General features: G+C 44.0%; 6 protein-coding genes across 8 annotated transcripts in view; 3 read left to right on the top strand and 3 right to left on the bottom strand.

Moving 5' to 3' along the window:
• Nucleotides 1-9684, top strand: part of ATP2C2 (ATPase secretory pathway Ca2+ transporting 2) — a 37584-nt gene extending 27900 nt beyond the window's left edge. Inside the window, exons 18-27 of the mRNA XM_081018518.1 lie at nucleotides 542-712; nucleotides 1898-1995; nucleotides 2103-2153; nucleotides 3475-3641; nucleotides 4586-4654; nucleotides 5072-5188; nucleotides 5804-5951; nucleotides 6999-7094; nucleotides 8283-8424; nucleotides 9200-9684. Coding sequence (XP_080874644.1) covers nucleotides 542-712; nucleotides 1898-1995; nucleotides 2103-2153; nucleotides 3475-3641; nucleotides 4586-4654; nucleotides 5072-5188; nucleotides 5804-5951; nucleotides 6999-7094; nucleotides 8283-8424; nucleotides 9200-9324 — 1184 coding nt within the window. The 3' untranslated portion in view covers nucleotides 9325-9684. The remainder of the gene's footprint in view (nucleotides 1-541; nucleotides 713-1897; nucleotides 1996-2102; nucleotides 2154-3474; nucleotides 3642-4585; nucleotides 4655-5071; nucleotides 5189-5803; nucleotides 5952-6998; nucleotides 7095-8282; nucleotides 8425-9199) is intronic.
• A 4400-nt stretch (nucleotides 9685-14084) lies between these two features.
• On the bottom strand, nucleotides 14085-27799 carry MEAK7 (MTOR associated protein, eak-7 homolog). Of its 2 annotated transcripts, none has more exons than XM_081018530.1 (8): nucleotides 27594-27799; nucleotides 24909-25102; nucleotides 23046-23276; nucleotides 22542-22686; nucleotides 21794-22234; nucleotides 19548-19666; nucleotides 18250-18429; nucleotides 14085-15926 (listed from the first exon to the last, which is right to left on the bottom strand). In XM_081018530.1, the coding sequence occupies exons 2-8, from the start codon at nucleotides 25077-25079 to the stop codon at nucleotides 15801-15803; spliced, it is 1413 nt and encodes a 470-aa protein (XP_080874656.1). In that variant the 5' UTR covers nucleotides 25080-25102; nucleotides 27594-27799; the 3' UTR covers nucleotides 14085-15800. The 2 variants fall into 2 exon arrangements, with proteins under 2 accessions (XP_080874656.1, XP_080874657.1); XM_081018531.1 differs by lacking the exon at nucleotides 27594-27799 and adding an exon at nucleotides 27443-27549.
• A 20620-nt stretch (nucleotides 27800-48419) lies between these two features.
• On the bottom strand, nucleotides 48420-66936 carry COTL1 (coactosin like F-actin binding protein 1). The gene is made up of 6 exons (XM_081016423.1): nucleotides 66831-66936; nucleotides 66426-66665; nucleotides 66181-66259; nucleotides 65629-65711; nucleotides 54506-54663; nucleotides 48420-50039 (listed from the first exon to the last, which is right to left on the bottom strand). The coding sequence occupies exons 3-6, from the start codon at nucleotides 66255-66257 to the stop codon at nucleotides 49929-49931; spliced, it is 429 nt and encodes a 142-aa protein (XP_080872549.1). The 5' UTR covers nucleotides 66258-66259; nucleotides 66426-66665; nucleotides 66831-66936; the 3' UTR covers nucleotides 48420-49928.
• Nucleotides 66937-71214: 4278 nt separating this feature from the next.
• KLHL36 (kelch like family member 36) lies at nucleotides 71215-80116 on the top strand. Its single transcript, XM_081016635.1, has 5 exons — nucleotides 71215-71342; nucleotides 73993-74074; nucleotides 75084-76157; nucleotides 77293-77450; nucleotides 78591-80116. The coding sequence occupies exons 2-5, from the start codon at nucleotides 74012-74014 to the stop codon at nucleotides 79144-79146; spliced, it is 1851 nt and encodes a 616-aa protein (XP_080872761.1). The 5' UTR covers nucleotides 71215-71342; nucleotides 73993-74011; the 3' UTR covers nucleotides 79147-80116.
• Nucleotides 80117-83028: 2912 nt separating this feature from the next.
• Nucleotides 83029-85047, bottom strand: LOC308482530 (NF-kappa-B-activating protein-like). The gene has a single exon (XM_081015677.1). It carries the CDS (start codon nucleotides 84818-84820, stop codon nucleotides 83810-83812), a length of 1011 nt encoding a protein of 336 aa, XP_080871803.1. The 5' UTR covers nucleotides 84821-85047; the 3' UTR covers nucleotides 83029-83809.
• Nucleotides 85048-87682: 2635 nt separating this feature from the next.
• USP10 (ubiquitin specific peptidase 10) lies at nucleotides 87683-120998 on the top strand. Of its 2 annotated transcripts, none has more exons than XM_081015344.1 (14): nucleotides 87683-87842; nucleotides 102231-102299; nucleotides 103030-103090; nucleotides 104411-105433; nucleotides 107772-107863; nucleotides 108139-108248; nucleotides 109230-109285; nucleotides 110068-110171; nucleotides 111044-111143; nucleotides 111793-111973; nucleotides 115197-115362; nucleotides 117275-117419; nucleotides 118434-118499; nucleotides 119900-120998. In XM_081015344.1, exons 1-14 carry the CDS (start codon nucleotides 87822-87824, stop codon nucleotides 120085-120087), a joined length of 2382 nt encoding a protein of 793 aa, XP_080871470.1. In that variant the 5' UTR covers nucleotides 87683-87821; the 3' UTR covers nucleotides 120088-120998. The 2 variants fall into 2 exon arrangements, with proteins under 2 accessions (XP_080871470.1, XP_080871471.1); XM_081015345.1 differs by having other exon boundaries at nucleotides 87684-87842; nucleotides 103030-103153.
• Nucleotides 120999-127053: the final 6055 nt, after the last annotated feature.

Here is a 127053-nt window from a genome sequence, read left to right as displayed (position 1 = left end):
TTTTCCCCTGAGCCACAGCCCAACCACATTGCCACCTGGAGCCTACACTATGCCTTCCTATCTTATGCTGCAGTGTAGCTTCTGCCCATTCCAGAAACACCTGAGGAACACACACTCCCCTCTCACCTGTGCTTATAAGAACCAAGCACTTCTTGACTTGAGATATTTTCATGCTTGTGTTCTTTTAGCTTAGTAGTAGCCAACCTGATGCCTTCCAGATATTGTTGGCCTGCATGCTCATCATCCATGGCCATTGACCATTTTGGCTGAGGCTGACGCATGTTGTAGTCCAACCACATCTGGAGCTTTCTTATATGGAGTCGGACCATTGGTCCATCTAGCTCAGTATCATCTTCTACACAGACTGGCACTGTCCGTCCAGGGCTTCAGGCACGAGTCACTCTAAGCCCTACCTGGGGATGTTGGGGAGAGAAACTTGGACCTTCTGCAGATTCTCTACCACTGAGCTATGCCCCTTTCCCTTTCTGAGTGGCAGCGTGAAATAACCTGGTCTGTTGTCACTTTCTCCGCTCCTTCCTAGTGCTTGCCCTGGCTTCCGGTCCAGAACTGGGCAGGCTAACATTTTTAGGTCTTGTGGGAATCATCGATCCGCCAAGGCATGGAGTGAAGGAAGCTGTTCGAGTCCTCATTGAGTCGGGTGTTTCGGTGAAAATGATAACTGGAGATGCCTTGGAAACAGCCCTCGCCATTGGTGAGCAAGATAAACCGTGCCACCTTCTTGCAACATTTTGGGCTTTGGGCTTTAGAGAAAGGACAAGTAAAGGAGGGAGATGTGAAAGAGGTGTATAAAATTATGCACAAAGGAGAGAAAGCAGCTAGTGGGGAGTTGGTTGTTTTCTTTTGCCCCAGAAGGGATGCAGGTGGCTCTGTGGTCTAAACCACTGAGCCTTGGGCTTGCCAATCAGAAGGTCGGCGGTTTGAATCCCCACGACGGGGTGAGCTCCCGTTGCTCGGTCCCTGCTCCTGCCAACCTAGCAAAGTGCAAGTAGATAAATAGGTACCGCTCCGGTGGGATGGTAAACGGCATTTCCGTGCGCTGCTCTGGTTCACCAGAAGCGGCTTAGTCATGCTGGCCACATGACCCAGAAGCTGTACACTGGCTCCCTCGGCCAATAAAGCGAGATGAGCGCCGCAACCCCAGAGTCAGCCACAACTGGACCTAACGGTCAGGAGTCCCTTTACCTTTATACTACCAGAACTCAGGGCCATTCAATGAAGCCGAAGGCAAAAGGAAGGCCTTCTTTACGCAGCATGTAGTTAAATGATCGAAATTGCTCCCGCAGAAAGTAGTGGTGGCCACCAACTGAGATGACTTTAAAGGAGAATTTGGACAAATTCATGGAGGATAACGCTACCAGTGCCAGCTAGTCTCAATGTCTATGTTCTTCTTCCACTGTCAGAGGCAATATGCTTCTAAATACCAGTTGCTGGTGAGCTCAAGTGGTGTGGATGCTGTTACACTCAGGTCCTGTTTGCAGACTTCAAAAGGCTTCTTGTCATCCACTGTGAGAACAGGGTGCTGGACTCAATGGGCCATTGACCCAGCAGGACTTTTCTTATGTTCTGCTTACACTGAAGCACAATTCATTGTATCACGCTGAACATCGCAGCTGATTATCTCTACTGCCCATTTCCCTTCTTGCTGTACAATTTTTTATTTATTTTTTGTATCTCAGATATCTGCCTCTGCTCCCACAAGGCTGGATTTGCCTTTGGCTGTTCAAGATGCTCCAGGGGCAAGGCTAGGTGACAACTTGGTGACCTAGAAATAGACTTTGGTGGAGTGTTTCTGTCAGAGTTCCCAGAAATCCCTTGTCAAATGCCGTCTCTGCCTCAGTTGGGATGGTCAGTCATATCCTTTCCCTTTCCTTCATAGGACGAAATATCGGCCTCTGCAATGGGAAAATGAAAGCTATGTCTGGGGAGGAACTGGAGAACACCACAGAATCAGCACTATCATCAACCGTCAAAAATGTAATGGTGCTTTGAAGGGGTTCCAAAACACATGGTGTGTGCTCATTCTTAAAACCCCAGCCGTCTCACATAGATCTGCTTTCTCTCTCTCTCTCCTCATCATCCAGGTTTCCATCTTCTTCCGAACAAGTCCAAAACACAAACTTAAAATCATAAAGGTATCTGCTGACCCTAAACAAGCCACAAGTCTGTCCCTTTACCAGAGAAGCTAGTTCTGATTTCTGCACCGTGGTGGTCACTACTTTGCTTCTGATTTGCCCACTTCTGTTCAAATTACCACTTTCCTTCTATAGCTTCTCTTTTCCTGCAACTCGTTCTGGGAATCATTCTCTGCTGGTTCTTTGCCGTAGATAAGGGAGTCGGGGAATCAATTTCTATAAAGGAGAACTGAAGCAGCAATTGCAAATCAAGGTGTATCTTCCTTGCCTTTCAGTGCTCAGAACTACATCTTCTAGCAGTAACCACTACAAAATACAGTTGGAAAAGTCCAGTTTCTGGATCCATTGGTTTAGGCCAGGCTTCCCCCAATCCAGTGCCCTCTGGGTGCTTTGGACTACAATCCCCATCATCCCTGACAATGGCCACACTGGCTGGAGCTAAGGGGAGATGTAGCCCAGTAACACCTGAAGAACAACTGGCAGGGAAAAGGCTGCACTAGGCAGTGAATTACATCATTATTATTTATTAAACTTATTAGTTGCTTAAAAAAAAAATAGCCAGTGGAAATGCATTCAATGTTTCCTGAAACTATCTGTGCATTTCCCCCTACTCTTCCACATCCCTTTGTCTCACGAAGGGGAGAAATGAGCCCTGCCTTTCTCTCTGTTTTTGTGGTTGCTGCTCCTGTTGGTTGACAATGGTACAATTGTCTAGCCAAGCACAGTCACTTCTCACTTGCTGTGATCTTCGGTTGGGTGATTTGCTGATTTGTCACTTTGGTCATGTATTGTAAAGATCATGAAAGTGGTAATCAGATGTAGGCATGTCTTCATTTAAGTGAACCCCTGTAAGTACCCAGATTGGCTGGCCTGGGACTATTACAGGCAGCATAAAAAAATATGTGTGCCCTGATTGGCTGGTCTGGAATTTTTCCTGGCAACATTCAACACTTCTTCATATTATTGGTTGGGTTTGATCCTACTGATCACATTTGCATGAAGATGCATCCTTAAATTAAAACTGATTGCATGAGCAAAATAATACCTAATAAAAGCTTGTTTCTTAACCAATCCCCATTTATCCTTTCAGCTAGAATTGTTAATTCCCACTGCTGCTGAAAGCCCAAATTCTAAATGACTAATCTCTCCAGATTGTCTTCCTGTGTACTGCATTTTGTTGTTGTTGTTGTTTTTAATTTACTGTTTTTTTCTTTATTGAAAGTTAGAAAACTACTGTGTTTGACATTTTATATTCTGGAGAGGCCAAGATCATACCACATAGATACGTGCTGAATTTTGTATCCATTTGACACTTTCACAGGCTTTGCAACAGACCGGCGCCATTGTGGGGATGACGGGAGATGGAGTGAATGACGCAGTGGCTCTGAAATCTGCTGATATTGGGGTTGCAATGGGGCAGGCGGGCACAGATGTCAGCAAGGAGGCGGCAAACATGATCCTTGTCGATGACGACTTCTCAACCATCATGTAGGTGGCTCTTAAGAGGCACATCAGACATCCCAGCGTCTCTCATCTTGCTCTGGCTTCTACATTTGTTTTAGCAGGGGAAGCTGATTTATTCATTCACTATATTTATGAGACACCTCATAAAATAAGTTCTCTGGAAGAAGAGCGCAAAACATTAGCAACAAAGCCACAAGCAACAGCATTCTAACCTGAAAACAGAACCAGCATGATAAAACATGACATACAGCCCAGAGCACAAACAGCCTCCGTCCTGGACCTGCTATTGTTGTCATTTGGCTGGATGGAGGGGCTGGGTTGTGGCAAGATGAGGGCTATGGGCACATGCTGGTAGGACCCCTAGAATGACTATCAATATCAAAAGCATGGTTGGTGGTCCAAAGAGTGAGAGTCTTTTCTGGGGCTGCTCCCATATTGTGGGTTTCTTTCTCAAGAGAGGTTAGCTTGGCTCCCTCCTCATTATCCTCCCACCAGCATTTCAGGGAATGACATCATTGCCCCTGCTGTGAAATATGTGGTGCCAATTCATCCCTGACCATCTTTGCTCCACTGGTTGTTCTGCACTTAGGGCTAATCCAGACTCCCTTTTGTGCTGTGTCAACACAGGCACAGGTCAACACTTTAAAGCTCCCTGTCCAAGCACCACCACCACCACCCTCTGACACTTTCTCTTTACCTCTGAATCGGAACAAATGGCAGTCCATGGAAACCCCAAATTGCTGTTTGTTCCAATTCAGTGTTAAAGAGTGGGTTTTCCTGGGGAAAGCAGCAAGGAGAAAAAGTTTCTCAGACATAGAGCTTGAAACCATGGACCTGGCTGTGCCTAGAAACAAAGTGTGGATGAGCCCTTTCAGCAGCACTGGCAGTTCCTGCTTCCCCCAAAATCCAGAGCTTGCTTGTCCCATAAATGGATACCAGTTTACACGCTATTCCTTTTTCCCCAACAGGAGTGCAATCGAGGAAGGGAAGGGCATCTTTTACAACATTAAAAATTTTGTTCGGTTTCAGCTCAGCACGTAAGTTCTTCTTGACTTAAACCCAGGGGCGGAAGAAGGGGTGTGTGGACCGCCCCAGGTGTCATCAATGAGGGGGGTGATAAAATGCCAGGCGGCACTCACCGTGGAGCCTGTAGCATGTCCGAACCACGCATCCCTCCTGGAGTGACGCGGTGGCTTGGGCACCCCCAGATTCCATGCTGTCCCAAATGGTCCACCCGCCGCCTCCCCCTCAGCTGTAGGGTGGCTGAATGGGAGGAGGCAGGCAGACTCCTTGGAGGCCCCACAGAGCGCCCTGCCCCTATGGGCACCGCGCACCACCCTGGGTGCCCAGGTGGCTTCCTCCACCACTGCTTAAACCATGTAAGAATCAACCACCATCGGGGCCACAGAATATCCATGAAGACTTAACTCACTCACTCTTTGTGTTCACGGCAGGAGCATCTCGGCACTGAGTTTGATCGCTCTGTCAACAGTCTTCAATTTGCCAAACCCACTCAACGCTATGCAAATCCTGTGGATCAATATCATAATGGATGGGCCCCCAGCGCAAAGGTTAGGACACAGGAAGACTGGGGGGGGGCAGGATTCACACTGGAAGCCTTCGCAATGCCCTTCTAAAATATGTAAGGTCCTTGGGAGGGCACCTCACTGCAGATTTACCTCTCCGACAGCTCTGACATCAGGAGAAGGAGATCCAACAATGGAGACTCTGTCTCTGATGGCACTGGCTTCTCTGATGCCCTGGAGGTCTAGTGGTAGGGCCAAAATTTGGTGTGGGTGTGTTTTCGAAAATAGCTTAGTTCCAATCAGGAAAAGGATGCTGGAGATCAAGCAATGTTGTTGGACCAGAGACAAACCATTTGGACCAGTGAGTTGGTTCTGAGGTAGACATTTGGACTTGGTGGGTAAGGACTGGCTTTTGGGAGTCGGCTTGCTGTCTGGGCTGACAGTGCTGTAGCCCAACTGGTGTCCTTGAGTCCCAGAACTCTTAGATTTCAGAGGAAACAGAATGGTCAGTACAGGCCATTTACTGAATACTTTACATTGTGGTTTCCTTGTGCAAGTTGCAGATTTCTTCCCAGAAAAATAAAATAGCTAATGAATCTGTGCTAATAAAACAGTGGCTTGGGTTTTTTGTGTTTGTTTTTTTCTGGGCCTGGCAAACAGTTTGGGTGTTGAACCGGTGGACAAAGATGCCATCAAGCAACCTCCAAGGAGCATCACTGATACGATTCTCAGCAGGTCTCTGATTCTGAAGATCTTCCTGTCAGCCACCGTTATAATCAGTGGAACCATGTTTGTCTTTTGGAAAGAGGTGAGAAAGAGGATGTGGCACTTGCATCTGTGCTCCAAATAAGTAGTAACTAAGGGCACATTCACACCATACATTTAAAGCACTATGGTAACACTTTCAACAGTCACAGCTCTCCCCCCGCCCCCCCGAATTCTGGGAGCTGAATTTGTTTTAAGGTGTTGAGAGTGGTTAGGACACTCCCTATTCCCCTCCCAGGGCTACCAGGGCTCCCTTTGTTAGAGGGACCCACTCTGGGAATTAATCTCTTTGTAGAGTACTGTTGATTTTAATCATCTTTTGAAAGTGTTTAAATACCTCTTTTTAAAAGTGTTTTTAATTGATAATTTCAGCATGCGGCTTTAGTGTAAGCCACTTTATTACAAACAAGCGGTGCATAAATTTGGTTATAACAAAAGAAGCATTTTTAAAAGTTGCCACTAGTAGAAAAGGTTTTCACCACCTTTAAAAGAGGATAAGACAAGGCTATCAAGGGTTACTAGTCATGATGGCTGAAGGACCTCCAATATCAGAGGCAGTGATTCCTCCAGATACCAGTTGCTGGGAGTCACAGGCGGGTGGAGTGCAGTTGTACTCACACCATGCTTTGGGGCTTCCCTTAGCTATCTGGCTGGCCACTGTGAGAACAGGATGCTAAACTAGATGGGTCTTTGGCCTGACCCAGCAGGGTTTTTCTTCTGTTATAGATATCTCTTCCAATCATATGTCTTTCACCCTTGTAAGAAAACAGCACACACTGCAAATCAAAATCATAAGGTTGCAGTTGGAATGGGCTACAGAACACTCCCTCTCTTCTTTTTTCGCCTGGCTTCTAATTATTTCCCTGTAGCCCATCAATCATCGCACATAGATTTAAGGCTCCTTGGCACTGCAGGGCCTTCTAATCTTCCCTCGAAAAAAGAAGAAAGGCCAGCTTTCAAGGTGACTGTGACTTTACAAACAAAGGGCTCATTGTGAGATGGGAGGGCTGACTTTGCGCATTCTCCAAACATCCACACTCCCTCCCTCCCTCTCTCTTACGACTGAGTTTTCTCACTTGCGTTTTTTCAGATCCCGGAAAGTGGCATAACGCCAAGGACCACAACAATGACTTTCACTTGCTTTGTGTTCTTTGACCTCTTCAACGCCCTGACATGTCGTTCCCAGGTGAGAGAGGTGTTGGTCGCTAAGCCCAAAGAGGAGTGTGTCTGTCAGCAAAAGAAGATGCCCTATTATTTATGCTTAAAGTGTTAGTAAAGGGAACTCCTCCTCTCAAGCCAAGGGACGGACATCTTTTTTAAAAAATAATGATTTTTATTTGATTTTAAAGGATATAAACTTATAACAAAATCTATTAAAAATCTGCATAATGAGATTACTCTGAATCTCATGACTCCCCTCCATCCTCCTAATGCCAATATTTACATCTGCCTATCAGTCCATTATCAACATTTTTTTATCCATCTAAATTGTCTATAGTCTTTGTTACCTTACAAGTGAGATTAAAATCCTGCTAATGTTTTCATTGCTTACAATGGTCTCCTAAATAAATTATAAATTTCCCCCATTATTTTTTAAAGTTCTTGCCTTCTTGGTTCCTGAGCTTTCCAGTTAATTTTGCCATTTCAGCATAGTCCATCAACTTGGTTTGCCATTCTTCCCTGGGGGGGGGGGGGGACACAGACAAAATCTTAAATGGGTGGTACTAATTTCATATCAGTGACAAAGAGGCTTGTAGAACCTTAATGACTAACTAATTTATTACAGCTGGGATGGGGAAACATCCAAATGTTATAGCATAGCTTGCATGGACTACATCCACTTTATCTTTCATGCAACTGATGAAGTATACCGTAATTACCATACATCAAAGGTTAATCTATCTAGCAAAATTGGCTTAGAAACACCAGGATGTCTGTGTTATCAATACAACTGTTGTTGTTTTGTCAATAGACAGCCTACAGTTCATCCCAGAGTGTGGCCATACTGAGACAAAGGAAATTCACAGGGATGTAAAACTGCAATGTAAAACCAGCAAATTACAATTACTGTAATCAACATCTACCTATCACATTGGATTGAATTGGGGCAATGGATGTTCTCCATAGCTGGAAGTATTTAAGCAGAGACTGGATGGTTATCTGTCAGGGTTATTGTAATTACATCCCAATTTGCAGATCCTTCACTTGAAGATTAAGCTAGTTGACCTCCAAGATCTTTTCCAAACTCTTTATTTCTATCATATGAGTTTGCCCAAAAGCTGCTTTGATAATAACAGGCTAGATTCATGAAGGAGAGATGTGTAAAGTTGGATCTATTTCCCCACCCCAATTATCATTTTCCCCCCTCCTCCAGACAAAACTGATACTAGAAATTGGTCTTTTCCGAAACCACATGTTCCTGTATTCTGTCTTGGGGTCTATTTTGGGTCAAATGGCTGTTATTTACATCCCTCCACTACAGAAGATCTTCCAGACGGAGAATTTAGGAGCACTAGGTAAGTCTGATGACTGAAGCTCTGAAAGAGCATTGGATTTTTTCTTCCAAAAGATTTAAGTGCGTAGCTGTGGCTGACAATTATCCCATCTTTTTCAGGAGCTTGGAAGGTTGACACAGTAGCAGTGGGAATATATAGGTCTTGTTAGGGGGCAGTTGCAGGGGGCGGTTTGAGGGGGAACAAGCTGAAGCTGTACTTGCCAAGGAGCCACCAGTAGCAGACTCTAAGGTTTCATCTGTCTCACACCTGACCTCATTTGATGGCATGATGATGAGCAGAATTCTCCCCTCTGAGGCTTGGGAAACCAAATTATCCCCACCCCTCCAAACTCCCAGAACAACCTAGTTTCTTCTGAATACAAGCCCAATTGATCCCTGATTACACCCACACCACCAAAAAAAGACATTAGTGGGAGCACTATGATCCGCCCCCCCCCGACTCCTAACAGCCTTGTAATGCCCTCCATATTATCAGACTGCAACTCCCATCATTCCTGACCATTGGCAATGCTGGCTGGGGCTGATGGGAGTTGGAGTCCATTAACTGCTGGAGGACCCTGCATCGGCTGTAGTCAACCCCTCCTCCCAGGGAATTTTGGGAATTGTAGCTCTGGGAAGGGAATACGAGCCTCTTAAAAAATCCTCAGCACCTTAATAAATGACAGCTCACATAATTCTTTGGGGAAAAGCTATGACTGTTTAATGTGAATGTGGTCCTTGCCTGTATATCAGCAACAGATTGAATCTTTTTTTCTTCCCCTCTCTATCCTTGGTAGATTTGCTGTTCCTTGCGGCCCTGGCTTCTTCAGTTTTCTTCCTCTCTGAACTGATCAAAGTGTGTGAGAAATATTGCTGCGCCCCATCAAAGACGGACAGCAACATCCAACTAGAAGCTGTGTGACCAAAATAACTCGGACTTCCCTTGTTGTGGAATGCTGTTGGAATGGAACTGTGATCTAGAACAATTCACAGGGGACAAGTGGATCTTTTTATACACCTCTCAAAATTCCCAACCATCTCTACATCCCAACCCTGTCACCCACTGATCAGATTTCTTCCCTGTCACCGTCCAGTCCATTGTTATAGTTTTGAAAGGCGGCTTGTGTTGCTCCCAGCTATTTCTCAGCTTACAAGAGTGTCTTCTGCAGGGCCAGAGAATGGAGCAGGAGAACCAAATGAAATAACCACAGCACCATCTTTATTTATTTAAGTTGCAATTACTTCTTTTGTTAATAAAATGTGCCTTATAGGGGCTAATATGGCGTAGTCGTTGAGAGCGTTGGACTAGGATTGAAAGCTGGGTGGGTGCAGGGAGACATAGGTTCAAATTCCCATTGAGGTCACCAAGCAACTTTGGCCCAGTTACCATGTCCAGCCTAGCCTACCTCACAGGGTTGTTGTGAGGATAAAATACAGAGGGAGCATAGAGGACCTATGTTTGCAATCCTGAACTCCTTGGAGGGAGAGGGAGATAAGAAGAAAAAGAAATAATCAGGTAAATCTTGCTGAGATGGAAGGCTTCAGTCGCACCAGGGTTCATTTTTTCTCCAATCTCGCTGCTAAGGAAGGTTCCATATGAGACATCTATCACAGGAATCAGTTTGGAAGATACCTTGGGAGATTATGTAGTGCAACACTGCATTGACATGGCAGCTTATTCCATTTCCCTGATGATTCCTTAACTGTTAATTTCTGCATTATCTCTGAACTTTTGCATGATATAAAAGCCACTTCCAGGAAACTAATGGAATATAGCACATATTTAGCATTCATTTCCATGTTATTTAATTCTTGGGTGGGGGAGGTGACTGTTCACACCCCCAGAAATCCTGGAAGCGAAAACCCAGAAAATCTTGGAAGTGATTAAATTTGGGTTAGTATTCTAGCATGCAACTTTTTCCTGCTACCTTCATGGGAGGAATAATGGGGGAAGAGGAGCATGCATGTGCTAAAGTATACGGGACTTGCAATACTGTCCAGGGAAATTCATTGTTCTGCCACACCATGCTGACTGGTGTGAATTTTAGCATGCCATGCCATTATATCAGCCAAAAAGCCAGTTTCATAACACAACAGAGTGTGGGGTGAAGAGAACGTAAGAAAATTGGGCCGAGGTGACAGCATAATAATCAGGCAAATTGATGCAATATTACACATATCTCAGTGCCCCCCCAAGTGTGGGGATTCTTTGGCCCACCAGATGTTGCTGAAATACACCACCTATCCTACCTGGCCACTGGCCACGCCTGTTGGGGCTGACAGGAGTTGTAGTTCAGCAACATCTGGAAAGCCAAAGGTTCTCCCCACCTGATGTCTAAGGTAAAGGTAAAGGTACCCCTGCCCGTACGGGCCAGTCGTGTCCGACTCTAGGGTTGCGTGCTCATCTCGCTCTAGAGGCCGTGAGCCGGCACCGTCCGAAGACACTTCTGGGTCATGTGGCCAGCGTGACGAAGCTGCAGCTGGCGAGCCAGCACCAGCGCAGCACACGGAAACGCCGTTTACCTTCCCGCGAGAAAGCGGTCCCTATTTATCTACTTGCACTTAGGAGTGCTTTCGAACTGCTAGGTGGGCAGGAACTGGGACCGAACGACGGGAGCTCACCCCGCCGCGGGGATTCGAACTGCCGACCATACGATCGGCAAGTCCTAAGCACTGAGGTTTTACCCACAGCGCCACCCGCGTCCCTGATGTCTAGCCACCCGCAAATGCAGCATCCCTGACAAGACACCCAGCCTCTGCTTAAACACCTCCATCAAAGGAAAGTCTGCTCCATCTCTAGGCACTCTATATTCCATGGCCAAACAGCCCTTAGCATCAAGACATTTGCTGTTCGATAAAACAACAGCACCACCCAAATGTCAACGCCAGCCACACAGGTTCATGTTACAGACATGCCAGTGAAGATGGACTGTTAGTACTGTTTCAGCTGTTGAGTTGAATGGCTATCCTGTGACAGAGGCCCCTCTCTCATTCCAACAGCCCAGGTGGTCACCGGCCCTAGGCAGAAGAACTAAATAGCTGAAAAGCATCTGATGCTTTCAAAGGCACATCTGATTCCTCACCACACAATCGCCTTTTGCCAGGGTAGATCATTGTGGGAGGCAACTGGCAGGTGGATATCTGTAAGGGGAAGAAGGATAAGACAGGGATGATCCCCAACACACACACACACACACACATGCTCAGCCATTTCCTTCCACCCCAATTCCAAAATGCAGCAAGATGTCCCTGTGGCTCTTTCACAAAGGGGACCGATCCAACACCCCACAACATTTCTTTTAGAAAAAGAAATCCAGAAAAGCTTAAAAACAACAGAAACGTTAAGAACGGTCCCTGGTACTAGGCAATGGCTAAGAACAGGAAACAGGTGGGTGGGACCATTTCATCCCAAGGATCCTGCCCATTCTTCTTGTGGGGGAACCATCCAAGGGCTATATGCCAGGGGCGGGCGGGGTCAGAGGCAAAAGTAGGTGGAGCACTTTGCACAGTAGGCTAGCTGAGTCTTGCCTTTGGACATTCCAGTGACGCAGGAGTCAATGGTTTCTACAGACACACACTCACCCTCTGTAGCCACCATCCAGGCAAGCAAGAGGCATTATGGCAGCTCAAGGACATATTCCAGACAGGCAAAAGCACTCAAAGAGGGGGCATGGCAAGGGAAATGAGGGGTTTTGGTCCACAGAGGGTTCTGAGGGCCATACAGAAGTGGGAAGGGACACATTCAAAGATAACAAACCTCAGTCCCAGTGGCTGAAACAGACTCACATAAAAACCTTAACTGAAGAAGCTGCCGAGTTATAGAAAAGAACTGGAACAATTTATTTGTTGCAATTAATTTGGTACATGCGACTGGACGTGCATTATTATAAAACCACTCAAAAGGTGTTAAAAAGAAAACAAAAGGGAAAGAAATAGCATCATGAACAGGAACAAACTCTTCTGTGCTGGTCTCTGGCCTGGATAGGTTCTCTTCTTCCAGCATGGAACATCTCCCTTTGCTTGAAGGGAGTGTTAGATGTGTTGCCCAGCTGCATTTCCTATGCATGCTATCTATTGCCTGATCTGTACCACAATTTTGCCCTCTGTGAATATATACCCGCCATTATATTTTAAAAAGAGGAAAGACAAAAGGATGTGCTCAAAGCAAGCTCACAGCCATCACCCTGGAGAAAAAATGCCAGCTAAAGAAGATGGAAAAGTCTACAATTCTTCCAGTTGGCTGGAAGAAGATCAAAAGGAAAAACCAGGGCCACACCCACCTTTGTCCATGGCTTTCTATGCCTGACGGAGTTGCATCTGCTATGGTCCAGTTCCCTTGTGTTGAGAAGTGCTTTGCTTGATTCTCTTCCATCCAGCTTCCTGGTCCACAGGGACAAGGGTGTACTACCTTCGCTGTCAGTCTATGTCTCTGAATACCAGCTGCTGGGAATTGCAAGCGGACAGATAATCTTGCACTCCTGCCCTGCTTGAGGGTTTCCCACAGGCAGCTGCTTGGGAGAACAGGATGCTCAACTAGATGGGCCCTTGGCCTGATCCAGCAGGTTTTTTATGTTCCCACCCCAGGAAATGCGATCAGCTTGGCGACCTCCTTCAGCACGCTTGCTTCCCTTACCCCAGGGGTGGTTAACCTGTGGCCTCCCAGTTGGCATTGGTGATTCCCCCTGACGGCTACACCATCCTGGCTGGTGCTAATGGGAGCTCAACATCTGGAAGGCCACAGGTTAGTCTCTGCTGCCTTACACTGATCAGTATCTGCTAGAAAAACCTTACATATTAAGCTGTCGTGTGCAGTCAGACAAATTGATCCATCTAGCCTGGCACTGCCAGCTGTGACTGGCAGTGTCTTTAAAGGGTCTTTAAAGGTCTCTTTTGAGGAGGGGTGTTTTCTATCAGCACCTACATGATCCTGCTAGCAGGAGCTGCCTAGGATCACACTTCAGCCTTTCTGCCTACAAAACACATATTCTACCCCTCAGCTAAAGTCCATCTCTCCCAAAGGAGGGGATCAAGTGAAAATCATCCTTTGGCAGGCCTCTCTCTTGATCTTCCTCCTCTCTACTTTTGAGGGGAGGCTGGTTCCAGCAGCAGAAGAGGCACCTTAAATCCTGCGATGCCACCTTAAACAAAGAGTTGTTTAGGAGACACACACCCCATTCCCCTCACAGGCCTACAATTCGCAGAGTTCCCTGTGAAGAGAGACTGATTGTTATCAACTCTGAGAATTGCTGCTCTGGGACAGGAAAGATGAACGGAGCTTGACGCTGTATAAGGCAGCTTCCTATTGCCCCTATGAAAAAGAGACTAGGATATAAATAGCTAGCTACCATAGGCTGGATAAACAGTGAGGCATAGCATCCGTCTACACAGATAAACCATCAATCAGGACAGAAGTAGCTCTTTCAGATTAACATGCAGATTTTCCATTTCAAGCTTCTCTTGTCTTGTCTCATAAACACTATTCTACAGAAAGAAAAATGACTGAACATGATTTAATTTCTGATCTGCGGCCTGTCCCTAAGCATTTTAAGGTAGAAGCCCCACTGAATTCAATCAGACAAGACTCCCAAGTAAAGGTGTAGCAAGATTTGAGGCTATATGGCTATAAGGCAACATGGAAGGATTTGCTATCAAAGTATAGCTGCCAAACAAGAAACACCCCTATGTATCTTGTAGATTTATTGCAACAAAGCTGGTGGAACAAAATAGTTCCTTTTAAGGTTACAGACCTTAAACATGATGTCACCAAGTCAGAATAGTATACATAAAAGATGCACTCAGAAGCTGGATCTGTTCACTCAGAAGACCAGAACAGATCCAGCTATTGTGGAAATTATGCCTTTGCAACTTGATCAAATATGTCAACAAGCCAAAGGACACTTCAATTTCCAACATACTGTTTACCTCTATAGACCACTTTTATTTTATTGTTATTCCCCACCTTTCAGTAATCTGCGAGGCTCAAGTGGAACTATAGTGGAAGCTAATACTTGTTTTTCACAATTGCAAAGGGAATATCAGTTTTAGATTCCTTGCTTTGCATACTTAATTTTCTACTCAAAAGTTCACTACCTTAAGACTTAAAAAAAAGGAGGGGGGGGGCTAAGGACACTGTTTTGAATACCAAGCCTTGTCAAGCAACTTTTTCACACACACACTTACTTTTCAGAGCATGATAAGAAGTCCTGAGTAGCTCTAAAGTTTGCAGCTTATGTTTCAGATGATATCATCTTATTTGCTGTGTGGTTTGTGTTGCATAGAGGTGCAGATTTGCAAAGCGGACAGTTGCATGAAAATCCAAGGTAGAGCCCCGTCCTCACACCCCTTTATAATTCCCTAGACTGAATCCTGAAGTAGGCCTTAAATTGAGGACTTGAGATCATTTCTCGACAATACCTAGCAAAGAAAATTGGGTCTTTGGGTTTCAGACATTGCTAAGTTTGGCTGCAACCAACGTTTCATCCTTCAGACTGGTGCCCCGACTGACAGGCTGCATCCACTGCTTCACCGCATGATTTAGCATTGATTCTTGCTGATTCGGTTAACCTGCAACTTGCCGCCAGCAGCTCAAGGATCAGCCCAATCTCATGCATCTTAAAGGGTCTGGGGTGTAGTGATGCCATACGCATCCAGAAATTCACCAGGGAGGTGGTCTTTCGCTTGCACTCCCAACATTGGCCTGTGCCTGAACCACCCTGGAAATCTGACTTGGTTCTCAGTCCTATACACTTATGTGAATGGTGTCTGGGACAGCAGAGACTAAAAGCAGCACTGATCAAGTGCTCAGTTCTCTGGCTATGTGAACGGTGTCTGGGACAGAATTCTGCGACTAAAAGTAGCATCAATCAAGTACTCAGTTCTCTGGCTACTGCCTTTACAACATTCAAAATGTGGGTTTCCTAAAGCAGGGTCTGTGAATGTTCAACCCTGGGTTGAACCAACTGTCCCCAACAAAACTTGCTTCAGCATGATTAGCAAAGGCCCTCTTGAGCAAACAAGGTGAAATTCGTTCAGGAAACTGTTTCCCAACAGGATTCTCGAAAACTCCCTTGAGCTGCTCACAGACGAAATGTGTGACTAAATAGTGGATGCTAACACTGATCCAAAGAAGGGGGAGGGGCATGGACCTGTCTTCATTTATATTCAGCAATACCCTTGATTATTAAGAACTACCTAAAGCATGCAATCACCCCATCCGCCCGCCACAGACAAACCATCCCGCTACGCAAAGGATTTGTCTCCTAACCAGACAACATGCAACTCTAGGAAAACACATTACACTTGAGCGGTTTGTGTTATCGAGTTTTCACATGTGGTGTTGGAGAGAGATCAGAGACGGCTCTGCACAAAGCATCAGGCAAGAGCTTCCAGGCCTTGTTCTCAGTTGTCGCCTCCGTCGCCATCGGCTGGATCCCGCAACCCATCGCTTTTCCGGCCCTTCCCGATCATCTCCAGCAAAGCCTGGGCCTCGGGGTCTGCGTCCAGGATGCTCTTCTGCCCCGGGCCCTAAATCAAAACCCAGAAGGCAGGTTGGAACACCAAACAAAATAGGAATTCAAGAAAGGGAACAGGTCACAGTCAACCCATCCTGGGGCCCTTTCATTTTCACGTCACGTCTGCGTTAGAAGGAAGTTGTTATTGCTTCCCTGTGCAGCTCCCCCTCCCCCCCGGTCATCCCTCTGCAAACAGCAGGACAGGTTCTGCGGCCCCCGCCCACTTGCCAGCCTACTTTGTTGGTCCAGTCCAACAGGTTGGGTAAGGTCACAGAGCTTCCTGAAATGACTGCAGAAGGGGACCCATGTCAGAGCGTGATCTCTGATCGCTAAGAGGAACCCTTGGGGCACCGCTGGGGGAAGGAAGGGAAGAAACACAAAAAGCAGCACATGTACCGACACCCAGCATGCTATTGTTGCCAAGAAACTTAGCAGCTTTTCTGTGCCAGGAAAGCAGTATGAAAATGCCGTTTTCCTCTTCGAAACTTTTAACGGACGATTAACTCTAGTCTTGCTTTGGAAGTGGGTGTACCTGTCTCTGCAATGGCTCTTGCTGCTGTTTTGATTGTTGTTTGGCGATTAGACTTGAAACTGGTGTTAGCGGGGGGCCACTAGAGGGCGCATTGGAAGATGGCCGACAATACCATCTCTCCGACCCACACGGGGTAATTAAGAGGCTGTTATGGGAGTAGGCAGCCTCCCTTGTTGCCCCAAGGAAATGGGGAACACTGCCCTTGCCTGCTGTGCCCATAAATCACCCCCTAATTCGAAAGAAGGGGGTGAGGGCCCTAGGCAGAATGCCCCCATGTGGACATCAGCTCTCCTGGACACTGTCTCTGATCGTGCACTAGCTGCAGCAATTTGGAATAATTAATTACAAAAGAAGCAAATGCACATATTTCAAGTGAAGAAGGGGAGTGAAGTCTGCTAATTTAAGTGACCTCTGTGAAAGAAGACGACGGGCTGGAGAAACAGGAATATTTTACGATGAAGATACACCAAAGGCGGGGCATGTTGACAACGGGGCTGAATGGGGGGAGGAACCTTTTTTACTTTCCTTCTATGTGATTTACAAGAACCTCTCCTCATTAGAACTGTCGGTTGAACTGACCCAAGCAGGATGATTAAGGTCTGTGTGGAGATAAACTTTAACCAAAAGTATGCTTTATGGAGACCAAGAAGCAATAAGAGCTTTTGGGAATGGCGCAGCAATTAATTCGGAGTCGCCATCTTACCAAAGGATTTATAGCCAGGAGGAAGAACGGATTTGTTTTCAGACTGCATTCCTAGTGAATCTCCTCAGAGGTTTTGAGAAAGGAGGCAGATTGGTGAAGATTAATGACGCTAAGACTGTTTTGATGTATGGAAGTGATGTTATATGGAAAACGTCTGGATATGGCTACTGGATAAAAAAAATAATATCCACGCAGGATTACAAACTGTTCTAACCAGCTTGCGGAGACTATCAGAGGTCACAAAGAGAAAGGAAAAATATATGAAAATAACAACAAGAGATGTGGAAAAATAATAAGAAAGGACCGGATAGTACTGTGAACATCATAAGGTTAGATTTGTGGACATTAAAACAGCAGTAAGAAGCAAGAAGTTGATTGGATCCCTTCGGAACTTGAAATATGGGTACCCCCAACAAAAATTTAAAATTCGGCTGTGTAATTTGGAATTTATGTAATTTGGTTTGGTTTGATTTGATGTGATTGGTCGGTTAATAAAAAAATATTCTTAAAAAAAAATAAAGAAACTGGTGTTAGCACTGAACGTAAGTTTTCTTTTGCCTTTAGCCTTTTCATACATGCACGGTGCTATCATAGAAAAGGACTGGCCTCCAGAAGCCACCCCCCCCCCCTTTAAGGGGAAACACATCTTGTGGTCCACCAGCCCAAAAGAAATGGTACAACCATGCATAGCAGCCCACTGTGACCTCAATAAATCTGCTTTTGTTATCCAAGAGGACATGACACAAACAAGAAGACATGACACATCACAGTACTGACCACCTGTCTGCGGACTGAGTGACTCAAAGGAGTTGGGGGGCTGCGGACATCACAGCTGCCTGTCCACTCAACCTCCTTTCCTCAAACAGGAGACTAGCACTGTTGGGTGCCATTTACACAGCACAATGCCATGCCTGGACTGTGGGTACTTCCTGAAGGTTTCCACCCTCCAGTGCAACATCCCTTAGTGTTGATAGGGATGGAAATTTGCAAGCTGTTTTGACTCAGAGAGTTCATGCGTGAGTTTCAGGGGGCCACTGACCCACTGCCCAGCTACCTCAAGGTCATTGTTTAGCTAGAGAGACAGTCACAGCGGTCACTTACGGCGGCACTTTCCGGGAGGTCTCCCACCGCCCAAACCTCCATGGCGTCCAACGTGAAGTTCTCCTTGGCCGACAGCTGAGGGCTGTTGTACGTGGTGCATCTGGGCTTGGCTTTGCTGTGGCCCCTTCCATAGTTGCTGTCGATCCACAGGCCGAAGTATTCATGTTGTCCGCCCATGCCCTGGGAAGGAAGAACAAAGGGGTTTGGCCGACACACTGCAGCATGCAGTCTGCCCCTTAATTGAATGACCCTATCAGCGTTGGGTGGGGCTGGAAGGACACGCTATGGCAATCCACCCAGAGGCAGGCGTGCCGGCCCCAACAACACCCGACCCATCTAAAATGGGCCTTGCTGGGTCAGACCAAAGCGCTATGCAGCTCACACATCCTGCTTCTTGCAGTGCTCAAGCATCAGATGCCTCAGAGAATCCCACAGGCAGGGCAGGAAGGCGACAGCACATCCACACTACTAGTTCTCAAGAACTGGTGGCACATTACCTCTGAACAGGGAGGTCCTGGATTGCAACCATGACTAGTCGCCTTTACAGGCCTCACTTCCTCCATGAATTTATCTAACCCCCTTCCAAAATGATCTAAGCTAACAGCCATCATCACACCTGCGAAACAGTACCTTCCTTTATTGTTCAAAGCCATAGGCTATTTGATACAGAAATAGCAAGACAGAATACAAGTACAAATCAGTTTCCCTTACATCAAGCACCACACTGTTTTTAAGTCAAACTACACACTGAAGGGGAATACCTAAGAAGAAAATACTGAAGAAGCAATGAAGAACACATCTTCCTATTCAATAGGATTTGGGGAGAAAACTCCCAACAGGCTCTCCTCTGCTGAACTTTTATTTTTTACAATAACCTTTTTTGTATTTCTACCCTTTCAATGTATGCATCCCTTGCTTCTTCTTTTTTAATGGTTGCCTACATTTCATCGTTTTTTATATTAAGAATTTGTCATTCTGCAATCATCTGGCTTCCCTTGATCTCTGTATTTTTGCCTTGTAAAAAATAAAATAAAAGCTCAACTAATAAATATACGCTTTTGGTCAGATGCTCAGCAAAGGCCATCTGGCCAACCACACACACAAATGCACACACATACACAAAATCCTGTACAAGCAGATCAAGCACACAATCTGCCCAACCCACAATCTTTAAGTGGTGCGATCCAGCAAAAACTGACCCTCGCAGTTGCACTGCACAAGAGGACTAGATTCCCCAGGGTGACTGAAAGTGCAGTATTACAAGACAAGGCTCTGTCCTGCAACCGTTTTGTACTTACAAGGCCATTTGGCATTGTCTGTTGCCCGTGATTCAGGTACATGTAGTGGTCGTTGTAGCCGGTGTAAGTGAAGACCTCAAGCGAGGGCGAAACAGAGAACAGAAAGCATCCGTTGTTGCCTGTAAAATGACAGTGGAAGGAAGAAGGAGCACAGACTAAATAGCAAGGAACAGAAAGGAAGGCAATCTAGGGACACAAAACAGAGGAACCTGCCTTACACCAAGTCAGACACTTGGTCCATCTAGCTCAGTATCATTGACACTGACTGGCAGCAGCAGTTCTCCAGAGTTTCAGACAGAGAATACTCCCAGTCTTGCCTGGAGATACCGGGGATTGAACCCGAGATCTTTTATTTAAATGCACAAAGAAATTTTGAAACGCCAGCACTCATTGCCAGTTGTCTTCGTGGCCCAAATTATGGTGCTTAAACTGACACGTAAAGCACTGATTGGCCTGGAACCAAAGTACTTGAAGCAGACAAAGGCATCCTAATCGCCCCTGCATTAGATATTACACCCCATAACCCCACCGCTTCTACTGCTAATTTTCACCTGTTGCCTGCAGGGCAGCCAGTATTAAAGAACCCTCTTTACACCCTGCAGGGAGGTCTGGTGAGGCAGAGGCAGGAGAGATGCACTGCAACAAAAGAGTGTGCCTTACGTCAAGTCAAACTATCAGTACAGCCAGCTCGGTATCCTCTGCACTGAGTGGCAGTGGCTCTCAGGGCCGTCTTACCCATAGGTGCTAGGGGTGCGGGGACCCCGGGCTCTCAGGGGCGCCAGGCCAAGAGTCCGGGGCCCAAGGGTTGAGTTCAGGGAAGAGCCTGCACATTGGTCGGAGCGCCGCGACGGGCTCTTCTGCTGCAGGCGGCTCTGAGCCGCGAGTTTGGGGGTGACCGAGCCAGTGAGACGATGAGGTGGCTTGCCAGCTCTGCCCTCCTGCGCGCCTAGGACTGGGCAACCTGGGGAAGGGGGCACCGGGTGGATCTTTACAGCCCAGCATTGCATATGCTTAAGACAGCCCTGGTGGCTCTCCAAGGTTTCCTGATGAGAGCCTGCAAGATCAGGCCAAAGGCCCATCTAGTCCAGCATCTTCTCCTAACAGCAGTCAAGCAGATGCCTCTGGGAAGCTCACAAGCAGGACATCTGAGCAACAGCACTCTCCCCATCTGTGGCTGCCAGCAGCTGGCATCCAGAGGCCTGCGTTTTTCAGACAGGGGTCTTTCCCAGTCCTGCCTGGAGAAGTCAGGAAACGAACCCTTAACCTTCTACATGCAAAGCTACAGCTCTTTCCCGGAAGGACACATTTGCTCTACGTCTTAGGCATTTTGATCTGTCCTGAGAATACTCTCCACCTTAAAGAGCATTAGTTCTAATCTCAGCAGAATCAAAAGCAACGGCAGGGTCGCCATCTAGTGGGAAAACAGTAGCAAGTCATTTTGACAGAATGTACATTAAAACAAAAATCTGTGAAGTCTGCAATTCTGTGCACACTTGCCTGGGTCTCCAACTCACTAAAACCAATAGGGACTTAAATTGGGAGAGTCAGTGAAAAGACCCTGGGCAAAATGTGGTGTTGGGTGCAAAATTTCATCTTCCCCAGAAGGTCATGTGACTCTTGTCAGTGAAGACAGGCTTGAAAGAGTGAGAGTCAGGGGAGAGGAGCATCAGGCACAGGGAGAACACGTGGCCCTCCAGGTCCCTCTCTCCGGCCCTTGGGACTCTCAACAGGCCACACCCACTCTCCATGGGCCATGCCCCTCACTGGCCCTGCTAAGCAAGAACGTGTGCTTGAACTCTAACAAAGCTTCTTGCTTGCCTGTATGAAGGACAGAGAGGGTTGTGGAAGAACCATCCTACTGTGCAAAAGCAAAATCCGCATGCATTGTTCCACTTTTGCCCCTGGAACACGGCCCCTGATAGGCAACCTCAGCAGGGAAGGCAGCCTTCTGGCACGAACCACCACCAACCCTCCTGCCCAGCAAAGGGAAAGCCAGCTAAAATCTCTAAAGAATAGTGGGAGAATGAGATTTGCCATGGAAATATGGCAAATTGCACGCTTTGCCCAATTTATACAAATGATCCTGCATTTGTTGGCAAAGAATTTGGGCTGTCTAGATACAGAATTTTTTAGACAATACTTTTTAAACAGGATGTGCCCCATAGCACCTGCCAGAGGAGCAGGGTTGAGATTTTGTGAAATGTGAGCTATAGGCTGAAAGACGTTGGGTCAACAAGCATTCTTACCTTGAAACTGTGGTTTAACCACCCAAGAGCATGATGAAAAACCACCAAAGACGTAGCCATCGGTGTCCTTCAGAACCAGCACGCAGGGCCCCTGGTTGACAATGTGCCCACACAGCTGCGTAAAGCTCTCGCCGTGAACCTGGGAGGCAAAGAGGAGCCTCCACTTGTGTTGGAGCTCGGAAGGCAGGTGAGAGTTGATGTAGGTGACGGACGGGATGTTGAGGAGGCTGACGAAGCGGCTGCCTCTGACCCCCTGGCACTCCGGAAGCAAAGGGAAAGTCTCTTGCTCTTGGTCCGGGAGGGAGTGCAGGATGAGCAGCCCCTGCTGGACGATCACAGTGAGGAAAGCGGAGACCTGTGGAACCCGGAAGACCCAATCCTCAATGCTGCTTTCGTCACAGACAGCGTCCAGCGCCTGACCACCCTCAAGCCTCTTCCCATCTGCAGCAAGAAACAAAAGTTAGAGGTAAGTAGCACCAGGAAACTTGGTCGGATCCAAAGGAGCCACTGCCAAACCTGACCACTGGATCCAAGGGCTTTTAAATGGATTAGGACTAATGGACAGAGGAGGTCTATTAGTAACTATGTTGTATTCCAGAGGCAGGAAACCTCATGCCCAAGAGCCAAATGCCGCTCTCTGAGCCTCTCTGTCTCCCAAGCCACAAACCCTATGGAGCTCACAATGGCCACCAACCATTGCCAGGGCCTACGGCTAAACCAAAGCGAAAACGGACATTCTGACACTCACCTGCCGATTTCAACTCCGACACTAACTGAGACGCCAAAGCTTTTATTCCTGTGGTTGAATTCTGCACATTCTTCAAGTTCCAGCCCTTCAGCATCTTCCTGTAGCTCAGGACGTGAACCACAGAGCCAACCAGATCCTCTGCAAACTTCAAGAGTTTAATTTTTTTTTCCTACGTGGAGTGTTTAAATGGCAGATGCACACAAAAAAAGGAACAGACCTCCTAACGAGGACAGAAATTAATACTTAGAAAAGGATACTAACAGGGACTAGTACGATACGAATAACTACAGCTTCCGTATCTGGCACTGGAGAAAGACAGCAGTGGCTGAGCATCTGCCTTCCTTTCCTTTCGCTAAATTTGCGGACAATTCCTGGCTTCTAGGTATTGATTCCTGGCTTCCCACTCTTGGTTCCCAGATCCATCACCTTGCCCCATTTCTGCTCCAGTCCCTCTTCCTCTCTCTTATGGGCAAATGGAACACAATGGGTTTTTTCTCTTCTTACCTCAATGATCTGACTTCCCTTCACGGTGCTGTCCGTGTTCGATATCATTTTCATGATGATGCCTTTCTTTTCCTCGGCGTTGCCTTTGAAGAGTGCCGACATGAAAATGACAAACTGCTCCTTCCCCACCTGCCCGTTGGACCCAGGAGACTTCTCGGACAGAGGGATGCTCTTCATCCCATTGTACAGCCGGACGACCATTGATTCAGGGAGGGCCTCCTTGACGTGGGCCTAGAGATAGACGGAAACGCAACAGGGAAGTTCAACCAACTAGAAGGAACAAGCAGTCTCCAAAGTGGCAGGAGCTCACTCTGCACCAAAGGCAATGCATCCTGACGCCAAGGAAGGGCCATCTCTCCTCTGGCTCCCCTCGCTGTATGTCTCTTGTTTGGGCCAACAGGCAAAAGGAACAAGCCAGCTGCTCATTACACATTCAGCAGGCCAGGGATACTTTCACAATTCGGATTTCCACCTCTGGAAATTGGTTCTTAACTGCTTGGGAAAAGGCTTCCCACCCACCATTCTGAGCCACAGTTTGATCTGGTATAAGGCAGTTTCCCAGGCTCCTTTCTGGATAGCTCAGTTGGTTAGAGCATGGTGCTGATAACACCAAAGTTGCAGGTTCGATCCCCGTAGCTGCATATTCCTGAATAGATGATCCTCCGGGTCCCTTCCAACTCTACAATTCTATGATTCTCAGGCTGCAGTGAATACACTTTTTAATTATTTGCATGTTTAATTTCTATCCCACTCTCTTCCCAAAGGACAGCAAGCCACAAAGCAACATATACTGCAGGCATGCTGGATTAACAGTCAATACAAAATAATTCCCAGGATTTGCAGGACGGGGAAGAAGCTGCAGTGGCTCAACTTGAAGAACGCCAGAAGGCTATTTGTTTTTTTTATTTATTGCATTTATATCCCATCTTCAAGGTGCTGAACATGGTTCTCTCCCTCCTCACTTAATCCCCACAACAACCCTGTGATGTGGGTTAGGCTTAGGGGCAGCCACCGGCCCAAGGTCACCCAGTGAGCTTCATGGCCATGTGGGGATTTGAACCCTGGTCTCCCAGGTCCTAGACTGACCCTCTAACAACTACACCACCACTCCGGCTACATTGATCTCCCACTCCCTAACTCCCCACGCACCTATCACTTTTCTATTTCTTATTTCTTTAAAAGTAAACAGTATAGCATTACTCATGCAACCCACCCAATTTAGGTTATGACCACTTTTGTGCTGCAGCTCATTACTGGGAGACCAATGCATGATTTTTTTGGGGAGGGACTGCAGCTTCCATTATCACCAACCACTGAACATGCTAGCTGGGGCTGATGGGAGTTGGGAGTCCAACAACATCTGAAAAGCTACACGTTCTCCATCTCTGTGTAGGAGCATCCTTTGTAAAACAACATCACCACTACAAGCCCTGTCTAATCTTAGGAATATAGGAATCTGCATTATACCAAGAACTTTTAACTCCATCTAGCTCAGTATTGCCTGCACTGACTGGCAGCAGCTCTCCAAAGTATCAGGCAGGGCGGGGGGCTTTCCCAGCCCTACCTGGAGATGCCAGGGATTGAACCTGGGACCTTCTGAATGCAAAGAAGATGTTCTACCATAGAGCTGCAGCCCTTCCACTGCAGAGTGGCCAGGAGACTGAGACAAAGCTCAAGGAATCAAATCTTGCCGCTGTTGTGAATTCAGTACCTGACTTTAAGCAATTTGTTTAAGGTCATCTGCACTATGCAGGGCTGCTGCAAATATTACAATAGGACCATGTCCACAAAGTGCTGCGAACACACAGAAAATTATCCGGAAAGGCTAAGCATGCTAATTGTCAACCAAGTTTTGTTTCTTGCCTTGAGCATCGTCAGAGTCACATCCCTCTTGGCTGGTTTGCCCCCTTTTCCTCCGACAGCCTCCCCCGACCCGGATATGGCAACAAAGACGCTGTCAATGTCGGCTTGTTCATCAGGAAGGAACCTCGAGAGGTGCTTCTGGTAATGGCTGCTGCTTTCCACGTTCCCCATCTTTTCCAGCAGATGGTGGAATCCTACGAGGATGATGAAAGGGAAAAAGAAAGAGACAAGCATGAAAACAGCAGCAGGGCTCAGAAGGGACCAGTCCCAAGCGGTGTTTCAGGAACAACCAGAAAAACCACCGAAATGGGGGCACTGCCAAGTTGCAGCAGTGGGGGGAGAAGCAGACGGTTCAAAGTCATTTTGCTAAAGCACAAAGGCTTCAGGGTCCTGATCAAAATGGAAAAAACAATATGGTTAAACAATCAATTTGGCTCATGAAGAATTACTAACGCCTGGCTGCAAATTGAAATCTATTAGAAAGAGTCAAATGACCCAACAGCTCAGGGAAGCATGAGGGCTGAAGGCTGAAAAGTAATTCTGCATGTAGTATGTGACCAACTCTGTATGTGTGTGTTTGTGTGTGCGCGCACATGAGAGAGACTGCAACAACTAAGCGCCTAAGAAGATCCCTTCAGGATCAGGCTAATGGCCCATCTAGTCCAGCATCCTGCTCTCACAGCAGCCAACCAAATGCCTGTGCGAAGCCCTCAAACAAGACCCAGACACAGGAGCCCTCTCCCCTCCTGTGGTTTCCAGCAACTGATATTCAGAAGCATTACTGCCTTTGACCATGGGGGAAGCATAGCTATAATGGCTAGTTGCCATTGATAGCCTTATTCTCCATGAATTTTGTCTAATCCTCTTTCAAATCCATCCAAGTTGGTAACCATCACTGCCTCCTGCTAACTTGAGAAAAGAATCTGCTCGCCTTCCAAAATGCCCCAAAGATGAATGTTACAGTAGAAGGCCTGGAAGACTGGAAGCCACAAGGTTGTAGACTGCCAAATATTGGCTTGCAATGCTATACTAAAAGACCACAAGAACCCACCCCAAAGAATATGCAGGAATCCACTGATATTGCATAAAACACTCCTTTGGAAGTGATGTAAAACCTGTAACGACATGTTGCAAAAGGTGCCTAGAAAGCAGGAACTCCTCATGACAGTCTGAGCATCAGCATCATCATTGGTTTGCATAGAAAAGGCCCAGAAGCAGAATGTTCTTTGTCAATAATTTTGATACAATTTTTAAGCAGTTAACAAAAGTATAAAACAATCAAGTGGGATATACATTTTGTTAAATAAAAAAGTTGGCTGTGTCGACAAAGGGGCTGTTTTCATACCATCTTCATAAATCAGCCTTCGGAAATCATGCTTGAGCTGCAAGCTTTCAAGCGCTCTCTCTTCATTCCTTTGAGTAATCCCATTGGGACATTATGAAAGAAATATTCCCAGCAGCATCAAACACACACGCCCCAAGCTCCAACTCTCTTGAGGTCAGGAGCGTAAATGAAAGCCTTTTTTAAAACCAAGTGTGAAACATGAGTGCTTTTCATTAAACGAGCCGCAGTGACGGAAATACAAATTAACGATCAAAGCCCAACAAGTATGAATTATTCACAAAGCGCAGCTACCTAAACCTGTCAGAGGAAAACACACACACACACACACACACACACACATGCATTATCAGGAGCAACAGAAATACGTTTTGTCATCAAACAAGATGAACATTAATCTGTTCTTGTTTAGGGCAATCAAGCCAGCACTCCCATATGACATTCAGATCAGGACAATGAAACAGACGAGGAAGTGCTTCAGCTTAGAGCTGTAACCAGCTCTGTCCAATTCAGAATATATCCACTGAAATAAATAGACCTAAGTTAGCCATGTCCAGTAATTTCAGTGGGTCTACTGTGAGTAGGACTGAGTTGTATACAACATCAGGTGGGGAGAATCACATTACTGAACACCTAGTAGCCATCAATGGACTTCTCTTTGCTCATCTCTTATTTTCAACAGAATGCTGCAAATACAGAGGTGGGATCTGGGTTCAAATCTTAGTACGTGGATAAAAAATTAACCAAGTAAGGAAGGAGCAAGATCCAAGTGCAGGAAACAAAACACCTTTTTTCCCCCTTTGACCTCATAAGCTGACTGTTGCAGCAACTGCTAAGTGTTGCAATTTACTGTTAACTTTAAGCACCACTTGGTGGAAAAGAAGGTTGCAAGCCATGATGTATCTTCACATTATTCATTCAGCCATTTAAACAATTTCTATACTTCTGAACTACAGTCGTCTGCAATGGGTGATTTATGAATTCATAATTAAAACCACTTTTGAATTACAATGAATGAATTTTTAATGATTAACATTATTAATAATGAAATAAATATGCTTCGTTCCCAGCCTCTGTGATATACAGCTACACAGAGAGAGAGATAATTATATATATATAATTCTTAACAGTATTTAAACAAAATATATGCTATGTAGCTGCAATAGATATAATAGATAAAACACATACATACCCTCATTTATACTCAGGTTCACCAATTCATAATCAGTGACGTCCTCATTGACAGTCACACGTGCCACGCCCCTTATTAATATTAATATAGGCCACGCCCCTCGTTACTATTCATATTTGAAACCCGCACTCCACCCCGCAAATATCCTCACTTGTCGGCGACGGTTCCTCAGGCGTGGACGCTCCCCGGACGGCCGATGTTCCTCAGCGGCGTCTCCTCATTCCCGCGGCAGCGCCAGCACCGCCGCCACTCTTGGCCTCTGGGGAGGCCTTCCCTTGAAGTACCGCCCCGCAGGCCGTTTGACTGACAGAACGCTCAGCCAATAGGGGACGCCGAGCTTTGCTCAGAGGCGGCTACTAAGGTCGGCATCATCGCCGCCGTCCGCGTTCTGTACGGCATCATCAAATCGTCAGACTTGGCATAGAGAGAGAAAAAGGGAAGAGTGGGTGGAGCGTGCTCGCGAGAGTGATGCTACATGGGCTCCTCCTCCTGCCATTCACATATCTATGGTACCCTTCCCCCGCTATGCAGTGTCCTGGGAGTTAAAACGGAAAAGAGTTCGACCCTAGGCCGGAAGTTCTGATAAAAAACGGAAAGGGTGGACGACTCTCTATTTTAATCTCTATGTTGAGGTGAAGGCCGGGATGTGTTCTCTCTCGCGGGAACTTCCTTCTAGGTGTCCCGCCCTCTTTTGTGGTCGTAGCCAATGGGAGCGTTCGTGGAGTAGCAGGACAACAATTGAAGGCGCTGGTGGTTTACGGGTTCGATTCCCGGGTGCGCTTGGATAGTCATACTAGCACCAAAAAAGAAACTGGGTGGCATTTCTTGACGTTTTTACCTGGCTTCAACCTAACTAATGCATACATTGCCACTGTTAGCACAACATGACATGTGATGTTGGGCAAGAGTTACAGGCACCTATTGCATGCTGTCAATCATGCAGGCGTAATTAACTGGCACATTTTGAGCACTACAGTTCCCAGCGTCCTTAACATACTACAGTTCCCATAACTCTTTGGGGGGGGGGGAGTCAAGTGCTTCAAATGTGCATTGGGTGTGCGTTAAATGTATGGTGTGGATCTGCCTGTGGTGCCTTTCCGCAAGCCCGAAGTTAAAACCAGCATTTTGAATGGAGGCTGGCCACAAATTGGAGGTGTCAAAATTAGGTGTCTTCTCACCTGGTTCCCATCAACTCTTTGACTGCAGCATCGGGCATCAGCTGCACATTCTGAACAATCTTCACGGGCAGCATGTCACATAGAGCATGTCACATAGAGCATGTCACAGTAATCCAGTCTAGGTAGTACCACAGCTGTTTTGATGTGTACAGATCCCCTGACGCAACATGATCCCAATGTCCACAAGGTGGCAGTGGGATATTTATTACCATCAATGCACAACCTAGTCCAGGAATTGGACTCTTTCAGCATATACAGTATTTCGTCACTTAGTATTTAGACACTTAGCCATTTCTTTTATTTTAATGAAAGCTGGAAATCTATGGAAGCTGAATACAGCCAATACAGCAATCTCTGTGTGTGTTGTTTTGTTGTTTTTTGTTTGTTTTTGTTTTTGCCCTGCGTTCCTGCAGAATTGTGGTACTGTATCTTACAGGCTGATGTGGGCCTATGTTTTTCCACCCTCTTTTCAAACAGAAGGCAAAAATGTGAGGGGCTGGAGAGAGAAGAAGGAGAAAATTGATTGGTGCTTAAACTATCCATCACTGCTTAAACACTAGCCAATATATTTCATCTGTTCTTCCTCTCCATCTAGCCTGATGTAGAATTCTGAACACTCAAAAGCTTACATAAGGCATAGGATGCTGATGTCGATGATGCATATTATTCTGTGACATCTTGGTCAACCTAGCAAAGTCATTGTCCTAATGTGGCTTTTTGGAACTTATATTCTTCTGGGCCAACACAGCTACTTTTACCTTTTTGTGACAGTTGCAACAAGTAGATACATGCACACACTAAATAATGTCAGAATCCTACCTAATTGCTCGCTAAGAAACCACAAACTTAAGGCTCGATTCCTAAGCAAACCATCTAGTGGACCTAAATGTTGGAAGATTCAGTGCAGACCAAAGAAAAGTACTTCTCCACACAGTACACAGTTGAAATTTGCTCCTACAGGACGTAGTGATGGTCGCTAACTTGGATGACTTTAAAAGAGGATCAGGAAAATTCACAGGGGATGTGTTGGCTCTGATGTCACAGGCAGTATGCCTCTCAACATTGGCGTAGCACTCTGTTCTCACAGTGGCCAGCCAGATGGCTGTGAGAAGCCTGCAGGCAGGAGTTGAACACAACAGCATTTTGAGCAGAATTAAAACACAACAACTGCAGCAGTAGCCACTTATAGACTTCTCCTCCATGAATTGCCTACATCTTGCAGGAGTGAATCCCACAGTGCTGCTATGTGAAGAAGTACTTTCTTTTGAAAAATGTGCCCCTTGATTCCAGTTGCTGGGGATCCCAAGTGAGGAAAGTGCCACTGCACTCAAGTTCTGTTTGCAGACTGCCTATATATATATATATATTCTTCAGATACATTTTTTTGGAAGCCACCCAGAGTGGCTGGGGAAGCCCAGCCAGATGGGCGGGGTATAAATAAATTATTATTATTATTATTACACAAACAGACATAGCCAGTGGAGGCTACAGTCATAGGAACATGGGAAGCTGTCTCAGTACTAAGTCAGCTCCATTGGCAGAGGGTCTCCAGGGGATTCAGGCAGGGATCTCTTCTGCATGCAAAGAAGGTGCTCTAATGTGTCCACAAAATGCATAAGCCCCATTGCTCTCTATAGGGTTCAGGGGTGCGTTGCACAGCTCATGTGACTGATGCATTGAATCGGGTGGCACCGCTTGTGCAAGCCCTGCAATGGGAACTGTGTATTGCTGCACTTTTTGTATTTGACTATTGGGCAATGCCGGATGCATCTGACCTTTGGTCTTCAACAAAGGTTTTTTTTACCATAAAAGGAAGGCCTCGCCCCAACCTCCTCCCAGCTGGCCTGGTTTGCTTCACTCAAGTCATATCCTGTGGCTTTCCTTTCTGCTCAGAGTGACCTGGTTTGTCTTTTGTGCTGATAGGTTACCTGATTCGATTGCAAAAAACATATAGGACCATATATGGTGAGAGAGAAAGAAGGGGGAAAAGAATGAAAAAACTTCCTCTGAATCAGAAGTGTGTCTTTTGGGTGTTATTCACAGAGGAAGCACACAGACACACACAAGCACACACTTTCTTTCCCTTTCTCTGTCTCTCGGTTTTGCAATAGACTTTCAGATCCTGCTGCAGATTAGCGCAGAAGTGGAAATACTTACTTCTTCTCCTTCTATAGTGTGTGGGTGGGGCAGGGCGGAGTGGGGGAGATGCCCGAGTCATACATAGGCATTGCTGTGTAAGCATTACATGTCGTGCTGTGGTTGTGATGCTGCTTGTAGAGTTGCCAGGCCTCCAAGTCCGACCTGAAATCTCCATGCCCCTTCCAGATTGCTAGTGGAGAGCTTAAATCTCCAGGAGGGCAAAAGTGCCTTTAATAGTAGTAATAATGATGACGAAGAATTAATTATTAAAAAAAAAATACTGTGCATTGCAGCTTGCAAGATTCAGCCCAGCAGCAGCTGGCTGCAAATTATAGAGTAGATCCTGCATGAGATGTGCCCTTCTCCCAATTAACCTCCATCTCTAGGGCCTGCCCCCATGACATCACTGGAAGCTGCCCCTTGGTCACAGGTTTGGGCCCTGAAATTTCAAAGAATGGGATGCTCCTGACCTGGAAACTCCACCTGCTTGCACAGCTTTTTCTGCAGTGTAAGAAGGGTTGTGCCTGTGGCTGAGGATTTGGCCTAGATGGCAGGAAAACATATACTGAATCAGACCACTGGACCACTTCGCTCAGTATTGTCCACAACAGGAGTGGGGAACCTCTCTAGCTGGCCCCTGATGTCTCTAACTTCCACCCTCTCTTGCAGAATGCCTGACTGCAGAAGGATGAGTTTCAATATATTTGTACCCTTCCATCTAGCTCAGTATTGTCCAAGTTGTCTGGTAGCAGCTGTCCTGTCTGTCTTAGGCAAGGAGGTGTTCCTAGTCCTGCTTTGGGATGCTGAGGATTGAAGCTGAGACCTTCTGTTGCATGGGCTCTGCCACTGAGCCTCAGCCCTTTCTAAGTGCTGGATTTTAGTATATTTGTATCCTGCTTGCAGACGGAAGGTTTTGTAACCTGTTTTTCAGTCCAAAGCATTCAATGCAGCTAACAAAATCTGGAGAGCACAGTGTGAAACGTACAAGCATTCAAAAGCAAATAGCAGGCTGTTGCTTGTCGGGAGGCATATGTATGTGGGTGTATAGAAACCACTGCTTTTTGTGCAGCTGGAGTGTAGGCTTCTATACAAAAGATAAAGCTTGCATCCATCCTGTGGAGGCTGGGGACTGGGGCACTTTCCCACCAACCTCAGCCTGTCCCCACTTGCCTTCCTTCTTAGCTACAACCAGACAGGGTGTGCCTCTGCCTGCCATTGACTCTGGCTCCACCAACTGTCCCAAATGGTGACCTGTCAAACTTGACGTGGAAAATGTAGAGAGGATCACCATCTGGTCTGCTGGCCACATCCGATTCCCCACCCCTGAAATAAAAGGATGCAGTGGCATGGATGAGTGGAGAAGATTGGTTTGACCTCCTTGCTGAGTAGACTCTTGGGCAGATCCATCCCATACATTTAAAGCACTTCCAGTGCACACACAATTTCCCGCAAAGAGTCCTGGGAATTGTATTATGTGCAGGGTGCTGGCAACTGAAACTTCTTAACTCAGTGCATAGATAAGATATGGAACTCACTGCCATAGGAGATGGGGATGGCCACCAACTTGGACAAGTTGAAAGAGGATAAGGCTCTCATAAGGCTACTAGCCAATGATGGCTATGTTGTGCTTCCCTGGTGAGAGGCAGTACAGCTTTTGAGTACCAGTTGCAAGAGACCACATAAGGGAAGAGTGCTCTTGTGCTTGAGTCCTGCTTGTGGGTTTTGCACAGGCATCTGGTTGGCCCCTGAGAGAAGAGAATGATGGGCCATTGGCTTGTTTCAGCAGGGCTTGCCTTAAGCTCTTAACCACAGCTCCCAGAATTCTCCGGGGAAGGCTGTGTGCTTCAAATGTGTGTTGAATGCCCTTTAAATGCATGGGGGAGGGGCGCGTGTTTCAGCAGAAAACTCGGGTTCATCCTTGAATGATGCAAGGGCCCTTTGCTTGAAAGAGGAGGAGGATTTCAGAGGTGATTCTTGCCCCCCCCCCGGCTGAGTCCTTAACAGTAACAACGCCATCACGCCATAATGCGTCTCATAGCAGCAACTAAATTGCCTATTATAAGTAAGTGATTTACAGCCAACCACAAGGCTTTCAAATCAATAGCAGGCTGAGTGCAGGGAGAGAGAAACCCACAACTGAGGCAGCTACTTTAAATAACTAGGTGGGGGGTGGGGAGGTCTCTCCTTCTTTTTGTCATGACTCAAACATGGTGGTTTTGATGTATCAGCAGCTGAAGCAGCAGCAAGGCTTTGCAGGGTAAATGAATTGACCACACTGCAGTTTCTTTATGACTACTTGTGTAGGAACAGCGAGCTCTTAGCCAGCTCAGTCTCTAGAGAGTCAGTCGGCACTGAAACCTGGAGAAAGATAGCACCCAGAATGTGTACCACAGTGGCAATGGAAGCTCGGATGCTCTGTTTCCCAGCCAAGCCTAGTGTTGTTTTGAAACCTGTCATCCTATTTCACACAAGTTTCTTCCCCCTCACTGTGAAAGAGGCTTCCATTTTTAAGAACATAATAAGAGCCCTGCTGGATCAGGCCAGCAGCCCAGCTTGACCAGCATCCTGTTCTCACAGTGTCCAACCAGATGCCTCTGTGGGAAACCTGCAAGCAAGACCCAAAGGCAAGATCGCTCTCTTCCCTTATGTGGTCTCCTGCAATTGGCATTCAGAAGCATTACTGCCTCTGACTGCCCAATCAGCATGAAAAGGAAACTTTACAGCCCCTGACAAGTCTTCTCACCCTTTGTGCTGATTGAAACCTATCATAGGGAAAAGAGGTGAGTCATCTTGAAGATTGGCTCCTGGGCTTAACCTGGAGAAGATGTGTGGGAAGAACACCAAGAAAGGGTAACGTTCTGTATGCATTTAGGAACAGTGAACATGTTTCAGTTTCAAGTGAATGGGGTGCAAGTTCTGTTAAAGATAATGGACCTTCAAGGCCTAAATCACTTTGGAAAAATATATTGGAGCACTCCAAATCATTTGTCCATGTATGTACACTGAAAATAGTATAGTATAGTTAGAAGGCAACATGTGGAGATCTGCATTGATTGTTGTACTGCATCCATTGTATAAAATTATTGCATAACCTTACAATATTATATAATCTTGGTAGAGAGTGTGGCTGTGACTATCACGAAGCAACCCTGAATTTGCCATTACACTATCACATGGAGAAACTAGGCTATCATATTTTCCCAGGTTCCATTTCAAAAAAGAAACATAGGTCTCCCTATCTAAGCAATGATCTCTATTTGCTCTATTTCTCAGGACTGGGTTGTTTGGGAATTTCACAGCTGAAGGAAACTCCCTTTTCGAGCATTACTAATTTATAGGCAACCTTTGCCAAACAACTCATGTCCTGAGGAAGCTTCCTTCCAAATAAACTCATGATGATTTACTAGTATTTTCTCCTCTCTGTTCTTATAATTTTCGGTTTTAGTGCGACTGATCTCTCTTGTTCCTGCTTCACTGGACATAACATGCAGGTTGACCTTAGTGTTTCAGCTGCAAGGCTATAACTTGCCTTTAATTATCTCTCCCTGTCATGTGGGCAAAGAGAGGCAACATGGGGAGCTGCCTTGTACGGAGTCAGACCATGGATCCATCTCACTCAGTATTGCCTGCACTGACAGGCAGTGGTTCTCCAGGATTTCAAACAAGGGACATTCCAAGCCCTACCTGAATATGCTGGAAACTGAACCTTGGACCTTCTGGATGCAGAACAAATGCTCTACCACTAGGATTCTGTCAGGTTTGGGTTTCTCTTAGTTTCTCATTCCCCCCCCCCCCCAGTTTTAAATCCAATTATCCACATCAGCTTGCAGTTAAATAATAATAATAAAACTTCATGAAAATCGCTCAACATGTAATGTGGCTTTCTCCTAATATAGACGTGTTAATGCAATTATGCCTAAGATACACATTTTTGCAAAGCAATTAGCCATCGTAGCCATTTCCTATGCTATTTCCACTAATATATACATTCTTTATGCTCGCCTTACCCTAGGATATGTTGGGGCGTGGGTGGCGCTGTGGGTAAAACCTCAGTGCCTAGGACTTGCCGATCGCATGGTCGGCGGTTCGAATCCCCGCGGCGGGGTGAGCTCCCGTCTTTCGGTCCCAGCTCCTGCCCACCTAGCAGTTCGAAAGCACCCCTAAGTGCAAGTAGATAAATAGGTACCACGTTATAGCGGGAAGGTAAACGGCGTTTCCGTGTGCTGCGCTGGTGCCGGCTCGCCAGAGCAGCTTCGTCACGCTGGCCACGTGACCTGGAAGTGTCTCCGGACAGCGCTGGCCCCCGGCCTCTTAAGTGAGATGGGCGCACAACCCTAGAGTCGGACACGACTGGCCCGTATGGGCAGGGGTACCTTTACCTTTTACCCTAGGACACACATTTGTGTACATATGACTTGGCTGGAGAACTGCTTTGCAAAATTCAGAGAAATGTGGATTTTTGAAGAATGGCCGTGTTTCAGTTTGTGTTCTGTTTTGGAAAGTTTGAATTAGGTTGGAAGAATGGGATTAAATTTCTCCCCCATTCCTATTCACTGCTGAGCTACGGCCCTTCCCTAGGGAGCAATGGGCACACACCCAGAAACTGCTCTCATGAACATAAGAAGAAGAAGAAGAAGAGTTTGGATTTGATATCCCGCCTTTCACTCCCCTTCAGGAGTCTCAAAGCGGCTAACATTCTCCTTTCCCTTCCTCCCCCACAACAAACACTCTGTGAGGTGCGTGGGGCTGAGAGACTTCAAAGAAGTGTGACTGGCCCAAGGTCACCCAGCAGCTGCATGTGGAGGAGCGGAGACGCGAATCCGGTTCCCCAGATTAGGAGACTACCGCTCTTAACCACTACACCACACTGAAGAGTCAAGAATATAAGAACATAGTCAAGCCTAGCATCTTGCTTACCACAGTAGCTAATGAGAGGCCTCCAGGAACCCAGAATTCCCTGGGAGGAGGGATTGATTGTTAAACCACTCCAGGAATTGTACCTCTGGAAGGGAAATGGGGGTCTCCTAACAACTCCCAGCCACTGAGAGGACAGAATGCTGGACTAGATGGGCCACTGGCCTGATCCAGCAGGCTCTGCTTATGTTCTTATCTTAAATCATGCTGCCAGTCAGTGCATCTCTATTTGTCTGTAGCTGACAAATAATGTGAGCAAATGCCAAACCATTGCCTGTCAACACTAGAGGGGAAACGCTGCCATAGAGCCTAATTAATCTCCTCTCAGTTGTGATTGATTTTTGACTGAGTCAAGCAGGACAGTGTCCCATGAGATCTCCAGACTTTGGTTTTTAGTCTGTCATCAGCTGCTGCTCTTTGACGTTCAGAAGCAGAGGGAGTCATTCTCAACCCCGGGGTGAAAAAAGGGACAATGTCGGAGAGAGCTGCAGATGGATCAGTTTTCCTCAGACTCTCTCAGTGGTCAAATTCAGTGCTAAATTGTTTTGCTTGGAGCCCCCTCACACCTAAAGGGACAAAAGCTTGACATTTTAAGACAAAGAGGAAAAAGCAGAATCTCGTAGAACGAGCAGCCAGATCTGTCAAGAGTTCACAGGTCTCTTAAATGCTAGGGCAAAGAGGAAATGAAAAATGGATTAGATTTCTTTCTCAGCAGCTTTGAAGCATCACAGGGTGAGGTGTTATGCTGCAATGCTGCTGCCTGCTTTCTGGGTGAGATGGGAGACAGTCTGGAGAGTGGGCTTTGCAGTCTGAAGGAAAATATATCTGGAGACTTCCTTAACTTGCCAAATGTGGAAAAATAACCCGGAAGCCCAACATGATGGGAATAATAGACTGAGTCTCCTATTCATGAAATGAGTTTGAGAACGTAAGAGGATCCTGCTGAATCAAGCCAGTGGCCCCTCTAGTCTAGCATCCTGTTCTCACAGTGGCCAACCAGATGCCCATGGGGAACCCACAAGCAGGACCTGAGCTCAACAGCACTCTCCCCTCTTGTGGTTTCTCACAATTGGTCTTCAGAAGCATACTGTCCCCAAACAGAAGAGGTAGAACATAGCCATCAGGGTTAGTAGTCATTGGTAGCCTTCTCCATGAATTTGTCTAATCCTCTTTTAAAGCCATCTGAGTTGGTGGCCATCCTGCCTCTTGCAGGAACAGATTCCATAGTTTCTATGTGCCTTGTGAAGAAGGATTTCCTTTTGCCTGCGCTGAACCTTCTATTATTCAACTTCATCAGCTGTACCCTAACTCTAGGATTATGAGGCAGGGAGAAAAGTTGTTCTCTGTCTACTTTCTCCATACTGAAAATCGGGGATGTGGAACGGGTGAGCCCTAGGTCTTTGCCTTAAGGTTCTGGATCTCCTGCCTTCCTACCCCCCACCCCTGCCTTAAAACTTAAAACAAAAAAGCTTATGGATCACATAAACACACTGCAAACCACAGTGCCAGTGAGACCCTGAGCATCTTCCATCTTCAGCTGTGGAGGGCCCAATCTACACATAGCATACTGGTCCCCAGAAATCCTGTTTGTGCCCCACAGCTCAGAACAAGCCCTGACAGGGACAACCAGAATTTCGTTTCTTTCTCTCTGCATGTCAACCTAAATCTGCATCTATACATAAGCAGAAGCAAGCTCAACGCAAGCTGTCCCCATGGGCCACTACCGTGTGTCTCGTGAGGACCCGGAAACCAGTCTATTTCACTCCCAAATTCTAGAGCCGTGTACATTTAAAACAAATGCCTTCCCCCAAGGAATCCTTGAGGCGTGCTAGGAATTGTAGCTCTGCGAGGGGTCAACTACAGTTCCCATGGTTCTTTCTGTGGTGGGTGGGAATGTGCTTTGAATGTGTGATGTGTACACAGCCTGGGATTACAAGGAAGGTTGAAAACATTGAGCTAAAACAGCCCCATCCTCTGTGTCACCAGGCTGTTCCTTCTCCCACTACCATGGATGCCCGCTTGCCACCTCCCACACCCATTGGCTGGTTGCCTGCCTGCTGCTTCCCACACAGCACTCTTAGACTACATCTACAGGACAGCTTATTCCATTTCCCTCCCTGTTAGTTTCCCCATGAAATTGGGGCTTTCACATGATTTAGAAGCCACTTCAGGAAAATTATTAGAATCTAGGGCCTGCTTAGCTCTTCATTTTATTTGATTCCAGAAAAAAAAAAATTTACTTGCAGCCCCCTCAACCCAGAAAACTGTGGGAGTAAAGTGACAAAATTTGGGGCGGTGAGAGAGTAGTGATGCTGTCCAGTGATGCTTGTTGTTGTGTCACACCGCGCCCACTGCTGTGAATGAAATTCAGCACGGCATGCCAGTGTATCTGTCGGAAGAGCCTCAGTTCCATGACACCACAGGCACTGCAGTGTAAACAGAAAATTAGAAAATGGGAAAGAAAACTAACACAATGTTCTTCAAATCTGAATGCTTCCCTGTCCTGCTTTCAACCTCCAGGAACTGTGGGTTGTTGTTGTTGCTGCTGCTGTTTCTTTCCTGGATCTCCCATCTCAGTTTCCAGCGGCTACTACAGCATCTGGGAATCCTCCCGTTTCTTCTGCACCCGCGGCAGAGCCCTATCAGCCCAAATGGCAACAGAGCTTCAGCCAAGTCCGAAAGGCATTTCCCACAAAGAGTGACCTCTTCGCGAGCTGACCCTCTTCGTTTTTGCTGAGTTAACAGAGACGAGCGACAAAAGTGCTCCCTCCGCACTGCCAGTTCCTCTATGGCTGGAAAGGGTTACGCTACAGGAAACACCAATAGGTTGCTTCAGCATTTCTGCAGGCTTCGACCCAAGAGGTCACATTTCAGATATTCCCAGCACAGCAGCCTTGAGTAGTGCAAATTGGGATACTGCTGTTGAATGCTATGGGGCTTGCATGTTGTCCCCAGACGGAGAATGCGAGGGTGAGGAGGGGAGAGTGAATTTCCTCTTCTTTGATTCTCCATGGCATACCCTTCCATCCCCCACATAAGCAGCCCTCATCCAACAATATTTTCAGCCTAAAAAACACCACAGTTGTTTCCAAGGTTTCTTGCCCATCTTCTCCTGCATCCTGTTCTCACCGTGGCCAGCCAGATACCTGTGGTCAAACCAGCAAGCAGAACCTGAGCACAAGAGCAACACTCTTCCACTTGTATTTCCCAGCCGCTGACATTCATAGAATTGTAGAGTTGGAAGGGGCCTCCAGGGGCCTCCAGTCCATGCTGCCTCTGACAGGAGAGGCAAATCATTCATTCATCAAGACTTTAGCTATTCCACTTGACTGCTTTTAAGGTTTGGTGGCTAGGAATTGCGATCTCTTTCGACAGTGGGTTGTTTCACTGATATTGTGGGTGGATCCAGGACAAATCTGGACTTTTCTGGGCAAGGTTGACTCCACTGATGGCCCCATCCCTGAAAACGCTGCTAGAACACACATCATCACTAGAACCAACCCCCCGACTGAGTTCCATCTTCCAGCCTGTACAGGGGACAGTTCACACAAACCAGCTTCCTAATGGGGATTTTTGGCTAGTCCATTATTATATACATAAATAGGTCTCTCGCGTGGGGTAGTGTTAGGTTGCCATGACAATGGTTGTCGAGATCTCTTGCAATACATTGCTTGTAGGGTAGTGGATAAGAGAATTGTAAATATTTCTGTGTTTAATTGGGAAGCGTTAGGGATTTTCTGTTATGAGAAAGCAGCTGCTACATCCTTGCAAGAGGTCATGTCCCCTGCAGGTTACCAGTAACTCTGGAACTGACAGCAGCTTCAACAGGGGGAGGATTTTCTTCAACACAAGCAAACACATCGTTTTAAAGGAAAAACAGGCAGATTAAATGCATTTAACATATCATCCAGGAATTTGACCTTAAGAAGTTTGGCCTTCTGAAAGCTTTGCAAGGGTTCAGCTCCAGGTCAGGAAGAGGTGGCACAGTGGTCTGATTTGGATCTCTCTTTTCGGGCTACCTGACCGACCTGTTCACCAGTGGAAGTCCGCTGAGGTAATTTCCAGGTGACCTGTTTATTGAACATTCATCCTGCTTTGTAAGCACAATGTTTATTGGTGGGTTATAAAACACCCACAGGCTACTGATCATTCACTCTGGTTTGCTTGTGTTAGCATATAGAGTTTACACACAGCGGCAAAGGTTAATTGAATCCTTGCTTGCAGCACACCTTTAGCTGAAAGGAATTCCAACTGAGATTTTGTATAAAATAAGAAAGCTTGTGTTTATTAAGAGGTGTACATTCTTGATAGGAAAGAGTTCTATAACTCCCAGCTAACCATCTAGTTGAAGAAACAAAAAGACATGCCTGCCAATTCATTCTCAGAAGATGGCTCCAGATGACCTCTTGCCTGGAGGTTCCGAGAAAGAATGCGAGGAGGGGCAGGAAGTTGTAAACTGGATGCAACCTAAGAGTATCACTCTAAACTTCAAAGAAATAGAGGGAAGTCAGCATAGAGATAAAGTTACAAAGGTAGTCTGGGAAGCTGGAGGTCCCCCACTCTTTCTGCCTTAACCCTTGCAACCCCTCTCAGCAAGCTGACCTGTACCTAAACTTCCAGCAATTTGCAAGGAAGTTATATGATGTTGTTATCCCACACTTTCTGGTGTATCTTCCGGTGCGCTTCCCTGTCTGCATAAAATCAGTGCTTTGATGCTGGGGTTTTTGGAAGCAGAATTGTTTCACAAGAGTGCCTAATCTACTTTAATTGCATGACCTGAATTTGCCGGTTTGCCATTGAATCCCACCCACAAAAGAGCAAAAAGTCTGGAAGCAGCCTTTATGCTTTAATTGCTGAAAGAAAGAAAGCATCATCAACCACATTGCACTATGATTGCAACATTCCCTGAGAGGCAGTGCACAGCATTTCACAATATACATTTCAACACCTACTTTGTGCCATTGACTTCATGCTTAAAGCATCGAACCACTTCGCAGCAAAGCATATCTCTGTAACCCAGATAATGGCGATGATGAGCGTTACTCAACTGCTTCCAAGATGCAGATCCCAGATTCTGGGGGCGAGATTTGGGCAAAGCTTAGCAGCTCTCAGCAACGCTGCCTACTGAGTTCAGAGAGCAGATCGAGAATAGCATCCAATGGAAACAGCTGGCAGGATTTAGGTCAGTTGAATGTAATTACCCAAGTTGGAGTGTGGCCAGGATACCTGAGCTTCTATTTCCAAGTAAATTGCCGTGGGATTCACAACACGAGGAGCTGAACTCTGCCTGGGGACAGATACTTAACCGCCCAAAGGAGACTTTAAATCCCTAATGCAGCTTGCTCAGTTGTGCTTGGTGGTTATGGAAAATCTCTCACTTGATTAAATTCAAGCGGATGACAAACACTACTGAGAAGAAAAGTCCTAGACTGAACTGTCTTATTATTGATGGTTTTGTAACGTTGAAAAATAGAAGGGTTCCCTTCAATCTAGGAATGTATACATCCATTTGTTTCACATTCTCGGTGTATCTCCATTTCCCCATATTAAGGTCAGGTCTCCGCATTTCCACATCAGTTTGCAAATTATTCCTTTTTTAAAAAAAGTTCTCATTTGTTTATTTAGTTAAGACATTTCTATACTATTTAATTATTCACATTTCTAAGCAGAGTACATAAAACAATCCACTGAAAATGGGAGAATAAAACAATCACAGTTTATCATCAAACCAAACATCAAACCAAAATGAAAATTCATCTGCACTTTAGTTCATATTGCTCCTAATATACTGTACACCTTTTGTATGCAATCTACACATTTTTACAGAGCGATTATTTGTTGCATTTATAGCCTACCTTTCCTCCAGGGAGCTCAAGATAGTATACCTGGTTCCCTTCCTTCCCATTTTATCCTCCACCACAAACCTGTGAGGTAGGTTAGGCTGAGAGACTGGTCCATGATCACCCCATGAAGCTTCATGGCTGAGTGAGGATTTGAACTCTGGTCTCCCAGGTCCTAGTCCAACACTCTAACCACTATACCATGCTGGCTCCCATGCATTTTGTATGTTATTTTTTCACTAATATATGCATTTCTATGCACATTTTTCCTCTAGCATATGCATTTTTGTACACATTGCTTGGCTGGAGAACTGCATTGCAAAATTCAGAGAACTGTGAATTTTGAAGGATGGCTGTGTTTCAGTTTGCATACTGTTGCAGAAAGTGTGCACTTTTATGATGAGAGAAAATTTTTGTTACTCATCACTGATATGGAGTACAGTCACCTCTTTTTGTGGTTTGTGGCAGTCATTTTGTGCTGGCACCCCTGGCTTCCCATTATGCTTGGAACTGCTATGCAGAACACCTATGTGCAGTTGTGGACTTTCGGCTCTCAAATGTCAGCAGTGCCATGTGTGATGCTAAAATTTGGCATAACACCCCCCCGCCGCCTCTTGCACTCTGCTCTACATCATTGTTGCAGCACAGTGTGCAATGGGGCACCCAGTACGGCCAAACTGGTCATCCTACTCTAATGCCACCTCTGCTTACATGATGACATCTCTATCACTTCCTTCAAATCTTTCACTAAACCCCTCCTTTTCCATAAAGCCTTTGACCACAGAGATGGGGAGCCTGAGGGCCTCAGAAGTTGCTGGGCTACAACTCGTAGATTCCTGCATTGCAGGGGGTTGGACTAGATGACCCTCGGGATCCCTTCAAATTCTACAATTCTATGATTTCTGACCATTCGCTATGCTGTCTGGGGCTGATGGGAGTCCAACAGCAGCATCTAGACTGGTGACCCCTGCTCTTTACACTACACCACACTGGATCCAGGGGTTATCCAATGAAGCTGAAAGGTGGGAGGTTCAAGACAGGCCAGAGAGAGTGCATCTCCATGCAGCCCCCGTTGTTGAGCTATGGAATTCACTGCTACAAGATATACCAGTGGCCAACAACTGGGATGGCTTTTAAAAGGGAGATGAGACACATTCATGGAGAATCAGGTTATCAGTGACTACTAGTCACAATGGCTATATTCTCTCTCCACTCTGAATACCAAATGTTGGGAATCGAAAGCTGGGAGAATATTGTTTTGCTTATCTCCTACCTGTGGGCTTCCCATAGGCATCTAGTTGGCCGCTGTGAGAACAGGATGCTCAACTAGATGAGCCTTTGAGGGTTACCCACCCAGCTAGTGAGGGCTAGGATCCTGCTAACTCCAAGGCTCTCCTCCCACCCCATCATCTCTGTGGGAGGAGGTTTCTCCTAAGTATAATGATTTCTAGCAGGAGTAGAGAAGCTTTTTCAGCTGGAGGGCCACATTAACTTCTGGACAACCTTCCAAGGGCCACACGCCAGCAGTGGGTGGAGCTGGTGGCAAAAGTGAGTGGAGCAATGAATGTGAATGTTTCAAGAATAGTCTAGTTTCTGCACACACACATCCCTCTCCATCCTCCATCCAGGGAAGTCAGAGACATCAGTTCAAGGGCAAATTCCAGACCAGCCAAAAAGCACTCAAGAAGGTTATGAAGGAGTGCTGGTGAGGTGATGGTGATGGTGGGGTGTCTGGGAAGAGTTCCAAGGGCCAGATAGAGAAACCTGGAGGGCCACATCCAGCCCCTGGGCTTGAGTTTTCCCACCCCTGATTTACTGCCACAAGACCATTCGACTGCCCTACATTGTCTTTGCCATTTAATAACATGGAGAGATGAGGACAGTAAACCTTTTACGGTCTGAGGGATTTATAGCTCAGATGTAAACCGTGCCATTCCAGAAGGTCACGGGAAAGTTTCTTCCTTCAATCATTCAGCCGTTGCGCTCGAATTAATTTTGCAGCGGCTGTGCTTTCCTGCAAGGGGCGAGCATTTTGCATGGAAGGCACCAGGAGCACATGCTGGAGGAGAAAAGGCCCTTCAGAACATGCCAGAACTTGAGAATGGGACGACCAGCCAAATGCGTGACATGCCGCCACATGTTAGCAATGTATTGCAGTCGGAGAGAAAACCATTTCCAGCTTTCTTTATATATAGTATTGCTGGAGCGGCTCACTTCTGGCTGACTCCAACTCCCATCAGCCCCAGCCAGCAGAGACAGTGGTCAGGGATGCTGGGAATTGTTGTGCAGCAATGTCTGGAGGGCTACGGCTAGCATCCCCTGTGGTCATTTGTGTTGCAAGTTCCCCAACCATTGGGAAGAGCCCTGGCTCATTGGTAGAGCATCTGCTCTGCATGCAGAAAGCCCCAGATTCAATCTCCGGGTCAGGCTGCTCCCTGTTTGTACAGCATGAATGTCAGGGCTGGAGTCAGACTCAGGTCATCACCAAAGACGCAGGGCTCTGTTGTCAGTGAAGTTAACTCTTTATTCAAGGAAATGACATACAACTCAGCAACACTTCCCAGTAGGTCTTGCCCTTATGGAGCAGTTGCCAGGACTGGAGGTCCCTGCCTTCCAACCTTTCTATAGTTTCTCCTCTCCTGGATGTTTCCCAAGCAGTCTCAAATAGTGCCTGAGCACCTCTGGCCTCTGTTCTGCTCTGCTCATTATTCTGCGTGTTCTTGGAGACAGCAGGAAGGGAGCTTGTTGCAGCAGGAGAGGTAGACTCCCTGGATTTTTCATCAGTCCCTTGACCTCCCCTCTTTTCTGCTTCTGCCTCAGAGTCTGAACTGCTACCTGCCACCAGCTCTTCTTGCTCACTAGACCCTGTTGCCCTTTCTGCATCTAGCTCCTCCCACCTCTCCTCAGTGTCCCACCACAAATCCCCAGGGTCTGAGCCTTACTCCTCTGGGGTTTTCCTTCGGGGTTCCCCAGCCAGTGCCTCCCACCGCTCCTCTTTGTCCCTGACAATAATTGATACTAAGCTAGGTGGACCTACAGCTCTAGATGGGGAAAACTGAAAGCAGGGACGTGGAGTTTTTTTAAGTCACAGGTCTTAAAATATCTAAATAAAATAAAATTTAAATCACTCTGGAAGAAATTGAAGCACTTCAAATCATTTGCCCATGCACGTGCACAGAAAATATATCTAGCTGAAAGCCAAGATGTGGAGATCTGAAATGATTGGTGCAATGCACCCCTAATTGTTATTCTTGCACAATTATAAGATTATTGTGTGATCTTAGAGGGTTGTATATCCTTGGAAGGGGCTGTGAGAGGGGGCGTGACTGTGAGTATCACGAAGGGACCCTGCACTCTTGAATTTGTCAGTATACGACTGCACATGCACACACTGCTTTTCCAGGTGATCTGGGTAAAAGCTCCAGTAGAATTAACTGGAGCCTTGAAAAGCACACAGAAAAGCAGCCAGAGCAAATAGAATAATTACCAAGGAATTGCCATCCACCTACTTGGATGTTAAGTACCCTTGACGCTTAAGAGGAGGAAAGATTAGGAGCATCTCCACGGGGTTCCAAGGCGCTATGTCCTGCTTTGCCACCAATCATTAATCCAGCTTAATGTGTTCCCAGTCTCCAGGGTGTCGTATGTGGGTCAGGGGCTGTTATTCCATAGATTGCAAGGAGTCTTCAATCGAAACCTCAGAATCATAGGGCAAAGAGTTAGCAGGTAGCCTTTTGCACAGGGCCTCTAATTTCCTGGCATTTCTTTTCTTTTTTTAAAGAAGCTACAGCACCATCCTAACCATGTCTAGTCACAAGTAGGGGGACAGGCTCAGTGGCAAAGGCCATGTTTTGCATGCAGACGGTCCTGGGTTCGATCCCCAGCATCTCCAGGTAGGGCTAGGAAAGACTCCCTGTCTGAAACCCTGGACAGCCTCTGGCGGTCAGTGTAGACAATACTCAACTTGATGGGCCAATGGTCTGATTCAGTATAGGGCAGCTCTCTATGCTAGGCCACCTCCAGGACTGAGGATTAGTGCCCTTGATGCTATCAGAAGTCACCCGCTTTAAATATTACTTGTGGCCACCCTGCTTCATTTCCAGTCTGTGCATTTCCTGCAACTTTGTGGTGAAATCCTGTAAATTTGTGGGACAACAAATGTTCTGGTTTATTTTCATTTTGCTTTTCTTGCGTTACAGCCCCTCTGGGCAGCAGGGCAGAACAAACTAAAGCACAACAAATCCACTGCTAATACACTGTTATTGTGTCAGTATCATGTTGCAAAAACCTTTCAGAGGGCCCCGAAGTTCTAGTGAAACCACTGGGGCTTACACCCAGGTAAATGAGGTTAGGACTTCACCCTCCGTTATTTGCTCTGAAAGTTGTTGTTTTTTTTAGGTTTAAAGAAGACTGGAAAATGCTTATTGAATATATGGGGGGGATTGTGTACACTTGAAAACGTTGGCAGCATTAAGATAAATTCAACAGTGTAAACAAGTTTTGATGGATATATTATTATTTTGGCATTTTTTTATTAAAGATTTTCTTGATTTACAAAAGTGTTTGCAATGTCTCTCTCTCGTATTTTTTTCCCCATGTAACATTTTTACATTTGCTCTGAAAGTTGGCCTAAGTTTGATTCCATACATATACATAGTGTGGTGTATTGGTTAGAGTATTGGACGATGACCTGGGAGACCAGGGTTAAAACCCCCACTCTGCTGTGAAGCTCACTGGGTCACTGTGGGCCAGTCACTGTCTCTCAGCCTAACCTCCCCCATGGGATTGTTGAGAGAACAATCTATGCAACTTTGAGCTTCCCTGAAGGAAAAGGAGGGATATAAATGTAATAATAGATGGAATTAATGTGTGCACATTTTATGCAGAATCTTGGTGGGGTGTTGTTTTTTAAAGCATCTAGGAACACCTCTGCTAGGGCAGCCAATTGCAAAGGTTGAGAATGTGGCTCCTCTCCTCCAATCCTTTTCCAATCATCAATTTATTCTTTTTAAAAAGAATCCCATTAGGGATGAGAACCAAAGGCTGCAAATACGCCATATAGTTAAATCACATCTCCCCCTGAGAACTGTAGTTTATGTTCACAGAGCTGCAATTCCCAGCACTCTTAACAAACTAAACTTTTCAGTTTTTTTTCTTTCAGTTTTTCATTATTTTTCTTTTGGCGGGTGGGGTGAAGATTTAAAAGTAGTATGTACACAGCCAAGCCCTTTTCTCAGTTCATCTGATGGCCAGGCATCTGCTCAGCATCCCTGAACACTGGAGGAGTTGCACTGATGAGTTCATGGTGCACTGGCACATAGATGCTTAGCAAGAGGAATGCAGGAAGTGAAGCATCTCAGCAGCCAGGCATGCAGGGTTCCCTCCAGCTCCTTCCTCCAGCATTTAATTCCTTGAGGAAAGAAGTCCTAGAGCACACACGGCACCTGAGTGCCCATGAAAGCTCTTGTGGGGGTAAGGCTGCCCGTAGATGAGAGCAGATGTCGTTTGGCTGACTCTGAAAGGGACACATCAGTGGCCAACCTTGAAAGGCTGTTGCACGAATGAGGCAAAGGCAGCAGTAATAATGCACTTGTGAAGAAGTCCTGGAAGACTTCATTCTGAGTTAAACATACATAGGGTTCTGATGAAACTTTGCAAAAAGATAGTGACCCAAGGGAGGGTAAAGTCATCACTTCAATTGTCCTTCCAGTGCTTCCCGCTTCTTGATCGTTCCCCCTTTCCCAAGTCTCCAACCCACACTGTCAACTTCTCAAGGGCAGGGGTCTCTCTCCTCCTTTTCCTTGTTTTTGCTGCTTTCATTGCTTTATGCCACAGAGGACACAATTTCCACCATTTTGGATCAGGGTGACATTTTCCACAACTCTGAAATTCCCGAGAGACACAACCTCACTGGGGACATCTTATTGATGGAGGGCAAAGAAGGGGGAAATTGTATAACCCAGAAGAATCTCTTTCCAGAACTGCATTGATGTGGTTCCTAACTTCTTTCTCTGGTTACTAATTAGGGATTATAAGAATTCAGAGAGAGAGAGATATGTCTCTAAAGCTCTATGGTTTGTTTCATGAATGAGGAACAAGGGCCTGAATCTGACCCACCTGGCCTCTTGACTGGGCTCTCATACCTCTTCCCAGGCCCCACACCCTTGCCCCACACTGGCTTTGCTTGACCCCCCAAGTGTTTCTGCCTGGCTTATATGAGACCCTGAACTCTGATAACTCTGCCTGGCTTGTATGAGACCCTGAACTCTTGCTTGTCTAAAAGGAAGGCAGGGTTGAGGGTGTGCAGAAACCAGTTGACTACACAAAGTTAAAATTTACCTTTGTTTTGCCACCCAGTTTTGCTGCTGGTCCTACTCACCACTGCAAGCATCCCTCAGAAAGTTGCCTTGCAGGAAATGTGGCTCTCAAGTGGAAAGGGATTCCCTATTCTTGATAAAAATCATCCTATGCATGACTACTTGGAAGTGAGTCCTATCGAATTCAACCAAACTTGTGGCACCTAAAAGACTAACAAACATAAATGTAATTTTCTTCATCTTCCAGGTACCACAAGGTGCTTTGTTGTTTTTGCTGCAAGAGACTATCATAGGTTTGGAAATGTTTCCATTGAATTCATTGGTATTTACTCCCAGGTTGTATAAATGTGTAAATAAACCATATATCATAAAGACACCACACTCTGAGCTGTCCCTCATTCCAAAGAAAACACAAACCCTGGAACCCCCTGGAATCCTGCACCACTCAGAGATTGGGGTGGCTTGCAACACTTAAACAGAGTGGCACCTTCAAACAAATGTTGCCAATGCCATTGCATATTTTGTCTTATATGCAACAGTATCCAAAATGCAAATGCATAATTAACACACACAGAGAGATACAAAACAGTACAATCAAAAGAGGAGATATTTTACTTCTTCCTTGTTTACTGCTATTATAGCAAACCTTTAAAAAAAATCCAATAAAAACAAAGCACTTTGTTTAAAAGAGAGGGAGAACCCATATATAGCACAGAGCCAAGCAATTTTGTTAAGGCAAATTATATTTCTTCTTGTTCCTTTAAAAGCTGAAATATAGATTTATGTCTTCTCATGACTAGAACTCAACACTTCTGGATATTTCGATTCAACATGTGATTTTGACTGGCATTGGCTTGAGTTGATCTCAGACTTGGGGAACAAAATGTACTTTAAAAACAAAAAAACACCAACCTCCTAACTTGCTAATAGCACAAGCCTATGCTTGTTTATCCCAAAGTAAGTCCTGCTGTGTCTTGGGGCTTTCTTCCAGGTAAATTAAGTGTGCATAGGATTGCTGCCTAAAGCTGAGGTCCTATACACACGGGCCTAGGAATAAGTCATCTTGAATTCAGAGGAAGTTACTTTTGAATAAACATGTTTAGGTTTGTGCTGTAAGGTTGCAATCGTTTGCAAACTTGCTTGGGAGTAAAACCCACTGAACTCAGTAGAACATGTTCCATATAGGACAGTAAAGGCTGCAATTGTATTCACCTGAACCGAAGTCTCACTGATTTCACTAGAGCTTACTCCCCATAAAGTTTGCTTAGAATGGCTGCCTATATCTACTTTCCTGCTTAGGATTTTGTGCTGATAATGGCAAGGTTGCAAGTTTGATCCCTGTATGGGACAGCTGCATATTCCTGCATTGCAGAAGACTGGACTAGATGATCCTCAGGGTTCCTTCCAACTCTACAATTCTACTTTCCTAAGAGTAAGCCCCACTGTACGCATTGGGACTTACTTCTGAGCAGACAATTATAGAATTGCACTGCAAGTCCCATTGAACACAATGAGATTTACTTCTGAGTAAGTGTGCATATGATCAGACTGTGCCTAACTAACTGCATGCACTGCTCCTGGGAACACTTCTGTCCGGGAGTTGGAAGGTCGAGTGCGAATTCACTAAAAATGCATATTTCCCCCCTATGCTGCAACTGCAGGCTTCCCAGAGCAACAACAGATCTGCCAAAATATTGAGATTGGAACATGTCAACATGCTCTGTTGTCAAGAAAGTCTCAGAGCCAATGTGTTATGGAGCCCAGTACCCATGTAGCATTTGTTAAAAGCAAAAGATAAGCAGTAATAATAATAATAATAATTTCTTTTTTAAAAAACAACAACACCCAATAATGTAAAAAGGAGAGATCATGTATGAAGGAGATGTTTCACTGGATGGAATGAAAAATCAATGTCCACTTTGGGAGGCAGGAAGGGACTCTGAAGGTGCAGAAGACGAAGGAGGCTGGTCCTCCCACTTGGCCTCCGTTCATCTCCCGGTGTTGATTTTGAAGATACATTGTGCTTTTCCCCCCTCCCTCCCCTTCTGGATGCAGGCAGGTGGCTGTGAGAGGCACAGTGCATTCCCCCCCCCCCCAATTACTCTGCCTGTGCATCGTAATTGGCACCCCCAGCTTTCTTCAGCTCGCTCTTGATATAATCCTCATCCAGCTCCTTGTGGTCACTGATGACAAACTCTTTGGCAAAATTCTGCAAGAGACAAAAGCAAAGCATGAGGCTCGTCAAGGGAGGCGGTGCAAGCGTTTCAGTGATAGGAATCGTTCTGTGCCTGAGATGAGGGTAAGGGTCCCCACCCCTACCCTTAACTCAGTGGCAAGGAATGTGCATTGCAAGCAAAAGGTCCCAGGTCCAATCCCTGCCATCTCCAGGTAGAGCTCGGAGTGTCCCTTTCCTGAAACCCTGGAGAGCTGCTGCCAGTCAGTGTAGACCATACTAAGCCACATGAACCAATGGTCTGATCTGGTATAAGGCAGCTTCCTATTTTCCTATGATGTTGCTGGACTGCAACTCCGATACTGGGAGCATTCTCTGTAGTGGCACGATGGCTGAAAAATGCCCTTCCCTGGCCGATGTGGCCTGATGAGTTCCTGGTGCCAGTTAAATCTGTATCCTAGTATTTATTATTTATTTTCTTATAAATAAACTGCTTAGTATTTTTTAAAAAAAAAATCTCTTAAGCAGTTGTACAATATTTCAAGTATTTTGTTTTTCAGTGCCTGGTTTAAACATTGATCTCCTCCAACTCTTCCTCATCTGGACCCCCAACCACTACAATGTCCTCACAGGACTTAGGACACTTGTCTACACTGACTAGCAGTGACTCTCCAGGGTTTCAGACAGGGAAACCCAGCCAGATGAGGGGTATAAATAATAAATTAATATTATTAAATTAATATAGGTCTCCCTGCCCTACCTGGAGATGCCAGGGATTGAACCTGGGACCTTCTGCATGCAAAGCAGATGCTGTACCACTGAGCTATGGCCCTTGCCTCTTGCTGACCTTGCTGCATATCATGTGGTTTCTTGCCTACAAGCCCTGCCAGAGACTTCTGGTTGACTACCATAGGAAGCAGCATGTGGGACTAGTTGGGGCACTTGATTGGATCCAGCAGGGTTCCGTTCTCATGTTCATTGGAGCATCAGAAGCTACAAGGACACCAGGCAGGTGGTCATGTCAGTTTCCCTGGACCATCGCTCATAGCTTCCCGTGAAATCCTTCTCCTCTATTTGATGCACAGACGTTGTTTCTAGCTCCTCTTAAATTCCAGGCATGAGACACGCATTCTGAGCACAAGAGCCTCTCAGCTCGCCTCTCTGCCCCCACCTCTCTGTCCTCCCATCCTGACCTCGGCTGTGCCCCAGGAATGAATTGCCGCCTTTGTGTTTGTTCCAGAGCGTATGGGCACCACAAACAAGCACGGCCATTTATTTTAGGCCAGGAGGCCGGGACGCAGCAACAACCTGAATCGCTTCACAAAGACAACAGCAGCAGCAGGCAAAGTCTGTGTAATGATGTGGAGAAGCCGACAGCAAATGTTCCGTCCGAAGTTCTCATTTGATCCATTGACTGCTGCAATGAATCAGAATTGCTAAGGGACGCCACGGTTCCTTAATCTGGAAGTCTTGTTTTTTTTGGGGGGTGGCTATTAAGAACATGTGCAAATGCCACATTCTGAATTAGAAAGGGGTCTGTCCCGTGTATACAAGCACAGCTTCGCTGGACTTCCTCTGTTTCCTTCATTCCGTCGAAACAACAGCTATGTAAAACAAGCTCTGGTGGCATCACCAGTAGCAAAAGTGGGTGGCATCAAGTGTGTAGAAACCTATGGCTTTTGCATGACTGGAATATCAACTGCTGGCCAGATGATTACTGCACCTACTTTTCTTCTGGCCTCACCCACCACTAACAAGCACCTCCTGGAAGGTTGCCCTTTGGGCTAAAAGAGGTTCCCCCATTCCTTCTCTAGGCAGATTCCATAGGGATGGTATGCTTTGACTATTCCAAATAAAAAGATACAAGTTCTTGGGCACTCTGCAGCTTTTTGACTGAAGTTGCTGAAGGGCCCTTAAGATATCGCATTCTGTTTTTACTGCTTGTCCCATAAGTAGTTGAGTGGCAAATGGAGACAGGGCCTTGTTAGTGGTGGTGCCCTGGCTGTAGAATGTCCTCAACCAGCACTGACTCTTTAAATCTTTTCAGCACTATCTCAGGAATAGGAACATAGCATCTGCCTGATACAGAGACATTCATCTAGTTCAGTACTGCCAACACTGACTGCTCCAGGGTTTCAGATGGGAGGAGGGTTTCTCCCAGCCCTACTGAGAGATGCTGGGAACCAAAACTGGGACCTTTTGCATGAAAAGCAGGTGCTCTGACCACTGAGCTACAGCCCTTCCCCTTACATGTTTATCACTCCAGACTTTTAACAGTTATTAATGGTGGTTTCTTGTTTTATTGCTACTGTTTGCTGTTTTGCAGCTGGTTTCACTTTAGTCATATTGTTGCTTTATTGTTACACTTGATTTTACTTTCTTTTAAATGGTTGAGGTATTTAATGCTGCTGCTGTTTTTTGGAAATATATATATATAAAGTTTCTTTACCTCCCTTCACCCATGGATCACAAGAGTGGTTTACAAACATATAGTGTTAATTCCAAAATATTGGAAGCTTTGGCTGAAAGTTGCCCCTGATGTGTTTAAAAGAAATAATGACAAGTTGTCTTGTGCTTATTAGCAACTGCAGCTGATTCTGTGGGAGGATGAACTCCCATCAGGAAAGGATTAGGCACACACACCACTGTTTTCCTGTTTCCGTCCAACATCAAACAGGAGGCTGTTCCTATATCCTAGTTAACTATTAAAAGCTGCTCACTTGTTAATTAGTTTGGACTGGAAGAACAGCCCCTGGAGCCTGCACACAGTCAGATAAAATTATCTGGGGTGTTTCCAGTCTTCTGGAATCAAAGGGCCATGACTCAGTGGTAAAGAAAGAGGGAAGCCTGGTTACCTTGCAATTTACTCAGAGGCACCGGATTTAACTTCAGATCAGATGGACCTTTGGTTGGCTGCAGGGACACAAACAACCTGGCACCCTCCAAATGTTCAGGACTATGGCTCCCATTATCCCTGACCACTGGGCACGCCGGCTAGGGTTGATGGAAGTTCTCCCAGGACTGGGAGAAAGACTCCTGCCTGAGACCTGGGAGAGCTGCTGCCAGTCAGTGCAGACAACACTGAGTTATACAGACCAATGGCTTGACTCCGTGTAAGACAGCTTCCTTTGTTCATATGACAGCACAAGATTAGCCAAGTGACACTCACTGGTTTGCCCAGAACAATCCAGGAAAGATGGAATTGTGTGCAGTCATGTTAAATATATAGTAAGGAGATCTGTTTTTTGAAATCTGAATTTATCTTTTAAAAATTGCATCCTGGGAAAAAATGCATCCAAAAAATACATACAACAACACACAATGAAAAGACATAAGACAATAAAATGACATAAGACAATAAAATACAATAAAACATAAGCTGTGTTCACTTGTAACACTAAGCCATGGTTTAGCCAACAAATTATCCTTCAGATGTAATTGACTACAAATCCCATCATCTCTGTCCGAGACTGATGGGAGTTACTAGTCCACAACATCTTGACGTCACCACATTCACTATTAGGGAATGTTCAGGGAAGTTTTTAATGTGTGACATCGTAGTTTATTTTTGGTCCTTGTGGAAGCCGCCCAGAGTGGCTGGGGAAACCCAGCCAGATGGGCGGGGTACAAATAATAAATTATTATTATTATCATCATCATCATCACTACCCATGGTTTGGCAATGTAAGAAGTGTTACAGCGGATCTGCACCTTTCTTCCTCCTCTGGTGTGGTCACAAGCTTATCATGATATATGAACTGGGAGAAGTATTAAATGTGGTTAGTGGAAGCAAGCCAACCACAGTTTGTGAGGCTGGATTGTTTTCACTAACTGTAGCTAAGATTAGCCACAGTTTAGGGTCCGGTCGTCACATTAAACTGTGGTTAATCCAAAACAGAAGTAGCAGCACTTGATCTCCTTCTCATGGACCTGGTAGAGAAGGGGGAAAGGAGGGAAGCATGCATGCCTGTGACTTAATGCTAAACCATGGTTTGCCATTATGCACATTACCAAGCCATGGTAAGAAGCAGAAGATAAAGTAACTTAAATAAATTTTGGAGACTAAAGGAGAATGCCAAGGAGATGTAAAATTCAACATTGTCAAAGGCAAGATACTCCGAGTTGCCAGTATAGCTCTAGCCTCCTCAATTTGACTGTCAAGCCAAATGCTCCCCACAAAGCATGGAGAAGGGAGAAAGGGGAAATGGATACACTTCCAGGACCTGGAGATCCAGGGGGCCTATTACTAAGTGGAGGGGGAACATCAAGGCTAATATGTAGAACATGCATGAGGATGTTCATGCAAACTTATCCTCTTACACATATGTAAATACAGGCTGCTGTGAAAGGCGCACGAGTAGGGATACTACTACTACTACTATTTTTATTTTTATTATTTGTTAAATTTATATACCGCCCCCCTTCATCCAAGGGTCACAGGGTGGTTTACGGTATAGAAACACAACAACACAACGACTAATATTAGTAATAGTTAAACTTGCCTGTACTACTTCTTTAACCAAAGTCTTGTCTGTCCCGGTTTTGGCTCTCTGCAAACCACTGACACTCTCACCGATCCATGTGATCAGGGCAAACTTGACTCTCTTGCTCATGGCATCGCCAGTGGTGAATCGGACGAAGCCAAACAACCGAATGTCATCTGGATGGGGAGAAAAAACAAAAAAAAAGGTTACAAAGCTGGTGGAGTAAAATAAGCCTAGCTGAAGAATGTGTAACCAAACAGCTTGCAGATGCAATGAGCCTAGACCTAGGATACCTTAAGTCAGGGACGGGGGGGGGGCTGTGGCCCACCAGATGTCAGACTCCAACTCCCATCAGCCCCAGCCAACATGGCCAGCAGCCTGGGATGATGGGAGCTGGAGTCCAACAGGCCGCAGATTCCCCAACCCTTCCTTAAGGATTGCCTATTGCTCTGTGAATCTATCCAAGTGCTAAGCTCCTCTTTGGAGGATCCGTTTTCTGGCTCTGACACCATCTGAATACAGTACATGATGTCAGGGCTGTCTTTGCCTGGGGGTACAAGGGGTGCAGGGCACCAGGGCACCGAATTCTGGGGGGGGGATGCCAGACGCCCGCCGCTGAAGCCACCTAAGCTCTTAACTATCTACCTGTTATGAAATAATAAATAATTTTGATCGAGCTAGAAAAACAAAATACATATATACCTGGGTATTAACAAAATGTATACCTTACTGTTTCACTAAAGGACTTTCGACTTTGTGCGCTCATTGACCAAAGATGTACTGGCGCCGCACCAGTGGCGGCACTTGTCATTCACAATGGTGCATTTTAATTTCATCACTTACAGTTCAAAGTCATTTAGAGAAATCATTAAAAAAATAATGTTTTTTCCCCACTAATTGTCAGCATTTTCTTTGACTAACTACTTAGTACTTAGGTCTCTACTACATATGACATAAGCATAATAAAAGTTAATTTGGGAGCTAAACTAAATTTGGGGGGGCTGGGTGGATCTTTGCACCCCGGCAGAACATATGCTAAAGACGGCATGATGTGTCACAAGTGGAACTGTAGCTCTGAGAGGGAAAATAAGAGTACCCAGGATTCTTTGGGTCGGGGAAGCAACGTGCATTGAATGTGCTTTCAATGCGCGATGCAGTTGTGCAGTGTAGCCTACAAAGAGCGACATCTTTTTTCCTCTAGCCACACCCACCAGCAACATGTGCCCCCCGGAAAGCTTCCCACAAGGGAATGTGGCCCTCGGGGTGAAAAAGATTCCCCACCCCTTTCCCAGAAGGTTAGAAAACCAAAGGTTTGTGTGACAGGCTCTTGCAGAAACATACACAGACACACTTCACATATTTGAAGGATACTGCAGCCCCCTGCTACCACCTCTCAGTGCCATCTTATGCAAGTCTTCTTAGCAGTAAGTTCCACTGATTTCAACGGGGCAGGACTGCAGTCTCAACCTTCTTCTTAAACTCACTCTAAATTCCTAATGGAAGCCTCTCCCTCCCCCCCAACCTACCCCAAACACCCTGTACCAGCCTCCTCCCCACCAGCCCTTAAAGGAGTTTAATTCACTCTTCCACAGTTGGCTGGCATTTCTGCAATGCTTGCAACAAAGTATTTTTGTAAGAAAGCAACTTCCCTTTGAAAGAGGAAATGCCACTGTCATCATGCAAAAAATAAAAAGCAGGCGGGGTGAGGGGAGGTAAGCCACTTTCCTTGCCAGTTACTGAAAATACATTGCTGAGGTCCAAAATAAACAAAAAATGGGAAGTCTCACAGATAATGCCAGGATGAATGGACCCAATGCAAGCTGCCTTCCCACAGCAGTTTACAGTATTCACTTTGCAAGATGTTTACCTAATTCTGAATTTCCATATTCTTTTTGAGCTTCCAGAGAACATAATGGGCACTTCTAGCAACATAATGAACTATAGCACAAGTTTAGCACTCATTTATGTGTTCTTTGCACACAGATTTTATTTGGGAACGAACAACGCAGAAATGAGCATTAAACTAGCATGATACGCTACTGTGTTTCTGGAATTTGGGGGAGCTCGAACTAGAGAAACATTGTGAAAATGGGGGAGACCTGCTGTGTGACTGCAGCCATAGAAGACACCCCCCCCCCCAGATTCCTTTTAGAATTTTTTTAAAAATATATATCACACAACAAACCTGCAAGGTGGGTTAGGCGCTGGTTGTGCTTTAAATGTTTGGTGTGTGTGGAAAAGCCCTAAGACTTGTCAACAAAAGGTTCTTTTGCTACTAATGAGCAGGCATTGTTCACATCCACACACCCCTCACAGAGCTACAATTCACTTAACAAACTATAGTTCCCAGGATTCTTTCGAGGAAGCCATGCACTTTAAATGTATGGTGGTGATGTGACCAAGAGACTTACAGGGCAATGTGTCTTTACCCAGAAGTAAGTCCCACTGCGTCCAATGAGGCTTACTTAGTCCCTAGCAGATGTATTGAGGATTGCAGACTAGTGACATCTAAGCAGACTCTTTGGGGCTACTTTGCACACGAATGAGTAACCATGCAATTCACACCTAAAAGACACACAACTTAATCAGCTCTTCCAAAGTTCATTGCTCACTTATCAGTAGGTGGCATTTCCCCCCCACCAAACTGGTTTCCTGAGTGGGCAGGTCAATTCTCAACCACCCAGGATCACAATTTATTCCAATAAACCTGAAATATTCTAGTGCAGATGCAGCCAATGTGGTACCCTCTGGACTACAGTTTCCATAATCCCTGAATGCTGGTTATGCTGCCTGGTACAAGTTGGAGTCCAACATCTGGAGGACATCAGATGGGCTACCCCTGTTCTAGTGCAAGGACAGGTTAAAAAAAATATAGTGCCGTCTTAAGATGGTTTACTTGGAAGTATGTGCCACTATGTTAAATGGGGCTTACTGCCAAGTAAGAGTAGCTAAGATTGCCGGCCTGGTGATTTACAGAAGACCAGGCAAGAATTTCTCACTCTAAAAGGTTAACAAAAGCAATAACTAATACTATACTAATAAATCAAAGTGCTAAAAGAAAGGTTGGAGGAAAACCAGGAGTGGACTTTTTGTGTGAAAGGACTGAGAGGTGGTTCAGAAGTATATTGATGGTTCATTGTAAGTGTATGCACCTCCCACCCACACCAGCCTCTATTTTACACTGGTTCTGATTGGTGGAGGGTGGGTCCTAGTAAAAACACAAAATAGCTGCCCACCTCTGATATGGTATCATCCTGTACTATTGCTTGGAAGGGCTGTACTTGTTTTTACAGGCATAAGATTAAACTGTTGCAGCCTGCCCTGGGACCTCGTAGTGAAAGGCATGTTAAGAAATCTTACAAAGAAATAAATGTTTTAAATAAAGTGTGTGCGTGCGTGCCTTTACGTTTGCGTGTTCGTGGAAACAACAACGTGTCTGAGAAGAAGGCCTTGCAATGAGAGATTTTGCATTTTACGAAGAATCAAAACCCAATTCCAGATGGCCACTGGGGAAGCAGAGGAACAAGTGAAATGGCATCTGCCTGACAGCCTAGGGAGGTGCATTTTGCAAAGGCAGAGAGAAAAGGAGGGGGTGGAGGTGGGAAATGATTTGCAGGCAGACAGGAACAGCCTGTCAATGAGAAACGCAACCACAATCATTGCCATAAGGAGGGTTCATCTTGCTTCTTCTTCTTCTTCTTCCTTCTTTCTTTCTTACAGGCTTACTCTTTAAAGTAAACATGAAAAAGAGAGGCTGGCAGCAGAAGCAGAAGTTGGGAGAAGATTAGAAACCAAAGGGTAAACCATTAACCCTTGCATATTTCCCTCCTGCCAAAAGCTTTCCGCTGCAGACCTTAGGAGTGAGAGAGGATCCTCATCAAGCCACACGGCCAAAGATCTTAGCTAGTCATTTCGGAGTGACTGAGGTCTGCTTTGCTTCTTGAGCATCAAGGGCACTGCTAGGCCCCTGGAAGACCCGAGGGCACACAACCATGGAACGAATTTGCATACAATTTGCGCAGGTTCTTTTATAAATACAGAGACTAAGTTTAGATTGACTTTCAGAAGTGGCCCTGTAAGCAAAGCTTTTTAAAAATAAAAATAAAAAGGAGGCAGAAGTGCCAGGAGTTCCAGGGTCCATGTAGCACACCCTAACAACATCCCTGACTATCTGCTGAACTGGCCCACTTGGCTGGCAGCAGCTGAATATCCCCTAAATGGTTTGGCCCAAATAAGTGATAGATCAGCACCTCTCTCAGTACTTGCCAGTCCACCAGTTCAGTTCTGTGGAGGGAGCCCTCTTTGTGGTCACAGTCCTGGGCCCAAGTGAAGACTTTTTTGGTTGTGGCACCCTCTTTGTGGCAATGTATTGCTGGAGGTGCAGCTATTCACTGTGGGCTATGGGTCACTGTGCTGGTGTGGCAGAAATCATAGAATCATAGAGTTAGAAGGGACCCAGAGAAGCGGACACGGAGCAATGGATCCAAAGTACAAGAAAGAAGATTCCACCTAAACATTAGGAAGAACTTCCTGACAGTAAGAGCTGTTCGACAGTGGAATTTGCTGCCAAGGAGTGTGGTGGAGTCTCCTTCTTTGGAGGTCTTTAAGCAGAGGCTTGACAACCATATGTCAGGAGTGCTCTGATGGTGTTTCCTGCTTGGCAGGGGGTTGGACTCGATGGCCCTTGTGGTCTCTTCCAATTCTATGATTCTATGACCCCAAGGATCATCTAGTCCAACCCCCTACAATCCAGGAATCTGTAGCTGTCCCATATGGGGATCGAACCTGCAACCATGGCGTTATCAGCATCACTCACTAACCAGCTGAGCTATCCAGTACCTAAGGAGGTCACAAAGACCACTAACTGATTGAATGGTCTACGAAACGCAATATATCTTGGTGTTCTTTTATTATTATTATTACTCTCAGCTAGGCTGGTTTCAGTTGTGTGTATTATCTATTTTATGCTATTATTTGTGAACCACTTCACTTTTCTTTTTTCTTTTTTGATGAGCAGTACAGAAATGAAATAATTAAAAAGCAAACGTCTGTATGGGAAGCTTCTTCCAATGCCCCATCGAGTTAAAACCTTTAGTTCCCTTTGAACTCAATGGGACAAGTTAGGAACATAAGAAGAGCCCTGCTGGATCAGGCCAATAGCCCATCTCGTTCAGCACTCTGTTCTCACAGCGGCCAACCAGATGCCCCGTGGGAAGCCCATGACTAGGACATAAGTGCCTATCACTCTCTCCCATCCACGCTTCCCAGTATAGAACAGGTATTCAGAACATAATACTTTTGATAGTGCAGGCACTATACAGTAATCATGACTAATAGCCATTGATAGCCTTATCCTCCAGGAGGTTGTCCAACCTCCTTTTAAAGCCATCCAATTCGGTAGCCATCACAACATCCAATAGGAGCAAATGCCATAATTTAACTATGCACTGCTTGAAGAAGTATTTTCTTTTGTCTGTCTTGAATCTTCCAACATTCAGCTTCACTGAATGTCTCTAAGTCCTAGTATTAAGTAACACATGACTTAGTGTCTGCTGAAATCAATGAGTTGACTTAAGGTCAACTGAGTTAATCTGGATCCATTGCAATGAGTCTCACTCCCAGGTAGGTGAGGGAAGGTGTGGCAGGATAACTTTTTTTAAAAATGAATGAATTTTTTTCAGTCATTTGAAAAGCTTTTAATCAAATGAGCCTTGCAACCAGGCCAACCTCCCACTCAAACAGAGAGCCATAACAATCTGCTATATCTCAATAAAGTTGGCCAAAAAATATGCCTTCTATAAGAATACGGCTTGAATCTGGAGATGTCAAGTGATGGCTAATCCCTGTCCTTTCTTTTCTTTTCTTTTTTTAAATGTGCCCTATAAAATCAGATCTTTTCCCACTTAGTGACCTCATTTTTAACCTCAATTATAAGTGCATTAAAGTGTTATTTTTACAAAAAGTGGATGATGGAAAGGCATTGAAGGTTATCGCAGACGTTTCTGAAATGCACCCTTCCCTAGTTTCAAAGTGGATTGATGGCTCACAGATGCCCATTATTAATGCTGCCTCTGGAGGGATGCCATCCCTCATGGACCAAAGGGAGCAGGCTCAAAAGCCTTGAATTAAATCCTTAGTTAAGGCTCAAGGAGCCCACAGAGAGCCATCCAGGCCCTGCAAGAGGAGTTCTTGAAACAGGATGGGGTTGATTGCACATTAGCTTCAGACACATTCTAGCCATTTCCTTTATTTTTCGGGGGAGGAGGGGGAGGGAACCCATCTGAAAGCCACCAGAAAGACAGATGCTGTGCATATGAGAGGCATGGATGTAACATGCTCTGAGAAGTAGAATGCAAGAGCCATCTTCAAATATCTAAAGGGCTGTCACATGGAGCAAGCTTGTTTTCTGCTGCTCCAGAGGGTAGGACCTGAACCAATGGATTCAAAGTACAAGAAAGGAAATCCTAACTAAAGATTAGAAAGCTGGCAGGAAGAGCTGTTTGACAGTGGACTGGGCTACCTCAGAAGAGGGTGGACACTCCTTCACCAGAGGTTTTTAAACAGAGATTGGATGACCATCTTTCAGGGATTCTTCAGCTGTACTTCCTGCATTGCGGGGTTTGGAATAGATGTCCCTTAGGGTCCCTTCCAACTCTGCAATCCTATGAGTCTATGATTTTTCATTGTAGCACATGCTATACCTAATGGCCTGACCCAGGAGTGCCTAACTTTCAGTTTGAGGGCCTACTTTGACCACCACCCCAATTCCCCCCAAAGAAAAAAACAGTAAAGTAGGTGCAGGACAGTATCCAATGATTTTTGGCTGTGCCATGGGGAACTTCCTCGCTCTCTCCTCATGCATGTTTGAGTGTGTGTTGAAACTACCCTCCTGCACCATGGGGAAATTGGCATTTGTTACTCTACCCCATGGGGAGGCAAACTAAGGCCCGGGGGCCGGATCCGGCCCAATTGCCCTGTCAGTCTGGGATGGTCCGGGAATCAGTGTGTTTTTACTTGAGTAGAATGGGTCCTTTTATTTAAAATGCATCTTTGGGTTATTTGTGGGGCATAGGAATTTGTTCATTTTTTTCTTCAAAATATTGTCCGGCCCTCCACAAGGTCTGAGGGACAGTGGACCGGCCCCCTGCTGAAAAAGTTTGCTGACCCCTGCTCTACCCACTTTGCCACTTGCTCCACCCACCACCAGCATGTGGCCCACAGCAGGTTACCTAGAATTGAATGTGGCCCTCGGAATGAAAACATTTCCTCACAGGAAACACACAGCATTTGGGAGGCAAATTCTCCTTGCAAGGTTCTGCTGTTTGTCTCTGTTCATGTGAACTGATGCTCCATAAGAAGGGGGTGACACCCCCTCCAAAGGTTATTGGCTGGGGAAAGGAGGGGGAAACCCAACCGCCTGCCTGAATAAACAGATGCACATGAAGCCATTCCTCAAAAGATTCATACAAAGTCATTCATTCTCTGACAAAGCCACACACATCTTTTCTGCTTTCCTGCTGAGCCATTCTGCTTCTGCTTTGTTATTCTAAATCTAAAGACAAGCAGGAACCACTGACTGCCTCCCAGATGGAAAAAAAACAGAGCCAAACACAATGTACAGCTCTGCAAATAAACAGAGGAAGTTAATAAGGAAATTGTTCAGGCTCAAGATGCAATACTTGGAGGTTGGGATAATTTTGTGGGCAATTTTGCTTCATGGTGCAAGTGTTCCCCCCTTCTGCAAACAATATGAAGTTCTGTGCAGACTTTGGAAAAGAGAGAACACTGGAGAGTGAACATCTCTTTTGCAATAATGGGTTGTATTCCAACTAAGTTTTAACTCAGAGTGGACCCATTGAAACTGATGGACTTCAGGTCACTTCCAGACAACCTGTTTATTGAATATGCATTCTGATTTGTGTGCAGGGGGTTAGACAATGTTGCATTCCATGCTTTCCAGTACAAAAAAAGGAAGCAGGTTTCTTGTGCAACACCACCCAAATCACCTGTGTGATTGACTATTCCCACCTGAAAAAAGTCACAATCTGGAAGTGCCCTACATTAAGTCTCATGCCTATGAATTTCAGTGGGTCTGCTCTGACTACAAGCATCGTATACAACTCCATCTTCCTACAGACATGTAGGCTGAGTAGGTATTATGATACTGTAGAAGGAAGCACACAGTTGAGCCATGCGGCTCCCAAGACCACATCAGCTCTGTTGCCCAACCTGCAAATCCAAATCAGTTTTCTCCCAGCCAAATCAAAGATGGTGTGACTCAGTGATCCTTACATGTGTGTGACTCAAACAAAACAGCTCACTCCTCCTTGCAGATTGATGTGTGACTGATACAAAATCCCTATTCTGGTGTTCACAAATGTTCTGGCTCCACCCACGTTGTCCTTCACAAGTTGGAGGGCTGCTGCAGTGGAGAAGCCTCCTGTCACTCATGGTATCACATTTTTGAACCCCAGTCTTATAAAATGAGTAGCGGGAGCCTCTGCAAGTACAGGCTGTTCCCTGTTTCAGCTCTCTGCCCTCCAAGTTGTGTAGGATGACTGGAACACCAGGTGGGGAGCAGAGCTAGCAGGCACACACCTGCTCTCTGAGCCACACATGAACACTCGCATAGGGCTCTAGATAAGGAATCCTCTGGACTGTCTGTTCCAATTTCACTTTCCTCTGCAAAGCAAGACGTTATTCTTTCTTTCCATTTTAGAGGTCCTGGTGCAATGTGTCTTGGTATCTAGCCAATATTGCAGGGCTGAATGTGCCCCACTAGGCCTCTTTCCCTGGTCCTCAGAAATGCCTCCAGGCCACACCCCTCACAGCCCCCCAATGGCTTCTGCATGGTGGAATGTGTCCTTGAACTCTGATAATGTTTCTTGCTTACCTGGATGGAGGAGGAAGAGGGGTGTGTTGCATGTGCCTAGAAACCAGCCTACTGTACAATTTCCATTGGTTGATGTGCTCACATTTGCTTCTGGCCCACCCCCACCCCTGGCATGTGGCCCTTAGAAGGCTGCCCAGAAGGCTGTGAGGCCCTCCGTTTCACAGCCACATTTATATATAAAAAGCCCCCTGGAAGCAGGTGACCCAAAAGTTCATAGAATTGCAATTGACATGCTCTCTAAGACTGTGTCCAGCTGTATTTTAAGACACAAGTCTTTGATCTGAAATGCATACAAAGCAACTTGTCTGAATCACTTCCCCAGTATCTTGTGGGCCCAACATTCCAGCTAGCTCTAAATGGTATCTGAAGGACTGCCTTCTCTTCTATACACTCTAGGTACCCTGGAGTAATTAAATAAACCAAATTAAGAACACTAATATTAATACAGGTGCATTTGCTGAGGAGCAGGGAAAGGGCCTTTTCCATGTGGTGCCCTGGTCAAGCAATAGCTGCCCAGAAATATTCATTTAGCATTGACCGATCTATCTTTTATATGCCAACTCAAAATTGACAAAGGGCTCGTCCACACTTCCGATTGTTCCAGCGCTTTCCTCCAGTAAAACCCGCTCTTTACTGCAGAATTGGAGGAAATGTCAATGGGGTTTTCAGCGGATTGACGTTTGCTCAGATTCAGCAGTAAAGAGCGGTTTTCCTGGAGGAAAGGAGTGGGACAAGCGGAAAACCTCTCAAGTTCTAGACACAGGACAAGCAGAAGTGTGGACAATCCACTGGTTTCTTGAGCATCTTATAGATAATTGTGTTACCCTAATTGCTATCCCGTTGCTTCTGCCATTTCTTTTAGTGGATTGTGTAGCTGGATAGATTTTAGGGGGTTTTTTTAATTAAAAAAATGATATTATAAATATTTTATAAATAAACTATTTTATTTCTTTTATAAACAGTTCCTTATTTCTTTTATAAATAGTTTCTTGTTTATTTTATAAATAGTTCAACCCTATGCATGTTTACTCAGAAGGAAGTTCCATTGCACCTAGTGGGCTCTGCTCCTTAGCACTGCAGCAATATGCTGGTTTTATAAGCTTACATGGAGGCGTGGTAACAGGAAGTTGGGGTATAAATGTATGAAATTATTTTTATTTTAAAAAGTTGCAGTGTGTTTCATTTTCAGAGCTTTCTATTGCTCCAGAACCCACCACTGCCACAAAATATTCACACAGAGCTCCATGTACGCACAGATGCACAAAGAGAGGGAATGTGTGCTTAGGACTTTGGTGGTGTTTTCAACAGAGGGAGCTGCTCCATAAGCACACAAGGGATGCAAACAAGAAGGTATAACCTCCTGTAAAAAAACAACAACAGCCCAAAACAAAAAAGCCCACCATCCTCCAGCCTCTTGTAACAAAGCTTATTTCCTTCTCCTTCCCAACTCATTTTCCTTTTATGGCATGTCTTCTTAGATTGTAAGCCTGAAGGCATCACTGTGATTCATAAGATTCTGGGAGACACACACTCTCTCTCTCTTGGGGGGGGGGGGGAGATGATCAGGGTTTTTTTAAAAAAAAAATCAAATAAATAAATAAAATGGGTGGATTGCTGAATTAATTAATACAACAATTTTTGGATTCTACATTCATTGCCTTTTCATCCCCAAAAGATTGCTGGTTCTTGGGTGAAATTTTGTAACTTTAAAAAGACCAAAAAGAGAGATAGGAAGGGGTCACCAATGGAAAAAAGTAATGAAAGCTGCCATCATTAGTTTGAAGTTTTTTTTTTGGGGGGGGGAGGTTTAAAACAAAACTCCATTTGCTTTACACTTTAATTGCATTATCTTTTAAGATGTTTTCCCCTACAAGAAAAAGATGCCCCTAGTAAAGAGAATTCACCATTTACACTCCAGCAATGAAAAGGAGAACATTTCCTGAAGAAAGGAAGAAATTGTTCTTGGAGGGGGGGGGAGGAATCCCCTCCCCAACTTAAGCCAAGGGTGAAACAAAAGAGGGATTAGCTGAATGAGATCATTCCACTGGGCTGCTTAGACATCCAGGGTGAGATCATGTAAAAAGCCAGACATTCAAACTATCTTGGAGGAATGAGACATTTGGGGGATGTAAAAACCATTTGCAATCCACAGCTCACCTCTCATTCAGCCTTTTGTATTCCATTCCCCACCCCCAATCCTATGAGGTCATCTTCGGAAGAAAGTACAGTACATCTGCCGTCTTCTTACCTGTGCATTGCCTGATGAACTCCTCATAATCGGCTCCATGGTGCCCTGGGACGATGGTGGATCCTTCATACTTAAACGTCACCCTTGGAGAAGTGGGGGGAGGAAAGAGCATCGTAAAATATGTGGGGGAGGTATTTGCATTTTGACTATGAAAAAAATTCCTACACACACACACATACACACAATGGACCACACACTAGACATAAGGGGGGGGGGGAGATGAGTAATGTGATTCCCAACTTCCAATCTTCCCCACGAGTGTATAAGCGGCCTAATGCTAACCTCTGGGGCATTCATCATAACTGCATGCTTTTTGCCAGTGATTATATCCACCGGTCAAGGATATGGGCACATGGAGCAAGGCTGAAGTCCACGGGCATCTGCTTCAGTCTTTAAGCCAAGGGGTGTGGTACTGCTGGGTTTTAAAGCTTAAGAGATCGCTCGCCTGCCCCCCCCGCCCCCAAGATACCTTTCTTTTGTCTCTTTGTTATATTTGCACTGGTCTTTAATCGTCATTATTATTTTCACCCCAAGTCTAAAGCTGCGCCTTACCAGTTGACATCCGTGCCGTCGTCCCTCACGAGATTGTACGCTTCTCTGCACGCCTCTTTGTCGATTTTCGTTGCCATTTCTGTTGGGGAAAAACTTCTTTATGAAGAGTGGGGCGCGGGGGGGGGAGGCTCCTCTCTCACGATTCCAGGGATGGTGGGCAAATGCAAAGATGGGATCCGGACAAATAATAATATATAGGGATATATTTAAATTTAATAGTAATACCGATAATGCTCCCCCCTCACCGATATAGACTTAAGATCCCCAAGGAGACGACTCTCTCATTCAAAGCAGCTGCTCCGATCCGCTCCCAGGAGCCGATTGGTAAAAGTCCAAAGGAAAGAGAAAGGAAAAGGTTTGCTGCTGATGTAGCCGGTTGCTGCTGCTGCTGCTGCTGCTGCTGCAGTTGCTCATGCGGTCCTGCTCGCACAGCCTCGCTGAAAATGATCAGTCAGAGCAGATCCTGCTTTTAACCCCTTCGCTGCCTGGCGGAGAAGAAAGGAAGAAAAAGAAAAGCTCAGCCTACGTCTGGCGCGACTCTATTGGTCCCTTTGTCACGAGGAGGCGGGGGGGCCTGCCCTTCCCTCCCACCTTCTGCTCCTTTACGAAACACACCCCCCCTCTCTGAAACCGAGTGGTCTTTTCCTTACCGCCTACTCCAGCCGACTGTGTCTTTTCTGTTCTGCAAAGCATTGCTAGGATTTCTGTGCGGTGATGCAATAGGTTGGGGTGTGTGTGTCTGTGTTGCAAAAGACGTAGGAAGTCTTTGAAACGCGTGCATATATATATATATATATATATATATAATATGTGCGTAAAATATTCACCGACTTGAGATTTGTCTAAGTAGACCTGATGTGTTTATGTGGGTCTATAAAATTATATCCACTGACTTGGAATTTGCCTAAGTAGACCCTGATGGTTCTTAGAGCTGTCCTTTGGATGTCGTGCAGAGGTTGCTATGGTAACTAACCAATCTCTGGCTGGAGCACAAAGTGTGACATGAGTTGGGGGGAGAGGATATGTGCTCTGGCGCTAGCTGGGGCAGGGGTGTCCCTTGACTGTACGGGAGCCTGTTAAGCCCAATCCTTAAACACATCCCCTCCCCCTAATTTTTTTTCATAATGAATGGAATGCTAGACCAGTTTTCTGTACTGTTCACACAAGGGCTGCATCCATTCAACGAAGACCCGTTGAAAGTCATATCCCTTAACTTCAGTGTGTCTACTATGAATAGCACTGAATGCGACCTTTGCACATTGTCAAGAGACAAGAAGGCTTAACAATGTTTGGAATACTGACAAGAACAAAAGAACAAAAGGCTGAAGGTATGATAAATGGCTGGTAGTTCACGGGGAGAGAGAATAGGCAAATAAACAGTGCCCTTTATCAGGAGTTGAATTTATTATAATATAATTCTCACGCAGCAGCTGCAGAAGTTATCTGAAGCAGTGGGTCTTTGTTCTGGAAAGCCTGGCCTAACCCTATGCATGTTTTTCCCCAAAGGAAGTCCCACTGTGATCAACAAGCCTTTTTTCACAGGAACGAAGAAGAAAGTTGCTAGAACCATTTCCTTACTCCAGCTTCTTGACCCCTTCCTTGCTGCGAACTTGACTGCTGTGTATGTGTGTGAGAGACCTTGGCCTGTTACTAAACTTTTTTGCTCTTGATGCCCTCCCCCAACCACTTGACATCAGACCTTATCCCCTGAAATGTTATATTTGTTTTTATACAACGTCTACCAGAACCTGATGCAAAATTGCGCCTGTGGGCCACAACATTCTTACTATTTCTAGGGCATCCTTCAAAGCCATAGCTTTGGATTCAGGCCAGCTGAGGTTCAAGACAAAACCAGCTCCTGGTCTGTTGTTTTCTTATAATGACATCACCTCTAGTCAGGGGAGGGGCAGAGGAGGCATGCCTTCTGTTAGCATCTCCAGTTAGTAATTGCTGTATTATTTAGTCCTGCAAGGAGATACTTATCAGTCTCAGCTAGTGCCTTTAACTTAACAAAGGCTGTTTGCTCTGCATCCAATGTGCTCCCACTGCTGATTTGGGGCGCGATGTACACATGACATTAACCACAATCCACATCTATCCTGTATCCTGTTTTAAAAGTGTTTAATGAAATGCTTCATGTGGATGTGTTTCCTACCTCCAAGCCAGCTTTGAATTGAAGAAGAAAAGAAGCTTGAAGCTGCTAATGTGTATACGCAGCCAAAGTCTGACCATTGCCTCTTCTTAACACGCTTTCAGACTGTCACATTTTAGGGTGGGATTCAATCACATATCAGAAATCTCTGGCCATGCAATTACAGTCTGCAGAGAGGCCTTGCCTACAAAACCTGCATCCACCATAAGGCTGGACTTTTCGTGATACGGAAAGTGATGGGGAAAACGCAATGGAAAATTTGGGGTTGTTCTCACAAACATCATCTAATCTCCCTACCAACAAATGGGGATGAATAAACAGGTCAGCTGGAAGTGCCATTCTACAAAATCCCACTTTATAGATATAAAGCTACAGTCCTGAGGGGGAACCAAAATATGACATTCAGACGAATACAAGTATGAGACGTCCAATCTCATAACTATACTACTGTGACAGGAGGAAAACATTGCAGCTCTTAGTAAACTCGGAATGGAGGTGAGATTTATATAATCCTGACTGGCAGTTTGAACCTATGATGTGTCTGCATTATATACTGTATTAAATTAAAACAACTTTATTGCACTTTTGTCCTGCTTGCAGGCTTCTCACAGGCCTCTGGCTGGGCACCGTGAAAACAGGATGCTGGCCATTAACCTGACTCAGCAGGCTCCTCTTATGTTCTTACCTTCCAAGGCTGAGTTTTGTTTTTTTTAATATTTTTATTAAAGTTTTCTTGGTTTACAAAGGTATGCACAATGTCTCTTTTTTCAAGTTATGTTTCCATAGGTCAGTTTCATTTGTTGAGACATTAGGGTTACATTAGGAAGAAAAGGGGGGGAAGAGGTGGAGGGGGGAAAGGCGAGTGGGGGTGGTGTTTCTAGTTTACTTAATGTATGTAAAGATATCCTTGAAGTATAATTCTCCCGCTTTGTTTCAGATGCAGCTATCTCCCCCTGCTGGTCCAGAATGTTTCTAATCTCTATGATCCCAAGGCAGTACAAAGAGCAGGCAGAGAGGCATTAGGGGAACAGAAACCCAGGTGCATAATAATCTAAGCATGACGGTTAGCATCTAGGTTGCAGCAGAGATTAGGAATCAGGCTTCCCCTCCTATCTGGCTCATTGAAATTACTGCTGCCTTGTTGTTCTGCAGAAGTTTTGATACCCCTGGGTTGAGAGAACTTGGGAGACTGGGGGGCATATAAGCCCCAGAGATGATAGGGAATGGATAAATGTTTTAATGTATTTTTAATTTGTTGTTGGAAGCTGCCCAAGTGGGTGGGGAAACCCAGCCAGATGGGTGGGATAGAAATAAATTATTATTATTATTATTATTATTAAGTGTCCCCCATCTTATGGAGCTTCTCAAAAGGCTCCGCTGAAACCACCTGGAAAGGACATTTAAATCACGATTGAAAGCATGACCAATAGATAGAAGCAGACCAATTAAGTTCAAGGGAGCTGTCTCCCTATTTATTTTTATTCGTTTATTTACTGGCACACATTTGGATCCCAGGCAGTCTCCCATGCAGGTACTGACCAGATCCACACCTGCTTAACTTCAGCTATGTGGTGGCTTCTTGTGCCTTAAGCTTGGGACCATACCCTGAGTGTGCTTGGGATTGCAGCCACATAGTAGCAAAATCCTGAGCACGTTATATCAGTAGTTAGGTGCTGTTAAATTGGGATTTAGCTCCTGCAACCAGTGCTTAGCATTACTGTTAGACATTTGCATTTATGTTGTGTTCACATTTATGGCTTACAATGCTGGGAGGCCATTTTTGCTCTTCTACATTTAAAGCCATGTTTTTGGTGTTGTGCACATTAGAGAGGAGGTGGGCAGGTCTTCGCCTGATGCGCATGACCTTTTTTTGGTTTCCCTGCCCCAGGAACTCCTATTCATGAAGGAGTCATCTGCACATGTGCAATGGCTGTCTCAAATTCACACAACATTCCTAAGGCTTAAGTTTTCTAGTTGTATTAAAGCTGGTTTGAAAGGCCCCCACTACCTGCACTTTCCAGAAACAAATGAAGACGTTTTTGGTCCAACAGGCTTTTCCAGAGGAATAAAACCATACCCCAATGTGATTTGTGAAAAACAGTAAAAACAAATAAACCCAAGAACAACAAATACATTTAAAACAAGACTAAAACCAGAACAGGTAGACACTTGTGGTAGTCTTGTTTTAAATGTATTTATTGTTCTTGGGTTTGTTTGTTTTTACTGTTTTTCATAAATCACATTGGGGTATGGTTTTATTTAATAAACTAATAATAATAATAATAATAATAATAATAATATACTGAGGATAGCTCAGTCAGCAGAGCAAGAGACTCCTAATCTCAGGGTCGTGGGTTCGAGCCTGTTGGGCAAAAAGATTCCTGATCCAAAAAGGGGTTGAACTAGATGACCCTCATGGTCACTTCCAACACTCTAATTCTATGATTCTAATATAATAATAATCCTGACGGCATGGGAAAGTTTTCAGCAAGCATTTGAAGGTGGAAACAGAAGGCGCCTGCCAATCTCTCTTGGAAGAGCATGCCACAGGACTGCTTTATTATTATTATCATTATTTGTTGTTGTTGTTGTTGTAAAAAAAACAGTGCAAAAGCTCTTCCTTGGCTGCAAACAGACGCTCTCTTGCCTCTACCCCCCCCCCAGGCGAAGGAGAGAGGCGCCTTCCGCTTGCTGCTGCAGCCTGAGCGGAATTTCAATGCCCGAGGGAGACCTGACCTCTTTGCTGCAGCAGCGAGATCAGCTTTGCTTTCGCTCCGCGCTTTGCTCGCGCCCGATTTGGCGGAGAGGCGCAAGCCCGAGCTAGCCCCACCCTATCTGCCAACCTCCTCGTCCCTCTCTCTCTCTCATTGGCGCGCTCCCCTTTCAATCTGGGCCACAGTTCCTGGATGATTTAAAAGACAGAGAGAGGGAGACATGGCTGCGAGAGGAAGAGGCGAGCAATGTAGCCTTTTCTGCGGCTGCGAGAGCAGCAGCGCTCCCGAGCCCTGCGGTAAGAGCAGCAGCAGGGCCCTCGGCGCCTCCTTGGGGAGATGCTCGGGGCGAAGCATGATGGGAAACTCCCGCTGCCTCGAGCCCCTGAGCCCAGCAGCAAACGCGCCTCACCATCGGCTGCCTCCCCCTAGCCCGTGATGTTAATTGACTCTCAGCGTGGTTGGGCAGATTTGGGGTGACGACAGAGCTTTGGAAGCGTGGTGGAAAGTGTGTGTGTGTGTGTGTGTATGTGTGGGTGAAGGCCGATTCCCATTGGCTGTTTTCTGGGCAGGATATGCGTGTTGCAATCCCTTCCTGGGCACTTTTAAGATTGATGTTTTGTTTTTCCCCACCCACATGCTAAATGGGTTATTTCCCCCCCCCCCTTCTTTATGCATTGGAGTTGCTGAATTTGAATTCCCCTTTCTGCCTCTTTCACCAACTTCCTTTCCCTATTTTCCTTTGGCTTTGCAGAACAGGCTCAGGTTTAGGACAAGCCAGGGGAACCCACTATTCCCTCCCCCTTTTCTGAAAGGGTCAGATTAATCAACTTTGTTAACTGTGCCCATTTACATTATGAGAGTAACCCCTATTGATATCAGAGGGACTTAGTCCCAAGTAAACAGGTCTGGGACTGCACTGTTAATTTCATAACCTAAAAGCAAACTTAACACATTAGTTAAGTGAAAATGTCATCCTTAACTGCCTAGAATGCTGAAATATTTGTTAAGGACATTTTCTTTTACATGTTTTGGTTTCAAATCTTCTTTTTACGCCTATAAGGGCAATCCAAAATAGGCTTCAGTCCTATATGCAGTTACCTAGAAGGAAACCACATAGAACTGGGCTTGCTTGTTAATAGTGCAGTCCTATATATGTGTAGAGGGACGCGGGTGGCACAGTAGTCTAAACCACTGAGGCTAGCACTTGCTGATTGGAAGGTCGGCAGTTCAAATCCCTGTGACGGGGTGAGCTCCCGTTGCTTGGTCCCTGCTCCTGCCAACCTAGCAGTTTGAAAGCACGCCAAAAAGTGCAAGGAGATAAATAGGTGTCACTCTGGCGGGAAGGTAAATGGCATTTCTGTACGCTGCTCTGGTTTCGCCAGAAGCGGCTTAGTCATGCTGGCCACATGACCCGGAAGCTGTACACTGGCTCCTCCCTAATGGTCAGGGGTCCCTTTACCTTTACTCAGAAGTAATTATTAAGTTTGATTTACTCTTTGTTAAGTGGCTACAGAATTGGATACAGGATTGCAACTATTTTAGATAGATGATAGATAGATAGATAGATAGATACATACATACGTACGTACGTATATCTAAATAATGACCCATCATTCCCCTTTTCTTCTTTAACCTCACAACAACCCTGTAATATAGGTTAGAATGAGAGAGAGAGACTGATCCAAGTCACTCAGTGAAATTTAGCTGAGGGGCAGTTGGATGCTGGGTCTTGACTAAACATGCCTCAGATTGGGCTGCACAGTTGTCTTGAGGAAATTAGTCTTCAGTGCAATTCTTTTTTAAAAAAATAGTATAAATTGGTTTAATTTTTAAGTGGAAAAAACTATTTAAATATATATATATTGTTCTTTGTGTGTTGCAGTTTACACATTGCCCTCTTCTCCCACACTGATATTTTGGTTAAACTCTTATTACATGACTTATAAACAGCCTTGGATTGCAGTCTTATCTATAGCTAATTCTGTGTGTGTATGTGTGTCTAGATCTCTGGCCCCTGCTAAATTTATTCTCCTTAAAATTGTATTACTCTCATAAAAAATTCTATTTGTGCTAGTGGAAAGGCTGTGCCAAGATTCCAAGGAATGATGTCTTACCTTGGGCTGAATGCACCCTCCTCTCTGGCAGTTGAAATATTCTGCAAGGGGGGAAATGAATTTCCTGCCAAATAATGGCTGCCTTGGAAGGTGGTGGACTGTCCTTGGTTAAAGGATTTTAAGCAGAGGCTGGATTGCTAACTATTGCAGATGCTATAGCAGCAGATTTCTTGCATCAGCAAGATGGATGGCCTAGTTGACCTTTGTGGTTCTTTCTAACTTTATGATGGGGAAACCTTTTGGGAGCCTCCTGATTATGGCTAACCTGTCAATGAAACCTATGAGACTTTTGGTACAATCCTATGTGTAGGAGACTACCTAGTGCATAGCAAAGGACCATAGCATTGCACTATAAATTGATTAAGCTGTTGTCCTAAGCTTGCAAAACTTTTCATATCCTTAAAAACAATTTCATTTTCACTTCTTTATTGCACTGAAGAGGATGCCTTTTTAAGATGGCATTTGCAGCCTACAGTTTGAAACAATATTTATCTGTTTAAAAAACAACATTGGAGGTAAATTTTTATCTGATTAAAAAGTGTTTCTTTATTCAATGGAGGTTTCAATCCTATACCCACATCCCCTTGAACTCTGTGGGGCTTGCTCCTGGGTAGGGCCCCATCCACTTTTCAGTTGGGTCCCACCCACTATTGGAATTCCGTGTGGCCCTTAGCCCCAAAAAGGGTTTCCCACTCCTGATCTAAGCAACTGACTAAAGTTAAAATTTAAACTTGTTGACTGTATTCTAGGCCCGCTTGATTAGAGTTCATATTGCTTTCTCTTTCAAAGGTGACTGGGTTGTTAATTTGTTTTTTGTTTTCCACACTCATAGGATTGCAAGAAGCTGCACAATGATGGAAGGAACAAGACAAGCAAGGATTTCTCGCCCACACAAGATAAGCGAATCCTCAAAGGTCTGTAACTTTTTGCACGTATTGCTTGTTACGTTGGCAGACTGGAACTTCTCCCACGGATATGGGAGACTTGCATTTCTCTGTATAATACCCCAGAATTAACACCCATTTTACATGTGGAATGTAGTAGTTTTCAAATAATATATGAAAAGAACCTCTCCTGTTTTCCACATGTGCTGATTTATTCGCAGGTCTCTTGCCCAAGAAAAAGAAACAGGGATGGTTGCTTTTAGAAGTTGCTTTGTTCCAAAAATGTCTAACCCTAGTTCATAGTGCTGTTGTCCAATGAGGAGACCAGTGTCTCTTAAGAAGCTGCTATATATTGAGTCAGACCATTCATCCATCTGGTTTACTGCAGTTATTACTGGCTGGCAGCAGCTCTCCAGGGTTTTAGACAGGGTCCTCTCCCAGCCCTGCTTGGAGATGCCAGGGACATTCTGCCTGGAAAGCAGGTGCTCCCCTTCTGAACTAAGACCCTTACCAAGAGACATAGGAAGCTTCCATATTGGTCAAACCATTGGTCCATGTACAGAGTTTTCTCCCAGTTCTACCTGGAGAAGCTGGGTATTCAACCAGGGACTTTCTGCATGCATAGCATCCACTTTGAGATGTAGCTCTCCTGAACTGCCCAGGAGAGGGGCAAATGGCCAACCTGTGACTGCAGGGCTTTGTGTGACTCCCTGCCTAATTCCAGGCATATACCAGGAAGGTGGCGGCCAGTTAAGATCATCACTACCCAGCATTTTCTCTCTCCTAAAATAACTGCATACTGTATTTGCTTTCTCTCCTCCCTCCCTCTTGATTCTCCCATAAGAAAGAGATGGAAGGGTGGTGGTCTTCCTAAGAGATAAACAGAGAGAGTGTGAGGTGGCTCTGGAACCACTCCCTGTGCTGCCATGTTGCTCCCAAAAGATGACCTCCGAGGGAGCGTGGCCCTCTGCCATATAAATTAATGGATTTATTCCCCCTCAGGTGAGTAGCAATTTGACACCCATTCTCTTCCTTTCAGGTATACAAATGGGCTGACCACTCCAGCCTAGTTCTTCAGAGCTTGAACGAACAGAGGCAACGGGGCCTCTTCTGTGATGTTGTTCTGGTTGCAGACGAGCAGAGGGTCCCTGCCCATCGAAACATTTTAGCGGTCTGCAGTGACTATTTCAACTCAATGTTCACTATTGGGATGCGGGAAGCCTACCAGAAAGAGGTGGAGCTCTTTGGAGCATCCTATGTTGGCCTCAAAGCCATTGTGGACTTCCTGTATGGGAGCGAGCTCTCCCTCGATGGTGGCAACATTGATTACATTTTGGAAACTGCCCACCTGCTGCAGATCTGGAAGGTAGTTGACTTCTGTTGCGAGTACCTGGAGAATGAGGTCAACGAGGAGAACTACTTGTACCTGCAGGAGCTGGCCTCTCTCTACAACCTCAGGCGCCTGGACTTGTACATTGATTCCTTCATCTTGAGGAACTTTGGTACGCTGTCTTTCACACCACACTTCCTGCAGAACATTTCCATCCAGAAGTTGTGCCAGTACCTGGGCAGTGACAACGTCCAGCAGGAATGTGAGCACGACTTGCTGCAGGCCGCGTTGCAGTGGCTGACGCAGTCCCCAGAGAGGGAGAGGGATGCCTACTCCGTCTTGGAAAACATCCATTTCCCCTTGATACCAAAGAGTGACCTGCTGCACCGCGTCAAGCCGGCCGTCTGCTCCCTCCTCTCAAAAGAAACCAACTGTGAGACCTTCGTCGAAGAAGCGGTCCACTACCACAACAACGTCGCGGCTCAGCCGGTCCTTCAGAACAAGCGGACCGCTCTCCGCACGAGTGAAGAAAAGCTCCTCTTCGTTGGCGGGGAGGTGTCGGAAAATTGCTTGGAGCTTAGTGATGACACCTGCTTCCTGGACACCAAAACGGGGCAGTGGGTGAGGGAAACACCGCTCCCTGCTCCACGGAGCCACCACTGCGTTGCAGTGCTCGGAGGGTTCATCTTCACTGCCGGAGGAAGCTTTTCACGTGATAATGGTGGGGATGCCGCCTCCAATCTTCTATATAGGTATGACCCTCGGTGTAACCACTGGATAAAGGTGAGGCTTCAGCTGCAATGGGCACATATATGTTCTTGTAAAATTTTATGCTTTTAGCAGAAGGTAAAATACTTCTGTCCTTAAAACATGAAAACCAAGGAGTGCAGCCATCTGTGCAACAATGCTTATGCTGTGAACTGCGGAATCTGGTTTCCATATTGCAATATATCATGCCCCTCCAGATTCAATGGAGGCGGGGGGAGCAGTTTCTTAGCGTTCATGGTGGTGCGTAGAAGACTGAGAAAATGAGGCACTGTTCTCTAAGAAAGGTTAGAAATTGGGGCGAGGGGTGGTGTTGGAGCTTTGATAGGCTTGTGAGTTTGGATAGAGGTAGACTTTACTTGTTGCAAGCACATGCACAGAGATGTTTGTAGAGTAAGAAAATAACAAAGCAGTTTATTATAGGAAGTAACTAGAAGAGCTTGGGATGCCCTGAGTACTGAAAAGATTGTGTTCCCCTTCCTAGTTAATTCAAAATACTAAACCACAAAATAAAAAAATATATTTCAAAATAAAGCAAAACTTACATTGTATATTAAATTAAAATAGCTTCTTTCTAGAGTTTTTCAGTACAAAATTCTGAATAAATTAATCAAAGCTTTTTTAAAAAAAATTAATACAAGTGTCAAATTCTTCCTCCTCGATTGTTCCAACAGTCTCTCCCCTGTAGCAAGTCACTTCTATTTTACTAACTCCTTGATTTCCTGTTTTCATCAAGAGAGACGTTCGAGTGAGGATGGGGTTTGGGTGCCTCTCTGTAAATGGATACATCTGTTATTGAATTAATCAGGCTTCCTGAAGATATCTTTCTTCTGATATAGTTAGAATAGCCTAATCTAGACATGACCAACTACTTTATCTTGCATTGTTGTGAGCCAATCTGTTTTCTAGACTATTATCCGGCCATCAAAAATATAAGTTAATTTAGAATATGCAGGAAATGATAAAAATAAATTTAAGGAACCTCTGAAAGAGGAGGAAGGAAGTCAAGTATTGGAATGTTAAAATGACTGTAAAACTATTGAAATGAATATAACTGAAAATCATAAATTAAAAAATGATACATACATACATGTGTGTGTGTGTCTATATATGACTATTCAGGTATGTTGTGGGGCTTCCTTTTCCTTCACAGCTTGCTTCCATGAGGCAGCGTCGTGTAGACTTCTATCTGGCTGCCATCAAGGGCATGCTAGTGGCTGTCGGTGGAAGGAACGAAAATGGAGCGCTTTCATCTGTTGAGATCTACAGGCCGGAGAAAGATGCATGGACCTATGTAGCAGGCTTGCCAAGGTAACCTGGATCAGGATCTGGAGACAATCATTCACATGGGGGTGTATATGTGAACCTCAGGTCTGGGGGGCCAGATCTGGCCCTCCAAGCCTCTGTATCAATCCTCCCCAAGCCATGACCCTGCTTTGCAGTTGTCAAGTATGTGTATAGTGTCTGTGTGTTTCACCTCTTGCCATGGCCGCTAGTGGCAGGTGAGCCCTGGAAGGCTTTCCAGAAGGGAATGGGGTGTCAGGCTGAAGATTATCTCCCACCCTTGTTTTATTTTGGCTTTCACTCAATCCAGCACCCTCTGTATGTTCTTGGAGTATAACTATCATCCTCCCTGGCTGCTGGTCATGTTGGCTGGGGCTGGTGGAAGTTGGGAGTCCAACAAGGTACCAGGTTGTGGAGGGCTGTTTTATGTTTCAAAAAGAACAATGTGAGTTTCCTGGGGAAAGTTGCAAAATTAAGTGGTTTGCTTTTTGCCTCTTACTCTTTGTGGTGGCAATTCGAAGGAAAAGCTGTAAGGATCCTCAGACTGTCCAGGGGCAAAGTGGAATTTGATCTCTTGGCTTGTAGAACTCAGCAGTAACCGGGAGTCATGGCAGTGGAATCCAGCAGAGACTGGGACACTGAATCGGGTCCATGGCACATGGCACACAAGAGAAGCAGAGTTTTTTGTCTGTATTTCCTTAAACAAAGGGGGTATTGCATAGGGGTTGTGGACAGTAGGCAGAGGCTCATAAAGCCTCAGGTCACCTCCAGCCCCGCTAAAGGGCAAGTCACACCAAGGAGCTCTACTTGGTGCTGAGAGCCAGGAGCCTAGGAGCATGGGAGGCTGAGGTTGAAAAGACTTCACTTCACCTCCAGCCTTCATAGGAGAAAGTGGGTCACTAGGAGCTCTCCTTGGTGCTGGAAGCAAATGTCCTGCCTTTCTGCATTGTGCAGGCCCCTATTCAGGACCAGAACACCATTAGTGTTGTATCCTGTAGGCTGTTATTATGACCTCTACCACCACTATTACTATTATGATAACGGTACTTCAAAGTTTAGTGGGATTTCTAAAATATTCATCTTGTTTGAAAGGGTTTCCTTCTGTACCTTGAAGGGAACCCCACAACTGATTATATCTTTCCCCCTTCCCCTTTCTTTCTGTCCTAGGTTTACTTATGGCCATGCTGGCGCAGCCCACAATGATTTGGTTTATATATCAGGAGGCCACGATTACCAAATCGGCCCCTATCGCAAAAATCTGCTCTGCTACGATTATCGCACCGACGTGTGGGAAGAGAAGAGGCCAATGATCACCGCCCGCGGCTGGCACAGCATGTGCACCTTGGAGGATGACATTTACTCCATTGGCGGCAGTGACGATTACCTTGAAACGATGACCCGCTTTGACATTTTGGCTGTGGAGTCTTACAGCCCACAGTGCAATCAGTGGACCAGAGTGGCCCCCTTGCTGCAAGCCAACAGTGAATCTGGAGTGGCCATGTGGGAAGGCAAGATCTACATCCTTGGTGGCTATAGCTGGGAGGACACTGTCTTCTCCAGAACCGTCCAGGTGTACAACAAAGAGAAGAACAAGTGGCAAAAAGGAACTGATCTTCCAAAAGCAATTGCTGGGGTTTCTGCTTGTGTGTGCGCGTTAAAACCAAGATCAGAAGATAAAAAGAAAAGGCCAAAAATGAAACGGCATCAGAATCAAGGGAGATGACAAACTTTTGGGCAGTTCAGCCATGGAGAAAGAATGTGTACCAAACCTCTAATCATATTTTATATAGCATTGTAAACGGCTTTGGAAACTTCCATAAAACTACAACAAAGGGTTCCTCCCACCCCCTTGTCAGTTGGACTGGGTGATTTCTGATGATGAAATATCTTCATGGCTCCAGGAAAGGCAGTTGAATGTTAATGCCATATTGTTCTTGGGACTGTCATGTCATTATTGAACAAAATCCATTAGAAGAAATGGTAAAATGTATGTAAAAAATGGTGGTTGGGAACATCTGTTTAGAAATCAAAGGAAGGAGACAGGAGTTGAGAGAAAAGCAGGTTGTCCTAAAAGAAACTGGAACGGTAATTCAAAGAGTTGTCCTTCAATTCTCACTCATCCAGTGTAGCTACAAGTTGGGAGGTGTGCCTTTAATTGTGGGCAATATGTGTGTTCCCTATTCAGACAGAAGTGTGAGGAAAGCATTGAAGTGAGAGCGAAGTGAGGGTTATTTGTGTTTAAAAATTCAGGTGCACTGAGTATTAAAAGCTGCATTTGTTAAAGTCTCCCAAGCTTGAATGGGACATTGTTCTGGAGTAACTAATTGGCATATTCCAGCAACTGGGTCGGTTACCTGAAACAAGGAAACATTGCTTTTGTCTCCTGCTGCATTGAGGCTCTTGTCACTTGTGTTTGGCTTGAATGGTCCATCTGTGCCCATCGGCCAGTATGTTTATTTTATACAAATGTACTACTGTATCATTTTATAAGAACTTAAATGCTGCCATTTGGATGGAGTCTCAATGACATGGTGGGGAAGATTCCCCATTCTCACTCCAGACAATGAAAGTTTGTTTTCTAAGAGTTTTTGAAACCTTTTGTATCATTTTTTAAATGAGACACGTTTTTGCTAATACCTAGCCTGTAACTTGTCACCTGGTGTGTTAATTACTCTTAAAGCTTCCGATGCATATTTATAGTCCTGTCATTTCTGTTTTGGAGTTTGTCACACTGGGGCTTTCCCAGGCGGTGTGGATAACTTTGCTGTGAAAACTTGCCTTGGAAAAAGCATTGACACACCTTTGCATTGTCAGGTGGCTAAAGGTAAAGGTAAAGGGATCCCTGACCATTAGGCCTAGTTGTGGCTGACTCTGGGGTTGCGGTGGCTTTATTGGCCAAGGGAGCCGGCGTACATCTTCCGGGTCATGTGGCCAGCATGACTAAGCCACTTCTGGCGAACCAGAGCAGCGCACAGAAATGCCATTTACCTTCCCGCTGGAGCAGTACCTATTTATCTACTTGCACTTTAACGTTCTTTCAAACTGCTAGGTTGGCAGGAGCAGGGACCGAGCAATGGGAGCTCACCCCATCGTGGGGATTTGAACCGCCAACCTTCTGATTGGCAAGTCCTAGGCTCTGTGGTTTAACCCACAGCGCCACCGGTGACTACCATTCTTCTAAAACAAGACCAGTTTCCCAGCCTAACCGAAAGGCAAATGCGCTATCAAATACCTTTCTAAGTAACAGTACTTTCACAAGTCCTAATTACATAAGAGCATATGCAGAGCCTGCTGGATCAGGCCAACAGTCCTTCTAGTCCAGCATCCTGTTCTCATAGTGGCCAACCAGATGCCTGTAGAAAACGTGCAAGCAGGACCCTAGCACAAGAGCATTGTCCCCTCATGCAGCTTCCAGCAACTGTTTTCAGAAACATTATTGCCTACAACCATTGAGGCAGAGCAGAGCCATCACGGCTAGCAGCCTTCAGTAGCCTTGCCTTCCATAAATGTGTTCATTCCACTTCTAAAGTTGTATAGGTTGGTGGCCATCACTGTCTCCTGTGGCAGCGAGTTCCATAGTTTAACTATGTACTTCCTTTTATCTGTCCTGAATCTCTCAACATTGGATCCCTATGAGTTCTAGTGTTAGGACAGAGGGAGAAAACCTTTTCTCCATCCACTTTTTTGAGCCCACCCAGAGTCAAATATGTCTATACCCTAAAGCAGGCATGTCTTAACAGGTAGATAATGATCTACTGGTAGATTGTGGGGTATTCCTGGTAGATCCTGGTTGATCTCTGGCCCCTCAGTGATCTCGTTACAAAAAAGCAAAAAAACAACAACTTTGGCTTACTAAAAAAAGCTCCACGACTTTGGGTAGATCACTGCCGGTCTTTTTACAACAATGTGTAGATCACTGCCAGTTTTTTTTATACTGTGAGTAGATCGGAGTCTATTGGGAGTTGGACGTCCCTGCCCTAAAGTATTGCCAGATTTTGCCTCCTTTTGCAATAGCCTCTGCCATATGTAAATCTGTATAACTCAATTTGCTAATGGGGCTAGTCACATTCTCAACCCCGGAGCTCTCCCCATCCCTGATGGTTTATGCACATAACTCAGTTACAGCTGCCTAATTATTATTTTTTTAATCCAATATGGGAACCAAGATTGGCATTCCAGGTACTGATGGAAATGAGAAGCACGGAAACAACTGTGATTGGAGTGATGGAGCCTTGGGGAACCAGTCAGAAGGAGCTTCTGTGGGAGTCGTAGCAAGAAACAAATCTGAAGCCAAACTTGTTTTCTCTTCATTGTCAGATGTCATTTTCCCGCTCCTTTAAGGAGGACTTTGCAACCAGAGAACTACTTAACTCTACATCCAAACTCAACCAGCCCCTAGAGTTGTGTGATATCTTTGTCATCACCAGTACACTGGTACCTCGGGTTACATACGCTTCAGGTTACATACGCTTCAGGTTACAGACTCCACTAACCCAGAAATAGTGCTTCAGGTTAAGAACTTTGCTTCAGGATGAGAACCGAAATCGTGCAGCAGCAGGAGGCCCCATTAGCTAAAGTGGTGCTTCAGGTTAAGAACAATTTCAGGTTAAGTATGGACCTTCGGAATGAATTAAGTACTGTACTTAACCCGAGGTACCACTGTAATGTATGATGGTCATTGGGCATGATTCAAAGACCTGTCCATGACATGCACAGGATATGGTTTTAATCACTGCCAAATTTGGGTGATGTGCTAACAGAGCTGATTCTCATACCTATATAGATCAACATGAGTACTTCACCCTGGGTTGGGAATCAAGATGGGTAGGGTTTTTCCATGGCTGCTGAACAATAAATTGAATGGCTGAAGTATTTACTTGTCAAGGAAAGGATGAAGAACCAAGACCATTTAGATCAGGGGTAAGTTATTTTTGACCTGCAGACATAACTGGAGCTGTGAGGCATCTTCAATGGGCTCGGAAGGCCATTTCAGTCAAACCACACCAACCTGGCTCAGCTGAAAGAGGTTTGCAGGCACCTGATTGAGGAGGTCTGCAAAGCCCTGTGCAAAGTCCTCCATGAGCCCTGATGATCCATCAGGTCTGATGGAGTGCTTTAAAAGGCACTTGCAGGCTATGCATTTGCCTGCACAGTTTGCTTTCAACCATGGGGGCAAAAAAGTATTGCCTGACACCAGGTGATTTATAGGTATGCAGCCCTATCCACCTGTGAAATTAGGCCTGCAGGGTGGGCGTAGCAGATAACTACCAGGCCTGTTGGGTAGATCCAGTTGCCCCTCCCTCCTTGCTCCATATGCTGTGGGATCCCATCAGTGTGGCCAGTGGTCAGGAAGGGAGTTGTAGTCTGAACATCTGGAGGTTGCCAGGTTTCCATTCCCGAGTTAAGGGATTTGTTCCTGTTTCTCAGACCTGGAAGGGCTACTTGGAGCGACTGAAAATAAATACAAAGCATAACTTAGTGCTTCTGATTCTCTAAAGATGTGTTCACCCAATGAAAAAGCTTCGTTTTAAAAATAAAAAATAAGGAATTCTGTCATTAAAAGACATACCAAGTTATCTGTAGGAGAGAAATATCTGATAACTAATTCATGTACTAGAATGAGTTTAATATAGCTGGAGTTGAATACATTTATAAACCTTTTTCTAGTATAAACACCAAACATGGGCTGACTCCGATTTCTTCTCCGATTTCCATTTGGGCATGTTTTAATTCTACAAGTTTGTGAACCAACTTCACAAACCATTTCCAAAGAAGAAGTGGTTATGCCATGTAGTCACAAATTTTGAATTCATTGTCCTTTGAAGACGAAACGCATGTCAGCACTTCATCAGAAGAGGCCTGCCAGATCAGACCAAAGGTTTATGTTTTGTGAGCATAATAGAAAAATGGGAATGTTTACAAGGTGCACCTACTGGTGAAAAAGAAGCTGGAGCTGGCTTAACTTTTACCAAAAATTACAAGTATATTTAGTGTTTTCCCTAGGAACTGAAATTAGGTGGGCAGGTGTTTGAATTTTCAGGAGGTAGCGGTGAGAGGAAGATCTCTTTGATCCACACTCTCTGCGGCTCTCACCAACTGGCACAATATATTGGATTCCTAGCAATATTTTGGGAAGGTTTGCAAGAGAGCATGCCTTGTTTCATTTAGACCATTGTCCTTCTGCTGCTGGCAACACCATGCAGCAAATTGGCGAAACCGGGCTGTCCACATACACCTGTCAATGTTCTTATTTGATACACACAAACCATTTTCTGAAGTTCAACCTGGAGTATGCCCTGCAAGTTGGGCTGTGACGCTGGACACCTGTTTACAGATCGCTGTTAACAGGTGTTGCTTGTCAATATACACAAGAAGAAGCATCCAGTTCATTTGTCATCTTTGCCCTGGGTTTTCCTGTAGACCATCTCTCGGAAGCTTGCCAGAATCTTGTTCTCCCTCTTCCGCCTCTCCTCCTGGTTGAAAGATGCCAGGGCCCTCTTTTCATCTGCACTGTAGATCTGGTTCTCCTTCCGCAGGCGCACAGCTTCCATTCTCCGGTGCCTGCTGCCGCTCATCACGTAGCCAGACTTCTCAAATGACGCAATCTCTTCGCTGGTTAGGCCAATCTCACCTCTCCTAGGGATGCGTTTCCCAGCTTTTACATACTCGGCCATGGCAGCACCTTCGCCGGGGAGTAAAGCGTGCCCATAGTTCAAGGGTCGGTCCTCTTGAGAGGCATGGGTAATGGGAGCTTCTGGTCCTATGAAACCTTCCCCATCTGCATTTCTTACTCTCTCAGTCCAGAGATCCCCCTCTTGCTGTTGGTCACCATCGGAGTCTTCGCTGCTGCTCACCTCCCTGCTTTTCTTACTCTTTCTTTTCTTGGACTTCTTTTTCCTATGCTTCTTTTTCCTCTTCTTGGCTTTCTTTCCCCCCTCCTCACGTGAAGCAGCCTTTCTCTTCTTCCTCTTCTTTTTCTTCCTCTGCTCCTCTTCTGAGCTGCAACCAGAGGAGCTGCTCTTTTTAGATGCACCCCCCTCGTCTTCTGCAGGGGTGTGCTCATCAGAGTCCCGGTCGGGAACTTTGGGCGAGACCCCCCAAACTTCAGGTGCTCCAAGCTCACCTATTCTCTCCCTCTCGTTTAGTCGCCTCTGCCTCAGCGACTCTTCCTGCTCCTTGCCGTAGTGCTCGGGGCCCGGCCGGGGCCCGAAGGGGTGAGGGGGCCCGGGGCGCTGACGAAACCCGCCGCTGCTGCCGCGATCGTGGGATCGGGACCGGGCGCGGGAACTCTTGCAGCGGCTGGACCTGGGCGGGGACGGGCTGGTCGAGCTGCCGCTCCGCTCCCGCCGCGAGGGCGGCGTCTCCGCTGGGCTCCGCGAGCGGGACACGGGCGCCATGGCCTCGGCGGAAGTGCCTCCGCTGCGTCGAGGGGCGGAAGCGGCGCCTCCGGATTGCCGTTTGCACACCTTTATTAATGGAGAAGGAGCTTTTCCTAGGGAGGGGCCCCCATTTTCGCCTTCTCTTCCCCCTAGCCCTCAATAAAAACGGAGGAATCCACCGATGTGAGCCACCGAGGGGACGAACAATCCATTGCAACAGAGCTTGGTCCCTCCCACAGATTAGTGTTTTTAATACATTTCTCACTAAAGCTGTTTTTGGGGAGTTCCCTTTAATAAAGCCAGCCAGGCTGTCTCTATTGCTAATTGCACCATTCTGGGGAGGCCTAGCCCCTTTTTTCTTTCCGAATCCTTCGTAGCAGGAGCACATGACATGACATGGTTAAGAAAATCACCTGTCAATTTAGGCACCCTGTACCACACCCGCTTTCTAACAGGCATTTAATGTTTTTCACCTGGAACAAGATATATAACTTAAAATAAATGGGTTTCCCTCCCCTAACTTATCTTCCCACCCATGCAAGGATTTGACTGGTAATAACTCAGCCCCCCCCCCCCGGACCCCTCGGAATGGGATGTTGTGTTAGTTTGGTGCAGTAAACACAAAAAACTGTAATAATAATGTAAACATGCAGACCTCTGGACTTCCTTGATATTTGCCTGTGATCAATGAAGTTTCAGTTTTCCTAACTGAACAGGTAGCCTGGGAGTTTTCATTTGGCAGGCTGCCGCAGTGGTTAAGAGCGCTTTCAACCAGTACTGTTTCTTGTGCAGGTTGCACCCTTCTTGAGAACTTGAAATACTGATCTGTGCTTTATAAACTGCAGGTTTGACTACTGTTAAATACTCCCTGTGGTGCTTCCCTTGAAGACTTTTGGGAGGTTTTACCTAGTAGTGCAGGGGTTCCCCAATTGTGGTGTGTGAGCATCAATTCATGTGGTCTGCGGTGCCGCTGGGTACCTGGGGTTGAGGCCAAAGATGGGAGATGGCACATCCATTGCAGTAAAAGATTCATGTTGCTTTTTAATTGTATATCCATTGCTTTTATTACTTAGGTTGTATTCTATTGTATTACAGTTTGAATTTTATGGAATTCAAATTGCCATACAATAAAGGGCAATATATAAGAAATAAAAGAAGCAGTTAAAATACAATTAAAGATCATACAGTACATTACAATTACTCAAACAGGAGAAAAATAATTATGTGGTCTGCCGAGACCTTCAGCAATTTTCAAATGGTCTGTGGGGGAAATGGCTTGGGAGGCACTGATCTTATACCAAATGCAGCCATATCTTCCCTACTATAAGGAAGACAAAGGAACTTGGGGGCCTCTTTCTTAAGCTACATAGTTGCTCTGAGAATGGGGAGCTTGAACTGAAAGAGTTCAGGGAGTTATGGAGCCTAATACCAAGCTGCTGTCCTCTCATCTGAGCCAACAGAATGGGTCTCCACTACATCCAGTGGATGAATCAATGTATAATTTGCTTTTAATTGTTTGCAAGCCTCCCTGGACCTTGGGAAAGGCAGATAAAAAAGTATATGCCTTTAAAATATTTGTCATTCCCCTTTATAAAAACATTACACAGATATGAATGACACAACATATACAAACGATGTAAAGTACAACTAATAAGCATAAAGTAAATGTGTTTGTTGCATTTATATTTCACTTTTTGCCAGGCACCCAAGGCGGTTTACAGTTTTAAAATACTGATTTGATAAGATTTGATCCGACTCTTCCTCTGAGAAGCCTAGTGTGTGATTCTCCCTCTCATTTTAACAACCCTCTGAAAGGGTAGGTGGCTCAAGATCAACCAGTATGTTTCATGGCAAGTGGGAATTTGAACCCAGGTTTCCTTCACCCACACTGGTTGTAGCAGTAGCCTGCCTGCAGCACAGAATTAGTAGAACAATGGTTGCTTTTACAGCATTTTTTCTGAGGAATTGCAATATATGTGACCACCGCGCCCCATGACAAACCAGTTTCCTCCAAACACACTGGCCATTTATAGAACTAGGATCCATAAATCTGCCGCTTGCTGCACCTGTTGGATTAGTTTTGTTCGGTTGTGTGTATATATATTATTATAACTGAAGATATAATTGCAAGATAAGAACAAGAAAAAGCACCATCCACAACTGTCAGTGTTGCTTTCCTGCTCATTCATTCACATTCCGCCCACTAAGTTGAAACAATCCTAACACAGCGCCTGCGCAGCACAAGCGTTTCAGCATTTCTTTGCGCATACGTACCAAACGGAACCGCCCAATCCCGCCCCTTGATAGTGTTGCGCACGCGCGGAATATTCATTCATCTCCTCTTGATACAGCAAGCCCAAAGCGCGCTCTCGAGCTTGGCGGTCGAACTACGCACGCGCAAAATGCACTTTTATTCTTTCCCTTCCCCGCCTTGAAGGCCGCATGCGCAGAACCCTCCTCACGCCGCCCCGCCTTTTCCCTCACATTCAGCAGCATTGATTTGCCTTTATCCCAGCGCAATAGTAGGGAAGAGCTGCGCATGCGTAATGTATCACCAGCCTCCCGTTTGCCTCCGCCTTGCTTTTTTTTCTTTCTTCCAACCCCCATTTCGTTCTCTCGCGGTCGCTTGCCGAAGCAGCTGCGCGCGCGCAAAAACGTGTCCGCCTGCGCCTCCCTCCCTCCCTCCTGTCAATCTCGGGCCATCCCCAAGTACGCACGCGCGCGAGGGGAAGGAACGCGAGATCCTCGACAAGAGACCTTTTCTGTCAAGACGCGCGCGCACGCGCGCGACTGGGACCGACACCGGAGCGCGCGGCGTGAGCCAGGATGACTAGGTGCGCTCGCGCCTTTGCGCAGGCGCAGCTGCCCGCCCCGCCTCGCGCTGCCCGCCCTCTCCTGTGTGGTGTGTGTGCGCGAAGAGAGAAGATGGCGGCGGCGGGGCCAGCAGCGTGAGGCGTTGAGGGAGACGCTGAGCTCGCTGCTGCCGCCGCCTCCCCCGCCGAGCGGGGACGGGGGCGCCATGGCCGTCCACGGCGCGCAGGTAAACGCCTCAAGCCGAGCCCGGAGGCCACCACCTTTTATTCCCTTTCCCTGCCTGAAGGGGTTTCCCCTCCGCGCTGTGGCCCGGCCCGGCCAGGCCTCGCCTCCTCCTCGGGGCAGGAGCACGCTGCGTGTGTGCCTGGCTTGGCAAGGGCTGGGCCTACCCGGCCGATTTCTGCAGGCTCATCGCGTCGTGTGTGTGTGTGTCATGGCGAGCGAGCGGGTTGTGGCGGGAGGGCTTTCTCCCCGCTAAGCCACGGGGCGCCTCTCTCTCCTCTCTGTACATGATGAAAAGGAGCGGCTGGTGGTGGTGGGGCGCGCGCGTGCTCGCGGAGGAGCACAGCCGGGCGAGGGGTTTAAAGGCAGCCATCCCATTGCACACTTTACTTGGAATTGAGCAGGAAAGAAGAAATTGCGGGAGCGGGTGGGGGGGGGAGAGATCTCTCCATTGACCTTAATGGAAGAGCACGCCTAAAATATTGTGTATGCGGGATTTTATACCCCCTCCCGAGTTTCAAGCACACATGGGTAGGGGGGTTTCATCGATATATTAGTAAGGATGAATTTGCTTGAGCGGCTTTATTCGGAGAATAAAACCCATTGGTAGGACTTCCCATTTTGTTTTGTTTTAACTCGCAGTTTAAAGCGGGAGGAGGGGTTGTGCTGTTGCAGCTTTGCAGCTTGATTCTCTGAACAGGTTAGGGAAACTGGCCAATATTCAGTCATGAGACTTTGCTCCTGGGTAAGAGTGCGCTGGTAGGAAACCCAACAGCGTGCTTTGAGGGAGTAAGTCTCCCTAGGTTCAGCCATAGGGTTTTACGTATAGGTAAAGTGATATACTCAAGTGATATTACTCAAGAGTAAGCCTCATAGAGTGCATAGGATTGTTGCACCTTTTTAACCAGGCACCCTTTTGTTGTTCAGGCGTAAGTTTCCCCGGGTTCAGGTATAGAAGAATTTTACTGCTAATGTTACTGGACTATAACTCCCATCTCCCTGATAACTGGCCATGCTAGCTGGGGCTGATTCCAGCTTGATCCCTGAGCAGGCTTATTATTATTAGGAAGTGAATTATACTACATTCATAATAGGACTTTGGTCCTAGATTAGTGTGCATGAGGTTGTAACCTCAATCTTTATACCTTTTTAAGTGGGTGGGTAGATTAACTTTGGAGGTAAGAAATGAAATTTTACCAGTGATGGAGGCAACAAGTGCAGAAGGTAGGGAAACACCGAAAGTAGGCATTGCTTTTTGTAGAGGAGGGGAGGGAATTGGAAAAAAAGTGCCCACGGACTTGCATCCATTCATTCACTCTTTAGTTCTCACATGCTTAACTTGGAAGTTTTAGTCCTTGCTCACAGACTGCCAGACATGCAAGAGAGTTAAAAGCATTGGACAGGTGCTAATTGCGAGTAGTTTTATACTTGTTTGTTGCACTCTGGTAGTAGGTGAATACATGGGGTATACATAGGACACACAAGTAACTGGGAAGATTTCTTTTGCTCATAGAACTTTCATCTAAAGTTCATGTAATTGAAAAAAACTTGTGTTGAGGCAGGATTCTCCACCTTCAGGCCTTCCTGAAAACATTACAAGACCGCAAAACAGTCTACAATCAGCTTCACTAAAGTAAAGTGGAGGATCTGGACACACTATGCTGGACACTGAAGGACAAGGACATTGTTTTAGTAAAATGAATTTGTATGACTTGCAGCTATGTCACAGACTATGGATGAAGGTGACTCACACCCTAGAGTACCCAGTAGTCTGACCTATATATAAAAAAATACCATCTTAATATGATGGATCATGTTGACCCCTGGGATTTCAAAGAAACAAGGTTATCTCTTCAAGAGAGAGAAAATATTACTTAAATGCCAGTATAACTTGTTTTGTATCAAATTTCTAGATTTGGGATTCATCTGATGTCTTGGTTTGTAGATGGAGTAATACAAACCCCTTCCCATTCCCAAGTTATTTTCTAGGAGACCTTTGTTTTGGGTAAGGCAGTGGCAAATACTAAGTGCTGTTTTCACAGAGAAAATTGGAGGGGAGATTAATATTGAACTTGAGGTACAATTGCAATGAATCTTTGTCTGGCTAGTTAGAAAATATAACTTGATACTTCAGGGGGGAAAAGAGATTGGATATGAGTCTTTGAACTGAGACACATGGTGGTATCTTCTACATCATGATCTGAATTATGCTATGTATGATGCCTGGTTGTTTCGATCTGGAACTGTTACTACTTTGCTGTTTGGATCTAATGCTTGACTTTGGCTCTTTAATAAATTTGTAGAGGATCTTTGGTCAGTGCCTTGAGAAATATAGTAAATGACAAGCAAAACATGAGTGTAGGCATTTTGTGGTTGTATGTTACTGTTCTACTTGATTTTCCCCTAGCTTTTTGTTCTCATCAAAGACTTATGAAATAAAGTGCTGTTCCCCATTGTACTGTTCGGCTACTGACACCCAGAATGATTCAGTTCAGCCAGATTTCCAACTTGCTGCCTTCCATATGTTTTGAATTACAGCTTCCATCATCCCCAACCAGTATGGCCATATTGGCCGAGGCAGATGGGAGTTGGACTCCAAAACATTTGGAGGGCTTCAGTTTGGGAAGGCTGTTTTTGGTAGTGTGTCCCTGTCTGACATGGGATATATATACAGGTTTAGTATAAGTTTTATATCCACTAGCTATTACTGTGTTTCTTTAGTGTTACCTGTATGGTTGATCTTATTAATTGGCATCTCTAAACACAAATGGCACCTATAGTCTGTATACATTCTTTCTGGCTAGTCTTTTGGGCATGGCTTAACTTCTACAGTGAAGGGCCATAGTTCAGTGGTAGAGCATCTGCTTTGTGTGCAGAAGGGCCTAAGATCAAACCCTGGCCTTTCCAGGGAAAATACTCTGTCTGAAATGTTGGAAAGCTGCTGTCAGTAACTGTTGACAATATGTGCTAGATGGATCATGGGTGAACCAAAGGTTAGTTCTACTCAGAGTGGACCCATTGAATTTAATGGGTCTAAGTTAATCATGTCCATTAATTTCAAATATTTTACTCTTGGTTGGGTAGAACTAATATTGGAAACAACCTCAGTGGTTTCCGTTGGTATAAAGTAGCTTACTATGTTCCTGTAGGAAGTTGCATTATAGAGCAGTCCAAACTGCATATCTGCCATGCTATACAGTGGTATCTCGGGTTAAGAACTTAATTTGTTCTGGAGGTCCGTTCTTAACCTAAAACTGTTCTTAACCTGAGGTACCACTTTAGCTATTGGGGGCTTCCTGTTGCCACCACGCAAAGTTCTAAACCCGAGGTACTATTTCTGGGTTAGCGCAGTCTGTAACCTGAAGCGTCTGTAACCCGAGGTACCACTGTAGAGGGATTTGGATGAGCTTCAGCTGGTGAGTAACACCAAAGTGCTCCCGCCCAAGGGTTGGACAGACAGAAGTTAGAGCAAACACCAAAATGGCCTGATCTGGCCTCCTTGCTGCACCAGTCTGAGAGCTGGTGTAACAGAGTCATTTTTCTTCCAGGCTGGCTGGCATGAAAGGCAGGGCCGTGGCTGCAGTGTTCTATTAAGTACCACTGCTTTGGGGCAGAAATTCGGATTGATTCATCTAGCTCAATATTGCCTGCACAGACTGGCAGTGGCCCTATTGATTGGGGATCCTTCTCAGGCTATCCAATGATGCCAGATTCAACATGGGACCTTTTGCATTCAAAACAGCTGCTCTACCACTGAAGTGTGTAGATACATACTGTCCATATAGAGTCCATGTAACATTTAAGTGAAAGTAAAGAGTGTGGGCCATGGTTGGTGTGGCTATACCAGCATTTACCCTGTCAACTGTTTGTTTGTTTTTAAAAGGCAGTACCCTTCAACCCTCCCCTTAGTATTGGTGTAGATCTGGCTGTAGAGATGATATTAAACCTTTCAAAATACATAAAGAATGAGAGAAACATGCCTTAAAGTAGTCTTATTTAAAGTTTTTGGGTTTTTTTTTGCTAAACAGGATGTTCTGAACACCTGAAAGGAAGTGTGCATTTGCATTTCTAGCATTTTTAATATTTGGATTAAAATGTGGTCATTGGATTCAAAATTCAGAACTTTCCACAAGGCTTTAATTTTTTCTACAATAGAAGGTGTTATAGTTGAAGCCATTATGTACATTATTTTAGTAATAAACAATTAGACTTATTTAATGCCAGAGAAACCTCATGGACATGATTCTTTGTAGTTTGTATCTGGTGCAGTGGCTAGAGTGATTGTCCTGAAAGGTAGGATAGAAATCTTTTAATAAATAGAGTGTTAGATTTGATTAGAAGAAGCCAAGGTTCACATAAATGAACAACTGCAAAGCTCGGTAGATGGCCTTAGACAAGATACAATCTCTCAGCCTAATCTGCTTCTCAGGGTTGTTGGGCATTGTGTGCAGTAATGTTTCTTGTTTGTCATAGATTTGTTCTTGGTTATAAGAAGTCAATTAGGAGAAGCTGGTGACATGTTTGCATGTGGGTATAATGGTGTCCCAACTGACTCATGAACACGCTGCTCTTTGCTACTTCAAGGACTGACCGATTAGTAATAGTGATCACTTATATTGGTTTTTGGAAGTTTAAAAGCATTATCTCAGTACTTGGTAAAATGAAGCAGCTTCTAGTTTGTGTACATGGATGAATAGCTGCAGCAGTCATATACAGGAATCCCCCCACTTATGCACGGTCAATTCGTGTGCGATGATGTATACATGTGGCACTGGGAAATAAAAATTTCAAATAAATAATTCAATTCAAACCTGAAATGGTGGGAGAGAGCTGGAAAGTTTTTGTGGCTCATGAGGAGACTCTCCACAGAGCCTGAAGAGGACGCCAGTGAGCCAAAAGTCCAGAAAGAAAGTTTTTAAAAGCTATTAAAAGAAAAGGAGTCCAAGGGTTCCAAAATGGTGTGCAGGAGCTGTCACTGCTTCCATGTTATCCTGGTCAACAGCTGTTGGGCAGGAAGCTGTATTGCAGCAGGCTCTCCACTTACGCACATTTCACTTATGCGTGTGGTGCCCAGAAGACAACCCTCTCATAAGTAGTGAGTCGCCTGTATTTGGAATTAAGGACACCATTTGGCAATGATAGCAGTGGCACAATAGACTGTAGTGTAGTAACAGGCAAGTGGTAAAAGTCAGGTCTGCAGTCTCTGACAACGGTTCTGTAAACTAGACTAGTATTACTACCATTCCCTGTGTAGCAGATGGGGGTGGAATTGAATTTGAGAGCTAGTGGTTTGCCAAAGACCTCCTAGCAAATTTATGTTAGAGATTATATTTATGTAAGTTATAGGCTGCGGGTGTAGCCAACATGGTGCTTTCTAAATGTTGGAGAGTTTCTGATCAGCACTGGCCAGCATAGCTAGTATGCAGGGATGGATGGCCATTGTATAGCAACATCTAGATGGCACCACATTAATTATTCTTGCTATACATTTCTTAACTTGTCTGTGTGCAGGTCCTGCAACCATGTTGAAATTACAAAATGATAGTTGCTGTAAATTGATTTCCACCTATAACCTGTCAGCTGTTCACTTGCAACATCTCTTTAAATACTGCATTAGGTTAGATTGATCCCACTGAAGTAAGTGGCAAATGTTCTTTTAATTGTTTGATCTTCAGACTTGGCTAACTTCAATTTGTTAGTTTAGAGTCTTTGATTTCAATGCGGATTCTTTGGCTTTAAATTTCCTTAACAGGCTCATTCTAAAACTACTAAGTGTACACCTTAACTTTTCTTGCTTGAATAACTTTGATAAAATAGATCACATTTTTAAAAAAAGTAGTCTGCAGGATTCACTCGTTTATCTTAGTATAGCTTCTCTCTGATATTCAGGATTTTTCATTCTTCATACTTATTAGACAAATATGCCTGAACCTGAAGTCTGTTAATTCCTTTGTTATGCATGTTAAAGGATCTTGTTCCACTGTGATTATTCTAGTCATTGTATAGCACAGATATGTGGGTTTTTAAGATGTTACAGTAGTACAATTAATTTTAAAAAGCAAAATATTAACATGAGCATTTCTGGAACTAAATGAAAACCCTCATCATTTGTTAGAGTATGCTGTTCTGTATATAGTAATTTTTCTATATTTTAAGGCTAGGGGGCATCAAGTAGACACTGCTAGGAAGGCTACTGATTTTCTTGTTAGACCAGTGTTCCTGAAAATGGGGCCCCTCACCCTTTTAGAGTGTTTAGAAACTTGGCGGGGGGGGGGTGGTGGAGACAATTCCAGCCACTCAAGCATTTTTGCAGTAGCATACAAATGGTAGAAAATGACAGGAGAGCAGTGGCTGTCAGAAATCTACATAGAAATTTGTTTCGGAGTTCAGTATGCAAAAGCAAAGCAGTTAAATCCTAACATTTGGATTTAAATAAGTTAGCAAAAGTGGAAAGGCAAGATACATGTTTAATAAGTAACCTACCTGCTCAAAACATTTTGGTAAGTCAAATAAACAACCATCATTTTATAAAATGTAGTCTTACAGTTGACAAAAATTTATGTCCTTGCTGTTACTCAGTGTAGATGTGTTTTCAAGCTTGTGCATTCTGATTGTAAATGTGTACTTGGAAATATGTACTGGTACCTCTAGTTTCAGTGAAACTTAACTCCCACATAGTTGTGTTAGGATTGCAGCCAAAGTTGAAAGGCCATAGTATGCCCTCAAGTATACCTTTACCTGTAGCATCTGTCCAGAAACCTTGGCTTCTGCATACTAGCCTGAGACATTGCACATCAAGTCTTGTTATGGAAAGTGGCTGGGCAACAACAAAAACAAAAACAACAAAAACCACCCCAGCTTGACTTTATCTTCTTGCTTCTGGCAGTTCTTTGGTTGCAGTAGCTTTCAGGGGCTAAATCACTTGACGTTGAAATACTATTGCTGACTTCATTGGAGTAGTGGGCTTGCAGCAGAATGAAATAACAGGCTGGACTTGATCACTTTAGAGTATATGGGGAGATGCAGTTTTGGAATATTCCCCTGTGAGCATCCTGCAGGTGGAAAACTGGAACTTTAGCGGGAAGATTCAAACCTCTTTGCTTGCTGTGGTGGTTTCCTGTTTTCTGGGAATTAAATGTTAAGGAAGATTTCAGTAATGTGATTCTGTATCTGCAGCCTTTAGTGGTACAACCCATTCTGCCACCATATTCTGTTGCATATACAGACCAGCCCTCAGATTCTGCTGCCTTGATTCTAGAACAGAGTTTGAATATCTCTGCCTCATCACCTTCATTTAACACTGAAGGTGGTGTTTTAGTTTGAAAGGCAAACATGCCATTGCTCTAGGTTTATTATAGTAACATAGCTGTCCAAGGTTTCAAAGATCTTTCTTTACACCAAGAAAACTTCTGTACTGTGGTACCGCATGTTTCATTATATGCAAAATACATTGGATATGCAGTCTTTTGTTGCTGTTGTTTAAAACATGCTTTCTTCTTGGAATTACATTTAGATGGGCAGTATTGTACAAATTGTGGTAGCCTTGAAAGCTGTTGTGAAATTACTGGAATGACATAAGAGAAGAGAAATAATTTCTGCCTGTTTTGTTCTGTGCAAATCAATTGGGTAGAATAATTTTAGTGCTCTTCAGCATTACAGATGTAAAATTTCTGGGAATTTTGAATCCTCACTGGAGGATACAATTTTTTACCCTGAGAGATTTGGGGAGAAGGGGTTTTTTTTAAATGGAAGAAAAATCATTTTGAAAGCTTTCTTTACCTAGGGGAATATTTACAAAAGTTGAACCTCAAATATAAATTCCAGGTAGGGGGTACTTTGTGACCAAGAGTTGTTAATATGAAAGATATGAGAGTGTAGAAAATTGGGTGAATGAATTAATGTATATGAAGCTAAGCTAGATGTAAAAAAAACACTGTCATGGAATGCTGGGTGGGAAATCAAACAACTATTGTGTAAAAAAATGGGAAAGAAGTGTAATTGTAAAACTCAGAAACTCAAAAATAAAAATATTAGAAGTTTTCTTTACTTATCAAAAGTCACTTTGTTACTTTAAGAACATGAAATGCCTTATGTATAACTTGGTTTAGCATTTATCTGGTATATTAAAAATATAGTTTATCCAGACAAGCTGTTGAACGGTAAGGAGTCTATCTTCTCTTACGGTTTTGCAAGTTTATGAAGAGCAGGAAAACCCCCAATAAAGATGAGCCATCAACATAATAATTAAACAAACTATTATTTATTCTTAAAATTATGTCTCCTCCAGTCCTACACAGCGTCAAGCAGACATAAAGCACTAATTTGTTTATAAAAAGAGTCAAGAAAAAGGGTAGTGGAAACAAAACTCACTAAATGAAATGTATTCAGTTGCTTTTTATTCATATTTATCATGGACTTCTAAAAATTGAAAGTTTACCCAGATGGAAACACATGTCTACCCTTTCCCATGTCAGTTTATTTCTTAATTTGGTATACAGTATTTCCAAACATATACCAGTTTCTTTCATGTGCTTCAGAATATGGAGGAATCTGAAGTAGGTAAGAAGCAAGAGCTGGAGGCTTTGTTGTGCAAAGGCTTTGCCACCATGTTGCAAGAGGGATATGTTTGGCAGGATCCCAGACTACATTTCTTGGCCAAATACCTGAAGAAGTTTTGTACTTTGCAATATTTGAAAGTACCTTTCCAGCATCAGGTCCTAAGTGTGCTGCTTTTTTTGTAATCCATTCAAATATGGAAGTAGTGATACCATCACAAGATTTTTAAAATGTATTATTATTATTATTTAAATTTCTATACTGCTTAATATATTTGTAAAATATCTCTTAAGCAGTGTACTGGAAACTGAAACAACAACAGAGAACTTTAACAAAATATTGCAAAATTACACAGTTACATATAAAAATGATACATTGATTCACCCAGGGTCAAACAAACTCAGCTCACCCACAAAATTTTCACAATGAGAAAAGATCTTGGAAACAGTGGACCCTAATCTTTCTTTCTGGACTTGCTTTTTATGGGCTGGCTCAAGGTGGATGGCACCTCTTCAAGCTGCACACAGCTGTGTCCCATTCAGCTGCACTCTCCGCACCCAGTTCCTGGTACAGCAGGTTTATTGAGTTTCCCAGGGGGGTCCAAAGGATGGGTAGAGGGGCCCCCTTCACTCACAACTCCTCCTTCACCCTCTGTCCTCTCCTCTTCTAGCATTTTTACTGTCCCATAGCAGGACGTGCTTTTTATGGGCAGACACCAAGGGTGGTACTTCCTCAGGTTTCCCACAGCTGTGTCTCATTCATCTTCTGTCCTCTCCTCCTCCTCCTCCTCTACCTCCTCCTTCATCTTCTTAGATACTGACTGGCTGCTGTTACATATGCATGCATCACACCCAAGATGGTCTCCAAAGTCACTTGCATTTCTCCTTTGAATTTTGGGTCCAGTGTATTTGCAGCAGCATGAATTGGATGGCAACAAAATTATGTTGTTCTGTACTTTCAGTCCTTTGAGGCTTAGCGACAAGAAAAAAATAGGTCTACTTTGGCTTCCCCCCTCACAAAAAGCTCAACAACTTATGCTTGCCCCCGTTAAAAATGCTCAACAACTTCAGGTCCCCCTCCCCAAAATGGTTAGATCACTGCCAGCCCCCCCCCCCACCGGGAGTAGATCGCAGTCTCTTGGGAGTTGGATGTCCCTGCTTTAGAAGAAAGATTGGGGGGGGGGGACCCTCCCAGGCCTTCATGTCTCTGTACCTGCTAACTTAAGTTGATTCTAATTCTTCTCTGAATCTTTGTGTCAGCCATATTTTAGAATTCCCATTTAACATTTTTGCATGTACAGAATGTGCTTTCTTTCTGCAAATTGCCATATTGCAAGAACTCTTCCATATGAACCTAATAATATAGGCAACCTACACAGTTCAGTTTCAGTTTACTGCCATAAACATTCTACATGCTGTTGTCTGCTTTGTACAGGTCTGTTTGTAGTAGAACTTGCTGGCCTTGAGCCACTGGATTATAGGCATTTGTCAGTTTAATGCTGCTTCAGCAAAGTAGATATTGAGTTTGAAAGAACTGCATTGCTAGAGCTGCAGTTTTTTTTCTGTTCAGTTGAAATGCTTTATATATAACCATTTAACATACCACTCAGGATTAAGGAACTTTGTGTGGAACAATGGTGCTTCATGGCAGGAGAGCTTCTAGCAATTCTAAAACATGTGTATAATTGAGACTAGAAATTCCTGCTTTTCCTGTGCATTAGTCACGTTCTTCAAAAGAAGCAGCTTGTGAAAAGTGTGTACTGTGTAGTGGTAGTGAACTTTAGTGTACAGTGTCTAGTAGTAAATGTGCACATTGCTTTGGCTCTGTGGAAGCTTCCAGGGAAGGCTTATTTGTGACTGCAGTTCTCTCTTTGGGAAAGATGGGACTAATATATAGAAACAATTTTCTGAAGTGACTTCTCTGTGTGTCATAGGGTTACTGTCTGTTTTGTACATTGCACATATTAAATTGTGGGGCATTTTTGCCAAGGTGAAGTCAGAAAGGCCCTTGCAAATGCACATCAGGAACTGTTAGTTCACTGGTGAGACGATAAGAAGCTTATTAGGTCACTCAGTATCTGATTAAGTTGAAGGTGGCCTGTGTTTGATCAGGATAGAACAAGAGTTGAGTGTTGTATTGGAAAAGTTAACATGGCCAGTAGTATTGAGAGTTCTTCAGATGCCATAACTAGATACAGTACCACATGTAGGAGTGTGTTTTTGAAAATAAGTGCAGGAATGTCTTGGACACAACCCACTGGGATTTCTCTTCACACTGTAGCATTTTGTTACATCACACTGCTGTTTTAAATTTGCTAATTTGGCTTGACATTTTTTTTAGCTGATAATTATTTGGTAGAAAGCCTTTATTATGCCCCAGAAACCACTAATCTCTCAACTCTTTCCCTCAATAATTGTCAAATAGGTAAAATGTGTTTTTGACTTGTTGTTCTGGTAGTGGCTGCCACAAACCCTCTTCATCAACCTTGAGAGTTCCCTAGCAGGATTTGCAGGTTTTGGAATGCAGATGCTATCTGGGTATGGAGTAAAGTTTCATTGGACAAGTAGACTACTCCCTGCCTTTTTTTCCACCCTCAGATCATCCTGATTGTCACACTGAGACAGTAGACACAGCTTTTGAGACTATTGCATTATACATGTGTTCTGTTTGTGATTGGAACAGCTACTTTCACACCCCAGATTGGATGGTGATGTGGTAGTCGGGGTGGTAATCCCAGAGTGTCTCTCTCTGTTTGTATGTGACTGATTTAAGTGTCAAATCAAACTTTTCATAATAACTTTTAGGATTTGAAATGTAAATAGTTTAAAAATGTCTTCAGGTGTCCATGCTATCATAGTTTCTCTAGAATTTGACCAAAATTCATAGGTGCATGTCGGAGTGGAAAGGGCTAGTCTGGCTACTGCCTAGCTTCTCATGTTAGTCTCGGCATTCTGGGTTCTGAACAAGAAGACTGGGCTTCTGGAGAGAGAAATTGGCTGGGTATGCATATGTACTTGAATACAGAGGTGGTAAATTAGACTGCAGGTGGAAAATAATGTTGCTAAATATTTCCTCATGTAAAAAAACAAAAAGAGAAAAGAAAAGAAAAGAAACTTCATACTAGATGGAAAACTAGCATGTTGGGAGAAAAGGCTCCATTCCAGTGCTGTGCTAATTTTGCTACTTGTAGAAAAATAAGGGGTCACTACTAATTGGTACCCTCTTGCACTCTGAAGGGTTTCAGACAATTTTTCTACTTCAGTAGTCTACCACTTCATTCTCTTGAATGGTCTCATTCAGAATAGGGCATTATTGAAGGTGGCGAAATGAGAAGGGTAGTGTTTAGTTGGGATTGTCAGTGCCAGGGGAAGGTTGTGATGATATACAAGGTAAGCTTGGCTAGAATATGAAATTGCTGCATTAACTTTAGATTAGCTGTGGTTGGTTGGTATATCGTTTGTCTCACAGCATATTTTCATGGCACCAACTATCATCTCTGAATGAGGTGAAGCACTTGACTGTTGGGGCATCCAGCAAAAAATTAACTCACTGGAATGAGTGTATTTTAGTTTGTGGTGTGGTCACAGTGCTTTGGTCCTGAATAAACAAGTGATTTGCCAGCAGCAGCACCAAGGAGGCAACAACCAAAGCAATATCCAGGGCTAGTCCAAGTTCAGGGTCCAGACTAGCAGAGTTCACAACAAGGTTTAGATGAGAGGCAAGGTCAGAGCACTTCAAGGTCTGGTTTGACACAGGGCACAGAACTGCTACATAGAATGTATCTAGTCCCTTCTCTCCAGAGGTTTCCTTGAGAGGAAAATCTTACGCTTAAGGAGCTTTTACTCCTGAGGAGTCCTTGCCTGCAATCAGACACTTTTCCAGATGGACTAGGCTTCCACCTGGCATTTAAGGCACTGTCTTTCCCTTGGGCTTCAGACTGTTCAGTCTCAGCTTCGTCTCAGGGTCCTGGCTTTTTGCTACCGGGTGCAGACTGACTGGGGCTTGGTGTAAGAACAAGGCCTCCTGGGTCTCTTCTGATGATGGTACATAACACAAGTGTCTGTTGAGTTGGCATTGCATCTCTGTTTTGAATCTCTTTTTGAGAAGTTCATGGATACACTTGTCACAGACCTGATATGATAATGCTTCATTTGACACACTTTCTTGGTGGCTGTAGTATATCAGGCACTTCGCATATTGATTTAAGCCTCTGAGAGAAAAATGTGGTGGGAACAAGTTTTATTTGTGTAACAGCGTTTTAAGCTGCATGACTGCATTTCATTCTTTGCATGACTTCATCTAAAATGTTTCTAACAAGTTATCATTCAGTATGTTTTTGTGCAAGCAGCTATTTTTACTTTGGTGTGAAATTGTGTGTGTTGAATTGTTTCATTGAAATGAGTGTTACTCCTTGATTAGTGTTGAGAAATCCACTGAAATATGAGAAAGGATTCCAGTATACTTCAGTTGTGGCTTACTTTGAGGTGTTACATAGTTGATATCAAGCAGCTGCTTAGATGGTCCTTAACAGATTAACAAAACTTTAACCAAGTTCCAAAAGCAGTTTTCACTTCAGGGCTATAGCCGAAGCAGAATTGGTATTAGAGGCTGCAGCATCATTGCCATTAAAATTGTCACATTTAGTTTTTGAGCTTTTAAAATCATAAGAGCAGTATCCCTTGAAGTATTTCCAGTAGCAGAAAGATTTTTGTTTGCGCAACAAAATGTCCCCTTCCCCTCCATGCCCCGCCATCTGCTCCAGAGAGTTGTGGGAATCCCCAACATAGATTTTTTTGGGGGGAAGCATGATAATAAGTTATGTTGTTCAGCTAAAAGTCCTTTGTAGTAACTAAACTACTTCGCAGGATACTGCCCAAAGCTCCTACTACAGTATACATTGGTGTTTCCAGGACCCTTCATATATGTTCACACCATTAGTGGCATATCTTCACCTGCTTGTTAGAAGCTCCATTTGTAAAATTGCTTGAATGGAATCCCCAGACTGCAGTTTTTCTCCACTGATTGAAAAAGTGAAGATGCTTGAACGCCAGGATGGCACCTGACATCTCTACCATCTGGAGGTGCATGCCTAGGGTTCATTGGATTTGGACTGTTTTTCACATGATAATACCCCATCCTGTATAATTCTGTGAGTTATATTTTATCTACAAAATCAGAATGAATTTCAGGAACCAAAATGCTTTTTCTTTGCAGGAGCAGTCACCAATCAGAAAAAGAGGTGGGAAATAGGCCAGTATCTATATGGTCTGTCCATGGATCAAGTGACTTTTCTTTTTTTAGTTCTCAAAGGTCTTAACCTAGCTCAAGGTTGTCATCTGAACTATCCACATGTTTAACTGAGAATCAATCACAATCAGTCCATCATTTGAAAAATAAGACTTTAGAGCCGTCTTGCCCCAAAATGGCAACTAGACATTCCGTTTTGGCAACTGCAACCTTCATTTAAGGAGCCATTTGGTGCCTAGCTTATATATCTTGCGTTTCTAACACTAATTACATATGTAACCTTTACAATAGCTGTACACAAGACATGGATGTTTAAGCAAAAGCATAGGCATAATTGGTTTAATCTTTCAAAATTTAAATGCTGGGGCCTTCAGTTAACCAGCTACTTGCAGTTTTAGAAGTTGTGGTTGGATAATTGTCAGCTTCTTGTATAAATTAGAGGTCACACAAATTTCCAATGAAGAGATTTCTCAGGATTCTTTTTGACAAAGGCCATTGAAATTTCCAGCGAACATATGCACAACAGCCAAGTTGTTGCCATGGTCAACTTCAGTTAATCTAATTAAATACAATATGTTTTACTTTTTAGTACATCTTTGGGGAATTCAGCCCCGATGAATTTAATCAGTTCTTTGTGACTCCTCGTTGCTCTGTTGAGGTAAGAACTATTTTAAATTTATTTACCTGTACAGTCATACCTCTTGTTATGTTTGCTTCATGATACGTTTTTTCATGTTGCGTCCTGCAGCAACCCGGAAGTACCAGAAAGGGTTACTTCTGGGTTTCGCCACTCGCGTATGCGCAGACGCCCAAAATGACGCCATCCACATGCGCAGAAGCGGCGAGTCGCGACCCACGCAGACGCGGGTTGCGTTCCTTTCTGGTTGCGAACGGGGCTCCGGAACGGATCCCGTTCTCAACCAGAGGTACCACTGTATGTGTGAAATGTTGAAATCTATTGTATGTTGAAAGCATAGGAGAAAGTTAGTTTAGTATAGATCAGTGAGTACCCTATAATACTGCCACACGGTTTTGCTTCACTTTAAATTTTGAATGTTGTTACAGTTGTCAGTAGCATATCAGTCCACCCCCACCCCACCCCATAAATCCAATGTGTTTATTTTATCAGTCAGCCTGGTAAAAGACTGCTGTGTATATCAAATTGTAAAGAAGCAACTGTTAATTAAAGGGCACACTAAATGACTAAACAACAACATGCCAACTTAAATGTCAATCATCATTAAGGGCACAGGAGAATATGTGTACAAGAGAGGAAGGGTGGTTGGTGGTGGGTTCAGATTGTTCCATTCAGTGCAGACATAAGTTATCTTTGGTGAAATCTTCTTTCCCCACCACCAATGCAACCATTTGTTTTATTTTCTGTACAGCTTCCACCCTACAATGAAACCATTTCATGTGGCCTTAAGTCCACAGGAGAGCTCCATGATGGTAAGAAGCCATTCCTTCTTCACAACTGTTTCCCCAATCCTTTTGAAGTCCAATGTGTTGCAGGTTCGTTTCTTCTGTTCAGCTTTGGGGGTTTGGGTTAGTTTGCTACTTAAATGTACTAACCCAGTTAAACTTATAGCAATCCATATTTTATGGTTTCTTTAGCTAACAGTAAACCCTCACTCCCAACTGATGGCTTTGAAAAAGTTCTTTTAAAAGAATCCAGTGGTTTTGAGGCCTTGTTGGATCAGTGCTGTTAGTTGTTGATTATTAGGGACTTGTAAATGTTAAAACTTCAGCACTTCTCAATATTGAAATCTGTTTTTCTTTAAGAAAGAGAATGACTTGGACAGGGCTGGAAAAGTAAGCATGACTGATCACTGATCTGTTGAGACATGAATGTATATTGCCTGTACTGAAAGTTTCATTAGATGAAGTTTCTTCCTGGGCACAATTCAGACTTCGTACTGGTTTTAATCTTTACAGGGTAGTCTTATGTTTACTTGGAAGCAAGTGCTACTGGGTTCAATAAGGGTTACTCCCAGAAGAGTGTAAATGAGAGGGCAGCCTTAAATCCCTAAATGTTTTAGTCCCATATAGACCAGCCCAGTTATTAAGATAATCATTAGTGGCCTAGGTGTCACCACCTGCTAAGGGGGTTTGTTTGGGGATGGTACTTCAACTTGGTACCCATTGTTTCCCAAATTTGACATCTTTTAGGGGCCAAATTAAAGTATTATATTTTCCTAGGGTTTCAGCAGTTTTTAACATTGGCCTTCAGCTTCTTTTAAAGCAACTGCTGCTGCTTTGATTACTGATTGTTTTTACTGTATTATGTATGTTAGCCACCCTTAGAGTAGTTATTGAAAATATTTTCACCCTTCATTTCAGAATTTTTTTGGCCATTTTTTGGATGCTGGTATCAGATGTTTACGTTGCTTAGTTGCAGTGACCTTTGAAATTCCTTGTCTTAGAGATGGGACTATGATAGTTTTGCAGAATGTGTTTTTGTTTTTCTTGGTCAAAGTCACAAAATTCTACTCTTAGTGCCAGCCATGTGAAATATAGAGCCTTGAACATCCTATTGTTGAAAATCCTTTGACATTCCAATCTATGCTGACATAGTATTGGAAAAATAATTAAGCTATTTTCATATTTTCAATCTGCACAATTTATATTTGATTAGGAATGTTTTTAACATTTATGATGAAAAGGAATAACTTGAGGTGAAGACAAGTGATTGCAAACCTATCTTGTATCTGCCCCCACTTCCCAAGAAAAAAAGCACCACTTTAATAGAAGTTTATTTTTCTCTCCTAGGGGAAGAGTATCAGAGAATTGAATTTGGTGTTAATGAGGTTATTGAGGCAGATTCATCTGTGCTGAATAACAATGACTACAGTATTTCAAGTACTCTGAATCCTCAGGCACCGGAATTCATTCTTGGTTGTGCACCTTCCCAGAAGACGCCTAGTGATATACTCAACGAAGCCAACTATAACTCCATAGACTGCCAGTTCACTGATTCTTCTCTCGCTTTGGATAGCAGTTCTAATGCTGAAAATGATAGTTTACCTGGGAGCCTTGGGCAAAGGGAACGCAAAAAGAAGAAAAAAAGACCCCCTGGATATTACAGTTACTTGGAAGATGTTAGTGATGGCATTGTTCCTGCCGAGGCTTTGGTAAACGGGCATGCAAGTTCATCAGGACTTAATAGCATAAGCACAGAGGATGTAGACCTTACAGGCGACGCGCCATCGGTCACTCCAAGGACTTGTAACAGCCCTGAAAATTCTGTGGACTTCACTAGCGAAGCCGTGTCTGATGATTCGGTTTCTAGTGCTCTAGATGCTACAAGGACTGCAGGGCAGCCTGAAGTATGCAGTGTTACTAATTTGGAACAGTCTTGTGTCCCCTCTGAAACTGGGAGGGACAGCCCATTAAGGACAGCTGTTGTACAGCCATATGCTGGTACTGATACTACTGAAAACCTTGGTGTTACAAATGGACAAACACTTGAATCCTCTAGTGAGGGCACAGCTGCCAATGGGGTAGACTTGCATCCTGTGGAAAGCACCGACTCAGACCAAACTAAGCCTGAGGATGCTTTGCCTACTACTGAGGCAACCACCCCTGTTTCAGGAGCCGTTTCTGTTAATCAGCCTGCAAAATCATGGGCAAGCCTCTTTCACAATTCCAAACCTTCTGTTTCCATGCCTATGGCTTATGTTGAGACTAAGTATACCCCTCCTGCCACATCTCCTGTGGTCCCTGAGAAACAGGTTGAAGTCAAAGAGGGGCCTGTTCCAGTTTCTGAGGATCCTGTAGCCATAAGGATTGCAGGTATCATTAATGTGCTTCAAGCTTGAGCTACAAAGAGTGTAGGAAGGTTTGAAGGAGTGGAAAGTTTGAGTGAACCTAAATGTCCTAATGCTTTAGTAGCACAATAGTAAGAAAATGATTAACTCTGTGTTAGAGTGACACCTCTTGTTTAGTGTAATGGCTTCTAGCTTTTTGTTAATATAGTATCTGGTTAAACACACAACTGTGGATTGATGCTTACTTCCTTTTCAGTGTACATGTAACAGTGAACTCTTGATTTGATGTGCACACACACAAAAGGATGAGTTTGTTTAGGCTGGAGCAATTTTGTTCTCTCTTCTAGAGCTAACCTTTCGCTGCTGCTGTGAGAGCCTATGTTTGGAAAGTTTTGCCAGCTCAGCACTGAGAGCTTGCTATGTTAGGGGGTCTTTGTTCTTTTTAATAACTCCTTCCACCCAGGACCTCTTTTGGGAGGGCTGAACACTGCTCGTTTATTGCTAGGGAATATTTGAATACAACTACTCGCCTTCACTCATACAGTTATCTGTCTCACCACAAATAAAAACACACATTTTACTGGCCCATGGCAGCCTTTGAGCCACCAGACTAACACTGACTTTGAATGTATAAGCAGTCTTAACAGTGGCCACTAGGACTTAGCCTGTGATCTGTGCTGTGAGCGCCACATTGCTTTGTAATATCTGATACATAGCCAGAATACGCAAGCACACGTAGCTTGACATTCTGCTCATTGTACACAATGTGAAAGTATTCTTTAAAACTGACAAATACCCTGTAACGTGATAACGGGGCACAGAATGGTGCTGAAAGTTGCTGATTCTTCAGAAACGTGTAACTGTATCATCTGCATGCATTCAAAGCACAAGCGACCACTGACATGTGTGCCGTTTTCAACCCCAGAAGGGGGCGGAGTGGGGCTGTGGGGCTACGCGCAGTGCCGTGGAATGGCACACAAATGGGGAGTTGCCTGAAATCAGAGTTGCATCCCCATAGGCAACTAGATTGCATGAAGAGTTAACTTGTGCTGCAGACAGAACTTTTTTATATATAATACAGAAAAATAATACTCTTGACTATAGAAAGGCTTGTATAACTTCTTGGTCTTGATATAATTTCTTTATATTCCTTTATTTCTAAATATATATTTTTTTTCTTTACTAGCAAGCCATTTTCTGCATGTCTAATCCCCCAAAGTACTAGTTCTTGTCACATTTGATTTCAAGTCTAGGTTTATTAATCTCTTTGACCTAAATTTCAATAGAAACATTCAAAAGTGTAAATGCATGCAACATTGTTGGATGGTGTGCTTATAATGATTTACTTCATACAAGTTGGCAATATGTTCATTTTTAAAAGATCACCAGTGTTTATTTGGTTTGACTTTTTTAAAAAAACAATCACTAGTGTTTATTTGACTTTTCATTAAATAGTAGTAACCTCATCAGTAGCATTATTCTACCTGGGTTATTAGAACCTTTGGTGGTGGTGGGAACAAGACCTATCTATATATAATGACAATAAAAGTGTAATATGTGGCATAAAAAAAATTATAAGCTTGTTGGGGTGGCTCCATTCTATTTAGTCATTGGTGTTTGTATCTGCAAAGAAAAAGTATCTTGCAAGAAATAACTTGTTTTTGTAGCAGAGCATTTTATTAAGAGTTCCTGTTGCTAGTGTTGATTACATAAACAGGGTTGGTTGCATGTCAATCAGGATCTAGCTCTTAGAACTTTATGCTGCCATGTAAGCCCAGCCCTGCTTAAGGTCCTAATGCAGATGAGGTCAAGCACTTCAGAACAGGCTTAGAGTAATACTGTCTACTGCTTCATTTTACACCCTGGTCTTCTCTTGTAATGCACTTAATGCTTGTTGCTGTAACAGCAAATGAGATGTTTTTGCACGTCCCTTGATTGTATATGAGATTAGAATTCAAAAATGGATGTTGCAAGAAGCTTTATACAGAGTATAACTAAGCAAGCATTGGAACTATAAGAGTAACTCTTAAGCGGGGAAATCAGAACTGTTGTACAGGTGACACAAGTCATTAGTGAACAACTGATGGTACATGCATGTTGTAGTGGTTCCAGGTGAAGTTTTATACCTGTACTTTGCCTCACCTTGCCTGCAAATCTATGGGAGGATAAATACTGGTAAGCATGATAAGACATAACCAAATGTCTTGCAACAAGAAACCAATGTGTGTAAATTCATTTCATTGGCCACAAGGGGATGCTAAAATACTGTTTGATTTTCCTCCACTACATGTGTAATAGGCAGTATATTTGTTCAGTTGGAAGTGGATTTGCTGACATTTTTGGATGTGTTCTTCATTTAACAGAATTACTGGAAAATGTAAAACTAATACATAAACCAGTATCTTTGCAACCACGAGGGCTGATCAATAAAGGAAACTGGTGTTATATCAACGCTGTATCCTTGCATTGGAAAAATATTACCTGGGTTAATTAACTGCTTGTGTTTCTCATACTGAAAACAAAATAGATCCTGTTATCAGACTTTAAATTTAAAGGTTCAAAATGGGAATGGGGTATATTTCAAGTGAGCAGTATCATTATGGCTGCTGAATGGCTTCCTTGTGCCATACAATATTTTAAGTTCATTTTTGTTCTCCTCTCTTTTCGCACAAAGTCGTGGGTGTGTTAAATTCTGTCTTCATTAACTGACTCCTTAATGCAGTTCTGTAGACACTGCAAGCTTTGGTTGCTTGCCCTCCTATGTATCACCTAATGAAGTCCATTCCAATGTATTCGAAATCACAACGGCCGTGTACTTCAACACCAATGATAGATAGTTTGTAAGTAAATTGCAAGACAATCACAATGTTTGAATTAGAATTGTAAGTCGGTAGACATTCTTATCTTCTTTTTTAAAATAATACTAATTAAAGGTTGGAAACATTCAATGATACTAGGTATTTGGTAGCTTAATTGTCCCTTCACAGAGCAGTACAAGGATAATATTTGGAGCAAACCTAAATTAATATCTAATTGCCATATTGTTTGATTTTCAAATTATGCTGCCATAGTTACAACTCCATCTCTTCCCCATTCTGTGATTTGGGAATATTTCAATTTATCAAAGTTAAAATACACACCCATTTCTAAACCAAAGTCCTGATCTTTGGTGAATCTCTCATTCAATGGCTGGGTTTGGACTACCTTTCCTGATTTCATAAATTAGATCCTGGTTCACTATCCTAGTTAAGCCAGACTTCTCCAGTTAGGTATAACAGGGAGCTTTGGTTTAAACTAAAGCTAGCACATGAAGAGAAGCAAGGGCCAAGGATGGAGCATGTGGCCCCCATGTGCATTCCCAGCTTCATAAACTGGGAAAGATTGTCCGAACCTAGCCAGTGGATTGCATTCAGAAACAGTTCAACATTGCCATTATGAATTGGGGCTCCATCTCCTTCAGCTAACGTGAGTCAACTTTCCCCATCGTGGCTCTCCCTCCAGACGTTTTGGATTATAACTACCACCAGATGGGAGTTGTGTGGAAAACATCTGGATGGTGCCAGGTTGAGAAACGCCACTCCAAGTAGTGTGTATGCTTAGTTCACCTACCACATGGAACAAAAACTTGTCCATCTCAGCGCTAGAGATAAAAATATTGAAATAGTTGCTTTTAGTGCATCAGCTGAGGAAGAGGACCGGTAAAATAAATGTATGTTGACACTCAAATGAGATGAAGAGAGGTAAAATGTTTGTGGCTAGTTGTATCTAGTAACATTTGTTGTCTCTGTAGCTAACACCGATTTCCTTTTGTTCTACTTCAGTGTCCGCCTAATGAATGAGTTTACAAATATGCCAGTCCCGCCTAAGGCAAAACAAGGTGGGTAGAAAATAATCACCTGCTAACTGTCTGGTGACATATTGGTAGAGTGGAGGAGTTCAATGCTGTCTTTGTATGATACAGCTGAGGTTCTTACATTTCTGCAGTACAAATTGGCTTTCACCAAGAGGCTTGTGTGATGTCAGGTAAAAAGAACCTTTCTGTTTAAAAGGCATACAACATTTTTGCAGCATCTTTTTTTCAGCTCTTAGGACCTTACATAAAATATGATCTTGTTTCAGAAAGAGAGTGTTCCTTCTGTACTCTTAAGATTGGTTTGTTTTTAAGGTGGCAACAAACCTCTTGCATCAGTTTTGGAGGTGTTGGGAAACTGGCTGTATTCAGACACAATCCTTAGGTTTGATGTATCAGCACAAATAAATTGTATTTCATGGTTGCATGAAGTCAATTGCTGTCATTCTCTCCATGCTGATCCAGGGCCTCAGTTTCTTTTGTATAGCTCTCTTAATCTTTGCATCACTGACCTGTAGGTTTTTTACCTAAATTCAGTTCTCGGTAATTTGATGGTGTAAGTAGCCACCTATGAGAACTTTAGTAGTTGCCTTGCCTGCTTTTCAGTGTTGTGTGATTGTGGTTAAGCCACAGACAAACCTCCACAGCATAGTGTTGCTAAAAGAACAGGGGCAGTGATTACTTCATTATTTGTTGAAAATGTAGCATTGAATCTGTCCCACCTTGTACTTGAAATTCTGGCCTTTTGTAACAGTTAAGTTGTTGATCTTTGTCAAATTGCCCTGTCTTTCCCCTTTTCGTTTTGGCAGCTTTAGGTGATAAAATTGCTAGAGACATCAGGCCTGGAGCTGCCTTTGAACCTACATACATTTATAGATTGCTGACAGTTATCAAGTCAAGTCTGTCGGAAAAGGTGAGATTAGATCTTTTGAGCTGTTTCTTACCCTGTATTATGTAAGCAGCTGTAGAAAAATAGTGTTTGCAGTTCCATTTTATTACGGCCCTAATAGGTTTAATTTCATTCTTCAGCAGTGGTGGCTTATCCTTGGTTGCATCTGGAACACCCAAATAGTGCCAGACATGCTAAGGGAGCCAGAGTTAAAAGAATAGTAGGCTTGTTTTAAAAAATGAGTTATATGTGTTGGGTGTCAATATAAAATGTGAGATAATGATAACTTGTGGTAAGAATACTGAAGGCGTGGTACCAGCTTCCTCTTCAAACCTTGAGGCCTAAAGAATTAGTCTTCACATGCAGTTCTAGTATTTATATGCTGTGTTTACATTCAAATGCAGACATATTATATGGATGTTTCCATAACTCTGGAATCAAGAGTACAAAGGAGACCCAAGGATATAACACAAAATTTGTAGTTAAGGTTTTATCCAAAGCTAGGATTAGCAAACCCAATGTTTCCTTCATTCAGCTTCCAAATGTGCCAGAATAAATGCTTCATTGATGAGTGGTACTTTTTATCAAAATCAGTTGCATTCAGACATCTTGTCATTTGAAGTGAGAGCTACTGAAAGGAAGTTCCTTGGACTGATGAAAAACCATGTCAGAGTACTTTTTTCTATGCATAAGTTCTTGCACCAAATTCTCAAACTTTAAACTCTCCCAAGTTTTAAAAAGCAGTTTGGAGCACAGTGGGGAGTAGTACTGCTTTGGAAACTTAATTTAACTTCAGTGCACTGAGTAATGTACTTGTGCCTTTGGATCACTCCCAAGAACCTAAATAGGAAAGTGTTGGAGAATGAGTGGCTATACTAAAACACCTTTTTCTTCAGGGCAGACAAGAAGATGCTGAAGAGTATCTGGGATTTATTCTAAATGGCCTACATGAGGAAATGCTGATTCTGAAGAAGTTGCTATCTCCTCACAGTGAAAGTAAGTTTTTTTAAAATGCTAATTAATATGTATATTTATATATAGCATATTTGTATATGGACTGTGTGCAGACATAATGCTTATTTATGGTTTGTTTTCTTCAACTATGCCATGAAGTATGTAAACATAGTTAATGATTTGACCTTAAGCCATTTTGTGAATCAATGGTTTGAAGTAGGTTTGCAAACCATGGTTTACATTAACTGTAATTAACCATTACATCTGCGTTGCAAACCAAAGCTAAAACAGTTTTCTCACTTCTCCAGCCACTGTGTCCAAAGTTGCCAAGTGGTTCTCACTGATGTCTCCCTACTTTCCCTTCCTCTCCCCCAATCTTTGAGTTAGACGGTAGTTTCTCTCTGAGACTTCTGGGTTAAAGAAACAAACTATGGTGTGCCCTAAACATTCTTAAGTCTTACGCCTGCACTGTGCTATAGTTTTATGTTTTGAAAGAACGGAGGTAGAACTACTCATATAACTGCAATAGTTGCCTGAGCAGGTAGAGGAATGATACTTGCTTTTAATGATAAAGTTTGCATAAAGCAGTGTTTCCTTCTAGACAGAAATTATCTACTCTTGAGTATCACTTACCATATAATAATATATATATATCCAGGAACAGAAAACATACATTTCCTCCTCCCTCCAGAACTTGCCGTTTCCAATGGTCCGGAGACCCAGCCTGTAAATGAAGAGGAAGAACAGGAGGAGCAAGGCGAAGGAAGTGAGGATGAATGGGAGCAGGTTGGACCACGCAACAAATCCTCTGTCACTCGGCAAGCAGATTTTGTCCAGACACCAATTACAGATATATTTGGTGGTCACATAAGGTACAATAAATTGTAATTAGTGTTAATAGAATGTCAGGATCATGTTTATGGGTGAGGGGAAATAGACAAAATCAGTGTATGCCACCATAAGTACAGTCGAACCTCTACTTACCACCACCTCTTCTTACGGTCATTCCAAGTCACGACCGCGGCAAACCCGGAAGTAACCGGCGGGTTTGCTGCTGTTTGCGCATGTGCAGAAGCGGCCATCACCGTTTGCACATGCGCAGAAGCATGCCGTCTCCGCCTGTGCACAACGGCGCCTCTCCTAGCGCCCCTTTTCAACCACCAGACGGACCTCCAGAACGGATTATGGTCGCAATAGAGGTTCCACTGTAGAAGCTTAGTGTTCATAAATATAAAATGTGTTGTGCATTAAGGTACACCCCAAAAGTTGATATAGAGAGATTCCTATAAGCTGGTGCTGCCCCAAAGAACGTACCTTCATTTCCATTCCTTGGTGACAGGAACTCGGAAGAGCCAGCCCTACATATTTCTGAGACGACTTCTTTGTATGTTTAATCTGGTAACAATTATTAATGGCGAGCACATCGTCCTCTGTTGACATCCAAAGGAAGCAAGATGAAACTGAGGGATTCCTGTTTTCTTCTTTTTGCTGAATGGGAGAACCACAAATCTCTAATCCCACATGTGTAGTCTGCTTTCTGCCACGCCTGTCCTACTCACTATACAAAGTAGGTCACCGCAGAAACAAGATCCCACGTTAGGATGTTGGAAAGCTTTCTCTTGTGAGGCCAGCAGCGGAGATAGGAATGGTCTAATAGTAGTCTACCAAACATAAGCTCTAGAAATAGTTGTATTTTCCATCCCACACAAAAATGTAGATTAGTACTTCCTCCCCCATCGTGTTTTTGGCTCTTCATTGCCTTCATGAGTACCTTGTTTCTTGCAAAGAAATAATAAGAATGCATTAAAATCCAAATCTGCATATATCTGAACTTTTCATGCCAAAATGTACTTATAATTATCATGCTTCACTCATGTATGTGCCTTTGTGTGGACTTTGCCCTTAAGAGCAGTAGTTGAAAAGTGCTGTGCTGTGGTGGATTTTTAGTATAGAAAAAAGAACTAAAAATTGTGGCAGGGGACACGAGAGAGGTTTATAAATTACGTTTGGTCTCAAGAAAGTAATTAATTGGCAGTAGATTTAGAGTGGTTAGAATGAAGTACTTCATCCAGGTTCCAGAATTCATTGGCACAAGATGTGGCGATGGCCACTAGTTTAATGGCTTTAGAGGAGGATTACACAAGTTCATGGAGAAAATACCTGTCAATGACTCCTATAGTCAGGATCGCTTTGTTGAATTTTGGTGTTCACTAAACACCCGTTTCTGGTAGGATGTGGAGCGCAGCCCCCCACCCCAGTGAATTCAATGACCAGGCAGAATTACTTTGAATTGGGCTTGAAAATTAAAAATTCAGCACATAATAGCATGGATGTAATATGCTCCAATAAATGTGGCTGCAGCCCTCTGCAATAGCTGTAGTTTCTGAACATGTTTCAGAGGCAACTCCACAAATTCAGGTGTATTTTTTTATTTTCAGAAAAAAACCTGCATGGTAGCAATTTCAGAAAGTCAAGATAATTTTCATCATTGCATTATTGCTGGTATTGCTAGTACATGCTTATGTTTTGTTTTTAAAAGAACTGAAAGAAAACATTTAGAAGTTGTGGATGCACTAATAGAGATAAGACAGCCAGAGGGAGAGATTGATAGAGATTTTCCATTCTTCTGTTAGTCCATAATGTATAAGCTAGAAAAACTTGGTTGCTGTGGTGGACGTTGATGTGTTGGTCAGTCTTGATAGTTTCAGGGTGGATATATTGAAAATATATATTGATGGAAAAGAGTTATAAGGTTGTATGTAGTTAATGTTCTTTTTGTTTAAGAAATTAATGAAACTGCTTCATCTTTTTAAGACGGTATTGTGATGGTTATTCTTCATTGCTCTTACTTGATAAGCTAGCTTAGTTAATAAAGTTATTTCCCAAGTTATTTTAGCCAGTATATTAAGGTGAATGGTTTGTTTGTTTCTGTAATCAAGCCATGTAGATCTTTGCACAGGTCAGAAGAATTCTGAGTAGCTATTGGTCATTATTCCAGACTTCTGATTTAAATTCCCAGGATAAAGGGAAACTATAATCGTTGAATATCTATAGCTGGTATAAATTTGTAGCTGGATATACCCTCACTTAAACAAATAAAATTTTGAGGCCAGTCTTTATTCCTGGTGGGCAGCAGTTTAAAGAAAGAATGAGAGTGTGCCATGCTCCTGGACTCTTCACCAAACATTGCAGTTTTATTGGTGTTTTTGTGTGTTGTGGAAAAATACCACTGCAAAATGCTAACCTGAAATATTATCTGGATTAAGTGTGGTCTCATTCTGACTTGAAGAAGCCTCTGAATAAACAGCATGTTAGTTCTTGATGAGAAAGGTATCCCAAATGTGGCTCTCATGTAATGGGTGGGGCAAGTTGTCTCTTACAAAAATCAACCTTGCCATTATGAGGGCTTCACATCGTCCAAGAAAGACCTTATTCTTTCCTTAAAATAAAGATGCTACTGTATAAAGAGGTGAGTGGGTGCCAGTATTAAAGAGAACCTGGGGTTATGTGTGAACCAAAGTAACAATTTTATTTAGCTTTTCACATTCAGTATTCATGAATAAGCTTAAGCAAGTTGAATACAATTGTTTTAAGAATCTGGATGTGTTGGTATCTTTCAGTGGGCTGTAAATTTGAAAAATAATTGGACATGAGAAAGGAAGTCCCAATGGCTATTTCCCATTCAATCCTAATAATGCTTTTAAAGAAGAGGAGGAGAAAGGAAAGTATTGTGCTTAAGCTAGGAGGATGGGTCAGTAACTGAAAGAAGTACTATTCTTTCCTCCCCATCCCTTGCAGGGGATGCATCTTTAAACTGTATTTCATTTCTGCATAAAACCTGACATATTCAATTTCTGGATACTGAATCTGGTCATTACTTTAACCATATGTCTTTATATCTGTCAAAATCTGGCAGGACTTTGTAACACAAGAGCCTCATTTTAAGTCTGCCTCCTGAGTTTGGCCATGAGACATTTTTATATGGGTTTCAGGAAGATATATGTGAAGGTATGTGTTGGCAGTCTCGCCATCAGTCATTCCAGAATTAATTTTTGAACAGTTTTCACAAGTGCAACTTCTAACTCGTTTCTTTAGATCTGTGGTTTACCAACAAAGTTCGAAGGAGTCTGCCACTCTGCAGCCATTTTTTACTCTGCAGTTGGATATCCAGTCTGATAAGATACGCACAGTTCAAGATGCTCTGGAAAGCTTGGTGGCAAGAGAGTCTGTTCAGGGTTATACCACAAAAACCAAGCAGGAGGTAAGTTATTTAACGACTGGGTACACTTTTTAAGTCAAACATTACCATTAATCATTATGTGGGTGTTTAATATTGTCTGTGTTGACTGACAGCAATTCTCAAAGATTTCAGGAAGAAGTCCTTAATCCTGTTACCTGACATCCTTTCAACTGGTAATGCTAGGTACTGGACCTGGGACCCTGTGCAGTCAAGACACATTCTGTCCCATTGAGCACATTCATAAGACAAGTGCAAAATGTGTTATTCATCCATAAAGCCTAGAGTCTCACATCTGTGGCTGATTGAACACAGCCGTATCGGGACAAACTAATGGGGTAGTAGAAGAGAACCAGGAACCAGACAACAACTCCAGTCTACTTTGTGCTTCTTCCCTTTTATATGTTAGCTGGGTTGTTTGTGACTGGTCTTTATTATGTCTGTGTAGCATAAATATTGCTGTGCTGCTTCATTTTAAAAGCTTATTCAGTGAACTGCCTTTTGCAACCAAAGTGATTTCCCCCCAGTCTGTTCCTAATGAGAGTCTTGTGGAATTTAGTGCTCTAGAATGACCTAGTGCTTAGCTCATTTATGTAATTAATTTGCATACTTTCTCAATTTATCTTGCATTCCAAAGAACCCCAAGCAATGTACAAAACAGAAATAAAAGAGACTATTAATAATTGAATATAAACCTGTGAATTTTGGAACAATGCAATGTAATTTTAACAGTGACCATGCCAAGATTACTTTTCTGGGAAGGCCTGTTGGAATTAAAATGTCTTCAGTAGATGCTGAAATCACAAATATTATTGTATTAAAATGGTTTCTTTTACATTTTTTTGTGATGTCAAGCCATGCAGATGAGTAAAAATGCAGTGCTTTTGTCCTGATTTTTTCAATAGTTAATAGAACGATGTGCCTAGTTGTATTTTTCCACTGCTGTGCTCTCGTCGTCAGATGATGCTTTGATAGCATCAGAGATGGGTTATTTAACTAGCCTTAATGTAGGAAGCACACACCATCTTTGTAAACAGAGTGGTTCTCTACAAGATAGAAAAGAGTGGGCTTTACCACAGTGCTTAGGCATTGGGAGGAGAGGGCAACAACCTGAAAAAAGGGTGAGAAGCATGTTGCCCTGAAATTATGTGTAGGCAAACGCAGCCCGTCTGGATTTTATGTCTGACATGATGTGTGGGAGTGAAAGTGGCAGAACATCTCTTTGGTTGTCTGAGAGACCTCCTTGTATGGGAGGAAAACTTGCAGTGCAAACTTCTCAGGGCTTGCCACACGAATTTTGTTTGGCCAGCCACTCACTTCTTGGTTTTGGTACGTATATGGTTTTAGTCTCCTCTTTACTTGACAACCCAAATGTTCAATTATGGCTTCTAGAAGAAATGGGTGTTCACTTGAGGTGCTAGTCTGGTCTGGTTTATATTTTAGTGTCTAGTCTGGGAAGAGTGCAAACATCTCGTATTGCATTTAAAAAAAAATAGTTTTCTCTAACATATTTATGAACAAAATCTCCTTTTGCACTTTGCACCAGTCATTAACAAAAGCTGATTAAATATGTGATCATTAGCTCATAGGAGTAGTGTGCAGAACTGGAGCCGAAGAGCTGAACTGAAAATAAATTTTGAACCAAAATTTGTCCACCAAGTGCTTTCTGTAGTGAAAGCCTTCATGCCTATGAAAGTAGATATATATAGGCAGGTGACTTTAAATGTTGTACATAGCCAGAAACATTATTCTGCCCCCCTGGGGTGGAAATCCCGCACCTGTTAGTCTGGCAGTGCCTAAAAATGGAAGGAAGAGGTGTTTGTGTGTGTATTAAACTGATTTCAGTAATTTCCACTTCTGATTCTGAGAAAATAAGCTTAATTAGTGACTAGCAGAGATTTGAGGTCCAACTAAAATTCTGCTTTCACCATGCTAGGTGGAGATCAGTCGAAGAGTGACACTTGAAGAACTCCCACCAGTCCTTGTCCTACACCTCAAACGATTTGTCTATGAGAAAACGGGGGGGTGCCAGAAGCTCATTAAAAATATTGAATATCCTGTTGACCTGGAAATAAGTAAAGGTAAATCTTCTGAACAAAGCATCTGGGTTTTTTGTTTGTTTTACAGAAAGAGATTATTGTTGTTTATGCTTTTGGGGTGGGGGGCGGGCCTGTTTAGGGATTTCAGAATCAGTGTATATCTTCAGGACTGGTTAAGCAGCCCAGATTGATCAGAGTTTAACGCCAAATATCATCTCCAGTGTCATTTTCAGTATATTTCTTTATCTTAAAAAGCTTGCTGTACATTAGTTCCACAGTCTTCATAAATCAGCACATGACTATTTCTTCCTCAGAATTTAATCACCAAAATCTTGCAGCACTTGGGTGGACTTCAGTGTAGTGCTAAGGTTCCATCAGCTTAAGAATTCTTGCTTGTGCAGTTGAATGTTTTGCTCCCTCAGTCTTTTCAGGATGTTTCCCCAGCCCCCTGGAACAGATTTGGGGAGGATGTGGGGCACATGGAGCTGGAGGGGTGGCATCCTGTTAGACAAGCAGAAATCCTTGTGCTGACAGGACATGGTACCAGAATACTGCTGTTTCTCTCAAACTGATGCTATTTTAACAATTTTGCTATCTTTTTCTCTCATTCCAAGGTTTGGAATGCTGTGAGATTGAAATAACAATCTCTGAAGTTACTTAATCTCACATCCTAATGTATAAACATTTCTTTTTAAAAAATAAAATAAAGACCTAAAAATTAAGATCTTCGCACCAATGTACTATAAAACTTATTGCTTGCCATTTACTCTTGTGTGTCATACCCAAATCTTGGCCAGATATCCGACAAAAGGAAGCCCTCATATTGGCAAAGATCAGTGAGAAGCTTATATCTCCTCACGGAGGATGGCCATACATCCTGAGCCGTCGCAGTGGAATAGAAGAGCTATTGTTGACAGGCTCAGCTTTCAGTAGTTCTTTTGTTCCTTGCAGTGGGTGCATGCTCTTTGATTCATTAAATGTGGGTAAAAGAGAGGCGGAAGTAATCAGATAATACTAAAGACAGTAATTCACTTGAAATTCTGTTTGCTTTTTCAGAACTGCTGTCTCCGGGGGTCAAAAGTAAGATATTTAAAGGCCAAAGAACCTACCGGCTCTTTGCAGGTATGTGCTCATTTATCTCAGATGTAATTAATTTTGTCACAAGGGCTCTTGCTGTTTTAAAATATTGGCAGTCCTCTCAGATCAAGCGTATGCCCTGCTAAAATTAATTCTTTCTTTAAAAGTTCCCTGTTGTGTGCCTTAATCCAAGAATGTCAGTTCAACAAAGATGATATTCTGCAACCACTCCATATTATTCAAATTAAGAAAGTTATTCAGAGTTACTTCACATTACAGTGGTACCTCAGGTTAAGTACTTAATTCGTTCCGGAGGTCCGTTCTTAACCTGAAACTGTTCTTAACCTGAAGCACCACTTTAGCTAATGGGGCCTCCCTCTGCTGTTGCGCCGCTGGAGCACGATTTCTGTTCTCATCCTGAAGCAAAGTTCTTAACACGAGGTACTATTTCTGGGTTAGCGGAGTCTGTAACCTGAAGCATATGTAACCTGAGGTACCACTGTACTCAGACCTGTCAGTTGATGGCAGCCAAATGTGCAGTCAACCTTGTGGAATTTAGTACTTGAGTCAGTACTGACTGTGATTGCGACTGTGGATTGAGAGATAGTCGCTCGCAAAGTATTGAAATTGGGGAGGGAAGTAACCTGCTGCTTTCAAAAAGCTTGCATTTAGTTGTTGGTTGTTTTGCTGCACCATTTTAGTGATTGCAGAAGTTCAGCAAACAAACCAATCTCTCCCAAGCAGTCTAAACTAAAAGAGTCAGAGTTTTATCTCTCCCCCATATTTAATATTCTCCAAAATTACTGAATGAATTTCAAGTGACTCCCCTGTTTTCTCAAGCCCTCTGGCAAGTAAGTTTGGGAGAGAGATGGAGTTTTATTACACTTTAGTTGAGGTTTGAAGAGCATAAAAAAAATCAGTATCTCCCACTATTTCTGACATTGTGTGCCAGCCCAATTGAGGGCACTCCTTGCTTCTTCCTTAAGCCCCGTTCTCATGCCCAAGGGTTCTGGTCTTTGTGTGGCAAGGTGTAATCATCTGGCTAATAAAGCAAACTGATACTTGTGGAACTCCATCCCTCCGCATAAGTTGACAGAAGAAGAAGAAGAAGAAGAAGAGTTTGGATTTGATATCCCGCCTTTCACTCCCTTTAAGGAGTCTCAAAGCGGCTAACATTCTCCTTTCCCTTCCTCCCCCACAACAAACACTCTGTGAGGTGAGTGGGGCTGAGAGACTTCAAAGAAGTGTGACTGGCCCAAGGTCACCCAGCAGCTGCATGTGGAGGAGCGGAGACGCGAACCCGGTTACCCAGATTACGAGACTACCGCTCTTAACCACTACACCACACTGGCAAACATTTGGACAAGCCAGTATCCATTGAAACTTGTTAATGTTGCTTCCTTCCCTGTTGTCTTATTAGTTGTTTGGTTTTGGTTTTTTGACAGTTGTCTACCATCACGGAAACAGTGCAACTGGTGGACATTACACTACAGACGTCTTCCAGATTGGTCTCAATGGCTGGTTGCGCATAGATGACCAGGCTGTCAAAGTGATTAATCAGTACCAGGTGGTGAAGCCGTCTGCTGAGCGCACAGCCTACCTCCTGTACTACCGCCGAGTTGACCTGCTTTGAAAACTCCCCGTTTTTCTGCTGTGTTTGCCAGATTACCCGCTTTCTAGAACGCCAACTCTCTCTAACCCTTATTTCTCTTTCTCCCCTCAATGAATTCTTTTCCTTCTTTCTTCCTTCCCCTTGCAACTATGGGATAGAGTGAAAGAGAAGACTACCTTTTTGAGGTTTGTGAACAGCCTAGTTGGTGTTGGCTTATTGACTTTGCTGAATGAAGTCATTAGGGTTTGAAAGACTCAGTCTCACGAATCACACACAAAGTATTTCTTCTTCTTTTTTTTGTGCTAATGCTGAATCCTAAGAGATTATTAAAACGGGGGATTTGCAACTGATTCCCACTTTCTAATTGCATAGTAGAAGCAGCCCTGCACCAGCAACAGAACTTGTAGATTTCTGTGAAAATGTTTTATCTTTACTTAAATAAAAAAACTAAAAAAAACCCTCTCTAATCCTCCCCCACTAGTTTTTTGATAAATGGTAAAAATGAGCCAGTGTCTATCAAGGAAAAAATGGTCCTCCTTTAAAAGAAAATACTCTACAAAAAAAGTATAATATACAGAGTTGCCGGTTCCTGATAGGGAAAAATACACATTTTAATAATTGTGCGATGAGAAACTGCTTAAGTACACATTGCAGATCAAAATACTTTTGAGTTAAAATGTTAGTCTATATAGATGGGTGATTGTAACTTTATTGCTATTAAGAGATTTCAAAACTGCATTTATGCTTCTGTGTACATGGGATTTTAAAACAAAAAATGGGCAAAATAATGAAAGTTGATATTTTTTTCAGTCTGCTTTGTTTAATTTTGCTGTCCGCTCTCCTATAATGTTGAGTTCCTAAGTGTACACAGTCTAGTGATATCTAGGAGTATAAAGTTGTCGCCCATCAATAAAAAAAAGTCACAAAGTTGATTTAAAGCTCTGAGAGTGTTCTTTGACCACGGGGCTCAGCTGAAAGCAACAGAGACATTCAAATGAATAGGAGAAGCTGTGAAGCCAAGTCTCCTGGTGGGGTGCCAAAGACAAAACTGAGAAATACCAGTTTTGTACTTCCTGACCGGCTTCACTTTCATCTCCAATCAAATGGCTTTAAAAGGACATTAGACAAATCAATTTGGTGTAGTTCTATCAATGGCTATTAGACCCAGTAAACTAAATGGATGTTCAAAAGCTGTATGCCTGAGGGGTAGTTTTGGGAGGGTTGCCTTTGGGGCATCTGTGAAATATCTGGATAGGATGCTAGACTAGATCAACCTTTGGTCTGATCCAGCAGGGCTCAGACCACTTGTCTAAAGTCTCACAATCCAAGCTTGCAAATGACATTTCAACTTGATTGCCTTTTGAATTGGAATGTTCGTAAGGCAACAGCACAAAAAGCTTTTGTAAACTACCAAAGTTAACCATTTGTTCTTTCAGGCTGTCCATGTGCCACACAAATGGGTACAGTAGGTAAAAGTTCTGTAAGCCAGTAACATCGAAGGCCACTTATGAAGTTCGGCATTTGTGAAGTTCTTCCATTTAAAAAAGTTTTTTATTTCCTCCTCTCCCAACACAGACCATCAACAGTTGACAACTTGAAATCTATTCTGACTTCAGAGCAAATGGCATCTGCTTTCGTTGCAGTGGCTGTTGGCTCTTGGGAGTTTTTAGCAGTGGGGAGAGTTGTTTGTCCCACAATGCCAGCCTGTCATCTCTATTGTTCCATACACATGTCACTATCATCCAGCCCCCCTTCCTTCCGTATGACACATTACTCAACTTGTACTTAGGATAATTCTGGCCTACAATAATTAGCAAGCACGGTATGATTTCTGGGGAGGGCACCAGGGCCACGTCAAGAGTCCTGCACTCCCAAGCTGTATTAACTCACCTCTTCATTGATTTTATATTTCAAATCCTTTTGCCAGAAGGGAGTTAAGAAATCTGTGAGCTTCAGTAGCTCTTCCTGTTGTAAATTCTTAGAATATTTATTTTCCCTATCTCTACTACCCAGAGGAAAATGTAAACTTGAAGACCTGGGTGGAGGGCAATGTCTGCTATAAATTATCTTGAAGGTGTTGCAAAGGCAGGGGACTCCCTTTCTATTGCTTCATGGGACATACTCCTGTGGCCCCCAGTTACTAAATTTCTCATACTTTTGTGCCTTCATACCTCTCTCTATTCAGTTACTCCATTTCCACTCAAAATAGTGTGCAATAAAATGCACAAGTTTATAAAAATATGCCTTCTGTGTTAGTTGTAATTTCAAATTTTAATATTTTTTATTTGAAAAATAGCTACATAAACCATGTAGAGGTTAGAAGTGATTAAGCATTATATACATTTTGTTAAATGAACAAACCATGGCTTTTATGATTCTGTACATTTCAGAAACAAAAATAGCAGACTAGCAGCTTGGAGATCTGTTACACCAGAACACCTCTGGCATCCTTTGCTATTCCGAGATAATAATCTCTCTCAAAAAATTTGGCACAGTCAGCCTATTTTGAAAAGGTAGCATGTCTTATCTGCCTTGTATGCAGAAGGTCGGTTAGTCCTGGCATCTCCAGCAATTCGGTTAAACGTGTTGTAAACTTAAAAGTTCCCTTGGCAAAAAATGGGACTCCACAGCACCATGTGGTGTCCTAGTGCTATAACGCATATAAAACTACAAATGTAGCTGAGTCCAAGGTAGGGTTGGGAAAGACCAGAGTTTGTCAACCTAGTCCCTACTGCCCACTAGAGGGCATTTCAGGATTCTAGGTGGGTGTTAGGGGGTTCTACGGCACAAGCTGAATCCTCCTGTCAAACACTGCTGGGCTGTAAGGAAATTTTACCATCAAGAAAGATACATTAGTGGGCGGCAGGTATAAAAAGGTTGACTATCCCTGGGAAAGACGCTTGCCTGAAACACCGGAGAAGCTGTTGCCGGTCAATGTTGACAATGCTGAGCTAGATAGACCAATAGTTTGACTCAGCATAAAGCAGTGACCTATGTACATATCTCTGTCCTTGATCCATCCTATATTGCCTATGTTTACTCCCATCTTGTAAGCCCTAATTTTGTCTGTATCTTAACTGGATCAAAATGTAGAATGGCTTCCTGCATGGAAAAACTCTTGTGTCCAAGTCCTACTTGGAGTAAATACCTTTTAAGTTAATGAACATCGGTTAATTGTGTCCATTAGTTCAAAGAATCTCCTCTGAATAGGACTAACATTGAATGCAACCCTCCGTTTTGGGTTGGCTTTCTGTGTTACTTTGTTGTGGTCCTAATCCTAGATCATTATCTTAAGTTTTACCTCTCACTGGAATCCAATTCAGCACTTTATCTCTCATTTGAATTTTAGCTACTGCTATCCTTAAAATAGTAGAAACAGGACATCAAAATATTTGAAAGCCATCCCATTTAGCCTTGCTCCAAGATGAAATGTTGCACAACTACTGAAAGTCTCTCATCTTTAGGTCAGATTTTTCTAGAGGAAAGGATTTCAAATGTGGACTGTGGCTACAGAGAATGCCTTTGTTTAAGGGTGAACAGCAGCTACTGCCATCAGGCTATTCAGTGCTCTTGGAGTAGCTTACAAAAAATACTATTGCAATTTTTAAAAGTCATGGGCCATAAAATCCATAATTAAATAGGACTTTTCCTATAGCCGTACATACATCTGGAAAGGATCTAAAAGTTCATTTAGTCTCAATCCCTTCCAGTGCAGAAAAAAACCAGTATTGCAGCAGAACACTAGATTAAAATACTAGCACAAAAAAGTAAGAGCCAGAGGAGTATAGTGGTTAGAGTGCTGGACCTAGGACCTGGGATCAGGGTTCAAATCCTCACTCAGCCATCAAGCTCACTGGGTAATCTTGGGCTAGTCACACTCAGCCTAACCTATCTCACAAGGTTGTGCAAATAAAAATGAGGACTTGAAGAACCATGTATGCCTACTTGAACTTGGAGGAAAGATGGGATAGAAGTGTCATAAATAAGAATAAAACACTAGTATTAAATATTTCACAAAGTCCTGGGCAAATGAGGGTTTTCTTGGTATGAAAAAGAAAAAAAGTTTGGAACAAGTTAAAGATATCATCTACCACTGCTGAAAAAGCCTCGTCTTCATCACTCACTTCCTCTCTAAGATTGGTGGGACCCAGAGAAAAGGCAGATATTGACACCTAGATAGCTTCAGTGGGAATAGGTTGTTTTTGAAGTAGCCTGGTCTCAAGCCACTGATGACACTGAAAACCAACCTAAATTGTATCCCAAAAAGTTGGGTAGAGCATGTAGCTGTTAAGAACCCACAAGATAGGCTGTGCTAGTGTACTTGGCCCTATTGTACTTTCTCAACACTGAAGGACTTGCTGTCAGAGGAGGCAGCACTTGGCTAGATGGGCCAATGGTCTCATTTGGCATCAATGCAACTTCACATAGAAGAGCAAGCCTTATGGCTTTATAGATTTGAACATGATGCTCTGACAGTCACTAAGTGGAAGTTTAGAAGCTAGAGTGTTAGCACTCCACTGGGGCCAAGTCTGCAAGGACTGAAGTACATGTAACAGCTTCCTCAACCTCGGCCCTCCAGATGTTTTGAGACTACAATTCCCATCATCCCTGACCACTGGTCCTGCTAGCTAGGGATCATGGGAGTTGTAGGCCAAAAACATCTGGAGGGCCGAGGTTGAGGAAGCTTGATCTTGATGTTCCAAAAGCATGAACTTGTCTTCATACGTTAGGAAGACTTGGGTTAAGCCTTCAGAGCCCACCACCAAGAGTATTTACAGCTTTGGTATACCTACAGTCACACCTAGGAAGACCTGCTTGATCAGTCTGAAGTATCCAAACAACCCCTGTGTTGCAAAGAGAACGTCAACAATGTCTAGGCAACACGATGACCATATACATACATAATAGACAATCTTTATAGAATTCCTTCAAATCATAAAAAGTTCAAAATGAAATTTTTAGTCTCAAAGTCTCTGAAAATCTTTAAATGAAGCGAGGTACCAAACTTTGTACGGTGGAAGACAAGCTGTGAAGCTTTGTGTATTCAACAATCATGTCCAACACTGAACAGTAATTCCTGATATTGACTACTGTTTCGTAGAATTCTTCATCAGCGTGGTGGATGGATATAGAATGCTTCACTTATTTCGAATGAATATATATAAATGAAAATATCATAGAATCATAGAATAGAATCGTAGAATCATAGAATCATAGAGTTGGAAGAGACCACAAGGGCCATCGAGTCCAACCCCCTGCCAAGCAGGAAACACCATCAGAGCACTCCTGACATATGGTTGTCAAGCCTCTGCTTAAAGACCTCCAAAGAAGGAGACTCCACCACACTCCTTGGCAGCAAATTCCACTGTCGAACAGCTCTTACTGTCAGGAAGTTCTTCCTAATGTTTAGGTGGAATCTTCTTTCTTGTAGTTTGGATCCATTGCTCCGTGTCCGCTTCTCCGGAGCAGCAGAAAACAACCTTTCTCCCTCCTCTATGTGACATCCTTTTATATATTTGAACATGGCTATCATATAACCCCTTAACCTCCTCTTCTCCAGGCTAAACATGCCCAGCTCTCTTAGCCGTTCCTCATAAGGCATCGTTTCCAGGCCTTTGACCATTTTGGTTGCCCTCCTCTGGACACGTTCCAGTTTGTCAATGTCCTTCTTGAACTGTGGTGCCCAGAACTGGACACAGTACTCCAGGTGAGGTCTGACCAGAGCAGAATACAGTGGCACTATTACTTCCCTTGATCTAGATGCTATACTCCTATTGATGCAGCCCAGAATTGCATTGGCTTTTTTAGCTGCCGCGGCACACTGTTGGCTCATGTCAAGTTTGTGGTCAACCAAGACTCCTAGATCCTTTTCACATGTACTGCTCTCAAGCCAGGTGTCCCCCATCTTGTATTTGTGCCTCTCATTTTTTTTGCCCAAGTGCAATACTTTACATTTCTCCCTGTTAAAATTCATCTTGTTTGTTTTGGCCCAGTTCTCTAATCTGTCAAGGTCGTTTTGAAGTGTGATCCTGTCCTCTGGGGTGTTAGCCACCCCTCCCAATTTGGTGTCATCTGCAAATTTGATCAGGATGCCCTTGAGTCCATCATCCAAGTCATTGATAAAGATGTTGAATAAGACCGGGCCCAAGACAGAACCCTGTGGCACCCCACTAGTCACTCTTCTCCAGGATGAAGAGGAACCATTGATGAGCACCCTTTGGGTTCGGTCAGTCAGCCAGTTACAAATCCACTGAGTGGTAGCATAGTCAAGACCACATTTTACCAGCTTCTTTACAAGAATATCATGAGGCACCTTGTCAAATGCCTTGCTGAAATCAAGGTAGGCTACATCCACTGCGTTCCCTTCATTTACCAGGCTTGTAATTCTGTCAAAAAAGGAGATCAGGTTAGTCTGACATGACTTATTTTTCAGAAATCCATGCTGACTATTGGTGATCACAGCATTCCTTTCTAGGTGCTCACAGACTGTTTGCTTAATGATCTGCTCCAGAATCTTCCCTGGTATTGATGTCAGACTGACTGGGCGGTAATTATTTGGGTCCTCTCTTTTCCCCTTTTTGAAAATAGGGACAACATTTGCCCTCCTCCAGTCTGCCGGGACTTCGCCTGTTCTCCAGGAATTCTCAAAGATGACTGCCAGTGGTTCTGAGATCACATCTGCCAGTTCTTTTAATACTCTTGGATGCAGTTCATCTGGCCCTGGAGACTTGAATACATCTAAACTAGCCAAGTATTCTTGTACTATCTCCTTAGTTATTCTGGGCTGTGTTTCCTTTGCTGAATCATTTGCTCCAAATTCTTCAGGTCGGGCATTGTTTTCTTTATCGGAGAAGACTGAGGCAAAGAAGGCATTGAGGAGTTCAGCTCTTTCTGTGTCCCCTGTTTGCATTTCACCATCTTCTCCTCTGAGTGACCCCACTGTTTCTTTGTTCTTCCTTTTGCTACGGACATACCCATAAAAGCCTT

The sequence above is a fragment of the Podarcis pityusensis genome (assembly GCF_964106645.2).
Source record: "Podarcis pityusensis genome assembly, chromosome: 8".
NCBI lineage: Eukaryota > Metazoa > Chordata > Lepidosauria > Squamata > Lacertidae > Podarcis > Podarcis pityusensis.
Note: the sequence above shows the minus strand (reverse complement) of the source record. Positions and strands in the feature narration are given on the sequence as shown.

Coding starts and splice junctions, on each gene's coding strand:
- MEAK7 (XM_081018530.1), bottom strand. CDS start 25,079: ATGGGGAACGTGGAAAGCAGCAGCCATTACCAGAAGCACCTCTCGAGG. Junction 22,687..23,045: donor AGGGAAGTCAGATCATTGAG/GTAAGAAGAGAA, acceptor AAACTCTTGAAG/TTTGCAGAGGATCTGGTTGG. Junction 15,927..18,249: donor ACCTCCCGGAAAGTGCCGCC/GTAAGTGACCGC, acceptor GTTTTGATTTAG/GGCCCGGGGCAGAAGAGCAT.
- COTL1 (XM_081016423.1), bottom strand. CDS start 66,257: ATGGCAACGAAAATCGACAAAGAGGCGTGCAGAGAAGCGTACAATCTC. Junction 54,664..65,628: donor GTTCATCAGGCAATGCACAG/GTAAGAAGACGG, acceptor CTCCCCATCCAG/ATGACATTCGGTTGTTTGGC. Junction 50,040..54,505: donor TGGTTAAAGAAGTAGTACAG/GCAAGTTTAACT, acceptor TGTCTCTTGCAG/AATTTTGCCAAAGAGTTTGT.
- USP10 (XM_081015345.1), top strand. CDS start 87,822: ATGGCCGTCCACGGCGCGCAG. Junction 87,843..102,230: donor TGGCCGTCCACGGCGCGCAG/GTAAACGCCTCA, acceptor TTTACTTTTTAG/TACATCTTTGGGGAATTCAG. Junction 111,974..115,196: donor ATATTTGGTGGTCACATAAG/GTACAATAAATT, acceptor TCGTTTCTTTAG/ATCTGTGGTTTACCAACAAA.
- LOC308482530 (XM_081015677.1), bottom strand. CDS start 84,820: ATGGCGCCCGTGTCCCGCTCGCGGAGCCCAGCGGAGACGCCGCCCTCG.
- KLHL36 (XM_081016635.1), top strand. CDS start 74,012: ATGATGGAAGGAACAAGACAAGCAAGGATTTCTCGCCCACACAAGATA. Junction 76,158..77,292: donor GGTGTAACCACTGGATAAAG/GTGAGGCTTCAG, acceptor TTTCCTTCACAG/CTTGCTTCCATGAGGCAGCG. Junction 77,451..78,590: donor TATGTAGCAGGCTTGCCAAG/GTAACCTGGATC, acceptor TTTCTGTCCTAG/GTTTACTTATGGCCATGCTG.